At 42.4% G+C, this 116,218-nt stretch overlaps 4 protein-coding genes and 1 non-coding gene across 7 annotated transcripts; 4 read left to right on the top strand and 1 right to left on the bottom strand.

Annotated features, from left to right (window-relative positions):
* Positions 1 to 15,330: 15,330 nt before the first annotated feature.
* trnae-uuc (transfer RNA glutamic acid (anticodon UUC)) lies at positions 15,331 to 15,406 on the top strand. Its single transcript has one exon. It is a non-coding gene; the product is annotated as a tRNA-Glu (tRNA).
* A 13,284-nt stretch (positions 15,407 to 28,690) lies between these two features.
* On the top strand, positions 28,691 to 67,957 carry LOC106600831 (extracellular matrix organizing protein FRAS1). 2 transcript variants are annotated; one of them, XM_014192536.2, is made up of 8 exons: positions 28,691 to 31,547; positions 59,154 to 59,270; positions 60,060 to 60,293; positions 60,408 to 60,540; positions 61,776 to 61,902; positions 62,005 to 62,158; positions 63,022 to 63,233; positions 63,390 to 67,957. In XM_014192536.2, exon 1 carries the CDS (start codon positions 30,565 to 30,567, stop codon positions 31,540 to 31,542), a length of 978 nt encoding a protein of 325 aa, XP_014048011.2. In that variant the 5' UTR covers positions 28,691 to 30,564; the 3' UTR covers positions 31,543 to 31,547; positions 59,154 to 59,270; positions 60,060 to 60,293; positions 60,408 to 60,540; positions 61,776 to 61,902; positions 62,005 to 62,158; positions 63,022 to 63,233; positions 63,390 to 67,957. The 2 variants fall into 2 exon arrangements, with proteins under 2 accessions (XP_014048011.2, XP_045570953.1); XM_045714997.1 differs by having other exon boundaries at positions 60,056 to 60,293.
* A 232-nt stretch (positions 67,958 to 68,189) lies between these two features.
* Positions 68,190 to 88,934, bottom strand: LOC106600832 (homeobox protein XHOX-3). 2 transcript variants are annotated; one of them, XM_014192540.2, is made up of 3 exons: positions 88,684 to 88,934; positions 69,890 to 70,110; positions 68,190 to 69,514 (listed from the first exon to the last, which is right to left on the bottom strand). In XM_014192540.2, the coding sequence occupies exons 1-3, from the start codon at positions 88,874 to 88,876 to the stop codon at positions 69,044 to 69,046; spliced, it is 885 nt and encodes a 294-aa protein (XP_014048015.1). In that variant the 5' UTR covers positions 88,877 to 88,934; the 3' UTR covers positions 68,190 to 69,043. The 2 variants fall into 2 exon arrangements, with proteins under 2 accessions (XP_014048015.1, XP_014048016.1); XM_014192541.2 differs by lacking the exon at positions 88,684 to 88,934 and adding an exon at positions 70,470 to 71,899.
* A 2,780-nt stretch (positions 88,935 to 91,714) lies between these two features.
* hoxb13aa (homeobox protein HoxB13aa) lies at positions 91,715 to 93,584 on the top strand. Its single transcript, NM_001139573.1, has 2 exons — positions 91,715 to 92,499; positions 92,974 to 93,584. The coding sequence occupies exons 1-2, from the start codon at positions 91,833 to 91,835 to the stop codon at positions 93,219 to 93,221; spliced, it is 915 nt and encodes a 304-aa protein (NP_001133045.1). The 5' UTR covers positions 91,715 to 91,832; the 3' UTR covers positions 93,222 to 93,584.
* Positions 93,585 to 110,981: 17,397 nt separating this feature from the next.
* LOC106600834 (homeobox protein Hox-B10a) lies at positions 110,982 to 115,958 on the top strand. The gene is made up of 2 exons (XM_014192542.2): positions 110,982 to 111,778; positions 113,356 to 115,958. Exons 1-2 carry the CDS (start codon positions 110,983 to 110,985, stop codon positions 113,631 to 113,633), a joined length of 1,074 nt encoding a protein of 357 aa, XP_014048017.1. The 5' UTR covers position 110,982; the 3' UTR covers positions 113,634 to 115,958.
* Positions 115,959 to 116,218: the final 260 nt, after the last annotated feature.

The raw sequence follows: 116,218 nt of genomic DNA, 5'->3' as shown, positions 1-116,218 counted from the left end.
ATAAGCCTGGGATATCACATTTTATTGGTCACATACACATGGTTAGCAGATGTTAATGCGAGTGTAGCGAAATACTTGTGCTTCTAGTTCCAACTATGCAGTAAAATTTAACAAGTAATCTAACAAATTCACAACAACTACCTTATACACACAAATGTAAAGGGATGAATATGTACATATAAATATATGGATGAGCGATGGCGTGTAGCATAGACAAGATGCAGTAGATGGTGTAGAATACAGTATATACATATGAGATGAGTAATGTAGGATATGAAAATATTTTGGCATTATTTAAAGTGACTAGTGATACCTTTAAGTCTGTTTATTAAAGTCTATGTTGGCAGCAGCCTCTCTATGTTAGTGATGGCTGTTTAACAGTCTGATGGCCTTGAGATAGAAGCTGTTTTTCAGTCTCTCGGTCCCAGCTTTGATGCACCTGTACTGACCTCGCCTTCTGGATTATAGCGGGGTGAACAGGCAGTGGCTCGGATGGTTGTTGTCCTTGATGATCTTTTTGGCCTTCCTGTTACATCGGGTGCTGTAGGTGTCCTGGAGGGCAGGTAGTTTGCCCCCGGTGATGCGTTGTGCCGACCACACCACCCTCTGGAGAACCTTGCGGTTGAGGGAGGTGCAGTTGCCGTACCAGGCCGTGATACAGCCCGACAGGATGCTCTTAAGATGACAAGCCAAATTTCTCTAGCCTCCTGAGGTTGAAGAGGCTCTGTTGCGCCTCCTTCACCACGCTGTCTGTGTGGGTGGACCATTTCAGTTTGTCCGGGATGTGTACGCCGAGGGACTTAACTTTCCACCTTCTCCACTACTGTCCCATCGATGTGGGTGGGTACTCCCTCTGCTGTTTCCTGAAGTCCACGATCATCTCCTTTGCTTTGCTGACATTAAGTGAGAGGTTATTTTCCTTACACCACACCCCGAGGGCCCTCACCTGCTCCCTGTAGGCTGTCTTGCCATTGTTGTTAATTAGGCCTACCACTGTTGTGTCATCTGCAAACTTGATGTTTGAGTTGGAAGCGTGCATGGTCACGCAGTAATGGGTGAACAGGGAGTATAGGAGAGGGCTGAGAACGCACCCTTGTGGGGCCCCATGTTGCGGATCAGCGGGGTGGAGATGTTGTTTCCTACCTTCACCACCTGGGGGCGGCCCATCAGAAAGTCCAGGACCCAGTTGCACAGGGCGGGGTCGAGACACAGGGTCTCAAGCTTAATTACGAGTTTGGAGGGTACTATGGCATTAAATGCTGAGCTGTAGGTACAGCATTCCTACATAGGTATTCCTCTTGTTCAGATGGGATAGGTGTCACAGGATCCAACGAAAGTGGCGCCCCTCCTCGGTCGGGCGGCGCTCGGCGGTCGTCGTCGCCGGCCTATTAGCTGCCACCGATCGTTGTTTCTGTGTCGTTTAGTTTTGTCTGTCTGTTCCGCACCTGTTTTGTGTATGTCATTAGTGGGGACTTATTTAATGTGTGTTTTCAGTTGGGATTTTGTGCGGGATTGTTTATTGTCCACGTTGTGTTACCGACAATTATTATCGAAGGATTTACCGGGCTGCGCTCCTTGCCTTTTTGTGGCTTTGAATTATATTTTGTGTTTTATGGGAAAGTGTTTCTCCCAGGCGAACTTTGTATAGCGCCCTGTGCTTTTCGGCGTTTGTGTGTGTCCGTTTTAGTAAAAGACACTCACCTCCAGCACCTCTGTCTCCTGCATTTGATTCCGCCTATCTGCCAGTCCAAATCAGACGTGACAATAGGATCTGTGTGCAGTGTGATGGCGATTGCATCGTCATTAGACCTATTGGGGCGGTAAGCAAATTGGAGTGGGTTTAGGGTATCAGGTAGGGTGGAGGTGATATGATCCTTGACTAGTCTCTCAAAGCACTTCATGATGACAGAAGTGAGTGCAATGGGGCGATAGTCATTTAGTTCAGTTACCTTAGCTTTCTTGGGAACAGGAACAATGGTGGCCATCTTGAAGCATGAGGGGACAACAGACTGGGATAGGGATATGATCTGTAAACACACCAGCCAGCTGGTCTGCGCATGCTCTGAGGATGTGGCTAGGGATGCCGCCTGGGCCGGCAGCCTTGCGAGGGTTAACACGTTTAAATGTTTTACTCACGTTGGCCACGGAGAAGGAGAGCCCACAGGCTTTAGTAGCGGGCCGTGACAGTGGCACTGTATTGTCCTCAAAGCGAGCAAAGAAGTTGTTTAATTTGTCTGGGAGCAAGACGTTGGTGTCCGTGACGGCCTGGTATTCTTTCTGTAATCCGTGATTGACTGTAGACCCTGCCACATACGTCTCGTGTTTGAGCCATTGAATTGCGACTCTACTTTGTCTCTATACTGACGCTTTGCTTGTTTGATTGTCTTGCGGAGGGAATAGCTGCACTGGTTGTATTCAGTCATGTTTGCGGTCCCCTTGCCATGATTAACAGCGGTGGTTCGCGCTTTCAGTTTCACGCGAATGCTGCCATCAATCCACGGTTTCTGGTTAGGGAAGGTTTTAATGGTCACAGAGGGAACGACATCTCCGATGCACTTGCTAATAAACTCGCTCACCAAGTAAGCGTATACGTCAATGTTATTGTCTTAGGCTATCCGGAACATATCTCAGTCCACGTGATCGAAGCAATCTTGAAGCATGGAATCCGATTGGCCAGACCAGTGTTGTATTGACCTGAGCATGGGCATTTCCTGTTTTAGTTTCTGTCAATAGGCTGGGATCAACAAAATGGAGTTATGGTGAGATTTGCCGAAGGCAGGGCGGGGGAGGGCTTTGTATGCATCGCGGAAGATTGATTAGCAATGATCCAGAAAGCTACCAGCTCTTGTCGCGGATTCGGTATTGTCACGTCCTGGCCAGTATAAGGTTAATTGGTATTGTAGTTGGGTCAGGACGTGGCAGAGGGTATTCGTTTTATGTGGTTCGGGGTGGTGTGTTTGTTGAAGGGGCATTTGATTTAAGTATTCCGGGGTTTTTGGGCACTGTTTGGTTTTCATGTATTCTATGTTGAGTCTAGTGTGTCTGTTTCTATGTTTGGTTAATTGGGGTTGGGACTCTCAGTTGAAGGCAGGTGTTGTCTACTTGCCTTTGATTGAGAGTCCCATATATTAGGGTGTGTTTGTGATTTGTGGGAGATTGTTCTGTCTTAGCCTTGTGCCTTGCAGACTGTCAGTAGATCGTTCGTTCTCTTGTTTGTTGTTTTGTGTTCGTTTTGATTTAATTAAATGTTCAAAATGAACAACCGCAAGCCTGCTGCGTTTTGGTCCACCTTTTCAGACGACGATTTCGCATTATCGTCAGAAGACGAAGAAGAGCGTGACAGGTATGCTCATAGAATTTAAGAATTATGGTTCTTAGGTTTGCTTTGTTAAAATCCCCAGCTACAATAAATGCAGCCTCAGGATGTATGGTTTTGTCATGTCATAACCCTAACTAATGAAGGCCAAGTTTGATGCGTTGGTCCACCAGACCTTTTGCGCTTTTGGGTAGAAGTGTTTGGGAATGAGATCAAGTGTAATGTGACTAACATGACATCACTTATCAGCATATGCCATCCTTCAGTAGAATTTGACATAGTGGGTTATGTCACATTTGACATTGGTGATTATGTCACACAGTTATGTCACATTTATGAACCCTTCCTAAAACATGGCATACGGTTATAGATGCTTTGTAACCCATTTATGTAGTGCTTATGAAGGCTTTTTGAAGCCTTTATAAGCTGAACGCCATTTTAAAGCAGGACCTAAAATTCGACAGCAAATTCTGCTGCATACAAATACATAGGCCTTATGAAATATATCAAAGAATACATTATTATTTAGTTAATTTCAGCAGACTAAATATGGATGGTATATAGCCAACAGAATAGCCTACATCTTAGCAATATCAGGTATGCCTCACCTCATCATGGGATGATAAGGGATCTGGATCCCCTAGAAACTTTTGTCAAATAAACTGTGAATGTCATTGTTATTTCTCATTCTGTAAAATATGGGATGTGCTATTGTTATTTTTTTCTACGATTGTCACACTTACATAAATGACCAATTAAAGACTACTCAACTGAAATGCAAGTTTTGTTATTGAAGAAAAGTAGATTGAATGAAAAGCTAAATAGTTATACAAAGGCCAAATCAATATCTGTGGTGGGATACACTTGACATGAACAACCACAACTTAAAAAAGTTCCTATGTCGTGACATCTGGTGTGTGTAGCCTGAAACCTGCGGTTAGCCTCCAGACTTCCTTGCAGCACCTTACACAAAGCAGTGAGCTCCTCGCTGCGGAACCTAGGAGGTCTCACCACCCAATGCAGCTTCCGCTCAACGATCTCGTCCTCCTCGTTCAACATGAGGTCAACCGTCTCCGACCCGCCCATAGCTCCTTCTCCTCCTCTGCCACCATTGTCGAACACGTATCAAGCTGCTGAAATGCAGATATTAAAAATCTACTTATAAAAGTACAACCTGCAATATTAATTCAATGTAATTATAATTTCAATGAATGATACCCATATTATTGAATAATATCACCATTATTAATCATTCATTTTATAAAGCACTTTTTATTTCAGCAGTTGTCACATAGTACTTTTTCAGTAACCCGGCCTAGACCCTAAGAGCAAGCAAAATCAGAAATACAGTGGCCAGGAAAAACTCCCTGGAAGAAGAAAGTAAGAAACCTAGAGGAGCCCGGCTCAGGAGGGGAGGCTCATCCATTTTTGGCAGTAGAGGATGGACATTAAATCCCAATAAACGTGAGGTTTGATGAAAGTTTGATTATATTATACTGAGCAAAAATATGAATGCAACATGGAAAGTGTTGGTCCCATGTTTCATGAGCTGAAATAAAATATATTTTATTTTTCTCCATATGAACGAAATGCTTATTTCTCCCATATTTTGTGCACAAATGTTGTTTACATCCCTGTAAGTGAGCATTTCTCCTTTGCCAAGATAATCCATCCACCTGACAGGTGTGGCATACCAAGAAGCTGATTAAACAGCATGATCATTACACAGGTGCACCTTGTGCTGGGGACAATAAAAGGCCACTCTAAAATGTGCAGTTTTGTCACACAACACAATGCCACATATGTCTCAAGTATTGAGGGAGCGTGCAATTGGCATGCTGACTGCAGGATTGTCCACCAGAGCTGTTGCCAGATAATTTAATGTACATTTTTCTACCATAGGCCACCTCCAATGTCGTTTTATAGAATCTGGCAGTATGTCCAACAGGCCTCACAACCGCAGACCACGTGTAACCACGCCAGCCCAGGACCTCCACATCCGGCTTATTCACCTGTGGGATCGTCTGAGACCAGCCAGCCGGACAGCTGATGAAACTGAGGAGTATTTCTGTCTGTAATAAAGGCCTTTTTGTGGGTGAAAACGTATTCTGATTGGCTGGACCTGGTTACCAAGTGGGTGGGCCTGGCTACCAAGTGGGTGAGCCTAGGCCCTTCCAGACCCACCAATGGCTGTACACCTGCTCAGTCATGTGAAATCCATAGATTAGGGCCTAATTTATTTATTTAAATTGACTGATTTCCTTATATGAGCTATAACTCAGTAAAATCGTTGCATGTTGCATGTTGCGTTTACATTTTCGTTCAGTATATATCCATATTTTACACAATGTGACTTGCATCTCTTCCCTTTAGATCAACAAATGACAACTTACCTCGTAGCACGTGTTGACACATTCGTCCTCTGTGATTGGTGATCATTTTATAGTTTGCAGGAGAGTTCAGCCTTTGAAAACATAAATTAAGTAGCCCGAATGTTAGCTAGCAACTCCAATTTGACCAGAATCAGGCGGGTTTGTGACTTTGTGGCTTTGGTAAATAGTAACGACCCTCTACATTTTTATAGCTAGCCTAATAGACAGGTTGGCTGAAAACGTCCCGAAAATTATTGGTGCCCACCGATGGGGGCTGAAGGAAGCTTTGTTATGATTCTGAATGGTCAGAAAGCTAGCAGCAATGGGTGAGTACGTTTTGAATGGCCCAGTGCCCCGGGTGGGTGGAGATTTCAATTAAGTATCAATGGAAGGTTCTAAAATTTGCAAAAACCACTCAACCGGGATGCCGGGCCATGCAAAACAAACTTTCCCAATGATAAGAAGCAGCCATGTGGGGAATCGTAGGTGGCTCATTTCAGCAAGTTTTATCTTGTTCTTGATATCATGTCTTGTTAGGGATTCAGCAGCTAAGCTGGTCAAACCCTAATGTATTTGTTGGTGTTCCTTACTAGTGGTTCAAGTAGCGAACCCCTAATTATTATTATTACTATTCTTCTTCCATAAGGCAAAATTAAAATGCAAATTCCCGTGAGATGGGAAAGCCTAGGAGGGTGCAAAACCTTGCATGCTGGTAAAGGGCCAAGGGCCACACCCTCTCATGCAATGCCCAGCCAATTGGCCACATGCTGGCAATATATCAAGTGACTGAAAATGTAAAGTTTGAATGGTTACGTCCCTCACCCAGTGTGATCTAGAGTCATGAAATTCGGTACATGGGTCCCTCTCCTCCCAACAAACAAATTTGCCTTAAGGACTAATAAGTCCCGCCATGGTGGATTTTCCACCATTTTGAATTTTGTGAAAAACACTTAAAATGCTACTCCTCTGGCACAGAATGACCGATCTGTACAAAACTTGATGTCTATGGACAAAGTTCTCCCAACATAACATTTTCTACACTAGTGCCTAAAACAATGTGGCCTGTATTGACCAATTATAATTTACCTGGGCGTGCTCCGGCACATAAATGCATATAAATCAGTCAAGAAAATTCATATTGTAACAACACTTGGTACACGTTACAAACACTGTGAATACTTTTGCCATGCGTGGTATACAGTATAGAAGTAGCTCATGCTAAGGCAATATGTCCAATTTGTCCTGATGGTGGCACAGTGAGCACACAGCTGAACCCTGGCAACAGTTGAACTTTAATTTTGTCTTGCTCTTGTTAATTCTAATATGGCTTAAATTCGCTAGCTAGCTAACCAACAACTGTAACAATGTATTTGATAGTGCTCATTGTGCAAATGTATTTGTTTTCAATATCAATATCAAAATCAAATCAAATGTATTTATATAGCCCTTCTTACATCAGCTGATATATCAAAGTGCTGTACAGAAACCCAGCCTAAAACCCCAAACAGCAAGCAATGCAGGTGTAGAAGCACGGTGGCTAGGAAAAACTCCCTAGAAAGGTCAAAACCTAGTAAGAAACCTAGAGAGGAACCAGGCTATGAGGGGTGGCCAGTCCTCTTCTGGCTGTGCCGGGTGGAGATTATAACAGAACATGGCCAAGATGTTCAGATGTTCATAAATGACCAGCATGGTCAAATAATAGTAATCACAGTGAACAGGTCAGGGTTCCATAGCCGCAGGCAGATCAGTTGAAACTGGAGCAGCAGCACGGCCAGGTGGACTGGGGACAACAAGGAGTCATCATGCCAGGTAGTCCTGAGGCATGGTCCTAGGGCTCAGGTCCTCCGAGAGAGAGAAAGAAAGACTGAGAGAATTAGAGAGAGCATACTTAAATTCACACAGGACACCAGATAAGACAGGAGAAATACTCCAGATTTAACAGACTGACCCTAGCCCCCTGACACATAAACTACTGCAGCATAAATAATGGAGGCTGAGACAGGAGGGGTCAGGAGACACTGTGGCCCCATCCGATGATACCCCCGGACAGGGCCAAACAGGCAGGATATAACCCCACCCACTTTGCCAAAGCACAGCCCCCACACCACTAGAGGGATATCTAGAGGGATATCAATAAACGTTTGGAGATGAAATACTGTATATATTGAACAAGGTATCTATAGGGCTCATGAGTAATGCAGTGGTCTAAGGAACTGCATCTCAGTGCTAGAGGCGTCACTACAGACCCTGGATCGATCCTGGGCTGTATCACAACAGGGCGTGATTGGGAGTCCCATATGGCAGCGCAAAATTGTCCCAGCGTCGTCCAGGTTAGGGTTTGGCCGGAGTAGACCATCATCGTAAAGAAGAATTTGTTCTTAACTGCCTTGCCTAGTTCAATAAAGGTCAAATAAAAAATAAATACAAATATAAATGCAACATGTAAAAATTTCAAAGGTTTTACTGAGTAAAAAAGGAAATCAGTCAATTGAAATAAATTCATTAGGCCCTGATCTATGTATTTCACATGACTGGGAATACAGATATGCATCTGTTGGTGACAGATACCTTTAAAAAAAGTAGGGCCATGGATTAGAATACCAGTGAGTATCTGATGTGACCATTTGCCTCATGCAGTGCGAGACATCTCCTTCGCATAGAGTTGATCTGGCTGTTGATTGTGGCCTGTGGAATGTTGTCCCACTCCTCTTCAATGGCTGTGCGAAGTTGCTGGATATCATTGGTGGTGTGCCACCTTACTCTAGGAGGCCTACTTCTTTGAGCAGCCTCTTCTGCAAGAGAAAGAGAGAACATTCATTTGCAGCGCACACCAAGAGAGACAATATCAAAGCAACTTTTGACCAGAGCCTATAGGTGCACTCTTGGAAACTAAAGTGCCATCTAAAACCTAAAAAATGTTCTTCGGCTGTCCCCATAGGAGAACCCTTTGAACAACCCTTGTTGGTTCCAGGTAGCAGAACCCCTTTGGTTCTAAGTAGAACCGTTTGGGTTCCATGCAGAACCGTTTCCACAGGGGGTTCTACATGAAACCCAATAGGTTCTACCTGGAACCAAAAAGGATTTTAACTGAAACCAAAAAGAGTTCTCCTATGGGGACAGCCAAAGAGCCCTTTTAGAACCCTTTTTTCTACGTGTGTAGGAAATAGGGTGCCATTTGAGACGCAGTAAAGTTGTGTCTAAAGTGTTCTTTATTTTCGGTGTCAACTGTAAACTCAAACCTGCTGTGGGCCATTCTCCTTTTCCCAGAGTAGCTGGACTGATTTATATGTGGCCACTGTATTGACCGTACTGCTGTCGTATGGACCTCTTAGGAACAGGCATTATGCTTATGGCCTGTGCCTGATCATGTGGCCAGTGTTTGGGAGTAGTGAACTAGACCTGCATGTAGAATAGAATCATGTAGTAACCAAAAAGTGTTAAATAAATCTAAATATATTTTATATTTGAGATTCTTCAAATAGCCACCCTTTGCCTTGGTGACAGCTTTGTACACACTTGGCATTCTCTCAACCAGCTTCACCTGGAATGCTTTTCCAACAATCTTGAAGGAGATCCCACATATGCTGAGCACTTGTTGCCTGCTTTTCCTTCACTCTGCAATCCGACTCATCCCAAACCATCTAAATTTTACTGACGTTATTGTCCCCATGGGGAAATTTTGTTGCAGTGTCATGTCCACGTTTAAAGTGGCGTTTAAATAACAAAACAAATTGACAATACAACTTTCATAACAGTTCCATACCATTAAAAAGAGACTAGCCTGCTGGCCTTACTGGGTCGATAGGAACATTAACCCGAGCTATTTAGGAGGGATATCACACCTGGCACAAATTATTGTCTTGTTCTGTTTTTCCTGCTGAGGGGTGCCCTATACCTGCGCCCAGAGGGGAGTAGTTCAAAGTCCGGATACAGAGGGGGGCTTGGGTCTAAAATGACTTTGTGAGCCTTATGGAGGGCCCTGACCTTAAAGATCTCATCCAAGCCTGTCTGTTTGACTCCAAGTACCTTGCTTGCTGTGGTGATAATCCTTCTCAGCATATTTCTCTGTCTGACAGTGGAATTGCCAAACCAACAAACAATACAAAAAGTGAAAATACTCTCAGTGAAAGGTTTGTAAAACAGAGTCAGTATAGTACAATTAACATTAAAAGATCCCAGCTTTTTGAGAAAGTACAGTCTCTGTTGACTCTTTTTGTAGATCAGGTCTGTACATTTACTCCAGTGAAGCTTATTGTCCAAGGGGACACCCAGATATTTGTATCCCTCTACAATCTCTATGTTCTGACCTCTGATAGATGTTGCAGAGGTAGGTGTTGTATGCTTCCTGAAGTCTATGCACATCTCTTTGGTCTTACTGGTATTGAGGACCAAGTGTGATTCGTCACACCACTCTACAAAGTCATTTAGGACCGGGCCATGGTGTTCCTCGTCATCATGCAACAGGCTGATCAAGGCATTGTCATCAGTGAACTTAACGAGGGGTCTGTCAGGATGGGAACTAGTACAACTATTAGTGTACAAAATGTACAGGAGTGGGGACAAAACACATCCCTGAGGAGAGCCTGTATTGGTGTTGCGCATGTCAACGACTCCTCTGCTGGGCTGATAGGCAAACTGAAATGGGTCGAGGAGCTTCTGGGTGATGCGGAGAATATGACTTTTCACAATTTTCTCAAGGCATTTCATTACTAAGGATGTCAAGGCAACAGGGCAGTAGTCATTCAGCACAGAGGGATTACATGCTTTAGGAATTGCTATAATTATTGAGTTTTTCCACAATACTGGTATGTGTTGCTGGTCAAGCGAGGATTGGAAAATGTCAGTAAAAACACCAGCCAATTGTTCAGCACAGTGCTTTAACACACGTCCACTTATTTTGTCTGGGCCTGGGCTTTTATGTGCGTTACATCCCTGAACAACTTCAAAACATCAGCCTGTTTAACGACAACCTTCTCAAACATTTGTAATGATGCTTCCATTTGTTTTACCTCTGACACAAGGTTGTCTGATTCAAATTTTGAGAAGAAAACATTCAGTTCATTAGCCATGTTCTGGCCCTCATGTCTCCCAAGGTCAGCATTGGTTTTTCCCCTGCCTATGTGGGGAGCACTAGCCATGGATTTAATCCCTTGCCAGGCCACCCTTGCGTTTCCTGAGGAGAGGGTCCTCTCCACCCTTTGCTTGTATGCCTCCTTGTCCACCAGTATGTCTTTTGATCTCACGTTGTACATCTCTCAAAGCCTGTCTATCACCCTCAGCATAAACTGCCTTCTTCCTATTAAGTAGTGATTTTTGATTTGTTTGATACCCTAGGGCCTAGGCTTATTGTTAGAGAAGATTTTACAGATTTTAGCAGGCACAACTGACTCAACACAGAAGTTTACATAGTCTGAAATAACATCTGTGAGTTCGTCAAGATCAGAGCTGCTGTCCTCAAATACCTCCCACATAGTTCAGTCAAAACACCCCTGGAGACAAGTGATACCGTTGTCGTTCCAGATCTGGACAGTTTTAACTGTGGGTTTCTCCCTCTCCAGGAGGCGACAGTAGGTTGGCCTGAGGTAGACAACATTGTGGTCTGACGTCCCCAGGGGAGGTCTGGTGGTGGCAGAGAAAGCATTTTGGTATTGTCCCATAGAACAAATCAAGAGTCTTATTTTTCCTAGTGTGACATTTCACATACTGGTGGTATGTGCGCAGGACTTTGTGCAAAGTACAGTTGTTAAAATCCCCTAAAATAAATGTGGGTGCGCCGTGGGAGATGGATTCCAGTTTCTGTGACAGATTAGAAGTAATCTCTGATGCCTTTGTTATATTAGCTTTCGGTTGAATGTACACAACGGTAACAAACAACTGTGGGAACTTACAGGGCAGATAGTAGGGTCGCAGTGACACAGAAAGCAGTTCAGTGTCGGGTGTACAGTCACTTTCTTACCAGGATCCATTTACACCACTGGTCCCTGACAAGCAGGCAGATGCCCCTGCCGTGATGTTTCCCTGTGACTGTCAGATCACGGTCCGCTCTGACCAGAGTGAAGCCAGCCGGCTCCATTTCCCTGTCCTGGACTCTGTCATCCAGCCAAGCCTCAGTAAACGCCAGCAAACAGGCCTCCCGGTATTCGTGTAGGAAGCACAGATTCGCTTACAGCTCAATGCCCTCTGTGACTGGGCATTGATCAGCAAGGTGGTGGGTAAGGGAAGTTTGTTCTTTCATTTTTTAAGTCTTTGTCTGATTCCCCTGCGTTTTCCACGTTTTCATTTAGGTTTGTAATCCACTCGCAGACAATCGGGGATTAGATGGGCCATTGGGATATCCAGCGCGTTCGTGTTTGAGTTGCATTGTAGTAGGAACTCTCTGCTGTATTGGATTCCGCTGCCAGCAGCGTTTTCATAATTTAGTCCGTTGGTAGCGGGTATGTACACGATCAACAAGATCAGTCCAACACCCCACCACTGTAAATCCATCGTTGACAGATTGTTTGTAAACTAAGTGCAAAAATTCTAAACATAAAATAATGCCACACCAAACGTCACACACACTGCGGGATGCAACAGAGTTGAGGTCGGGGGATTGTGGAGGCCAGGTCATCTTATGCAGCACTCTATCACTTTCCTTCTTGGTAAAATAGCCTTTACACAGCTTAGAGGTGTGTTAGGTCATTGTCCTGTCAAAAAACAAATGACAGTCCCACTAAGCCCAAACCAGATGGGATGGCATATTGCTGCAGAATGCTGTGGTAGCCATGCTGGTGAAGTGTGCCTTGAATTCTAAATAAATCACAGACAGTGTCACCCCCACACCATAACACCTCCTCCTCCATGCTTTACGGTGGGAAATACTCATGCGGAGATCATCCGTTCACCCACAGCGCGTCTCACAAAGACACGGCAGTTGGAACCAAAAATTGAAACAATTTGGACTCCAGACCTATTGTCCATTGCTCGTGTTTCTTGGCCAAGCAAGTATTTTCTTCTTATTGGTGTCCTTTAGTAGTGGTTTCTTTGCAGCAATTCGACTATGAAAGTCTGATTCACACAGTCTCCTCTGAACAGTTGATGTTGAGATGTGTCTGTTACTTGAACTCTGTGAAGCATTTATTTGGGCTGCAATTTATGAAGCTAGTAACTCTAATGAACTTATCCTCTACAGCAGATGTAACTCTGGGTCTTCCATTCCTGTGGCGATCCTCATGAGAGCTAGTTTCATCATAGTGCTTGATGGTTTTTGAGACTGCAAAAATGTCTTGATATTTTCTGTATTGACTGACCTTCATATCTTAAAGTAATGATGGACTGTCATTTCTCTTTGCTTATTTGAGCTGTTCTTGCCATAATGCGGACTTGGTCTTTTACCAAATAGGGCTATCTTCTGTATACCCCCTACCTTGTCACAACACAACTGATTGGCTCAAACGCATTAAGAAGGAAAGAAATTCCACCAATTAACTTTCAAGAAGGAACACCTGTTAATTTAAATGCATTCCAGGTGACTACCTCATGAAGCTGGTTGAGAGAATGCCAAGAGTGTGCAAAGCTGTCATCAAGGCAAAGGGTGGCTATTTGAAGAATCTCAAAATATAACATATATTTTGATTTGTTTAACACTTTTTTGGTTACTACATAATCCCATATGTGTTATTTCATAGTTTTGATGTCTTCACTATTATTCTACAATAAAGAAAAACCCTTAAATAAGTAGGCGTTCTAAAACTTTTGACCGCTAGTGCAGTTAATTACATTTTACAGTAGCTTGGTGGTAGTTGAACTAAATTCAAGTCTCGGTAGTGTTTTCACAGTAGTTATTACTTTTTGCCATATAGCGGTGTAGCTAACTACTGGAACTACACACTACTTTTTTTGCAAAAACAAAAAAGAAAATATGAGTGAAGTAGGCAATACGCACTGAACAACACGTTTCCCCAAAACGTTTTTCAATGTTCTTACACAGACTTTGAGGTACGTTTGCTCCATTTGGTGGGTGTGGTGGGGTGTGGCTTGAAGCAATGAGTGACATATTTAAAGGACAGTGGTCATGCTGACAGCGTTCCACAACCCACCCCCAACCTGTTTTTCAACTGGTCGTTTAATTGAAAGTTGCATTACATTTTTTCGTACTAAAGGCAGCCCAGTGTGACACATAGTGTGGGGAGTCCATATTTGGTTAAGGCAACCCTCACTTGACCTAAAATAAGCCCATTGGTACGATGTGGGCCCAATGCAGGCTAAAATAATGCCCCATGTAGGCTGCCCCCATTGGGCCGATGAGCCTTTGCTATTTAATAGGAATTTATTTATTCATCACAATTTCATTCAATGCATAGATTGCATAATTTTCAAGCCTTAAAGGTATTTAAGAAACGTGATACACTTCATCAGAAAGACAACCAAGTTGTTACTTTCATACATATATTTTTTTACAAGAGAAACTGTTAAGTTTCTCATAAGTCACATGCATTTATTTAAGTATTTTTAAAGACTATCATTGGCAGTGTACAAAATCTAAAAAGATTGGGCATCACACAACAGAACACTTAAACTGGAACCCCACTCTCAGTAATGGTTGTACAAAAATAACTGTGTGCAAACCACAACCTCTCTAATGATACGCCGTCTCTAGCTGGGCGTTGTGGGGCTAGCCCGTGCTGGGCTTGATGCAGGCTAACCCCTGATGAGCTGGTATGGGCTAGCCTGTGTTGGGTCGGTGTGGGCTGGTGTGGGCTGGTCCATGTTGGGCTTGGTGTGGGTTGGCCCGTGTTGGGCTGGGGTAGGCTAGTCTGTGTTGGGCTGGTTAAAGCTAGTCCATGTTGAGCTGATGTGAGATTGGTGTGGGCTAGCCCGTGTCAGGCTGGTGTGGGCTAGCCCGTGTCAGGCTGGTGTGGGCTAGCCCGTGTCAGGCTGGTGTGGGCTTGCCCGTGTCAGGCTGGTGTGGGCTAGCCCGTGTCAGGCTGGTGTGGGCTAGCCCGTGTCAGGCTGGGGGCTTGCCCGTGTCAGGCTGGTGTGGGCTAGCCCGTGTCAGGCTGGTGTGGGCTAGCCCGTGTCAGGCTGGTGTGGGCTAGCCCGTGTCAGGCTGGTGTGGGCTAGCCCGTGTCAGGCTGGTGTGGGCTAACCCGTGTCAGGCTGGTGTGGGCTAGCCCGTGTCAGGCTGGTGTGGGCTAGCCCGTGCCAACCTTGCCCACCAAAATCCCACATGGGGCCAATGGGGTCAGGTTTGCTGGGTAACTACTGGAACTACCCACTAGGCCTACTCTTTTTGAAAAAAATAAAATATGGGTGAAGTAGGCGATCATTTCCTTTATTTTTTTGCATCAGACCTGCTTAATTCTCACTTGAAACATTGTTTATGTGTTTAATAGGCTTAATTACACAGTCTGTTAACATATGCAATGTTTAGTCTATGACATTTCAGATTGACTTCCAGTGTGATGTTTTCTTTTACTCCTAATGTAAGCCTGTATTCAGTAGTGAATAGTCATCAACATTGGTCCTGGTTGGGTATACAAACAATGTAATTACCAAGTCATGCTAGTCATCTTGTTACCTTTTCAAAGTAGCTTTAGTTGAGTGAACTATATTTTTCTTAAGGGTAGCTTTAGTGTAGCTTAACTTCTTCCAGTGTGAAGTGGTCCCGTGTAGCTCAGTTGGTAGAGCATGGTGTTTTCAACGCCAGGGTTGTGGGTTTGATTCCCACGGGGGACCAGTATGAGGAAGGAAAAAAAATGTATGAAATGTATGCATTCACTACTGTAAGTTCCTCTGGATAAGAGTGTCTGCTAAATGACTAAAATATAAGTAATTGGTGGCTTGGTAAACTAGATTTTCAGTGTAGCTCCCCCAACACTGTCAGTAAGCATTATGCAACCCTTAGATTTCATGGCTTTTGCCAATAAGTCACTTCACTCTTGTCATTCGTGTCCATATATTATTTCATCAACAACTAGTTCCAGGTAGAAACTAAATTATCCCAGAAACGTTAACTCCATCCACTCAATTGATAAGAGCTTTGTCTCCACCTGTTGGTGACAACCTGCCTGTACACTACTATGAATTTGAGCCACTGGTGGTGAGAGTCCATGTGTATGTGTCCTCATAATTCTTCCTTCCTATGCTGAACTGGAGCCTGTTCGAGTGAAAGGTTATTATGAGTGGGAATGCAATATACCTGCATACTTTCAGCCCTGATGGTGAACTCTGAGTCTCTTCTCCCCGGTGACTGGAGCTGTCAGACCTTTTCTTCTCTCCGTGTCAAGATGTCTATATCATTTTAACTGCCGCTCTGAACATGGGCCTCGCTGGATTATAGTGAGAGTATAAATCAGCCCTAAAATCTCTCTCCTTCTCCTTCCTACCCCACTTCACCACCACCACCCTTCTGCCCCCTCCACCTTCACTTTAACCCATATGCCTCCTCTTTCAACCGCTATATTGCTTTCATCTACAGTATCCTGGAGTTTCAGATCAGTGCAGATGAAGAAGAGGAGACGAAGGGAGAACACTTAAGTCTATTGAGATGCGTGTGTCCAATCATCTATCACTCATTGACGCCATGTTGATACACCACAAGTGAGGGTCTTGTAATCAATCGACCTCTCTGCTGCTCCTCTGTGGTTGGTCGTGCTCTAATAACCCTAACTGCCATTGGACAATAACCAAAGAATGTGTAACAACTGTAGCACTGCTGTAGCCAAAAGTGGCATTGACAGCCGTGAATATCAAATCTGAAGCTTCTAAGAGAAAGGATTTGGTCAAATGCCAACTTCATCTCTATAAAGTTACTCCATTACTATTTACAGATGTCAGGAATCTGGATGTATCTTGAAACTGTTAGATACAGTTCACCATGCAGCAAGATGTAGTGCAGCAAGATGTAGTGTAGCAAGATGTAGTGCAGCAAGATGTAGTGCAGCAAGATGTAGTGCAGCAAGATGTAGTGCAGCAAGATGTAGTGCAGCAAGATGTAATGCAGCAAGATGTAGTGCAGCAAGATGTAGTGCAGCAAGATGTAATGCAGCAAGATGTAGTGCAGCAAGATGTAGTGCAGCAAGATGTAGTGCAGCAAGATGTAGTGCAGCAAGATGTAGTGCAGCAAGATGTAGTGCAGCAAGATGTAGTGCAGCAAGATGTAGTGCAGCAAGATGTAGTGAAGCAAGATGTAGTGCAGCAAGATGTAGTGCAGCAAGGTGTAGAACTAATTAATGCAAACTCTCATTTGGTAGGAATACTTTCAACAAGCTCAAGCTGACACATAAAAAACAGATTCAGAGCCATCTAAATGTGATGATATTGAAATCTGATTTTCCCCCCCCCCTTTTTGTTAAAGGATTGGTATGAAATCATTCACTATTTGCAAGAGCGGTTGAGCTCCTGAGTGGAGCAGCGGTCTAAGCCACAGCATCTCAGTGCAAGATGCGTCACTACAGTCCCTGGTTCGAATCCAGGCTGAATCACATCCGGCCGTGATTAGGAGTACAAGAGGGCAGCGCACAATTGGCCCAAGGTAGGCCGTCATTGTAAATAATAATTTGTTCTTAACTGACTTGCCTAGTTAGATAAAGGTTGCAAATATGTGCTTCCGCTTGTATTTTCAAATGATTGAGGACTAATTGTTGAATTTTTGTGATTTATTATGCATTATTTCCTCTCATGCCAATTTTAGTGAGACAGGCAACATTTACGGCAGATAAGAACAAAGGAACGGACCTTTTCAACATTCACCATGAACTACGAACATTCAAAGCATCTAGATATGGACATGGCCAGCTTCTCATTCAATGCAGTCATAACTCTTGTAAGAGGATGCAAGAGTAGATCATCCATAATATATTCCTAATTATACAGAATATCATGAAAACGTAGGCATATATTGAGGCCGACACAATTTCTGTCTTCCCTTGTTTTTTGGGTTGTTTTCATCATTTGCGGGGTATGACGGGGGAGAGGGGGTGTGGGTTCGTCCTACCCTGATGCAGCGAGACAAATCCTATTCTTATGCGAAGCTGCTTCACTTCAGCAGGAGGTAGATTTGATATGTTTTACAGATGACAAGAGCAATAAATTATGGCGCCTTTACAAGCTGCAGGAGAGAGAAGCAGAGTCCGTCTGCATGCTGTTGGGGGGAAGAGGAGCAACATACAAAGGGCGGGGCATTGCATTTATATGATAGAGATGTGGAAATAATCCTTGAAAATCCCTAATAATTCACTAGAAGTCAGACTGCCGTAATATCCCATCTAATCCACATTTCATCTCACGTTTATACTATTCTGGTAGTTATTGAGATTGGCTCCATTGCATTTCAAGCGTTGTGATTCTGAAGGGGTTTATGTGCTAATTCAGACCATCAGGTGGCACCATCTTCTCAGTGGTCAGGTCTGGTCCTGAAAAATGAATTCTACACTGCTTTTTTTCACTTTCACTTTCATTCTACTTAGTTGTATGAAACCCCTCGCTTATAACTGAATGGGAATAAAAATGCTCAGCCTCAATCTATTTCTAAATACCAGCTATAAACTATGCGTTAAGGGGAAAAGCCAGGTGTCAGGACATCCGGTCATAGCTCATCATTTGGGTGTTTCATATTCATTGCTCATCAATAATTCAACATATTCATCCAGACATTCTCACACAGAGTGGGCTACCAGGTATTCTACAGCACTGACAATAGCTGTATATCCATGTGTAATGTATGATTCAATCATACAGATAATGTACTGGACGCATAGAATTGAGCAGTCAGGTCATGATCGTCCAGATTTTAGATCTTTAAAACAATTTCAGGTAGATTTATATGAATATTGCAAATTCTCCTGGTCACATGGGGTTGTGAGGGAAGTGGGTTTTAAATATACTTTCCTGTAGCTTGTGAATGACGGACCTGCTCACTAGAGTGGAAAATGATACTCTCTCAAGGTGCCAATGACAACTTCAACTTTTGAAAAACACACCTTGATTACTGAAGAATATGACTACGTGAAATACCTGAATTGTGGCTGACCGGACACACTGTATTCAAGCAACTTTACAGCTTCAAATTGCAATCCATTACCACTACAGATATATCATGGCCACTAAAGGCTACTTGCACGAGGAGATGTTTATGGAATCCGACTTCAACTATTTCTTGCCATCCAACTCCTCCAGAGCTGATCCTTTCCTTTTCTGATGGCTCAAGGTGGAGCTCTTAATTTAGTGGCTGCAGTCAGATCAGCATGGGGCTGAACCAGTGTCAAAACTTCAATCCAGCAGCTTTGGCTTCTGTAGGTATGTAGGCTATCTCACAGCTATCCACAGTGCCAGCTGACATCAAAGGGTGAGAACATCACACTAAAGTCAAAGTTAGCGCACCACACAACAATCACTGCACAGTGTCGCTGCTCACTACGCAGCTTCATGCGAGTCATTGTAAATTAGAGACATAATTCAATGAATGTATAAAAACCATAGAAAAGCCACACCAATCATGTTGTCACAACAGTGGGCACTATTGGTCGTTGGGCAGCCATTTTGGGGGTTGTGAGACTCCCCTCTTCCTCAAAACCACCGGCATAGACGTGATAAAAAGTCTAATAGGTCTCCATTGTGGGGCAGTTGGAGGCTCTGAGACGGTTTTACAGGCTGACGGCTGTTGTCCACACGGATGCCGATAAACCCACACTCAGACGTGTAGAGTTTCCTAACCAGCTTAGTGTGTGTGTTTGTGTGTTTTTGTGTTTGTGTGTGTCTGTGGACGTGCGTGCATGCGTGTGTGTGTGTGTGAAAGAGAGAGAGAGAGAGTTGGAGTGGTTGATGGTCCTTATTCTGTTCTTCGTGATGGCTGGGAAGTAGTAAAGAGGTGTTTTTGTTGTTTGAGTTTTGGTGTCTTTATATGGTCATGTGGTGAGGTGTAGTGTTGTGCTGTGGACTATGGGTGTGTGTGTGTGTGTGCATGTGTTGGAGGTGGGGGGCTGAGACAGCTGCAGCTAGGGGGACTTTTCCTATAATCGGAAAGGGGGAGATGAGTCTCACATGTGGCCAGGGTGTCAAGTTTCCATCAGGCCCACCCTGGTCACCACACACATGGGCAGGACGGACTGAGACCAGAGGCTGGGGGGCCTGGAAACATGGGCCAAAACCCCTGTGTTTCCTACTGGACCTATACACACACACAAAGGCTAAGCAAAGCTGCAACAGTGAAATACCAGACAGCTGACATCCGTGTGTGTGTGTGTGATTAAAAAAAGAGGAGAGAAAAATAGTGATTACCCGTCATAGCCAATATAGGCACAACCTTAAATTATGAGACGGCACGCGACAGAACCATAAATATTTTAATTATTAGCCTATTGGGTTGGAATGGAAGCCTTCATTGGTTCTGGTTGAAACTGAAGCCTCCATTGGTTAAAATGGAAGCCTTCACTGGTCCTTCCATGATGCCCACTATGGCTGTTTTAATTACCAATACATTACAGCCCATCCCCCATGAGCCCACATGACGGCTGTACATTAAGCAGAAATCATACGGCAATACGGTTGTGAGCAGGGTCCAATTTTGGCCAGACAATTTAAGGCTTGTTCACTGTGATCACACTGCTGCTGCGACCATGTAGACATGATTTCCATGACAATGCAGTGAACGGAGGATGAAAAACGACATAACACTGACCCTCCTAAGCAAAACAGTTGGGTAGTGAGGTAATCCGTCGATGAGGTCAAAGGGCAGCTGTGTTTGAAGCCTGGCACCTGAGCCCACAGCGCAGATGGAGACAACAGAGGATGTTGATAGGCGGAGCATAGGGTATTGGTTGCGATTATGTTGTAACCAATGGCAGTGGGCATCAACTTATGAAGCCATCTAGTTTTTTTTTATCCTCTGAAGTAAAAATATAAAACAGTTTTCATATATCACAGAAAATAATGATTACACTTATCCATATCACAATTTATAGAAGTAGTGCCAGGCAATTTGATCATATGTACATTAATCCTTTTTATTCCCTCACAACAGAATAACCATCTCAACATTTCATAAGCAATGTAAAACTACGGTTGGGATTTTGTCGGTGATGGAACTATACTGAGCAAAAATATAAATGCAACATGAAAAGTGTTGGTCCCATGTTTCATGAGCTGAAATAAAAGATCCCAGAAATGTTCGATACGCACAAAATGCTTATTTCTCTAACATGTCGTGCACAAATTTGTTTACATCCCTGTTAGTGAGCATTTATCCTTTGCCAAGATTATCCATCCACCTGACAGTTATGGAATATCAAGAAGCTGATTAAACAGCATGATCATTACACATTTGCACCTTGTGCAGGGGATAATAAAAGACCACTCTAAAATGTGCAGTTTTGTCACACAACACAATGCCACAGATGTCTCAAGATTTGAGGGAGCGTGCAATTGTCATGATGACTGCAGGAATGTCCACCAGAGCTGTTGCCAGAGAATGTAATGTTCATTTCTCTACCATAAGCCGCCTCCAATGTCGTTTTAGAGAATTTGGCTGTACGTCCAACCAGCCTCACAACCGTAGACCATGTGTAACCACGCCAGGCCAGGACCTCCACATCTGGCTTCTTCACCTACGGGATCGTGTGAGACCAGCCACCTGGACAGCTGATGAAACTGAGGAGTATTTCTGTCTTTAATAAATCCCTTTTGTGGGGAAAAAATTATTCTGATTGGCTGGGCCTGGCTAACCAGGCCCACCCATGGCTGCCCAGTCATGTGAAATCCATAGATTAGGACCTAATGAATTTATTTCAATTGACTGATTTCCTTATATGAACTGTAACTCAGTAAAATAGTTGAAATTGTCGCACGTTGCGTCTATATTTTTGTTCAGCATAACTTCCCCAAAATGGATTGGTTTCTCATAATTATATTGAAGGGAAGCCAATTCAACTGCCACTGTATGTTGTTTCCTCCCATACCCCTACTACTCCAATTGAACCCCTTAACCATCCAGGAACTGACAGAGAATCTGCTAAGAGCCTCAGTAAACACTACAGGTTCTCGGAGGCCTATAACCACAGCCGTAGCAGCACAACGTGACCTGAGGTATTGGAAAAAGTGGGCCTGGCTGTGAAAATTGTTTTCACTTGCTAGTGTCAAAGGGCCTTCTGGTTTAGGGCTGAAGTCGCTAATAAATTGCAAGACGGGAGGGAGTAGGGGAGTGGGCAGTGTACTGAATCACATGCAAGCTCTTTAAAGACCACAACAAGCTCCCTCCCTCCCTACCCCGAACACCTCCCCTCACCACCCCTACGACACGCACCATCAACAATATGCCTTGACTGTGGCAAGTGTAAAATCAATATACTCTTAACAGGCGACTGAAGCTTATTTCTCTGGGCACGGGCTGTGACAAACGAGAGCATGCTAATTGATTAGCGCTCTGAAACAGGGCAATCTCTCAGCAGGCTAATATTAAAACGCAATGTGTCCGACTGGCCCGCTGACCATTGGATTTGTGTTTGTAGAACCACACAAACACAGAACAGGGACCCTGATCCCAACAGTGGACCATTCATCCACTGGGTGAATGAATGGATGCTTATTGTGCTCATTCACTGTGAATGAAAAACCCTGTAGACTACTCTGCCGACACTACAGAAGGGTTATGATTGTCATTATGACTAAGTGCTAACTGCTGATGCGCTGCTGGTTTAATTAGCTGGCTGAGTGAGGAAATGATATTAGAACCAACTCTCTAGGCTATGTTCTACACCATACCAAAGAGCACGAATCTGCTTCATCGGGCCTTTATAGGGAAGGTTGTAGATCTAGAGATTTTAGATCAAGTTTCTAAACACTGTCACAAAGTGTCACACATTCAAAATATAGACTTTCAGATATATCCATGATTGCTAGTGTTTTCATGCAATGGCTTTAGTGTGAGTGGGGCTTGTCCAGACCTTGATGGATGATGGGGTGGACACTGACCAGCTTTGTGAGGTGGGATACGTGGAGGTTGGTGTGTGGATGAGGGGGAGGGTAGGGGTCCAGGGTTCTCTCTTCCCCACTGACCATCTGCTGGAGACGTGGCTTTAGACATGTAAAATGGAAGAAAGGGGGTGCCACAGCTGTCTCTGACAAAGACAGTCATTAAGTTATAATATTCACCAAATACACAATACATAACTGTCCAAAGACAAGCACTGAACTACCACAAAACAACTGGAGCAGTTTGTTACTCCATTTTTCAGCAGAGGGAAGGAGGGAAGCTTCTAGCAGACAATGGCAGGCACACGGGTTACAGTGAGGCATGGGGGGGTGGTGGTAGGTTACCGTAGCTACAACCAAAGGCACCCCCCCCCACCACACACACACAAACTCACACAAACACATCCTCAGCATTCCTTCCAACAACAACACGGAAACAATGACCACCATCAGAGCGGTCGATAGGTGCAGAGTCTAAAGGCCGATGAGTCTTTTGAGATTCCCCCACCTCCTGACCACACCATTGTCTCCCAGTGTCAGTAGCATCACACTGGGCCCTGCATGGCGACAGAGAGGAGAGGAGCGGCCCTATAGCTGCTAGCTGTTTTAATAGGATTAAAGGGACGTAGTAGTAGGCGCGGCCTGTCGCCAGAGCACATTATTACACATTCAGCTTTTTCTGTGCTGCCTGCCGGGCCCGTGTCGGGCGGACGGACGGAGAAAGATGGATGGCCCAGCTCGCGTAGCAATTAATAATGTTTTTACAAGAGCGATGGAGCCGTGCAGTTACAGCCACAGAGGCACTCGATGGATCTGCAGGGGTATTGAAATGTGCAGGTGAATTGATTGGTCCATCAGATTTCCTGTAGAAATCATTTGGATTAATTGAATGCGTGAAAGGGTGGGGTGGGGGGGGGGGCACCTGATTTATAGGCCCTGTTCAGGGCGAGGAATGAAAATGGCCGCCCAACAGCTAGATATCTGACAGGATCAGTCAGAGGAGAGTACTGATGGGGGGAGGAAGTAGACTGTAGTGGCTATGTCATGTAGGCTGATATAGAAGCCATCCCCATAGTTCAGACAATGGGTGTGCTGTAAACCCAACCAAGCAGTCAGTCACTCAAATAGCATATGTGTGGCTGAAACAGCACTGACGCAAAGCAGTCCATCCATAGCAGGCCCACCTACTGAGCAGCCACCACCCACCATCCAATGATTCCAACTGGGGCCATGGCCAACTCACAGAAGAAACAGCTGGTGTAGGCTATACTCACACCACCTGCCCCCTTGGGGTGTTAATGTGTTACTATGATACTGAACATTTATTGCATTTATTTTATTTAACTAGGCAAGTCAGTTAAAAACAAATTCTCATTCACAATGACGGCCTACCATGAAAAAGTCTCTCACTCTCTGCTAGCTGTTGTGTCCAAACGTATCTCTCCAAACATTCTGGGTGAAAGCAAGATTATGTCTAAACTACCATTAGTGCTCTATGGGGATATAGCAGGACAGCGCCCATCCGCCCCTATTCTGAGATCAAATGTCACAACACACATCCACATTGAGTAAATAGGCTTACTAGGTTTTAGGGAGGAAAAGGTGAGACTGATCCAGGGAGCATAATGTGCACGGTGAACTGAATGATAGTGTTTATCTTGATTTTTGGGTTAATCATGGTCTTCAGTCTGGTCAACCAGGGCGGCCTACCAATTCAAATTGAAGGCAGTCAATTCAGGAAGTGAACTTGAATAACAATTCAAAATAAAAATAAAAAGGCATCTATTTTCCATGACTTCTCAATAACCTGAGAAGTAGAAGTGATTTATTTCAAATGAAAAAAACATTTGAAATAAATCACCTCTACTTCTCAGGTTATTGAGAAGTCATGGAAAATAGATGCCTTTTTATTTAAAAAAAATAGAATTTTATATTAAAATGGCTTCCTGAATTGACTGCATTCAATTCAAATTGACCCCAGCCCTCTGGTCAACAGTAAGATGATGAATCAGGTCTGGAACAAAAGCTTGCCCACCCAGTAGGCCTATAGCTTTCCGTGACCAGTTGAATAGATAGACTCATAGAGAATATAGAAATTGATCTAATGCGTTAGGCTACAGCTTACCTACAGATTCTTACACCGGATAATGTAATTTAACCAAAGATGTTTGGTATCTATCTATCTATTACTGGGAGTTATAGGTTAGGTACTGGTTGCACAGAGAATCTTAGACCAACCTTAACTTGCTGATATTATCTTTGTTCTCGATTCAGTCAAACATGTATCCTTTAAAATATCTGTGTCCAGTTACATGTGGTGTGTTTGAATTTAGAAAATGCTCCATGAAGTAATCCAACAATGTGTACACCTCCATCTTGTCTGTTTCAAATCATCTCTCATTGATTAAGATAGGTGGGTGTCCACCCCAAAGTGCCGCAGATCGAGACACTCACCTGTCTCGATCAACGAAAGAAGATTTGAAAGATGGCGTGTACACATTGTTGGATTACTTCATTACTTCAAATTCAAAAGCACCACTTGTAACTGGACACATACATTTTAGAAGATACATGTTTGGAAGAAATTGTTAAGGTTGGTTGAAAATTCTCTGTGCTAGACCAAACAGTATCTAACCTGTAACTCCCAGTAATAGACACCAACAATCTTAAATCACATTATCTGTTGTAACAATCTGTAGCTAGCTACAGCTATAAATCCGGCCAATTGTGATGGCGACAGCCTGATTGGCACACGTGCATATTACACAAGCCCTGCGCCTCCTTCTGTGCTGGCACTAAATTATGCCATTTTTTAACTTTGCTATGATTTTAAACATGTGTATGACTATAACATACTCCCCATATGGCTAGCAAGTTATGTGTCACTAATTAAGTTATTTCCCATAGTTTGTGCATTTATTCAGAGTTCTGACTTTGGGTTTGTTCTTTAATCTGTCCAATAGAAACGCTAGTTGTCGTTGCAAAACGTTCAGTTTTGGAGTAATGATTCCTACACCCCATGGGTATAATCATTAGCCTACGTTATGCAACTAAAGTGAGTTTTATTGGACAAATTCAGGTATGTCCCACCCCGTTTCGTTTAAGAATTTTTTTGCAAAAGAATGGGCCTAATAAATACACTAGGAAGTAAAGAGAAACAAACGGAAGCAAACTTGTTTAGGTGGCAAAACGTCTTTTCACCAATCACATAAGATCTTTTCACATTAGATCAATTTTGTGAAAAAATATCTGAATTGGGCTTCCTGTCTAAACACATCCTAAGTGGGTTTTTTTTTGCCGACATTGTTATTTACTTCTACCACTATTTTAATAAAACCAATGTTTGCAACTTATCCTTTACCTCCCGCCCTTAACACCGTAAGACACGTCTACCTTTTCGCACCTATAGGCCTACCTTATTGCAGTTTTGCACAGTCGACTGGCTTCTGCTGCCTACCTGCCAATAAGAAAATTTCTCTACCCTCCTTTACCACATTGAAATGTCATGTCACAGAGCCTGTAGGCCTAAATTCAAGTCCGCAACATCCAATCAGACTGTAGGAACATTGCCTACCTTGGTAAATTAGAGTAATGCTACTTTTAGAACGCATTATGAACTGGTATGCTAAGTGAAATAATCCTAACCAGAAGGAGTTTGTAACAACCAGAAGTGAGCTGGCATTACATTTTAGTCATTCAGCAGAGCGACTAACAGTAGTGAATGCATACATTTCATTTTATTGGCTCCCCGTGGGAATCGAACCCACAACCCTGGCGTTGCACACACCATGCTGGCGTTGCACACACCATGCTGGCGTTGCAGACACCGTGCTCTACCAACTGAGCCATAGGGAAGACTAGGCCCCCAGACAGTGTCGCCAACCACGGATACAGTTGCACCTGCTGAGTTATTAGCTGATGTGTAACCGACTATTTTCTTCTGTAAAGTCTCCAGGGTCATTTGTCCCCAGGATTCTAGAATGTCCATAGTAACCAATACTACGAGGTTCGTAGTTGATTGACAGCGCGAGTAAAAAAAAAAAAAGGTATTTGGCGCTTCGATCAAAAGCCCATCGGGTCATAAGAACAGTAAAGCTTAGCGCCTATTAAAAGACGACGTGTCTTCGGTCTGGAGCATCATGCCTACCGACCTGTGGTGAAGAATCATTCGGGCCTGACATGATACAGGTAAGAAAATATTTCATATTAAACGCTAACGACAGACAGTCAATAATGGCTAGCTAAAATGGGTTTAAGTTGAAGTTGGTCCACAGTGGCACAGTTCGAGGTGCATGTTGACATGATAAACGTTTTATGTATGCTAGCTAACGTTACTGTCTACTGTAGGGTAACGTTAGCTACGGAGTTGTGCCCTCACGTTTCCCTCCATTTCCCACCATGCCAGTTTGTCTGTAAATTAGACAGAATATCAAAGATGAGCTAGCTATGTCATGCATTTTATGGTTGTAGAGTAGCTTACAGATATGTGTAGGCTATGGTTCTGACAGAATCGTTCTGTCTTTTTTTGGGACAGAGTAGGCATACACTTGACACATGTAGGGTACAGCTGCATGATAATTCTGTTTTGCCCCATAGCTGTTCCACCGTATGAGGGGAAGTGTGGCCATATTTGAGTAGTGCTGTAAGGAATGCCAGGTAGGCTATCAGTTACACACACCCTTTTCCACACCTCAGCTTCTGCTTTTAGTTTCACGGTTGTTGTCACCTTACCTGGGTTCAAACAGACCATCCATGGAACCAGATGAATAAGGACCAGACAACTCAGGTGGTTATGTTGCTATGGTATCCAGCCAGGTTGGGTGTCCCAGTCTACCCAAAGTGTCTCAGCTCCCATCCACCTGCATGGTGGCTAGTTACCTATCTGGGACTTTTATAGTAACCCTCTTGGTTAACCTCAGTGCTTTGATGAGCCCACGCTCAGTAATCTGAGCTATTTACTGTCTGCCCTACTTAGCTCAGGTGTCCCTGTGGTTAGCCATGTGGGTACTCCTCACTGTTTACATTCACAGGGGTGTTGGTTAGTAGAATACATCTCTACCATTCTCCTGGAGGTGAATGTGTTTACTACTGCTATGCTGACATGTTGACCAGAAGCGGACTCTGTGTCTGGAGCCAGTTGATACTGACACAGCAGTTAACACTGGTAGCAGAGATGTGCTTGTTCAGTGTTTATTTTGGTAGTTTGTGTTAATGATTAATTCCCAGAACACCCGCAATGCTTTTATTTTAAAGCACATACAATTTCCTACTTTCTCAAATGGGGGCCAACTAAGATTTTATATTGGTCTTGAATGTAAATATTTTTGAACAAATGCCGAATATATATATATATATATATATACAGTACCAGTCAAAGGTTTGGACACACCTACTTATTCGAGGGTTTTTCTTTATTTTTAATATGTTCTACATTGTAGAATAATAGTAAAGACATCATTTTAGATTCTTCAAAGTATTGCCTTGATGACAGGTTTGCACACTCTTGGTATTCTCTCAACCAGCTTCGTGAGTTAGTCACCTGGAATGCATTTCAATTAACAGGTGTGCCTTGTTAAAAGTTCATTTGTGGAATTTCTTTCCTTCTTAATGAATTTAGGCCAATCAGTTGTGTTGTGACAAGGTATAGGTGGGATACAGAAGATAGCCCTATTTGGTAAAATACCAATTTGTTTAACACTTTTTTGGTTACCTCATGATTCCATATGTGTTATTTAATAGTTGTGATGTCTTCACTGTTATTCTACAATGTAAAAAATAGTAAAAAATAAAGAAAAACCCTGGAATGAGTAGGTGTGTCCAAACTTTTGACTGGTACTGTATATATCCCTATAGATTGATAATTAAATAATGTTTTGCTTCCTTTTGCATTCAATAGGATGAGGCCTCCTGAGGATGTCCTAGACGAGGAGACATCTCCATCATCATCGTGTGACTCCCCAGGGACCAACAAGGCACAGGGTGGCCAGCAGGGACAAGAGCCCAACACTCCAAATGTCCCTCCAGGAGTGGCACTCATCAGGAAGAAGAGGTACCTCAAGGCTCCATTTTCTTCCTAATCCTTTTGTGATTGGACGCACGTGGTCACACACGCATGCACGACACACACACACACACACACACACACACACACACACACACACACACACACACATTACCTATGTCATAAATGTGGCAGTGCTGGCAGCCCATTTGGATCCCAAGAGGCAGCCTGAGCCTTGTCTGAGGGGGATGCTGGGAGGAATGTATTAGGGGGTTGGAAGGGAGGGAGGTGGCACAGGGGGGTGGGGCCTGGAGGCAGCGTCGGGCGGGTTATGAGCAGCTGCCTGTCTGTAAAGACAGTGGGCGACGCTGCAGCAGCCAGGAGCACAGCTCTCCGGTTACAGTACCTGTCCATTAAACCAGGCCCCTCGTCCCACTCTTTCCCCTCCACATGCCTCCCAAGGTCCCTCGGCACGCCCACAAACCGCACAGGCAACGAAAGCTGCGGCTATGGGGCCACAACCCCACAAACAAGGGGTAAACAAGGGGATCTTTTTGATGTCTGCTGCCCGACATTGAGGGTCAGAGATCCAAATAGGATTGGGTGCTGCTGGGTGGTACGGGTCGGTGTGTAGGGTTGTCAGGTGGTGGTGGTGGTGGTGGTGGTGGTGGCAAATAGAGAGACCCCAGAGTGAGCTGGGCTCCTAAAAGCAACGGCCAGGATGCAATGACCATCCCATTTATTGGTTTATGTTATTACTGCATACCAAATACTGTTATAAACGATTAGTATTTCTATATACATTGATGATAATAATAACAGTATTGGTAGTTAAAATTATATCATGTATAAGCAGGCAGTGTGTTGTTTTTTACCCAGACCCTTGTTGTCAACCTTGTACCCACCACGGCACACCACCCAGTTGATCTCCTCGTTAAAATATCTTGCATACCGTATGACATTCAGGAGCCGATGAAGGACTCTGAGAGAGCAGAGCGAAGGACAGTTTATGGCGGATTTCTTTACTGCACAGTTTGGCACACCCCTTTTTTTCATTTTTTTTACTGGGAGAGGAGAAGGCTTAACAGTTCAGAAACTAGTAATAAGCGCCATGTGAACTATACAGGTCCTTAAAATGAGCTCTCAGATTCTGTTTACAAGACCAGTGCCTTTTAAGAGTCTGTCTTTTCCAACGGCGGAAAGTCAAATTGCCCTGCTCTTAATTATTGTCAGGGTGCATGATTTTTTATGAGGACCAGTCACAATGCGATACACCCGACCATTTTATTTTGACTCTTATTAAAAGAGAGCGGTTGGTTCAGTTCATTTATTTATTTATTTATTTACGTTGTCGTGTATTTGTTTGTTTATTTATGTTTTTGTTTATGTATATGCATACGAGGTTGACTTTTGGGCACGTTGAAAACATGAATGCGGCTTTGCGGTTTAGCAGCCAGCTTTTCTTGCTATGAGGTGTAAGCTTTGGCAGTGTGGGTGAGCATGGTGCTCCGTAGACCTGTAGCCAGTAGGTGGTGGTAGTAACACTAGTATGAATCAGACTCCTGTACTGGCCAATGATGTGTTTGTCTAGGATCTTGGCTCAGTAACCAGGGGAAGGGAGAGGGGGAGAAATGGAAGGAGGGGCCTTTGGTGCACTGTGCTTCCTGTTAGTAGGCACTGGGGAACTCGGGCCTTTACAGAAATGACATGCTGCTGACACTGAGCAGCTCAGTATAGCTGGATCTTATTGTAAAAGCTTGGCTAGCAATGTGTTTGACTTGAAGCACAATTTACAATCAATGTAGAAAGCCGTCCCAATGAAACCATATGTTTGATGGAACCATACTTTGTTATTACAAGGATTTATAGTCCGTGCAGTACATCCCACTCAAATCTGGATGATTGGAGAAAACATTTCAATATTGTGAATGGAAATTCAGTTAAACTTGGCGTTAGCAGGGCACTGTTTAGTCAGGGATGGTCAGTGTTTAGTCAGGGATGGTCAGTGTTTAGTCAGTGATTGTCAGTGTTTCGTCAGGGATGGTCAGTGTTTAGTCATAGATGGTCAGTGTTTAGTCAGAGATGGTCAGTGTTTAGTCAGAGATGGTCAGTGTTTAGTCAGAGATGGTCAGTGTTTAGTCAGGGATGGTCAGTGTTTAGTCAGAGATGGTCAGTGTTTAGTCAAAGACGGTGAGTGTTTAGTCAGGGATGGTCAGTGTTTAGTCAGGGATGGTCAGGGTTTCGTCAGGGATGGTCAGTGTTTAGTCAGCGATGGTCAGTGTTTCGTCAGGGATGGTCAGTGTTTAGTCAGGGATGGTCAGTGTTTAGTCAGGGATGGTCAGTGTTTCGTCAGGGATGGTCAGTGTTTAGTCAGGGATGGTCAGTGTTTAGTCAGAGATGGTCAGTGTTTAGTCAGAGATGGTCAGTGTTTAGTCAGGGATGGTCAGTGTTTAGTCAGGGATGGTCAGTGTTTAGTCAAAGACGGTGAGTGTTTAGTCAGGGATGGTCAGGGTTTCGTCAGGGATGGTCAGGGTTTCGTCAGGGATGGTCAGGGTTTAGTCAGGGATGGTCAGTGTTTCGTCAGGGATGGTCAGTGTTTAGTCAGGGATGGTCAGTGTTTAGTCAGGGATGGTCAGTGTTTCGTCAGGGATGGTCAGTGTTTCGTCAGGGATGGTCAGTGTTTAGTCAGGGATGGTCAGTGTTTCGTCAGCGATGGTCAGTGTTTTGTCAGGGATGGTCAGTGTTTCGTCAGGGATGGTCAGTGTTTAGTCAGGGATGGTCAGTGTTTCGTCAGGGATGGTCAGTGTTTCGTCAGGGATGGTCAGAATGCACCTATCTGCCCCTCGGTCTGCCTGTTTCTTCTCTTTCAGATGACTGTGGATCAACCTGACCAACTGCAAGTTTGAGAGCGGTGAGTACCTCTATACCCGTCCTCCTAACGATCAAACCCGATGATTAGCATAGAGATGTTCACACTGAATGACTGAATACAGTAATTACTAATGATAATGGATCGTGCTTAATCCCTATAGAGCTGATCAATCAACGCCATTGTCTCCATGATCTATTGCCATTGATCGAGCGTCATTAAAATATCATCAATTGAGCTCATTAACCTAGACCTATTTGGCTCTCAACACTCGTGGCCTTGAGCATCAGGTTTTTAGTAAGAAGCAAAAGTGATTGACAAGCAATTTTCTTTCTCATATTCTGTATCGCAATATTTATCAAATGCTGATCTAGTGTAATATTAACCCGGATCGGCAGTAGAATTAAGTGTCAAATTTGTTTAGTACTTTCACAGTCAAATGTTGGTACACCAGTGTAATGACAGATATATCCCTCTGACTATTTGACCCATCGTACAGTTTCAATAATACACACCGTTAGAATTTGAAAGACCCAATGGCTCTGTCTTGTCAGTTTGAAAGTAAAGGAATTATCCTGACAAACCAAGTATGTACAGACTCTTCCAAAACGGTCTCGGCCTAGCCAACTATTCATGTTGGCCTAACTTAAATGTCAAAAGCAGAAGAGAAGCTCAGCCTCCAAGATTACGACATGGTGTGTTTAGGAAGCGCTGTAGGACTTTCTGTGGGAGAGAGAGAGAGACAGACAGACAGACAGACAGACAGACAGAGAGAAAAGGGAAAGGACTGTCTGGGCTGTGGAAGAGATGTTAAGAGACCGGCTTTAGGATCATGGGTGAACCGCACGTATATACAAGCCCATAAAATTGTGGCATGCTTTGTTGGCAGAGCCAGACGGCATTCAGACTGCTCTACATTCAGGGCATGTGATGAGAGGGCAGCTGTGCTCTGCCTCCTTTCCCTTCGCATAGGGATTTCCCACACTGTGTCTCTGGGTTCAAACAACATACTATATGTGTGTAAAATGCACAACATGCACGCACATGCAAACACAGCCACACACACGCACAAAGAGTGGGAGAACATGAGCAACCATGTACACAACCACAGAACTAAGCAGTAAGCATTGCGACCATCCGCAACCACAGAACTAAATACAATCATGTAGTCAAGTACACAGATCTACATAATCATAAAACCCACACAACTACACAAGTCCTATCCATTACCGCAGCCTTTGATTATGTTATCCACAAACCCAGAACTACACAACGGCACACAATTCAACACAACACCAAAGTAACACTTGCGATACGCAACCAAGAACAAACACAGTGTCCATTCATACACATCATGAACCAAACCACACATTTCCTTCACTTCCTGCCAATGGCAAATACAGATCCTTAGATCCGTTCTCTAGTTGAGTGTCAGATTTAGATGATTATTTCCAGAAATGATGAAATGTTCAGTATCTTCATGCTAAAATATTCTGAACGCCAAGAAAATATGATGTTTCTAATTTAGCTGGAGCTGAGGGTAATCTGTGTTGTTTGAAATCTGTTCGTTTCTGAAATCGTTATGGACAGCATATGGACAGTTTGTCATGGTAACAGATCAAATCAAATTTTATTGGTCATATACACGTGTCTAGCAGGCGCTGTTGCGCCTTCTTCACCACACTGTCTGTGTGGGTGGACCATTTCAGTTTGTCAGTGATATGTACGCCGAGGAACTTAAAACTTTCCACCTTCTCCACTGCTGTCCCGTCGATGTGGATGGGGGGGGGGGGTGCTCCCTCTGCTGTTTCATGAAGTCCACGATCATCTCCTTTGTTTTCTTGATGTTGAGTGAGAGTTTCTTTTCCTGACACCACACAGCCAGAACCCTCACCTCCTCCCTGTAGGCTGTCTCGTCGTTGTTGGTAATCAAGCCTACTACTGTTGTGTCGTCCGCAGATTTGATGATTGAGTTGGAGGCGTGCATGGCCATGCAGTCATGGGTGAACAGGGAGTACAGGAGGGGGCTGAGCACACACCCTTGTGGAGCACCAGTGTTGAGTATCAGCGACGTGGCGGTGTTGTTTCCTACCTTCACCACCTGGGGGCGGCCTGTCAGGACGTCCAGGACCCAATTGCACAGGGCGGGGTTCAGACCCAGGTCCTGAAGCTTAATGATGAGCTTGGAGGGTACTATGGTGTTGAATGCTGAACTATAGTCAATGAACAGCATTCCTACATAGGTATTCCTTTTGTCCAGATGGGATAGGGCAGTATGCAGTGTGATGGCGATTGCGTCGTCTGTGGACCTATGGGAGCGGTAAGCTAATTGAAGTGGGTCTAGGGTGACAGGTGGAGGTGATATGATCCTTGACTAGTCTCTCAAAGCACTTCATGATGACAGAAGTGAGTGCTACGGTGCGATTGTAATTTAGTTCAGTTACCTTTGCATTCTTGGGTACAGGAACAATGGTGGCCATCTTGAAGCATGTGGGGACAGCTGACTGGGATAGGGAGAGATTGAATATGTCCGTAAACACACCAGCAAGCTGGTCTGCGCTTGCTCTGAGGACGCGGCTAGGGATGCCGTCTGGGCTGGCAGCCTAGCGAGGGTTAACATGTTGAAATGTCTTACTCACGTTGGCCACGGAGGAGGAGAGCCCACAGTCCTTGGTATCTGGCAGCGTCGGTGGCGCTGTGTTATCTTCAAAGTGGGCAAAGAATGTGTTTAGCTTGTCCGGAAGCAAGACGTCAATGTCCGCGACGTGGCGTGGTTTCCTTATGTAGTCTGTGATTGTCTGTAGACCCTGCCACATACGTCTTGTGTCTGAGCCATTGAATTGCGCCTCCACTTTGTCTCTATACTGACGTTTTTCCTGTTTGATTGCCTTCACTACTCTGTTTGTATTCTGCCATATTCCCAGTCACCTTGCCATGGTTAAATGCGGTGGTTCACACTTTCAGTTTTGTGCGAATGCTGCCATCTATCCACGGTTTCTGGTTAGGGTAGGTTTTAATAGTCACAATGTGTACAACATCTCCTATACACTTCTTGATAAACTCAGTAACCGTCTCGGTATATACATCGATATTATTCTCTGAAGCTACCTGGAACATATCCCAGTCCGCATGATCAAAACAATCTTGAAGCGTGGATTCCGATTGGTCAGACCAGTGTTGAATAGTCCTTAGCACGGGTACTTCCTGTTTGAGTTTCTGCCTATAGGAAGGGAGGAGCAAAATGGAGTCGTGGTCAGATTTGCCAAAAGGAGGGTGGGCCTTGTATGCATCCCGGAAGTTGGAATAACTATGGTTGAGTGTTTTTCCAGCGAGTGTACTACAGTCTATATGCTGATAAAATGTAGGTAGCCTTTTCCTCAGATTTGCTTTGTTAATGTCCACAGCTACAATAAATGCAGCCTCAGGATATATAGTTTCCAGTTTGCGTAAAGTCCAGTGAAGTTCCTTGAGGGCAGTTGTGGTATTGTCTTCAGGGGGGATAGACACGGCTGTGACAATAACCGAAGAGAATTCTCTTGGAAGATAATACGGTCGGCATTTGATTGTGAGGTATTCTAGGTCGGGTGAGCAAAAGGACTTGAGTTCCTGTATGTTATTACAATTACACCATGAGTCATTAATCATGAAACATACACCCCCGCCTTTCTTCCCGGAGAGATGTTTATTCCTGTCGGCGCGATGAACTGAGAATCAAGATGGCTGGACCGACTCCGACAGCATATCCCGAGTGAGCCATGTTTCCGTGAAACAGAGTATGTTACAATCCCTGATGTCTCTCTGGAAAGAAACCATTGCCCTGATCATGTGAACTTCGTTATCCAGGGACTCAACATTAGCGAGTAATATACTCGGAAGCGGTGGATGGTGTGCGCGCCTCCTAAGTCTGACCAGAAGACCGCTCCAAATCCCTCTTCTCCTCCGGCCGTTGTTTTGGGTCGGCCTCTGGAATCAGTTCAATTGCCCTGGTTGGTGTGAACAAAGGATCCGCTTCGGGAAAGTCGTATTTACTGGTCGTAAGGCTGGTAGTGCTGGTGAGTTATCACCGCTCTGAAATCCAATAGTTCTTCCCGTCTGTATGTAATAACACATAACATTTTATGGGCTAACAATGTAAGCTCTGTCAGGTTGGATGGGGAGCGTCGCTGCACAGCTATTTTCAGGTTTCTCCAGAGATGTTCGATCGGTTCAAGTCCGAGCTCTGTGTGGGTCACTCAAGAACATTCAGAGACTTGTCCCGAAGCCACTACTGCGTTGTCTTGGCTGTGTGCTTAGGGTTGTTGTCCTGTTGGAAGGTGAACCTACACCCCAGTCTGAGGTCCTGAGTGCTCTGGAGCAGGTTTTCATCAAGGATCTCTCTGTACTTTGCTCCGTTCATCTTTCCCTCGATCCTGTCTAGTCTCTCAGTCCCTGCCGCTGAAAAATATCCCCACAACATGATGCTGCCACCACCATGCTCCACCATAGGGATGGTGCCAGGTTTCCTCCAGATGTGACGCTTGGCATTCAGGCCAAAGAGTTCAATCTTAGTTTTATCAGACAAGATAATCTTTTCTCATGGTCTGAGAGTCCTTTGGGTGGTTTTAGGCAAACTCCAAGTGGGCTGTCGTGTGCCTTTTACTGAGGAGTGGCTTCCGTCTGGCTACTCTACCATAAAGGCCTGATTGGTGGAGTGCTGCAGAAATGGTTGTCCTTCTGGAAGGTTCTCCCATCTCCACAGAGGAACTCTGGAGTTCTGTCAGAGTGACCATTGGGTTCTTGGTCACCTCCCTGACCAAGACCCTTCTCCCCCGATTGCTGTTTGTCCCAACGGTGGTCTTGGTGGTTCCAAATGTCTTTATTCTTGGGGACCTTCAATGCCGTAGACATTTTTTGGTACCCTTCCCCAGATCTGTGCCTCGACACAATCCTGTCTTGGAGCTCTAAAGACAATTCCTTTTACCTCATGACTTGATTTTTGCTCTGACATGCGCGGTTAACTGTGGGACCTTTATATAGACAGGTTTGTGCCTTTCCAAATCATGTCCAATCAATTGAATTTACCACAACTTGACTCCAATCAAGTTGTAGAAACATCTCAAGGATGATCCATGGAAACAGGATGCACCTGAGATCAATTTAGAGTCTCATATAGTTATGTAAATATTTCTATTTGTGTTTTTTTTAAATAAATGTGCTAAAATTTCTACCTATCTGTTTTCACTTTGTCATTATGGGGTATTGTGATTAATGAGTGGAAAAAATGTTTTAATCAATTTTAGAATAAGGCTTTAACATAACAACGTGTGGAAAAAGTGAAGAGGTCTGAATACTTTCCGAATCCACTGGATAGTGTATCTTGTTTAGATAAGTATTGAACCAACTGAGTCAATACATGTTAGAATCACCTTTAGCAGTGATTACAGCTGTGAGTCTTTCTGAGTAATTCTCTAAAAGCTTTGCAAACCTGGATTGTACAATATTTGTCCATTATTCTTTTTTAAATTCTTCAAGCTCTGTCAAGTTGGTTGTTGATCATTGCTAGACAGCCATTTTAAAGTCTGGCCATAGATCTTCAAGCCGATTTAAGTCAAAACTGTAACTAGACCACTTAGGAACATTCAATGTTGTCTTGGTAGTGCTTTAGGTAATTGTCCTGCTGAAAGGGGAATTTGTCTCCCAGTGTTTGTTGGAAAGCAGACTGAACCAAGTTTTCCTCTCAGATTTTGCTTGTGCTTAGCTCTATTCCATTTATTTTTATCCTAAAAAACTCCCCTAGTCCAGCGTTTCCCAAACTCGATCCTGGGACCGCAAGTGGTGGACGTTTATTTTTTTGCCCTAGCACTACACAGCTGATTCAAATAATAAAAGCTTGATGATTAGTTGATTATTTGAATCAGCTGTGTAGTACTAGGGCAAAAATATAACATAATGTAGCCACCACCGTGCTTGAATTTATGAAGAGTGGTAGTCAGTGATGTGTTGTGTAGGATTTTCCCCAAACATAATGCTTTGTATTCAGGACAAAAAGTTCCTTTCTTTGCCACATTTTTAGCAGTATTACTTTTGTGCCTTATTGCAAACAGGATGCATGTTTTGAATATGTTTTATTCTGTAAAGGCTTCCTTCTTTTCACACTCATTTATGATAGTATTGTGGAGTATCTACAATGTTGTTGATCCATTTTCAATCATCTCCTATCACAGCCATTAAACTCTGTAACTGTTTTAAAATCACCATTGGCCTCATGATGAAATCCCTGAGCAGTTTCCTTCCTCTCCGGCAACTGAGTTAGGAAGGGCACCTGTATCTTTGAAGTGACTGAGTGTATTTATACACCATCCAAAGTGTAATTCATAACTACACCATGCTCAAAGGGATATTCAATGGTTGCTTTTGTTTTTACCTGTTTACCAATAGGAGCCCTTCTTTGTGAGGCATTGGAAAACCTCCCTGCTTTTTGTGCTTGAATCTGTTTGAAATTCACTGCTTGACTGAGGGACCTTACAGATAATTGTATGTTTGAGGTACAGAGATGGGTTAGTCATTTAAAAATCATGATAAACACTATTATTGCACACAGTCAGTCCATGCAACTTATGTAATTTGTTAAGCACATTTTTACTACTAAACTTATTTAGGCATGCCTTAACAAAAGGGTTATGGACTCAAGAAATGTCTGCTTTTAATTTTTTATTAATTTGTAAACATTTCTAAAAACATCATTCCTCTTTGACATCATGGGATGATTTTGTATGTACATCAGTGACACAAAATCTAAATCTTATAAATTTAAAATTCATGTCGTAATACAACAAAATGTGGAAAAAGTCAAGGGGTGTAAATACTTTCTGAAGGCACTCTGTTTCTCTTTTGTGGTCCCAGTGCAGCACGCAGGTTTGGCCTGAAGGAGGCACTAGAGGGGGAGGACTGGTCAGTCTTCTGGACTGACATCACAGTCTCTCTGGACCTCGGCATGGCATTGAAATGCTACCAGGTATCACCATAATCAATTTCTAAAGACTTACGCTTCATAGCCTACCATGTTTGAAGATGACCCCTAAAACCCCTGTTCATAGGTTTTGGGTCCGAAGTTTTTCCTAACATCCGGACCTGACCAGGAAAAACCTTTGGGCTCTACCCATTACGACTAGCTCACAATGACATTCTTCAAGTTTCATTTTAAACGCATACGTTTTCCTTGCATATGACTTTATAGGATTTACCCTCTCCCCTCCACATAAAAAAATGCTACAGTTTATAATAGAATAGTACAGTACTTACTATAGAATTATGTAGTAAACTGTAGAATACTATACTACACACTGTAGTATCTCTCGATCATGTCTAGTACTTACTATAGCATTTTGCAGTGTACTGTACAACACTATACTAAGTACTACAGTATTATGTACTACCGTACGCAAAAACTAGTCCACAACAACACTACAGTTTAACTATAGTAATATTACAGTATTTAATGTGCGTATACCCTGCCCATTTCCCTTCCCCATATCCCAATTTGTGCCACCCGTAAGTGAGAAATATACATGTAGAGACCATTTATTGTGGTCCTTACAGGTTATAGAAAAGAGCAGAAGGTCTGAACTATCCATTCAGACCTTAGTCCTACCTACAGGTTATAGAAAAGCCAGCACTTCTATCAAATATAAAACAAAAACAATATAGTAAATGCTACAGTAATGTCCGGAAAAACACTAAAGTAATTACTATAGTGTATATATTCAAATCAAATGTTATTTTATTTGTCACATGCGCTGAACACAAGTGTAGACCTTACAGTGTAATGCTTACAACCCTTAACCAACAATGCAGTTAAGAAAACATTTATTAAAATAACCTGAAGTAAAAAATAAATAAAATTTTAAAAATAAATAAAGAACAAAAATAGAAAAACAACAAATAATTAAGGAGCAACAATAAAATAACAGTAGCAAGGCTATATACAGGGGGTTCCGGTACAGAGTCAATGTGCAGGGGCACAGGTTTGTCAAGGTAATATGTACATGTACTGTAGGTAGAGGTAAAGTGACTATGCATGGATAATAAACAGAGTAGCAGCAGTGTAAAAATGGCTGGTGAGGGGAGGGGCCATTTGATTAGCTGTTCAGGAGTCTTATAGGGGTTGAAGCTGTTAAGAAGCATCTTGGACCTAGACTTGGCGCTCCGCTATCGCTTGCCGTGTGGTAGCAGAGAGAACAGTCTATGACGAGGGCGGCTGGAGTCTTTGACCATTTTTAGGGCCTTCCTCTGACACAGCCTGGTATAGGTCCTGGATGGCAGGAAGCTTGGCCCCAGTGATGTACTGGGCCGTTCGCACTACCCTCTGTAGTGCCTTGCGGTCGGAGGCCAAGCAGTTGCCATACCAGGCAGTTATGCAACCAGTCAGGATGCTCTCGATGGTGCAGCTATAGAACTTTTTGAGGATCTGAGGACCCATGCCAAATCTTTTCAGTCTTCTGAGGGGGAATAGGTTTTGTTGTGACCTCTTCACGACTGTCTTGGTGTGTTTGGACCATGACAGTTTGTTGGTGATTTGGACACCAAGGAGCTTGAGCTCTCAACCTACTCCACTACAGCCCCGTCGATTTGAATGGGGGCGTACTCGGTACTCCTTTTCCCGTTGTCCACAATCATCTCCTTTGTCTTGATCACGTTGAGGGAGAGGGTGTTATCCTGGCACCACACTGACCCCCCTCCCTATAGGCTGTCTCATCGTTGTCGGTGATCAGGCCTAACAATGTTGTGTTGTCGGCAAACTTAATGATGGTGTTGGAGTCGTGCTTGGCCATGCAGTCATGTGTGAACAGGGAGTACATGAGGGGACTGAGCATGCACCCGAGAGCCCCCGTGTTGAGGATCAGCGTGGCAGATGTGTTGTTACCTACCTTTACCACCTGGGGGGGCCCGTCAGGAAGTCCAGGATCCAATTTCAGAGGGCGGGGTTCAGACCGTCCTGAAGCTTTGAATTGATGAGCTTGGAGGGTACTAGTGGTGTTAAATGCTGAACTATAGTCAATGAACAGCATTCCTACATAGGTATTCCTTTTGTCCAGATGGGATAGGGCAGTATGCCGGTGTGATGGCGATAGGGTCGTCTGTGGACCTATGGGGAGCGGTAAGCTAATTGAAGTGGGTCTAGGGTGACAGGTGGAGGTGATATGATCCTTGACTAGTCTCTCAAAGCACTTCATGATGACAGAACGTGAGTGCTACGGTGCGATTGTAATTTAGTTCAGTTACCTTTGCATTCTTGGGTACAGGAACAATGGTGGCCATCTTGAAGCATGTGGGGACAGCTGACTGGGATAGGGAGAGATTGAATATGTCCGTAAACACACCAGCAAGCTGGTCTGCGCTTGCTCTGAGGACGCGGCTAGGGATGCCGTCTGGGCTGGCAGCCTAGCGAGGGTTAACATGTTGAAATGTCTTACTCACGTTGGCCACGGAGGAGGAGAGCCCACAGTCCTTGGTATCTGGCAGCGTCGGTGGCGCTGTGTTATCTTCAAAGTGGGCAAAGAATGTGTTTAGCTTGTCCGGAAGCAAGACGTCAATGTCCGCGACGTGGCGTGGTTTCCTTATGTAGTCTGTGATTGTCTGTAGACCCTGCCACATCCGTCTTGTGTCTGAGCCATTGAATTGCGCCTCCACTTTGTCTCTATACTGACGTTTTTCCTGTTTGATTGCCTTCACTACTCTGTTTGTATTCTGCCATATTCCCAGTCACCTTGCCATGGTTAAACGCGGTGGTTCACACTTTCAGTTTTGTGCGAATGCTGCCATCTATCCACGGTTTCTGGTTAGGGTAGGTTTTAATAGTCACAATGTGTACAACATCTCCTATACACTTCTTGATAAACTCAGTAACCGTCTCCGGTATATACATCGATATTATTCTCTGAAGCTACCTGGAACATATCCCAGTCCGCATGATCAAAACAATCTTGAAGCGTGGATTCCGATTGGTCAGACCAGTGTTGAATAGTCCTTAGCACGGGTACTTCCTGTTTGAGTTTCTGCCTATAGGAAGGGAGGAGCAAAATGGAGTCGTGGTCAGATTTGCCAAAAGGAGGGTGGGCCTTGTATGCATCCCGGAAGTTGGAATAACTATGGTTGAGTGTTTTTCCAGCGAGTGTACTACAGTCTATATGCTGATAAAATGTAGGTAGCCTTTTCCTCAGATTTGCTTTGTTAATGTCCACAGCTACAATAAATGCAGCCTCAGGATATATAGTTTCCAGTTTGCGTAAAGTCCAGTGAAGTTCCTTGAGGGCAGTCGTGGTATTGTCTTCAGGGGGGATAGACACGGCTGTGACAATAACCGAAGAGAATTCTCTTGGAAGATAATACGGTCGGCATTTGATTGTGAGGTATTCTAGGTCGGGTGAGCAAAAGGACTTGAGTTCCTGTATGTTATTACAATTACACCATGAGTCATTAATCATGAAACATACACCCCCGCCTTTCTTCCCGGAGAGATGTTTATTCCTGCTCGGCGCGATGAACTGAGAATCAAGATGGCTGGACCGACTCCGACAGCATATCCCGAGTGAGCCATGTTTCCGTGAAACAGAGTATGTTACAATCCCTGATGTCTCTCTGGAAAGAAACCATTGCCCTGATCATGTGAACTTCGTTATCCAGGGACTCAACATTAGCGAGTAATATACTCGGAAGCGGTGGATGGTGTGCGCGCCTCCTAAGTCTGACCAGAAGACCGCTCCAAATCCCTCTTCTCCTCCGGCCGTTGTTTTGGGTCGGCCTCTGGAATCAGTTCAATTGCCCTGGTTGGTGTGAACAAAGGATCCGCTTCGGGAAAGTCGTATTTACTGGTCGTAAGGCTGGTAGTGCTGGTGAGTTATCACCGCTCTGAAATCCAATAGTTCTTCCCGTCTGTATGTAATAACACATAACATTTTATGGGCTAACAATGTAAGCTCTGTCAGGTTGGATGGGGAGCGTCGCTGCACAGCTATTTTCAGGTTTCTCCAGAGATGTTCGATCGGTTCAAGTCCGAGCTCTGTGTGGGTCACTCAAGAACATTCAGAGACTTGTCCCGAAGCCACTACTGCGTTGTCTTGGCTGTGTGCTTAGGGTTGTTGTCCTGTTGGAAGGTGAACCTACACCCCAGTCTGAGGTCCTGAGTGCTCTGGAGCAGGTTTTCATCAAGGATCTCTCTGTACTTTGCTCCGTTCATCTTTCCCTCGATCCTGTCTAGTCTCTCAGTCCCTGCCGCTGAAAAATATCCCCACAACATGATGCTGCCACCACCATGCTCCACCATAGGGATGGTGCCAGGTTTCCTCCAGATGTGACGCTTGGCATTCAGGCCAAAGAGTTCAATCTTAGTTTTATCAGACAAGATAATCTTTTCTCATGGTCTGAGAGTCCTTTGGGTGGTTTTAGGCAAACTCCAAGTGGGCTGTTGTGTGCCTTTTACTGAGGAGTGGCTTCCGTCTGGCTACTCTACCATAAAGGCCTGATTGGTGGAGTGCTGCAGAAATGGTTGTCCTTCTGGAAGGTTCTCCCATCTCCACAGAGGAACTCTGGAGTTCTGTCAGAGTGACCATTGGGTTCTTGGTCACCTCCCTGACCAAGACCCTTCTCCCCGATTGCTGTTTGTCCCAACGGTGGTCTTGGTGGTTCCAAATGTCTTTATTCTTGGGGACCTTCAATGCCGTAGACATTTTTTGGTACCCTTCCCCAGATCTGTGCCTCGACACAATCCTGTCTTGGAGCTCTAAAGACAATTCCTTTTACCTCATGACTTGATTTTTGCTCTGACATGCGCGGTTAACTGTGGGACCTTTATATAGACAGGTTTGTGCCTTTCCAAATCATGTCCAATCAATTGAATTTACCACAACTTGACTCCAATCAAGTTGTAGAAACATCTCAAGGATGATCCATGGAAACAGGATGCACCTGAGATCAATTTAGAGTCTCATATAGTTATGTAAATATTTCTATTTGTGTTTTTTTTTAAATAAATGTGCTAAAATTTCTACCTATCTGTTTTCACTTTGTCATTATGGGGTATTGTGATTAATGAGTGGAAAAAATGTTTTAATCAATTTTAGAATAAGGCTTTAACATAACAACGTGTGGAAAAAGTGAAGAGGTCTGAATACTTTCCGAATCCACTGGATAGTGTATCTTGTTTAGATAAGTATTGAACCAACTGAGTCAATACATGTTAGAATCACCTTTAGCAGTGATTACAGCTGTGAGTCTTTCTGAGTAATTCTCTAAAAGCTTTGCAAACCTGGATTGTACAATATTTGTCCATTATTCTTTTTTAAATTCTTCAAGCTCTGTCAAGTTGGTTGTTGATCATTGCTAGACAGCCATTTTAAAGTCTGGCCATAGATCTTCAAGCCGATTTAAGTCAAAACTGTAACTAGACCACTTAGGAACATTCAATGTTGTCTTGGTAGTGCTTTAGGTAATTGTCCTGCTGAAAGGGGAATTTGTCTCCCAGTGTTTGTTGGAAAGCAGACTGAACCAAGTTTTCCTCTCAGATTTTGCTTGTGCTTAGCTCTATTCCATTTATTTTTATCCTAAAAAACTCCCCTAGTCCAGCGTTTCCCAAACTCGATCCTGGGACCGCAAGTGGTGGACGTTTATTTTTGCCCTAGCACTACACAGCTGATTCAAATAATAAAAGCTTGATGATTAGTTGATTATTTGAATCAGCTGTGTAGTACTAGGGCAAAAATATAACATAATGTAGCCACCACCGTGCTTGAATTTATGAAGAGTGGTAGTCAGTGATGTGTTGTGTAGGATTTTCCCCAAACATAATGCTTTGTATTCAGGACAAAAAAGTTCCTTTCTTTGCCACATTTTTAGCAGTATTACTTTTGTGCCTTATTGCAAACAGGATGCATGTTTTGAATATGTTTTATTCTGTAAAGGCTTCCTTCTTTTCACACTCATTTATGATAGTATTGTGGAGTATCTACAATGTTGTTGATCCATTTTCAATCATCTCCTATCACAGCCATTAAACTCTGTAACTGTTTTAAAATCACCATTGGCCTCATGATGAAATCCCTGAGCAGTTTCCTTCCCTCTCCGGCAACTGAGTTAGGAAGGGCACCTGTATCTTTGAAGTGACTGGAGTGTATTTATACACCATCCAAAGTGTAATTCATAACTACACCATGCTCAAAGGGATATTCAATGGTTGCTTTTGTTTTTACCTGTTTACCAATAGGAGCCCTTCTTTGTGAGGCATTGGAAAACCTCCCTGCTTTTTGTGCTTGAATCTGTTTGAAATTCACTGCTTGACTGAGGGACCTTACAGATAATTGTATGTTTGAGGTACAGAGATGGGTTAGTCATTTAAAAATCATGATAAACACTATTATTGCACACAGTCAGTCCATGCAACTTATGTAATTTGTTAAGCACATTTTTACTACTAAACTTATTTAGGCATGCCTTAACAAAAGGGTTATGGACTCAAGAAATGTCTGCTTTTAATTTTTTATTAATTTGTAAACATTTCTAAAAACATCATTCCTCTTTGACATCATGGGATGATTTTGTATGTACATCAGTGACACAAAATCTAAATCTTATAAATTTAAAATTCATGTCGTAATACAACAAAATGTGGAAAAAGTCAAGGGGTGTAAATACTTTCTGAAGGCACTCTGTTTCTCTTTTGTGGTCCCAGTGCAGCGCGCAGGTTTGGCCTGAAGGAGGCACTAGAGGGGGGAGGACTGGTCAGTCTTCTGGACTGACATCACAGTCTCTCTGGACCTCGGCATGGCATTGAAATGCTACCAGGTATCACCATAATCAATTTCTAAAGACTTACGCTTCATAGCCTACCATGTTTGAAGATGACCCCTAAAACCCCTGTTCATAGGTTTTGGGTCCGAAGTTTTTCCTAACATCCGGACCTGACCAGGAAAAACCTTTGGGCTCTACCCATTACGACTAGCTCACAATGACATTCTTCAAGTTTCATTTTAAACGCATACGTTTTCCTTGCATATGACTTTATAGGATTTACCCTCTCCCCTCCACATAAAAAAATGCTACAGTTTATAATAGAATAGTACAGTACTTACTATAGAATTATGTAGTAAACTGTAGAATACTATACTACACACTGTAGTATCTCTCGATCATGTCTAGTACTTACTATAGCATTTTGCAGTGTACTGTACAACACTATACTAAGTACTACAGTATTATGTACTACCGTACGCAAAAAACTAGTCCACAACAACACTACAGTTTAACTATAGTAATATTACAGTATTTAATGTGCGTATACCCTGCCCATTTCCCTTCCCCATATCCCAATTTGTGCCACCCGTAAGTGAGAAATATACATGTAGAGACCATTTATTGTGGTCCTTACAGGTTATAGAAAGAGCAGAAGGTCTGAACTATCCATTCAGACCTTAGTCCTACCTACAGGTTATAGAAAAGCCAGCACTTCTATCAAATATAAAACAAAAACAATATAGTAAATGCTACAGTAATGTCCGGAAAAACACTAAAGTAATTACTATAGTGTATATATTCAAATCAAATGTTATTTTATTTGTCACATGCGCTGAACACAAGTGTAGACCTTACAGTGTAATGCTTACAACCCTTAACCAACAATGCAGTTAAGAAAACATTTATTAAAATAACCTGAAGTAAAAAATAAATAAAATTTTAAAAATAAATAAAGAACAAAAATAGAAAAACAACAAATAATTAAGGAGCAACAATAAAATAACAGTAGCAAGGCTATATACAGGGGGTTCCGGTACAGAGTCAATGTGCAGGGGCACAGGTTTGTCAAGGTAATATGTACATGTACTGTAGGTAGAGGTAAAGTGACTATGCATGGATAATAAACAGAGTAGCAGCAGTGTAAAAATGGCTGGTGAGGGGAGGGGCCATTTGATTAGCTGTTCAGGAGTCTTATAGGGGTTGAAGCTGTTAAGAAGCATCTTGGACCTAGACTTGGCGCTCCGCTATCGCTTGCCGTGTGGTAGCAGAGAGAACAGTCTATGACGAGGGCGGCTGGAGTCTTTGACCATTTTTAGGGCCTTCCTCTGACACAGCCTGGTATAGGTCCTGGATGGCAGGAAGCTTGGCCCCAGTGATGTACTGGGCCGTTCGCACTACCCTCTGTAGTGCCTTGCGGTCGGAGGCCAAGCAGTTGCCATACCAGGCAGTTATGCAACCAGTCAGGATGCTCTCGATGGTGCAGCTATAGAACTTTTTGAGGATCTGAGGACCCATGCCAAATCTTTTCAGTCTTCTGAGGGGGAATAGGTTTTGTTGTGACCTCTTCACGACTGTCTTGGTGTGTTTGGACCATGACAGTTTGTTGGTGATTTGGACACCAAGGAGCTTGAGCTCTCAACCTACTCCACTACAGCCCCGTCGATTTGAATGGGGGCGTACTCGGTACTCCTTTTCCCGTTGTCCACAATCATCTCCTTTGTCTTGATCACGTTGAGGGAGAGGTTGTTATCCTGGCACCACACTGACCCCCCTCCCTATAGGCTGTCTCATCGTTGTCGGTGATCAGGCCTAACAATGTTGTGTTGTCGGCAAACTTAATGATGGTGTTGGAGTCGTGCTTGGCCATGCAGTCATGTGTGAACAGGGAGTACATGAGGGGACTGAGCATGCACCCCTGAGAGCCCCCCGTGTTGAGGATCAGCGTGGCAGATGTGTTGTTACCTACCCTTACCACCTGGGGGCGGCCCGTCAGGAAGTCCAGGATCCAATTTCAGAGGGAGGTGTAGCTAATACACCCTTATCATTTGATTGCATGATGTCTGTGAATGGAAATCCCAAACTCTTTCTTAGAGGACAGAGGAGAGACAGACACTATTGGCCCTGTACCCTGCAGTGGACTTTGGAATTTGATAAGGCTGTCTATTTGTTATCGAAGTCAAGGGTTCCCAACCTAGGGGGCTCGCCCCACATATGGGACGCTACCGTTTCGTGGGGGGATTCGGGACCTTCTTTGATAAAAAATTATAAAACAATTTACAATTCTCTATTGTTTATACCGATCTAAAGTAACTAAAACATCTGCAATGCTTTAGGCTAGAAACAAGCTGTAAAATGGCTTTGTAACTTATTTTGTACATAATGTTGCTGCTACCGTCTCTTATGACCGAAAGAGCTTCTGGACATCAGAACAGAGATTACACACCTTGAACTAGACGAAGAATGTTTCTTTAATGAGTCGGACGAGAGGGATTTACTCCAGACACCCGACAAGGCCCTCATCCCCGTCATTCGCAGGAGAAAGTGATCGGGTGCCTTGTAAGGATTCAGCGACAAATCGCTAATCTACCTTTGCCATCGGTACTATTGGCCAACATACAATCGCTGGAAAATAAAGTGGACAAACTACAAGCACGTATATCCTACCAACAGGACATTAAAAACGGTCATATCTTATGTTTCACCGAGTCGTGGCTGAATGACGACATTCTCTGTTTCACGGAAACATGGCTCACTCGGGATACGTTATCAGAGTCGGTACAGCCACCCTGTTTCTTCACGCATCGTGCCGACAGAAACAAACATCTCTCTGGTAAGAAGAAGGGCGGGGGTGTATGTGTTATAATTAACGACTCATGGTGTAATCACAACAACATACAGGAACTCAAGTCATTTTGTTCACCTGACCTAGAATACCTTACAATCAAATGCCGACCGCATTATCTTGCAAGGGAATTATTTTCGATGAAAGTCACAGCCGTGTATATCCCCCCCCCAAGCAGATACCTTGTCGGCCCTGAAAGAACTTTACTGGACTCTATGTAAACTGGAAACCATACATCCTGAGGCTGCAGTTATTGTAGCTGGGGATTTTAACAAAGCTAATCTAATATCAATTCTCCCTAAATTCTATCAGCATATCGAATGCGCGACACGAGCTGCCAGAATTCTGGATCATTGCTACTTGAATTTCCGCGATGCATACAAAGCCGTCCCCCGCCCTGCCTTCGGCAAATCTCACCCTGACTCAATTTTGTTGCTCCCATCCTATAGACAGAAACTATAACAGGAAACGCCCGTGCTCAGGTCAATACAATGCTGGTCTGACCAATCTGACCCCACGCTTCAAGATTGCTTCGATCACGTGGACTGGGATATGTTCCGGATAGCCTCAGACAACAACATTGATGTATACGCTGACTCGGTGAGCTAGTTTATTAGCAAGTGCATCAGAGATGTCGTACCTGTTGTGACTTTTAAAACCTTCCCTAACCAGAAACCGTGGATTAATGGCAGCATTCGCGCAAAACTGAAAGCGCGAACCACCGCTTTTAATCATGGCAAGGCGACCGGAAACATGACCGAATACAAACAGTGCAGCTATTCCCTCCGCAAGCCAATCAAACAAGCAAAGCGTCAGTATAGAGACAAAGTAGAGTTGCAATTCAACGGCTCAAACACAAGACGTATGTGGCAGGTCCTACAGTCAATCATGGATTACAAAAAGAAAACCAGCCCCGTCGTGGACATCGACGTCTTGCTCCCAGACAAATTAAACAACTTCTTTGCTCGCATTGAGGACAATACAGTGCCACTGACACGGCCTGCTACCAAAGCCTGTGGGCTCTCCTTCTCCGTGGCCAACATGAGTAAAACATTTAAACGTGTTAACCCTCGCAAGGCTGGCGGCCCAGACTGCATCCCTAGCCACATCCTCAGAGCATGCGCAGACCAGCTGGCTGGCGTGTTTACGGATCATATCCCTATCCCAGTCTGTTGTTCCCACATGCTTCAAGATGGCCACCATTGTTCCTGTTCCCAAGAAATCTAAGGTAACTGATCTAAATGACTATCGCCCCATTGTGCTTACTTCTGTCATCATGAAGTGCTTTGAGAGACTAGTCAAGGATCATATCACCTCCACCCTACCTGATACCCTAGACCCACTCCAATTTGCTTACCGCCCCAATAGGTCCACTGACGATGCAATCGCCATCACACTGCACACTGCCCTATCCCATCTGGACAAGAGGAATACCTATGTAAGAATGCTGTTCATTGACTACAGCTCAGCATTTAACGCCATAGTACCCTCCAAACTCATCAACTGGGTCCTGTGCAACTGGGTCCTGGTCTTTCTGACGGCCTGCCCTCAGGTGGTGAAAGTAGGAAACAACATTTCCACCCCGCTGATCCTCAACACTGGGGCCCCACAAGGGTGCGTTCTCAGCTCTCTCGGTAGTCACTTTAGATAACGCCACTTTAATAATGTTTACATGTCCTACATTACTCATCTCATATGTATATTCTGTATTCTACTGCATCTTGCCTATGCCGCACACCATCGCTCATCCATATATTTGTATGTACATATTCTATTCATCCCTTTACATTTGTGTGTATAAGGTAGTTGTGAATTTGTTAGATTACTTGTTAGATATTACTGCATAGTCGGAACTAGAAGCACAAGCATTTCGCTACGCTCACATTAACATCTGCTAACCATGTGTATGTGACCAATAAAATTGGATTTGATTTGAATAACATACAGCTGGCGGGTTATACACTGTATCAGCAGGATAGAACAGCAGCCTCTGGTAAGACAAGGGGTGGCGGTCTATGTATATTTGTAAACAACAGCTGGTGCACGATATCTAAGGAAGTCTCAAAGCTTTGCTCGCCTGAGGTAGAGTATATCATGATAAGCTGTAGACCGTACTATCTACCAAGAGAGTTTTCATCTGTATTCTTCGTAGCTGTCTATTTACCACCACAAACCGATGCTGGCACTAAGACCGCACTCAATGAGCTGAATACGGCCATAAGCAAACAGGAAAACGTTCATCCAGAGGCGGCGCTCCTAGTGGCCGGGGACTTTAATGCAGGGAAACTTCTATCCGTTTTACCTCATTTCTACCAGCATGTTAAACGTGCAACAAGAGGGAAAAAAAACTTTAAACCACCTTTACTCCACACACAGAGACGCGTACAAAGCTCTCCCTCGCTCCCGCATTTGGCAAATCTGACCATAATTCTATCCTCCTGATTCCTGCTGACAAGCAGAAACTAAAGCAGGGAGCACCAGTGACACGGTCAATAAAAAAAGTGGTCAGATGAAGCAGATGCTAAGCTACAGGGCAGTTTTGCTAGGACATACTGGAATATGTTCTGGGATTCTTCCGATGGCATTGTGGAGTACACCACATCAGTTACTGGCTTCATCAATAAGTGCATCGATGACGTCGTCCCCACAGGGACTGTACGTACATACCCCAACCAGAAGTCATGGATTACAGGAAACATCCGCACTGCCGCTTTCAAGGAGCGGACTCTAACGCTTATAAGAAATCCCGCTATGCCCTCCGACGAACCATCAAACAGGCAAAGCATCAATACAGGACTAAGATCAAATCGTACTACACCGGATCCGAAGCTCGTTGGATGTGGCAGGGCTTGCAAACTATTACTGACTACAAAGGGAAGCACAGCCGCGTGCTGCCCAGTGACACGAGCCTACCAGACGAGCTAAATAACTTTTATGCTCGTTTCGAGGCAAGTAACACTGAAACATGCATGAGAGCATCAGCTGTTCCGGATGACTGTTTGATCACGCTCTCCGTAGCCGATGTGAGTAAGACCTTTAAACAGGTCAACATTCACAAAGGCCGCAGGGCCAGACAGATTACCAGGATGTGTACTCCGAGCATGCGCAGGTTTCAAGAAGACCACCACAGTCCCTGTGCCCAAGAATACTAAGGTAACCTGCCTAAATGACTACCGACCCGTAGCACTCACGTCTCTCGCCATGAAGTGCTTTGAAAGGCTGGTCATGGCTCACTTTAACACCATTATCCCAGAAACCCTAGACCCACTCCAATTTGCGTATCTCCCAACAGATCCACAGATGATGCAATCTCTATTGCACTCCACACTGCCATTTCACACCTGGACAAAAGGAACACCTATGTGAGAATGCTATTAATTGACTTCAGCTCAGAGTTCAACACCATAGTGCCCTCAAAGCTCATCACTAAGCTAAGGACCCTGGGACTAAACACCTCCCTCTGCAACTGGATCATGGACTTCCTGACGGGCCGCCCCCAGGTGGTAAGGGGTAGGTAACAACACATCTGCCACGCTGATCCTCAACACAGGGGCCCCTCAGGGGTGTGTGCTCAGTCCCCTCCTGTACTCTCTGTTCACTCATGACTGCATGGCCAGAAACGACTCCAACACCATCATTAAGTTTGCCGACGACACAACAGTGGTAGGCCTGATCACCGACAACGCACGTGACAGCCTATAGGGAGGGGGGTCAGAGACCTGGCCTTGTGGTGCCAGGACAAGTAACGTGATCAACATAAAGGAGATGATTGTGGACTACAAGAAAGGAGGACCGAGCACACCCCCATTCTCATCGACGGGCCTGTAGTGGAGGCAGGCTCAGGCCTCAGATTACATTCTCTGTTTCACGGAAACATGGCTCACTCGGGATACGTTATCAGAGTCGGTACAGCCACCCTGTTTCTCACCATCGTGCCGACAGAAACAAACATCTCTCTGGTAAGAAGAAGGGCGGGGGTGTATGTGTTATAATTAACGACTCATGGTGTAATCACAACAACATACAGGAACTCAAGTCATTTTGTTCACCTGACCTAGAATACCTTACAATCAAATGCCGACCGCATTATCTTGCAAGGGAATTATTTTCGGTGAAAGTCACAGCCGTGTATATCCCCCCCAAGCAGATACCTTGTCGGCCCTGAAAGAACTTTACTGGACTCTATGTAAACTGGAAACCATACATCCTGAGGCTGCAGTTATTGTAGCTGGGGATTTTAACAAAGCTAATCTAATATCAATTCTCCCTAAATTCTATCAGCATATCGAATGCGCGACACGAGCTGCCAGAATTCTGGATCATTGCTACTTGAATTTCCGCGATGCATACAAAGCCGTCCCGCCCTGCCTTCGGCAAATCTCACCCTGACTCAATTTTGTTGCTCCCATCCTATAGACAGAAACTATAACAGGAAACGCCCGTGCTCAGGTCAATACAATGCTGGTCTGACCAATCTGACCCCACGCTTCAAGATTGCTTCGATCACGTGGACTGGGATATGTTCCGGATAGCCTCAGACAACAACATTGATGTATACGCTGACTCGGTGAGCTAGTTTATTAGCAAGTGCATCAGAGATGTCGTACCTGTTGTGACTTTTAAAACCTTCCCTAACCAGAAACCGTGGATTAATGGCAGCATTCGCGCAAAACTGAAAGCGCGAACCACCGCTTTTAATCATGGCAAGGCGACCGGAAACATGACCGAATACAAACAGTGCAGCTATTCCCTCCGCAAGCCAATCAAACAAGCAAAGCGTCAGTATAGAGACAAAGTAGAGTTGCAATTCAACGGCTCAAACACAAGACGTATGTGGCAGGTCCTACAGTCAATCATGGATTACAAAAAGAAAACCAGCCCCGTCGTGGACATCGACGTCTTGCTCCCAGACAAATTAAACAACTTCTTTGCTCGCATTGAGGACAATACAGTGCCACTGACACGGCCTGCTACCAAAGCCTGTGGGCTCTCCTTCTCCGTGGCCAACATGAGTAAAACATTTAAACGTGTTAACCCTCGCAAGGCTGGCGGCCCAGACTGCATCCCTAGCCACATCCTCAGAGCATGCGCAGACCAGCTGGCTGGCGTGTTTACGGATCATATCCCTATCCCAGTCTGTTGTTCCCACATGCTTCAAGATGGCCACCATTGTTCCTGTTCCCAAGAAATCTAAGGTAACTGATCTAAATGACTATCGCCCCATTGTGCTTACTTCTGTCATCATGAAGTGCTTTGAGAGACTAGTCAAGGATCATATCACCTCCACCCTACCTGATACCCTAGACCCACTCCAATTTGCTTACCGCCCCAATAGGTCCACTGACGATGCAATCGCCATCACACTGCACACTGCCCTATCCCATCTGGACAAGAGGAATACCTATGTAAGAATGCTGTTCATTGACTACAGCTCAGCATTTAACGCCATAGTACCCTCCAAACTCATCAACTGGGTCCTGTGCAACTGGGTCCTGGTCTTTCTGACGGCCTGCCCTCAGGTGGTGAAGGTAGGAAACAACATTTCCACCCCGCTGATCCTCAACACTGGGGCCCCACAAGGGTGCGTTCTCAGCTCTCTCGGTAGTCACTTTAGATAACGCCACTTTAATAATGTTTACATGTCCTACATTACTCATCTCATATGTATATTCTGTATTCTACTGCATCTTGCCTATGCCGCACACCATCGCTCATCCATATATTTGTATGTACATATTCTATTCATCCCTTTACATTTGTGTGTATAAGGTAGTTGTGAATTTGTTAGATTACTTGTTAGATATTACTGCATAGTCGGAACTAGAAGCACAAGCATTTCGCTACGCTCACATTAACATCTGCTAACCATGTGTATGTGACCAATAAAATTGGATTTGATTTGAATAACATACAGCTGGCGGGTTATACACTGTATCAGCAGGATAGAACAGCAGCCTCTGGTAAGACAAGGGGTGGCGGTCTATGTATATTTGTAAACAACAGCTGGTGCACGATATCTAAGGAAGTCTCAAAGCTTTGCTCGCCTGAGGTAGAGTATATCATGATAAGCTGTAGACCGTACTATCTACCAAGAGAGTTTTCATCTGTATTCTTCGTAGCTGTCTATTTACCACCACAAACCGATGCTGGCACTAAGACCGCACTCAATGAGCTGAATACGGCCATAAGCAAACAGGAAAACGTTCATCCAGAGGCGGCGCTCCTAGTGGCCGGGGACTTTAATGCAGGGAAACTTCTATCCGTTTTACCTCATTTCTACCAGCATGTTAAACGTGCAACAAGAGGGAAAAAAACTTTAAACCACCTTTACTCCACACACAGAGACGCGTACAAAGCTCTCCCTCGCCCCGCATTTGGCAAATCTGACCATAATTCTATCCTCCTGATTCCTGCTGACAAGCAGAAACTAAAGCAGGGAGCACCAGTGACACGGTCAATAAAAAAGTGGTCAGATGAAGCAGATGCTAAGCTACAGGGCAGTTTTGCTAGGACATACTGGAATATGTTCTGGGATTCTTCCGATGGCATTGTGGAGTACACCACATCAGTTACTGGCTTCATCAATAAGTGCATCGATGACGTCGTCCCCACAGGGACTGTACGTACATACCCCAACCAGAAGTCATGGATTACAGGAAACATCCGCACTGCCGCTTTCAAGGAGCGGACTCTAACGCTTATAAGAAATCCCGCTATGCCCTCCGACGAACCATCAAACAGGCAAAGCATCAATACAGGACTAAGATCAAATCGTACTACACCGGATCCGAAGCTCGTTGGATGTGGCAGGGCTTGCAAACTATTACTGACTACAAAGGGAAGCACAGCCGCGTGCTGCCCAGTGACACGAGCCTACCAGACGAGCTAAATAACTTTTATGCTCGTTTCGAGGCAAGTAACACTGAAACATGCATGAGAGCATCAGCTGTTCCGGATGACTGTTTGATCACGCTCTCCGTAGCCGATGTGAGTAAGACCTTTAAACAGGTCAACATTCACAAGGCCGCAGGGCCAGACAGATTACCAGGATGTGTACTCCGAGCATGCGCAGGTTTCAAGAAGACCACCACAGTCCCTGTGCCCAAGAATACTAAGGTAACCTGCCTAAATGACTACCGGCCCGTAGCACTCACGTCTCTCGCCATGAAGTGCTTTGAAAGGCTGGTCATGGCTCACTTTAACACCATTATCCCAGAAACCCTAGACCCACTCCAATTTGCGTATCTCCCCAACAGATCCACAGATGATGCAATCTCTATTGCACTCCACACTGCCATTTCACACCTGGACAAAAGGAACACCTATGTGAGAATGCTATTAATTGACTTCAGCTCAGAGTTCAACACCATAGTGCCCTCAAAGCTCATCACTAAGCTAAGGACCCTGGGACTAAACACCTCCCTCTGCAACTGGATCATGGACTTCCTGACGGGCCGCCCCCAGGTGGTAAGGGTAGGTAACAACACATCTGCCACGCTGATCCTCAACACAGGGGCCCCTCAGGGGTGTGTGCTCAGTCCCCTCCTGTACTCTCTGTTCACTCATGACTGCATGGCCAGAAACGACTCCAACACCATCATTAAGTTTGCCGACGACACAACAGTGGTAGGCCTGATCACCGACAACGACGTGACAGCCTATAGGGAGGGGGTCAGAGACCTGGCCTTGTGGTGCCAGGACAAGTACGTGATCAACATAAAGGAGATGATTGTGGACTACAAGAAAAGGAGGACCGAGCACACCCCCATTCTCATCGACGGGCCTGTAGTGGAGGCAGGCTCCCACCCCACGTAATGCCTCAGCCGGCTCGTCTGGCTCCCACACCTCAGCCGGCTCGTTGGGCTTCCACGCCTCAGCCGGCTCGTCGGGCTCCCACTCCTCAGCCGGCTCGTCCGACCCATCAGGTTCGCTCAGGTGAGACGCTGTCATGCCTGCTGTCACACCTGCTCCTGCTCCCCCTCCGCCAGGCTGCCCGTCATTACGCACACCTGTCACCATTATTGCGCGCATCAGCACTTCATTGGACTCACCTGGACTCCTTCACTTTGTGGATTGCCCCCTCTATATCTGTCTGTTCCTCAGTTTGTTCTTCGTGTCAGCATTAATGTAGTTTTGTTTCCCCTATCCAGACGCTGGCTTTGTTTTGTTTCTTGTCCGTTATTTATTAAATGTTCACTCCCTGTACTTGCTTCTCGTCTCCCAGTGTCGCTATCAGTTGATCAAATCACTTTCTGTAAAAGATAATCAGTATAATTATATTGAGGGTTCATATAAATTATCCTATTAAAACATATTTGGTAGCAGAATAACATTTGGGGAAATCGGGTCTTGACTTTATATTCCTTATTATTATTTTTTAATGATGATGATGATTATCATTATTACCATTATTATTATTATTATTATTATTATCATTAAATAGCCTACCAAAAGATGTAATGAGTCTTGTTAACCTCTCTGGGCACAGCCAGTGTAATCCCGTGGCGCGATATTCAAATATCTTAGAAATGCTATTACTTCAATTTCTCAAACATATGACTATTTTACACCATTTTAAAGACAAGACTCTCGTTAATCTAACCACACTGTCCGATTTCAAAAAGGCTTTACAACGAAAGCAAAACATTAGATTATGTCAGCAGAGTACCCAGCCAGAAATAATCAGACACCCATTTTTCAAGCTAGCATATAATGTCACATAAACCCAAACCACAGCTAAATGCAGCACTAACCTTTGATGATCTTCATCAGATGACAATCCTAGGACATTATGTTATACAATACATGCATGTTTTGTTCAATCAAGTTCATATTTATATCAAAAACCAGCTTTTTACATTAGCATGTGACTAGCATGTGACTAGCATTCCCACCGAACACTTCCGGTGAATTTACTAAATTACTCATGATAAACGTTCACAAAAAACATAACAATTATTTTAAGAATTATAGATACAGAACTCCTTTATGCACTCGCTATGTCCGATTTTAAAATAGCTTTTCGGTGAAAGCACATTTTGCAATATTCTGAGTAGATAGCCCGGCCATCACAGGCTAGCTATTTTGACACCCACCAAGTGTGGTACTCACCAAACTCCGATTTACTATTAGAAAAGTTTGATTACCTTTGCTGTTCTTCGTCAGAATGCACTCCCAGGACTTCTACTTCAATAACAAATGTTGGTTTGGTTCCAAATAATCCATAGTTATATCCAAATAGCGGCGTTTTGTTCGTGCGTTCAAGACACTATCCGAAGGGTAAAGAAGGGTGACGCGCCCGACGCGTTTCGTGACAAAAAAAATTCAAAATATTCCATTACCGTACTTCGAAGCATGTCAAACGCTGTTTAAAATCAATTTTTATGCTATTTTTCTCGTAAAAAAACGATAATATTCCGACCGGGAGTCGTTGTTTTCGTTCAAAGAGAGAGAAAGTAAACATAGTGTCGGCTTGTGCACGCGCCTCCAGTCTCATTGTCCTCAGATCGACCACTATCCAAATGCGCTAATGTTTTTCAGCCATGGCCTGCAATGCCACCATTCATCGTTGGGAGCGTTAGAAAATGTCACGTTATGCCAGAGATCCCCTGTTTTGGTTAGAGATGATCAAGAAGGCCAAGATATAGTCAGAGAGAGCGCTTCCTGTTTGGAATCTTCTCAGGTTTTGGCCTGCCAAATGAGTTCTGTTATACTCACAGACACCATTCAAACAGTTTTAGAAACTTTAGGGGGTTTTCTATCCAAATCAAACAATTATATGCATATTCTAGTTACTGGGCAGGAGTAGTAACCAGATTAAATCGGGTACGTTTTTTATCCGGCCGTGCAAATACTGCCCCCTATCCCCAACAGGTTAAACTACGTAGAATTTCAGGAAATGAGCTTCAAAACAAACATTTTCCTAGGTCCTTCAAATTAAACAAATTCAAGCTGGTGTTTTATTTAATATACTATATCTAAATAAACAACATTTTTAAATGACATTTTTTACATGTGAAAAAAGGGGCCCTGGGGGAATATGGTTGAGAACCCCTGATCTAAATCATCTATGAAAGTAGAATAGGAGCAGGATGAACTTTGGCTGTGTTGACCTTCTTTTTATTTTTTTTTATTGTATTGCATTTACAAGAAGATGTGAAGAAGAAGATGCAGCTGGGAATATTAATGGTATAATAAGCAATTTTACATAACGTTTCACAATGCAGATTGTTTATCATTATTATAATAATAATATAATAATAGGCCTTTAAACTGTTACATTCACTGACTCTAAATTGACTCTAAATTGTATTTATTTTCAATTCTGCATCTCCGCGAATGGTGGTCCATTAACTGAGTTGTCAGCGTAAGGCGGAACAGCCATTTTCTCAACCTGTCTTGTCATAATTTCCAGATATTCTACTTTGTCTTAGCCATTCTTATTTGTTGTTCTTGTCCCTCTCTGCCACCACAAACAGCCATTGCATGACGGGTTTAGTTTGACCCCCACTTTCGGGTCGCGTTTTCCCTTCCTTTCTTTCGGCCCGCACCAGCCACTACAACTCCACCCGCGACAACGTGGTGTGGCACGGCACAATGGGCATAACCACAGAAGTGGGAATGAGAGGGCGACATGTTTTACATTGTGTGCATCTCATGTTTATTTCAACGTGATTGGTCTTTCGTGTTCATACTGTGTAGTTTTGTTAGGGACCATAGAAATGGTAACATTTGTTTTCTGTCGGTATTGATATGTTGTATATTGTCCGTCTGTTGTAAGCGTGTTCAAGGGGACAGAGACAGACAGGAACACAACCAAACACAGACACGCAGGCAGACGGACTTAGATAAGATAGACATCTGTCCTTGAACTCAGACCTACAATGGGTGTGTTCAGTCTTGCTCCTCTCAAACCGTATTTTTTTTAAACCAGTGATATGGCCCCATTGATGACTCAAGCTAACGTTAAACTAGCTCTGTCATAAAAGACTTATCAACAATGCTAAACATGCAAGCACTGTGAAAGTACTCCTGTTTTCTAGGTCCTCTTCGACGCAGTCCCTATCTCGCACACTGGCCTCTTTCATGCACCAGACCAACTACACCATTAACAAACAAAGTGAGAACTTTGTCTGGGACGAGAACGCTGGCAGTGAAAGGTGATCTATTGACACGGGTCTTCCTGGGCTTTCTCTCTGATGCTGTATTTGACACCAATGTGTTTCTCTAGTGTAGATATGTACTAGTGCTTGGTTCCAGCAGGGGAAAGGCAAGCACAACTTCTATTATTTTAGGTATAAATTATATATGTTTCCCTCTCATTAGGATAACAGCTCAATCCACTTGAGAAAACCCTGTCTGTCACAAAACCGAGACCATGCTTACGCGACCTGTGTCGGAATGAAGCAGCTATAACAAATTTATGTCAGTCTAAAAGCAACGACTCAGAGCTGTCAGTCATGTCTCACTCTGAGACTTATGGCCATCTCCTGCCCAGGTCCCCCCGTACCATACTTGTATCAGTATGCAAGAGCCACAGCCAGGCTTGTCAGCAGGCCAAGCAACCAATCTTATTTGCAGCATGTGTCACAACTCAGGAGGCTGATATACTGCCACTCATATTTCATCACTGCCTTGGTATGTCGAGCTTATTATAGCCCCCCCCCCCCCCAAACAAAACTAACTTCTAGAACCTTAACAGTGGGGATAAAGTGAAGATGAACGTGTGTCTACAGTGTACACACAGACAACATTGTGACGGTTAAAAGTGTTCGCGAGAAGAGGCAGGGGCATCGGAACAGGTCTATGACACGATGCACAACCAATACTGTATGTGGCGACATTCCTGTCTGACTGTTTGAATGGTTTTTCTCTCGCTGTCTCGCTCGCTGTCTGTCTTTCTCTGTCTCTTCCCCTCTGTCTGTCTCTCTCCCCTTCCCCACAGGAAGTTGTCCACGCTGACCCGTCTCCTGGAGATGATGCGTTGTGACACGGGGAAGCTGTGGGCCGACATCGAGGATGTGGCGATCGAGGCTCTGGTCTCAGCCCACTCGGTGCTCCGCCACAGCTACCACATCTGCTTCCCGCACCAGGCCACCTCCTACAATGCCACCGGGGCCTACTTCCAGATCCTGGGCTTCCACGTGCTCATCAACCACCGCCTCAAGCCCTGGCTGATCGAGGTGAGACAACACACACTCACTTGCTCATGTATTTGTACAGTGTGATGTACTTGTGTATTTGTGTGTGGAGATCAACCACTCCACTAGCTTCACCACAGGCTCTTTCCTGGACAGAGAGGTGAAGGACAGGCTGCTGTATGACACAATGGTGCTGATTAATCTGGGGACCTGTGACCGACGCAAAGCCACCGAGGAAGAGGCGCAGGATCAGAGACTGGCTGCAGCACGTCCGCTCCAAGGAGACAAGGTGTGCTGACGACCCCGCAAAACTTCAGTCACAATAGAGTCATAGCACAGTCTTTGTAGTCACTTCACTGAGTCATGATAGAGTCACAGCACATAGATGTTATGGAGTCATAGCACTGAGTCATAATAGGGTGATTCCACGCCAGGAAGGCCCGGAAATATCTCCGATTGTTCTGGCAATTCTCACATAGAAACTTAATTGGGAGGAAGGATGTTTGATATGCATTTTACATTTGTATCACAAACAATTTTTTGAAAATCATGATGAATGTGGCCATTGTAGGCCCGTTTTAGCCGTTTTTGAGTCATAATAGTCTGTTGCTGTTGAGTCATAGTCTGCTGCTCTTGAGTCATAATAGTCTACTGCTCTTGAGTCATAATAGTCTGCTGCTCTTGAGTCATAAAAGTCTGCTGCTCTGAGTCATTAGTCTGCTGCTCTTGAGTCAGCTGCTCTTGAGTCATAAGTCTGTTGCTCTGAGTCATAATAGTCTGCTGCTCTTGAATCAGCTGCTCTTGAGTCATAATTGTCTGCAGCTCTTGAGTCAAAAAAGTCTGCTGCTCTGAGTCATAATAGTCTGCTGCTCTGAGTCATAATAGTATGCTGCTATTGAGTCAGCTGCTCTTGAGTCATAATTGTCTGCAGCTCTTGAGTCAAAAAAGTCTGCTGCTCTGAGTCATAATAGTCTGCTGCTCTGAGTCATAATAGTCTGCTGCTATTGAGTCTGCTGCTCTTGAGTCATAATAGTCTGCTGCTCGAGTCATAAAAGTCTGCTGCTCTTGAGTCATAATAGTCTGCTGCTCTGAGTCATAATAGTCTGCTGTTCTGAGTCATAATAGTCTGCCGCTATGAGTTTTATGGTCCAGTCTGCACTGACTCATAATAGCGTCTGCGCTGAGTCAAACGTAATTATCCAAACATAAAATGAGAAAGTAGCACAAAGAAAATGTAATTTTACCAAGCCCATTCCAATGTCCTCTGTGCTCCAGGAGCAAGGAGCAGAGCCAGTAGCACCTGGGTGGCGTAGACACAAACACATCACCCACACATTAACAAGTGCCCATCCACACCTGCATACAACATCAGTTCCAACCTCAGTGCCATATATAATGTGTGCATGCAGGTTTACTGGATAGACTAAACACATAGCAGGGATGTTTGTGTCCATGTATGGCGCACACAGCAGTGCTTGTATACAGGTTTACACAAAGTATACTCAGGAACATTTCTCTGTGCAGAGAGCAGTTGCAGGAGTCGCATGAGAAACAGAGCCAGAGGAGGTGTCAGAGACTGGGCCTGCTGGGGGAGTCTGCGGGAGAGAAGGGTAAAATCCACCAAGTTCCCTTCTGCCCCGTCCATCCCGATGTGAGTACTATCTTCTGCCTGCTGCTGTGTCCTATGGTCACCTCAACCCCCCCCAAAAACAAACAATGTTTCTGTTACCTGATCATTGTCTCCTTGTCTCAGGGGGCTGCAGCTGAGAGCCAGCCTGCTCAGAGACCTGGGCATCGTAGACCAGGTGTACCAGCTCCTCAAGGGAACGCCCTCCTATAAAGACGTCACAGTGCCACCTGTTGTCAAGACTGACTCACAGCAATACATAAGCAACATGGCTGCCAAGGTGAGCACTTTTCCAAATGTACACTTATCCGAAGTGCACTTATCAGGAGTCAACTGTGTACGGTACTATGCATATATGCAGTACACAGACAGACACATATAAATACCCGAGCAGCTATTTGAAAGATGTCAGATTATACAGGTTCAAAGGTTAGTACTTATTATTCTTTAGACTGCAATTTAACAACAGTAAAACAACATGTTTCTTTAATAAAAGGCCCAACAACATTTCCTTCAAACATCCCATTACTGTAAACGTGCAAGTACCATGTTTTCTATTAAGGTTGACCCACGCCTTTATATAGGTTTATCCATAAATCCAAACACACATGCTATTTTAATAGCCCATAAATGCTAACACATACGTTTGGCCACTTAAAAGTAATTAAACGCACATTAATATTCCCAGAGGTGCATATTTACAATCTCAGAAATCATAACTTTCACAGTGCCCCCAGAAATGCTCAATCATTAGTCCAGATATACTAATCTAGAAGTGTAGAGAGGAACATAGACAGCAACACACATGGGCAACACATAGGGCCAGACATGTCTAGACACTAGACAAACAATGCCGTCACTTGTTAGCCACACAACCCCCGTTGGAGAAGTGAACGAATGCTTGAGAGCTGTACCACAGGGGGGTCGAACTCAATTCATACAGGGCCGAGTGTCTGCAGGTTTTCGCTACCTTGTACTTGATTAATCAGTTAAGGTCATTGACTAGTTAGGAACTCCCCTCGTGTCCTCAGTGGACACATTGAAAGGACACAACCAAAACCTGCAAACACATGGCCCTCCAGGAATTGAGTTTGACCCCCCTGCTCTACCACATGCTGATGTTAAACTATGATGTCTGTGTAGCTGGAGTCGTAGGGTGACCGCTGCAGTGCGACCAAAGGAGCCCTCTGTACTGTCTGAGTGTCATCCTCCCGGGACTGTTCTCTCTTAGCCCTATTGGCCCTGGCGGGACCAAGACTGGCACCCCCAGGGGCTGGGCCACAGTGTCTCCACCATGCCTCTCCAGGGCATGTGCCCAAATTGGGAGTGAAGTGCACCGATTCGGAGTGAACCCAGTAAGTGAACTACTACCTATTTCACTTCTTCCTTTTTCTGTGATGCCTGCTTGCCCCACGTTGATAGAGATCCCTATCGTTTGTCATACATACTCTTCACCTAACCTTTCTCCTCCCTCCTTCCCCCACCTCTCATCCTCTCTTCCTCATCTCCAGTCAGTGCCTCTCTGGGTAGGCTGGGTAACAACAACAGCAGCTTTGCTGAAATGCACATGCAGGGCTCTCCCCCTATCACCCTGAGGCTGCCCCACACCAGGCTGCCCCTCTCTCAGGTATGTCAAGGACCCAGCGCTCCCCAGGCCTCTACACCATCTCTAAGCTAGCCCCTATGACCAAGCGGCCAATACACATCATGGCCCTGTCACAGAACAGCAGGTAGAAAATCAGCTAATGACATATAAGATTGTTTGTGGTAACAAATGTCACCTCTCATGAGGTTTTGGGCAAATGGGTAATACAAGGTGGGTGAAATAAGATTTTCTCACACCTGTTGGGGAAAGCACAGCAGCTGTCTTTGTCTTTCGGCCCGTGACCTAATGTGGATGCAGCACAGGGATCTCACTCCAGCAGCCCACTTCCGGCTGCCGCAGCTCTCCGGCGAACACTTTGTGGCGTCGTACGGAGTGATGGAGATATACCAGGCTACAGACGAGACCGTGGTCAACCGCTGTGATTAGGCCATCGACCACCATCACTCCAGGGACCTGGTGAAAGAAGAAGCTATGGACGTAAGACTGCTGACTCTTCCGTGAACAAGCCAAACCAGCCGATCTGAGACTCGTTGAGACTGTGTGTTGTACAGGTCAACATAACTACAGGCATGCTGACAGTTATTTTTACTCTGCCAAGATGATGTTGTCCAGAAGAGAATGTGGTTGGATCATTGGTTCATCTATCAAGCATCATCAAGAGACGTTACTCCTCAGTCTGACCAATTCCACCAGAGACACAGCAATTTACTCTCTGTGACGTTTTCAATCAAATAAACAAAAATGTCGAAACATCTAAATCAATATCTGTTACTACTCGTTCATGTTTTACAGAGCGCTGTTTTGAAATGTTCAGGTGGGTACGTAATTTCAACTCGGAAGTAGCAGGTGCTTACGCTCAGGTTGTAACTTGTCCTGCTGTCTGAAGCGCTGATGGTTATCCACCGCAGTATTTATATCCCATTTGTGGAGCTGGCTGGCTGGCTGGCTGGCTGGCTGGCTGGCTGGCTGGCTGTGAGGGTTAGTGGGAAACACAAGGGGAAGCATTTTAAAAATAAGATGTCTGGTAGCTGAAGGCTAAAAAGGTAGGCCTCCATTTGGAAACATTACATTGAGCGTAGTTATGGTTAGTTGTTAAACACAATCCAGCAGCTTTTTGTGAATAAATCTCTGTCAAGTCACATAGTTGTCATTAACAATATCAAGTCTATTTCAAAGTACTTATAAATGCATCATTTGGGGGGGGGGGGGTTACAAAGTATACCTTATTAACTTGATGCCATTTCAAGAACTTGTTTAAGGTCTGTGAACCGATCTCTTACTATAAGCTGCATGTGGAAATAAAGGTATTGAAGTCTAGTTGCAGAGCATTGGGGCTGTTGATGCCATTAAGACAAGAGAAAGAGATAGAGGCTACGTTAGCATGTCGTTAGCATGTCGTTAGCATGTCCAGCAGGAGGATGTTGTAAATATCACACAGTGGCGTTCCCCAGACACAGGCAGAAACGCCGGGCGGGAAGCAGAGATTTTACTGTCTGCTCTGCTTTCGCTGCTTGGCTTGCCCATAGTTCTCTAGTTAGAGAGTCTTCCTTTCCAGTGTCTGTCTGATCTTATTACCCATGCAGACTTCCAGAGGGAAAGAGATTCCCCTCTGTCTGTTCCCATCTAGTGTTTCCATGGCATTTACAGAGGCCGTTCCCTATCGCTTCATTCCTTCATTCGTCAGTCACTGTTCATATGAAAGACAAAAGCTCTTTGAGCTCAGAACTCTGAGATTGTTCTTTTGAATTGGAGATTGTGCTTTGAATCCTGAGGGATTGTGCTGGTCTGGAGTAGCATTGGTCAAGGCGGTGGTAGGGGATTGTGATTCAGACAACAGGTTTTTACTTGTATCTTACGCCAGCTACGCTGCAGAGGACAGACTGGCCATAATGCGTAAGGGTGGTGATTGAGAGACCTTGTACATCATTGCTACTGTGACCGACATGGATACGACCGCAATTCTCCATCCCCTTTGGTCCCTATAAAAGCTTACACCATTCCAGCTGGTTGCGCCTCTCACAAGCGATTTTAATGACGCTAAATTGCTAACTAATTTATGCAACAATAAACCGCATACAAATGTATTCAGTCATTTCATCCGAGGGCACGATGACCACTCATGACGACACACGATTTACCATTTGTAATACAATGTTGTCATTGCAACAACTTTTTATTTGAGTTCCTTTCCCAATGCTGATACTATTGTGTTATATCATCTGTCCTCGACAGTCTCGGCAGCCAGTCATATTTAGTCAGGCAAACGCGTGATCACAACGGAGCTGTAGAGATGAACCCTAGACAGAAGAGCCTTCACAAATGGCTGCTCTTCCCCTTGGTGTCCCGCCAACATAAGCTGTATTCAGACAGACTAATCTCTCCCTATACTTTGTTAAGCACCTGTGCAGGTGTGGAGACCACAGGGTAATCTAAGCCACTGCAGGCACTTAGAAATCATCTGCCCAGTCATTATGAGCGCTTAGATAAAAGCAATCAATCTAGACTGATTTCATTTGAGACGAACGTAGGGTTAAAAAAAATGTCCATTGAACTTCATTCGGTTACCTTAATACACCCCAAAATGTACCCTACAGTAGCAAGCACTTATAGTGCTGCAGTTATTGGTTTGTTTTTGTTCTTTAAGTGCCATATTGATTTTTCAGTGACCTGTCTCCATATCACTGTAAAAGTTCTTGCTTCCAAAAAGACGTGCCGTAAAACATTGTTACACATACTGTAATATATTCTAGACCGCTCCTGTAGGTAAATCATTAAAGTCGTGTTTGATCTACATTTGAGAAGGGTGACCTCGCCAAGTTTTAAGACTTGCGAAGTAGGATTATCCTCTGTTTTCCAGTAGCCCGGTTTATCACCTTTTCAAGAGATGACAGACTTGCAAAGAAAGGGTTGTATGGACACTCAGTGTTTGGGACTACAGTATAGAAAGAAAGGTAGTATGATGTTCTGTTCTTCTTCTTGATAACAGCACAGGTTAGAGTTGGAGCAGAGTGTGTTGTCCTGATGGTCAACTTGGTAAACCAGACTTCCAGTCTGATTATCAGAGCTGTTCTTAATTGGTTGGTTTTGTGTCTGTCTCAGAGGAGGGCGAACTCTTCCATCCATTTTTTCTGTTTTACAACGTTAACAGAGCTTCATTACAAACATTGTTTTGCGGATTTCTGTCCAGAACATTTTATGACCACTCCACTAACAATTTACAAGATGTGGAGGGTTGTTGTGCTTTGCTGTTTCACATAATGGCACACAGCTGCGACCATGTCCAGCAGAAGGCTATTCATTTGTTTTCAGCTTCAATGAGAGGTGGATATTTTGATATTGTTTTATTCCCGGACCTACAGTATAATATTACTTTGATTATGGCATACATCAGTGAGGGCTTCTATTCGTCATTTTAACCATTATGTACATTGCTTTGCCCTTTTTTTTTAAATCTGTCCATCGTTGACCTGCCATCTCTTATCTGTTGATGTTTTGGCCTGTACTATAATTTCTCTATTTTTAGCCTGGTAAAAACATGCAGTCTCTGTATGTGTAATACAATCTATAATAACAGGGCACCTGAACGTCAATAAATAGCAATAATGTAATTGATAGCCTCTGTGTCTACAGTCTGTCTGGGATTACTGCTGAATCAGACAAAGAACTACTTACAGTAATCTAAACAAGTCTAACTGTCACGCTTGCACCCGCTCCCCCTCTCTGGCGCTCGAGGGCGCCAGGCTGCCCATCAATACGCACACCTGTCACCATCGTTACGTGCATCAACGCTTCATAGGACTCACCCGTACTCCTTCAATTTGTTGATTGCCCCCCCCCAGTCTGTTCCTCAGTTTGATCCCCGTGTCAGCATTAATGTCGTTTTGTTTCCCCTGTCCAGATGCTGTCCGTGTTCTGTTTCACGTCCCCTGTTTATTAAATGTTCACTCCCTGTACTTGCTTCTCGTCTCCCAGCGTCTGTCTTTACAGAATGCTGACACCCATATTGGAAGCATCAGGAAGTTTTGTTTTTTGTTTTGGTTGGTGACGTCGGGTCCGGGTGCTGCTGCCGAAGGAACCGGGGGTGCCTCAGCTGGCTCGTCAGGCTTCCACGCCTTAGCTGGCTCGAGAGGTTTCCTTGCCTCGGTTGGCTCTGCAGGCTCCCACCCCACGTCATGCCTCAGCTGGCTCGTTGGGCTCCCACGCCTTAGCCAGCTTGTCGGGCTCCCACGCCTCAGCCGGCTCCCATGCCTCGGCCAGCCCGTCAGGCTCATCCTGGGGGGGGGGGGGGGGGGTACTGTCACGCCTGCTCCCCCTCTCTGGCGCTCAAGGGCGCCAGGCTGCCCATCAATACGCACACCTGTCACCATCATTACGGGCATCAGCGCTTCAGTGGACTCACCTCGACTCCTTCACTTTGTTGATTGCCCCCTCTATATCTGTCTTTTACTCAGTTTGATCCCTGTGTCAGCATTAATGTCATTTTGTTTCCCCTGTCCAGATGCTGCCCGTGTTCTGTTTCATGTCCGTTGTTTATTAAATGTTCACTCCCTGTACTTGCTTCTCGTCTCCCAGCTTCTGTCCTTACACTAAAGGGTATTGCTGCCCTAGACCAAGGAACTGTTATCAGATAAGACACAGTTAAATGATTATAATGTAGGTTCTATGTGTGCAATCGAACCATTCAAAAGTACATTGGAAATGTAGATTGATTTGAGAAGTGTTGAGTTTATTTATTTAATTGACTTTGTAAAAGTATGCTTAACAGAGTAATATATGTCATTGTTGATGCAAACGAGTGTACTCAATCACAATTTGTTCTTTAAAATATTGATCCAGAGATTTCTCATAAATATGTATTAACTAAAATATATCATCACATATTCCGAAAGATGGAAAAGAAAATCTTCTGTACACTTTGCGCCTTCACATATTCTGGCACTGTATGCATTCTGTTCCAATTCTAGACAAGATAATAGAATAGTCCAAACATCAGACAAACACATGAGCAGCAGTGGTTTCTGCAAAGCCATTTCTCATGTGTTGAGATTCATACTTGATTATCAGAGCAAACAGTGAATTATGTGAATTTCTATGACTGGAAAATGTCTGTACTTTTAAAAAAATGTTTTACCTTCGATGTCTAATTGGACATTCTACTAATGGAACTCCTCTGCCTTTTAGTGAATCAGCAGTTAGAACAAAACGTCTCGTTCTTGCGCATAAGAAAACGCAGTTACAACAAAAGGAACGTTTCTTATTGCCTCAAGGTCATCCCCAGTATTAGCTACCGTATGTGTGAAGGCCGGAATGTTTCAAGATCATCGATCTGGAAAGAACGTTGCATTTCACATGTATAAATAAAACAGTATTCATATCCCCTGCTGTGTTGTTACAGACAGACACATGTAAATCTAGAGCTCCAACAACATGGAAAGCTGGATCAAATTGCACTCCTCCAGGGAGGGCAGTTTATCTGATCATGAGGTGTGATTGTGCTCAATGTACCGTCACCACCATTGACTTCATATCGTCATTTCCTTGTAGCTAGTGCAGCAAACTTCATCTGGGCAAAGGCACCTCTTCCCTCCTGTCCAGACTGGCAGCCATAGTTTTGGGACTGCGTGGTCGATTCAGGCCAATAGCGGTCAGCCCTCTGGCTTTGAACAGTTGGTCTGATCCCCAGTGGAGGCAGAGGGGGCAGGGGCAAGTGGCGGGATGGTGCATCACATTGGAATGGGGGTAGAGGGCCGCTGGGGGTAGACCACCCGGCCTGGGGTAGGGGGAGTGAGAGAGGCGCAGGGGATCCAGTGGCCTGAGGGGAGCAGCGAAGGGGCTGGGAACAGAGGGGGAACCTGCCCCCACTCCGTGGTGAGAGTAGAGGTGCAGGGGGAGGGGAGGGAGAAAGGGGTAAGGTAGGCCTGCTGCAGCCTGGCTCACCATCAGGGCACACAGGTTGGGGTCCAGGGGGTGTGGCCAGCTGAGAGAGTGACGCTGCCTCTTGTCCTTCATTCGCCTGTTTTGGAACCATACCTGGAGTTGGGGAGGAGAGAAAGGAGGATGAGAGAGGAAGGAAGGAGTGACCAACCGAGATGCCATTAAACCTGGGCTGCTTCACATTTCTCAATGATAAATTACACTAGACCCACACTATAATACATCACAAATGTGCTTTGTTTAGGTTACATTCAGGTAAGGTTGGACCATCACTGTTAAACTGGTAGTTCTGGAACCTGAACTGACACTCCCTACCTATAAAAAAGTAAATGCCAGAAGCTGTTGCTAAACTCCCTCATTTCTGAAGTCAGGGCCAAGTGTAGGCTTAACTCTCAAAATGATCAAAAATGAGAGGTAAAAACTAATTTGACATTTAAATAGAATGTCCATGTGTGCAGTAGGGTAAGCTACCTTGATTGTGGTCTCGGGAAGGTTCAGTGCTGTCGCCAGTTCGCATCTCCTCGGTCGAGAAACGTAGCTCTCCTTGAGGTACTCTTGCTCCAGGCGGGACAGTTGTTCCCGGGTAAAGGCAGTTCGGTGTCGCCGACTGTGATCAATAAAATTGACTGAGCTGCGCGGGCATGGCTCATCTCCATGTCCACTGTTTGTATCAACCACTCTGCCCTCTGCAACTGAAAATACAAACATTGAAAGTAAAGTTAAATGAAAAAGAACCGTTTTTATTTCCTTTTAGAAATGAAAGTGGATGTCTGTTTCAAACTGGTTGGATCCAAACTTCTCAATAGAATAGGATAGGCCTACTATTCGAAAGGAATACCAAACACGTTTGTCACGGTCGTTGTAGTCTAGTCGAGATATAACACCCTTAGCATACTATTTGGCAATGTATTGTCCATGCGTAATTACGCGTACATTACTAAAGTAGCACGGGCCTAAAAATGAATAGCCTTAGAGCACTTTATCGATGCTGTGGAAGCCAAGGCAGCATACAGACTACTAAAATATTTGAGAATACTTTAGGGCTACTTACGCATAATGTCGTTTATTTGTGTCCAGACTTCAAGTTTAATAAACCAAGTTTACTCCTTTGAAAATGTTCGCCTACAATTCTAATTATTCCCAATGCGTGCGCCACTGTATCATCCAAAATTGGTGTCTCTCTCCATGCCTTGTTGACGCTCTGTCTGCAGACTCGAGCCAAGTTCGTTTACATAGATGGGATTAGTTGTTTTTGTCGCCCCGTTTGAATCCCCCTCCTTCTCTCCTTCTTTCTGGCTTTTATATCTCCCTGGTCGAGACATCTTTTGCTAATGAGAGACACGGTCTATCCGCCAAGGCGCCGCCTGGGCGCAAGGAGGGAAGGAGGTGTTCAATTGTCTTTGGTCTCCGACCAGTCTTTGTACTCTTGTTATGGAGAATTAAGATCGACCTCCCTTTCCTTACTGTCACAGAAGCTTCCCTGTCGAAATAGACCAACCCTCATTGTTCTGTGGCGTTTGATGTTTGTATTTTTGGAAGTCAATCATTAGAACCCTAATGTTCGTAAATGTGTGCAGGTACAACCAGCACAAAGGCAGAAAACTGGGCATTTAACATTTTCTCAGATATTGTAGACCGATTTAATACAGTTTAGACGTATAGTTTGGCATAAATAGTATTTAAAACACCAACTCATACACTGATATAATTAGGCCTATGTAAACACATTTGGCGATGATGATGTTCATGATTATTGAAACAGAGACATGCTTTATTAAAACGTTGTAAAACATATTATTGATAGGCTACAGAGTCAAACATAAATATGGTGCCAAAATGTATCAGAGTCCCCCGTTGAAATACGAGTTGGTACCTTTAAAATCAGAGGAAATATTCTACCTTATGTGCTTACTAATGTGTCAATACAGTTGCGCCTAGTGCTAGTTGACTGATCAATGGGATCATTGGATTATGTTCCACCAGAACACTGTTACAATGCTTAATCCAGTCCTGATCCCATCGATGATTAAAGAGTGTTAACTTCACTGAGGGGATCGATTATACATTCTATTGAGTAGATTTGTTCATCATAGACCTAAACAAAATCTGATGCATAGCCGCCTAATTCTCATCGATTTGTCACTGTGAAAGTGAATTGCAGAGATGGCTGAATCGATGCGTTGCCCTCATTCTAGATAGGCTATCTAAAATGGAAACGCATGGAAACGTAATTTTTGTCTAATTCGGGGATAGGAAGTGTTAGTTGTCACAGGTTCGCTCGGCAAATTGGGTAGGCTTATTTAAAATAAAATGAGACTGGTGGAAGAGCCTCTGCATCTCTTTGTCCCGCTCCCCAACGTATAAACCTTTCCTTGCCCGGATAAACGTTGCATAGCCCCAGCAGAGTGGTCATGGAAATGGGAACAGAGGGGAGAGGGTGGCAACCTGGGTGCGCAGTGGTCCACCTGTCTATCCTCTTATTCCAGACGTAGAGACAGAGCATTCACGTGGTTTAATCGGCGGACATTGCGCTGAAGGATGGCTTAGGCTACTGATATCACCCAAGTTGATGTTTGTATTGTTATACATAGACTCTTTGATCACAAATGGCCGAGTGGCTCCACGTTGACTGACTGCTTGTATTCTGTCTGTGGGAAAACCGGGTCAAACCTGGTCAAATGGCGCTTGGAATACAGGGTTAGCATGTTGGTACGCCTATATATTGCTATATAGGCCTGTCTGTTACTTGACCTATTATTAGAAATTATTGATATCAGCCATTAAACATCTGTGAAGTGTGAAGTTTGCACATTCTCTCTTTACTTAAAAAAATATACAGTACCAGTCAAAAGTTTGGACACACCTACTCATTCAAGGGTTTTTCTTTATTTGTACTATTTTCTACATTGTAGAATAATAGTGAAGACAACAAAAATCTGAAACAACATATATGGAATCATGTAGTAACCAAAAAAGTGTTAAACACATTTCTTAAAAGTAGCCACCCTGTGCCTTGATGACAGCTTTGCACACTCTTGGCATTCTCTCAACCAGCTTCATGAGGTAGTCACCTGGAATGAATTTCAATTTCAATTCAAAAGCACCAAATTCAAAACAACAAAAATCTCATAATTCAAATTTCTCAAACATACAACTATTATACACCATTTTAAAGATAAACTTCTCATTAATCTAACCACAGTGTCCGATTTCAAAAAGGCTTTACGGCGAAAGCATAGCATTAGATTATGTTAGGACAGCACCTAGACAAGAAAAACCACAGCCATTTTCCAAGCAAGGAGAGGCGTCACAAAAAACAGAAATACCGCTAAAAGTAAGCACTAACCTTTGATGATCTTCATTAGATGGCACTCATAGGACTTCATGTTACACAATACATGTATGCTTTGCTCGATAAAGTTCATATTTATATCCAAAAACCACATTTTACATTGGCGTGTAATGTTCAGAAATGTTTTGCCTCCAAAAACTTCCAGTGAATGAGCAAATCAATTTACAGAAATACTCATCATAAACGTTGATAAAATAAACAACTGTTATTCAAAGAATTAAAGATAAACTTCTCCTTAATGCAACCGCTGTGTCAGATTTCAAAAAGTTTTACGGCGAAAGCACACTTTGCAATAATCTGAGTACAGCGCTCAGACAACAACAACAAGCAATACAGATACCCGCCATTTTGGAGTCAACTAAAATCAGAAATAGCATTATAAATATTCACTTACCTTTGATGATCTTCATCAGAATGCACTCCCAGGAATCCCAGTTCCACAATAAATGTTTGTTTTGTTTGATAAACTCCATCATTTATGTCCAAATACCTCCTTTTTGTTCGTGCGTTTAGTCCACTACTCCAAATGCAGGAAGCGCGCGCAAAATGTCATGACAAAAAGTCAAAAAAAGTTATATTTACGTTCGTAGAAACATGTCAAACGATGTATAGCATCAATCTTTAGGATGTTTTTATCATAAATCTTCAGTAATATTTCAAACGGACAATTCCAATGTTTTCAAAAAAGAAAAGGAACACAGCTAACTCTCACGTGAGTGCGCGCCACTGAGCTCATGTGATTTTCTCAGTCATCTACTTCCAGGAGCTCTTATTCTCTCCCCATTCACAGTAGAAGCATGAAACAACGTTCTAAAGACTGTTGACATCTTGTGGAAGCCTTAGGAAGTGCAAAATGACCCCTAAGACACTGTATACTGTATAGGCAATCGCTTGAAAAACTACAAACCTCAGATTTCCACACTTCCTGGTTGGATTTCTCTCAGGTTTTTGCCTGCCATATGAGTTCTGTTATACTCACAGACATCATTCAAACAGTTTTAGAAATGTCAGAGTGTTTTCTATCCAAATCTACTAATAATATGCATATCCTACCTTCTGGGCCTGAATAGCAGGCAGTTTACTACGGGCACGCTTTTCATCCGGACGTCAAAATACTGCCCCCTACCCAAGAGAGGTTAAGACATGAAGGCCAGTCAAAATGGAAAATGTCAATAACTTTTCAAGTTTCTTCAAGTGCAGTCACAAAATCCATCATGCACTATGATGAAACTGGCTCTCATGAGGACCGTCACAGGAAAGGAAGACCCAGAGTTACCTCTGCTGCAGAGGATAAGATGGCGCCAGAGAGGATGGCAGACGTTTTACATTATGTTGCCGCTACCATCTCTTATGACCAAAAATAACTTTTAGACATCAGGACTGCGATTACTCACGATGGACTAGCAGAATCCTCTTTTTCCTTTCATGACTCTGAAAAACCCAACGCGAAGGATGCACTATTTCCTCGGGAACAGGCCCAATCCCCGTGATCTGCGTGAAGAGGAGGCGGAGAAAGAGGGGGTGAAGGTCGGACTGCCTTCTGAGAATTCGTAGGCAATCGAATAAACCCCCACTTCCCTCCATTCTGCTAGCAAACGTGCAGTCTTTGGACAATAAAATTGACGAGGTACGCGGAAGATTAAACTACTAACGGGACAATTAAAACGGTAACATCTTATGCTTCACGGAGTCGTGGCTGAACGATGACAACATCAACATACAGCTGGCTGGTTATACGATGTACCGGCAGGATGGAACAGCGGCGTCTGGTAAGACAAGGGGCGGAAGTCTATGTATTTTTGTAAACAGCAGCTGGTGCACGATATCTAAGGAAGTCTCAAGCTATTGCTCACCTGAGGTAGAGTATCTCATGATAAGCTGTAGACCACACTACCTATCGAGAGAGTTTTCATCTGTATTCTTTGAAGGGGTTTACATACCACCACAGTCAGAAGTTGGCACTAAGACAGAATTGAATGAGCTGTAATCCGCCATAAGCAAACAAAAAACGCTCACCCAGAGGCGGCACTCCTAGTAGCCGGGGACTTTAATGCAGGGAAACTTAAATCCGTTTTACCAAATTTCTATCAGCATGTTAAATGTGCAAGCAGAGGAAAAAGAACTCTGGACCACCTACATTTGAAGTCGGAAGTTTACATACACCTTAGCCAAATACATTTAAACTCAGTTTTTCACAATTCCTGACATTTAATCCTCGTAAAAATAATCTGTTTTAGGTCAGTTAGGATCACCACTTTATTTTCTGAATGTGAAATGTCAGAATAATAGTAGAGAGAATTATTTATTTCAGCTTTTATTTCTTTCATCACATTCCCAGTGGGTTTGAAGTTTACATACACTCAATTAGTATTTGGTAGCATTGCCTTTAAATTGTTTAACTGGGGTCAAGCGCTTTGGGTAGCCTTCCACAAGCTTCCCACAATAAATTGGGTGAATTTTGGCCCATTCCTCCTGACAGAGCAGGTGTAACTGAGTCAAGTTTGTAGGCCTCCTTGCTCGCACACACTTTTTCAGTTCTGCCCACAAATTTTCTATGGGATTGAGGTCAGAGTTTACTATTATTCTGACATTTCACATTCTTAAAATAAAGTGGTGATCCTAACTGACCTAAGACAGGGAATGTTTACTAGGATTAAATGTCAGGAATTGTGAAAAACCGAGTTTAAATGTATTTGGCTTAAATGTATTTGGCTTCCGACTTCAACTGTGCGTACTACTTCAAATAACCGGTGCCCCCGCAAATTGACTCTGTATCGGTACCCCCCTGTATATTGTCTCGCTATTGTTATTTCACTGCTGCTCTTTAATTAATTGTTACTTTTATTTTTATCTTCTTTTTTTTTAAACTGCATTGTTGGTTAGGGGCTCGTAAGTAAGCAATTCACTGTAAGGTCTACACCTGTTGTATTCAGTAAATGTGACTAATAAAATTTGATTTGATTTTGATTTGATAAGTTGATTAGAGTTACCAGCCTCAGAAATTGCAGCCCAAATAAATGCTTCACAGAGTTCAAGGAGCAGACCCTTCTCAACAACAACTGTTCAGAGGAGACAGCGTGAATCAGGCCTTCATGGTCGAATTGCTGCAAAGAAACCACTACTAAAGGACACCAATAAGAAAAAGAGACTTGCTTGGGCCAAGAAACACCGGTGAAAATGTGTCCTTTGGTCTGATGAGTTCAAATTGGAGATTTTTGGTTCCAACCACCGTGTCTTTGTGAGACGCAGATTAGGTGAACAGATGATCTCCGCATGTGTGGTTTCCACCGTGAAGCATGGAGGAGGTGTGATGGTGTGGGGGTGCTTTGCTTGTGACACTGTCTGTGATTTATTTAGAATTCAAGGAAGACTTAACCAGCATGGCTACCACAGCATTCTGCAGCGATACGCCATCCCATCTGGTTTGCGCTTAGTGGGATTATAATTTTATTTTTCAACAGGACAATGACACAGCACACCTCCAGGCTTAGTAAGGGCTATTTGACCAAGAAGTCGAGTGATGGAGTGCTGCATCAGATGACCTGGCCTCCACAATCACCTGACCTCAACCCAATTGAGATGGTTTGAGATGAGTTGGACCACAGAGTGAAGGAAAAGCAGCCAACCAGTGCTCAGCATATGTGGGAACTCCTTCAAGACTGTTGGAAAAGCATTTTAGGAGAAGCTGGTTGAGCGAATGCCAAGAGTGTGCAAAGCTGTCATCAAGGCAAAGGTTGGCTACTTTGAATAATCTCAAATATAAAATATATTTTGATTTGATAATCAGTTTTTTGGTTACTACATGATTCCATATGTTTTTTCATAGTTTTGATGTCTTCACTATTATTCGACAATGTAGAAAATTGTAAAAAAAAATAAAGAAAACCCCTTTAATGAGTAGGTGTATCCAAACTTTTGATTGGTACTTATATAATTAACTAACAATCATCCTGGACATTCCGACTGATCGAATAACCAGAGTCATATTTGGCCGCTATTCAATCAAAATTGGTCTACAGAATACTTACCAAATGCATGTAGAACATGGATGTGATTCGATGTTCGATGAGCTTACAATTAGCTCATTCATCCCCCTCCTCTCCCTGTAACTATTCCCCAGGTCATTGCTGTAAATGAGAATGTGTTCTCAGTCAACTTACCTGGTAAAATAACGGTTAAATAAAATAAAAAATGTGTGAAACATCGATGTTCTGGACATCTGGATCCTTTTCTCTACCCCAATATAGACGTTAACCACACACGTCTATCGAGTATTATACAGAGAGACTAATAAATAAAAAACAAAACAGTTTACGCTTAAATTACCTATCTCCTTTTCCAATGACCTATCTCTAATTCCTATTCAATAGGTCACACGAATGCATTCTGCTATTAGGCTATATTGACTAAATATAGGCCTACCCTCTGAGCTTCCCATAGTGTATACCCGCCCATGTTTTGGGGGAAGAAAAGGGTTTGTGGGTTTAGGCACTGAGCGCCCCCTTATGATCAGACCACTAACTGCCCACTTTCGGAAGGCTGTCATTGAACGAGGGTGCGGAGTACCACTTGTGGACGCGTCACCGTGATGAAGATAAACATTTAGATGGATAGAAGTCTATAGAGGATGGAGCAATACGCTAATTAATAGGGAGGAGTGATAAGCTCGCTTGAAACATTCATTTTCCGTTCCCAGTTAAAACAATGATAGCTGACCCTCGTTTCCCAGTCTTCGTAGCGTTCCGATCATCGTTGGAACCTTATATCTTTAGTAGCCGATGTGTTTCTCAGAGCCTTCGTTAGTAACGTGGCTCTTAAAAATATTCTCACGTCTACGAGTGATCCAGACCACTGGTATCAGCCAAAGTGCACACAAAGTGCTCTTCGGCGCCATAAAAAAAAAAAATATGTGACTGCAGATAATTTCAGAACGAAGTTGACTACAAATACAAAGTTGCCATAGTATTTGGAATTGTTACAAACAAGTGAAGGATAAAATGGTTCTTCAAATGAAAAACCACAGGTGACTGCATTAAGATACCAGGGGCTTATAGCCTATTTCAATCATATTGAAATCAAGTTAATGTTCAATCAATTAAGTTCTATTTTGTGACTAGGCTACTGTCTGTAATTTTTGTCTAGTGTTTCATGGTGTGTGACAACGTGTGGGCAATGGTGTGCCCAATCTGTGATTTAGTGCATTATTATTCGGTAAGCTTCAATAGCCTAATGCAGCAATAGGTTGTAATATCTCTCTGGGATCTGATCCGTCGTCAGTATTGTGGAATAATTTGAATGGAGAAAGCTGATCCGAGAGCAGTGGTGCTTTTCTTTCCATTTTACATATACATGGTCTATCGACGCACGTATCGAACATTCTCTCGACGTGCTTGTTTGGGAAACTTAAAAAGTTCACCTATAAATAAAGATGCACCTGGTACGAGCATCGTAATGCTTAAGGTACAAACCAACTGGGAAATGAGGTCCTGGCCGATATTCGTTGAAGGAATTATCATTCAGTTAATAAAACGCAGACCTTTATTGTCAATTTTAGTTTCAGGTCAGAGGATCAAAAACACAAATGAATTGCTGCCAATGAAGGATAAGTCTATATTAAATATCTAGTTTTCATTTGCACAGTTTTCGTTCGTTTTAACAATCAAAACATATCCTAAATTTGGAAATAATCGGCATTTGTTGCAGAAATGAATATTAGCCTATATATCAGTGACAAATATGCATAACTGTCTGTCAAATTGTATGGAATTCGTCATATGGCATAGGTAACCTATAGCTGATTTGTTTTTGCACCATTTAATGGAAGATTTAGATGATAGATTTCCCCTAACAAACGTATTCCAATAGCATTAATTTCATAATTAGGCTAATTTACAAAATTATTTGATTGAATTATTTGTAGCCGCATCCCTTGCTGTCCTCAAAGTGGGCCTGAATATCGTATGTAGTCCCATTTCACGAAATGTCGTGATATTATTGAACAACTGATTATGATTCAACGTATATTCTTTCAGTTCACTAATCAATTGAGTTATGCTAGAATTATGAATTTGCTATTTTTCTGTCTTGGGAAAAAAATGGCTATTAGCACAAGTGCATCGGCCTGTTGTGTTCATTTAACGTTTTAGAACATTTAAGGCAGCCTGTTTTTCAAGTCTAATTTATTAAAGTGGTGATGGATCAACCAGCCATGTCACCACCCAAGAATAACAAAATCAAATAAACGTTCGTGCATGTTGAGCAACCCCCATGATGGTATGTATTGATGATGTCATGTTTCTTACATATTGCGGTGTCGTTTAACATTCGGTTTGCCATATTGGACCAGAGAACGAACCGCTATGCCATTTGAAGCTGTTCTGTGCGTTTCATTATGACTTAACGCGACGCTTATTCATTGTTGAGACCTAAATAAACCAACCACCCCTGTAGAGATCGGTGAGAGTCGATGCCAATCCTTCTCCCTTGACTGAAACTGGAGTTTGTTAATTTAACGACGTTTGGCAAAGGCCCGTGCCCTCTTTGTCAGTCCGAAGCAGATGCTGTCTGTGTACAGTACAAGAGGGACCTACACTTTTCTCTACCTTCTTGCCCTTTGTGCTGTTGTCTGTGCCCAATAATGTTTGCACCATGTTTTGCGCTGCTACCATGTTGTGATGCTACCATGTTGTTGTCATGTTGAGTGTTTACCATGCTGTGTTGTCATGTGTTGCTGCCTTGCTATGTTGTCTTAGGTCTGTCTTTATGTAGTGTTGTGTTGTCTCTCTTGTCGTGATGTGTGTTTTGTCCTATATTTATATATATTTTTCATTCTAATCCCAGCCGCCGTCCCCGCAGGAGGCCTTTTGCCTTTTGGTAGACCGTCATTGTAAATAAGAATTTGTTCTTAGCTGACTTGCCTAGTTAAATAAAGGTCAAATAAGAAATACATGTAAAAAACACGGTCACTGTTTATGTCGGGGAAACAAATATAAGCTTGACACGCACACAATAGAGGTTATAGGGTTCCCTCGTGCCGCAGTGGTCTAAGACACTGCATCTCAGTGCAAGAGTTGTCACTGCAGTACCTGGTTCACATCCAGGTTGCATCACATCCGGCTGTGATTGGGAGTCCCATAGGGTGGCGCACAATTGGCCCAGCGTCGTCCTAGTTTGGCCGGGGTAGGCCGTCATTGGAAATAAGAATTTGTTCTTAACTGACTTGCCTAGTTAAAAAAATATATAGGCTTCGGTGGTTCCGTTTGTCTGCCACTGTGTTATTTGTATTTATTTTTGCTTCATCTCTGACAGGTCGTTTTAGCGTAGAGTCGATATGTCAACCCAATTTCACTGTTACTAATGAAGGTGCTGCTCATAGGGACAAACATTTAATCATTGCCATTTTTAGGCCTGAAGTTAGATGCACTATAATGACCTGCTTACATTACTCTGTTTGTACTACTTTCCAGTTCCAGTCCTTATTGTCTTGAATGTCACACTGTATTCCTCCTGCAAGGGTAGTGCGTATTTATTCAGTTATGAAAAACAATTGAAACATATAGATAAGGTAGCCTATACTGCAACTCTCAATTTGTACTTTTTTCAGTCAATGACAGACAGTGCGCTTTGCTTCCAAGTGGAAGTAAATCTTTTATCGACGTTAATGCATTTGCGCAAAGGTTTGTTTCCCTCTGCCTTATGTAATATTGTGAACTTGAAATGAATGTGGGTAAATCAAATAATGATTGTGTACTTGTCAAAATATTCAATAACAGGTGTGCCCCCCCCCCAAATGATTTGACGCTTACCGACAGTGCAGATGAGGTGCGGATAGGCTAATCGTGGTGAAAACATGCGTGATGCACACACATCACAAGGAGTGCACACTGCCTCTATTAACACAATCATGTGTGCAGGTTATTACAATACATGCCTAATAATAGTCATTTCAATATTTATTAGTACGCTTAGGCCTATAATTTGACCCAAACATTTGTTTCTTGTGAGGGGACAAAATATCCGTGCGTAGTGCCTATGAGGTTCCTTATGGATAGTGTACTTGTCATCTTAAACGTTCACCCCGTTTTTAATTTATCGAATACATTGTTCTCGAAATGTTTCCTGTTATATATACAGTGTACATTAGCCTACATTGTGACAACCGCTTCGGATTTGAAGGTTTGGTTATTTTTGTTATTGCCTACCACCATATCAATGTCAAACCAACCCAGCGCAATCAAAGAAATACAGCCCCACTGATGTTAGACAAAGCAGAAGCATAATATTGTATTATTAAAAGTAGAGTATACATCATTATTATTAAAACATGACGATCGGAGCATGTATATGCCGTATTCGTTTTCATTGATGGACATTGTTGGAGTTCACAAAACTATTAAAAGTAGGCCTACTTGGAAATGCATTCTCTTCATTAATAGGAAAACAATTGCTTTTCCCTCTCCAAGATGTTGCGTCCAGAACACCATTATTATTCTGCCAACCCCAAAACGTATTTTCTGTGTCATGACCATAGATATTTGGTTGTAGTAAAGTTTTGTTTTAGGCACTTTTCGTAACACATTGTCAAGATGTTCTAGCGATTGAATTTGAGTCGTACAACTGATAACGAGAACATGTAGGCTACGTCTACGATAAATGTATTTTAGCTCAGAGTTGACAGAATGGCTGGTGCATAAACTGTGCGTAATGGCTCTCATGTAGGCCTATCCCGTTTTCAGGTAAGGCTCTTGTTACTTGCCTTGGCTCTGGTTTCCGCATCCATTAACTCAGGTTGGTTGAACGACTGCACAGACTGCCATTATAAAACGAAGATGAAAGTGTGTAATGATTCGAGCCTGGGTATTTACTGTGCTCAAGCTGAAACAGAACGCAAGGCACTGCCTGGAACTGCGTGGGAATTCTCCGCCATAAACACTTTTATTCCTCTAAGTTTATTATCCGCACTGAAATCTAAACGCCAGTCATAATTATCCGACATGGCCGCCAGTGTCTCTTGCAGTTCGGTCGTAATGGTAGTGGTTATTATACACATCTATTTCTGTCCGTTACTCAAAACAAAATTGAGTTGATTATTCTGTACTTTTACAGTTCGAGCTTAACCTTGGTGAATCTGTTAGACATGGGAAACTGAACCATTGAAACGTGCATCTCAATCATTATTGATTTCCTAAATAACATCTTATCCAGCCTATCCTAATTTAATACCGCCAGCCAAGTTTTTAGTTCATGTTAAGAGAAATGAGCTCTGTAGAGTCCTTAGAGTCCTGGAATATAACGGCACAGGGATAAGTATTAATTGTTTTAATTTATTTGGCCGTTATGTTATAGATGACAAGTAATAACATTCCATGGGCCGCTATTCATATTTGTGTCCGTTTCCGTCATCGTCCTTGAACATGTACATGCGCAGGCCTATATGTAGGTCTACAAAAGGCAGGTCAGGTGCATGCAGGTCTATATGTAGGTCTACAAAAGGCAGGTCAGGTGCATGCAGGTCTATATGTAGGTCTACAAAAGGCAGGTCAGGTGCATGCAGGCCTATTATATATAACTTCGATAGATTGCAGAATACTAGTAGGTCTATTGTTGAGGATGTGTCCTGTCGACTTTCAGTTCAGATGGTTTCTTTTGACATTTTCCTCTTCTCAAAATATTAAAAAAAATACATGATCTAAATAGGCTAAAGTGATAGTCTACATGCGATTGTGTCTTAGCACATTTTTTTTGTCAGGGGATTTATTCTCTAATACTCTAGATCGGCTCAACTCTACTTTTCTGTATGCAATATCGATTTATTTTTTTATGATTTACTCGATGAAGTAATATTTTCAGTCTCACTTAATCTGGTTTATGCTATTCACCGTCTAATTATGTAGGTTTCTATCTGTAATGGTCCATATTTGGCAAACATTTTAGATAAAGATCTTTCAAATGAGGGATATTCATGATACAGAATTGTTTTTATTGCTTTTTGTATTTTTCTGAGGAGGTAGCCTAAGTTGCCTTCTGTCTTAAACTATGTAGTTAAATATGTTTTATTTCAGTCATGGCTCAACTTGCCTGCCTAGTTGCTAGTTGCCATGATGGTGTCTCATAATTTGGGATTGTATTATGTTAGATCAATAGTTGACAGTATATGTGGGCTAACAGTAATTCCATCAACTTTGTCAATAACTACAGAAGCAGATGGTAATTTTGACCACATACATATCCTGTTGACAAGTTTTCATCCAACCTATATGTCCAATTTGATGAGACATCATCACAATAGGTACATTTTTGCCACTTAAAAGGATCAAACAGCTTTTTCACTGTGGTAGTACCCTAAAAAGGCAAATGTGTACCTTTTGGCTCTTTTAAAGTACAAACTGCAAGGGTACAATTATGTACCTATAACTAATGATACAAAGGACGTACCTTACAGGGTACCACATTTGTACCGCTTTAAGTACAATTCGGTACTTTTTTTTATGACAGTGTAGGGTTGTAATAAATCTGACCCAAATCAGTGAACCCCACTGCCAGCCTCTGATGGAGTACCTATTGTATTTGCCTATAGAGGTACAGCAACTGTCCCTATAAGTACCCTAACCAGTCTGGTGCTATGCCCTTCGCTTAGGTGCTAAATCCTTTGCAGAATCTGCATGTTGGTGACAAGACCACTAAGGGGCTAATGGACGGATCACTCACTATGCTTGTGAACCATGTCTTATATCCTCAACATAGTTTATTAGGTGCACCGCCCCATTCAAAAACATTGTTCACTCCTACAGACAGTGAGTCACGTGGCTGTGGCTTACTATATAAAGCAGGCAGACAGTCATCGAGGCATTCAGTTACTGTTCGATTGAACGTTAGAATGGGCAACATGAGTGACCTAAGTGACTTTGAGCGTTGTATGATTGGCAGTGCCAGGCGCGCCAGCGTCAGTATCTCAGAAACAGCCGGTCTCCTGGGCTTTTCACGCACAGCGGTGTCTAAGGATTACCGAGAATGGTGCGACAAGCAAAAAACATCCAGTCAGTGGCAATCTTGTGGGCGAAAACAGCTCGTTGATGAGAGAGGTTGAAGGAGAATGGCAAGAATCGTGCACGCTAACAGGTGGACCACAAACCGACAAATCCCGGTTGCTGTTGCGTCATGCTGATGGCAGAGTCAGGATTTGGCGTAAGCAGTATGAGTCCATGGTCCCATCCTGCCTGGTATCAATGGTACAGGCTGGTGTCGGTGGTGTAAGGGTGTGGGCAATCTTTTCCCGGCACAACGTTAGGTCCCTTGATACCAACTGAGAAATGTTTGAACGCCACATCTTGGAGAATCCATTCCCCAAAGAATTCAGGCTGTTCTGGATCCAAAGGGGGGGGGCGACCTGGTACTAGATGTGTGTACCTAATAACCTGGCCACTGAGTGTATATATGTCATTAAGGCCCTAAACCCCTCCAACTCGACTCTGGACCTCGAAGCCAGTTCCACTGCATTTTTTCCATTGTTCCCCTCTAATCAGGGATTGATTTAGACCTGGGACACCACGTGTGTGCAATTACTTTTCAGGTATAACAGAAAACCTGCAGGCTCCGGACCTCGTAGGGTCAGAGTTGAGCACCCCTGCCCTAAACCATGGCAAGGAAGGTGCCCAACAAGGCCAATATGCAGGCATCCCAGTAAAAACAGTGAATGGTGTACAGTAGAGTAATGTAGGCTATATTCAGAGACTGCTACTAAAGATCACGTGAGAAGGCAACAAACCTTGTCAACATTATGGCGCGTCTCCATAACAATCATGGGGACCCAAGTTATGAATCAAATGGCAGCCTGGTTTTGTGGTGAAGAGAATTGACTTTTGTAATTATTCAACTATTATGCTGAGAACTAAAGCCTTTGGTGTAACTTACCCAGATAATACTGTACAGTACATTGTTGAAATGGACCCCAGCCTCCTGAAAGTCGCCAGATTTCCAGGTCTGTTTTTTTGTGGGTTGTGCTTCATGGGCCCACATGGTTTTAGATAATGCCTTGCATGGACACACACACGTATACACACACGTATAAACACACACACACAATCTAAGGTCTGAGTCCTAACTTTCGATGTGGAACTAAAATGTCCTCCCAACTCCCCCGCAGACATCACTGCTAGTTACACATGCATGTTTGTTAGGTTAGGATTCCCTGACAGACTAACGGACAACCACTCATAATGAGGGGTCTATGCCTTATCTTAATTCTAAACATGTGCTTTTAGTGTAGTGTCCTGTTCTACGTAGTTATGCTCCTTCCTGTACGAACAAAGCTTTTCTGAAAGAAGTCATAGTGCGTATTGTCTCGTAGGAACCATTTCCTGTTCGAATGAGTCAAGTCTTCTTTAGTGGACAGTTTGTCATCTGCTAGTTTGTTCTTACAGAATGCCTTTCAAATTACACACTTACATCTTATGTTACCAGTCATATGTCAACTATATCCACTTGTTATAACAGTTCCATTCTAAATAGCAAAGAAGGACTTCAATTGGTATTCAACAATACCCATGTTGATGTGAACTGGTTGAAACGGGTTGAAATGAAATGATCTGACACCACACTGGAATAACACGCCACAGAACAGTGACAACTGGACACTGTAATGATCTCTATCGTGGCTTTATGGTAGTCAGAGTTGTAAGGTTGGTGCTAAGGATCAGCTACGATTCCCTTCGAAGGAGCATGGTCATTTTCATAATGACATCTTGATGTGAATACAATGACAGGCTGCCTGTGTGTGATGCGTCACACTACCCTTGGTTGTTTTCATGTATCTGAGACAGGGAACATCATTTCCAATATATTTGAAAGTTCTTCATATAGTTCCAAATGGTAAATCAATTTGTTAAGGAATCTGAAGATTCTTCCAACTTTGTGTCTAGGCTAAAGCTCAAGAAAGCATGCACTCGTTTACCATTATTCCAACCATTTAATGGCGGTGCATTTGGAAGCAGTTAAGAGGCATTTATGTAACCACATAATAGCCACTCTATCTTACTAAAGTGTTGTAACACTCCACACTCTTTTCTTTGGTGCTGGCGGACATGAAGGACATTTGGAATAAATAACCATCGGGCTACTTCAATTTCGTATATTTCACAACTTGATTTCATGTTAAATACTGCTACTGTTTACTCACTCAGTTTAACAAGCTCAATAACAGTAATTAAGTCGTTTAGATTTTGTATTTTGTGTTACCACTGTGGCTATGATAATTCGGATGATGATGATTTGTTGTTGTTGATGATGATTGTGTAGGGGTACTAGTTATAAAGGCCATTAGTAAGCAGCACCAATAACCTTTTTACTTCAGTGCTGAAACATGGTTTTGTTTCCTCAAACTTGTCACACAATTTATTCTAGCTACACTTTGACTATAGGGGTGATGCTGGGGCTGCTGCTGATGATGCTTGGTTGATACCTTCAGTGTTCTAATAAACGACCTCATCTAGCTACATGAATTACCACACTGCAGTTATAATATTGCATTATTCTGAGCCTGAAAAATAGCCTGACTTCATGTTCATTGAAATGACCTTGATCTGGTCTGTCAATTTGACCTTTTGACAACTGTTGTGTATTAGTAACCACGTGCTGCTTAACATTCTGTCAGATATTAGAGCAAAATGGTTGAATGGTGTTGATGCCCATTAATAGCAAGCGTCAAATGTGATAATGGTTTCGATAGCCGCAGTGAAGTTAATTATGCTGCAGATCAAATAAGATTAAACATGCTTTTTTTCCCCCCTTGCGTAAAACTCAAGATTAGAATTTAAGCCTTAAGTATTGATGTTAATGGCTGTGAAGCGTGAAAATGGAAGTTACACGGCTGTAGCTCACGTTTTTTAGTACATACAAATAAAAACATAAATTTTTTTCACGCATGTCAGGCTGTCAAACCAGCTCTTTGAAAATGTAATTTAAAAACTCAACCAAAATCTGCTTTCAAAAATATAGATTTTTGACTAATTTACTATACAGGAAAATGTATTTTTGACTCCCTATTATACTCACTCCTCTATAATGGCGACTCAGCATGCAAGGTCCATATATGGACAATGTTTCATGGGCAGAACAATTATCAAAATAATTCAACTATAGGCTAGTCTATACAGCTATGTCTATGTTTTCTCAGTCGTCAATATCTTTTCATTTTGGGTTTCAACTGAATAGACAGGCTCTACCATACTTTAAAATGGTGCATAATATTATATGACGTTCAATTTAGGCAAACATGTAATCATCCGTGCGCGGTAGATCAGTATGGTGAAGATATATTCACACGGAAAATAGAAAATAACGTGAAAATGCCTAGTGTCCAAGAACTGTAGGCTATTACAATACTGCAACCATGTCTGCTGTAAAATAAAGCATGTTGCTCGCATTTGCATTTTTGCAAATATTCAGTTGACAAAATGTAGGCCTAAGAACAACTTTACAACAATGGAATAGGTTACTTTGATTAGTATGTATTGTGCTCCACGAATCCACTTTAGAAAACATCAATAGCCTACTATTAGGTAATTGAATGTATCCGAAAGTCTCATTGAGGACTTAGACCTCATGGCGAAAGAGTGGCCCCTCTAATAAAACTGTTCGGCCTCAGTCCTGCGGTAGTGACTTGAGGTGAAACGCCCAACCTTGTCCTCTGCACCAAATGGTGGTTCTTTAGAGATTGAAAATACTGTACAAGGCTGCTTTGACATCTGGTTCATATTTAAAGAAACTGTTACTATATGGAAAGTATTCGTCGATAATTCACCCAATGGTTCGTTGTTAGGGTCTTGTTTTCAGAATGTTGATGCCATATTTATGTCCATTGTTCACATAAATTAAATCTAAATGTCGGGATCCAGCATTTTCATCGGGAAGAAAAGTTATAGGCTACCTATCTTCTCAATACAGAGGGTTGGACATGTTTTAGAATCAAGCCAAATGGGTCAGTCGCAGAAACACACAAGGGGCTAAATGGGAGGCCATGGCAACACGCCATCTCTGCCAAGTGCCCAGGGATGCAATGGGAAATTACATGACATTTGCAAAGGGTTAGTATGCTGAATAATTGGCATTTATTTGTGTATTAGGAATTATTTGTTGTTTTTTAAACATTTGTAGCATATCTGATCAGACAGTTCTTGGATGTAAATAATGAATTGCCATAACAAATAAATAGCGGCATATTGTGTTGGGCTGTTGGCTACTAGTTTCATCACACTTTTAAGACCTTATCATTCTCAAATATTGAATACAGAACTCTTAAATTCCAGAGAGCACTTCAATTCCAAGATATGGTTTTGGTAAAAAAAAAAAAAAATATTACACATTTCAAAACGCCCAGGGTTTTTACCCTAATAGTCATTGGCATGTTTAGTATCTACATTTCGAATCCACACACACAAGTCCGATTTTTTTTGCCTGGCTACATGCACCTATTTTTGTGCAAAAAATGTTGGTGAGGCCTATTCATGTTTGGTGATGCATTATAATTACGCACGACACGTTCTCCTCAATAACTTTAGTAACAGCATGATATCATACTTATTCCACAATGTAGCCTAATAGTCTAATTTATTATTTCCAAACTGTATAGCCTGCTGTATTCGCAAGTAACTCATACCAAATAACGCTAGTTATTGTATAGATTTTCGGTTTGAATATGTTTTATGGACAAGTCGTTTGAAATTGAATATATTACCGTTTTCAAAGCATTGGTAATACATTTTATTCCCCCCCCCCCAGGAAATATTTAACCGGAGTTTATTTGCACGTGTGCACCACTCTTTGTATTGTTGTCTTCCCTCCGAGTCACTCCCCTTGTTAGTTGCACAATTACGCACAGTTAATATTACTTAGGTTACAAATCAGTTTTGAAACTTACCATTCCTTATTCCTGGATTTGGGTATAGGAAAATGCCTTTTATTTTCGTGGAGAGCGAGATAACCGTGAAATGCACCGACCCCTTTCTGAAGTCGTTATGAGCCTCGACAACTGGGCAGGAAGTTTGACAATAAGGGTTATTAAGGCATTTCCTGCGTACAGTAGCTCTGTGCGCAAGTACAACATGTGCCATTAGGCGGATGCTTTGCACCTCCAGGAGCCAAGGCGCGTGGCATCGACGCGGTACGCATGAGACGTGACATAGCAGACAAACGCGCCAAATACAGCATAACATACGACATGCAATCTCATCCTGCACTATTGCACAATTATTCAAGAGTAATCTCAATGTACGTTTGGAAACCGTAGATTGAATTCTTAATAAATGATTCTATAAATCATGTATTAATTGAGCGTATATAGGCTAGCCTAGTCACTTGCCCTGTGGTCTGTAGGTCTATCTTTGATTGAAATGACAGAAAGGTGCTGGTTACAAACGTTATATGGTATTTGTGTGCCTTGTGTGTTTGTGATGATGACACACAGAAAGAGGTAGCCTTGAACTTGAGCATTTACTCAGGCAGGGGCGGGTCTGGTCTGGTCGGTGGCGGCGGAAACAGAGCCTTCAGGGAGGGCCAGACTCACTTTAAACTTGGCCTTGACCTTGAGGGCCTATTCTGATCCCTATGTAAAGACTACTGTCTGGGGGTTGTGTGCGCGGGCGCGTGTGTGTGTGTGTGCGCGCGCGTGTGTGTGGTGAGGGTTGGAATGAGTGAGGGGATGGGGCTGTTGTTGGAGAGAGTCTTTCTGCCTATCCCATTTAAACACAATGTACAAATCCTGACTAATGAGAAGAATCAGACACTAGTTTAACCTATATTTATTGCTTGAAACGTTTTCATTATAGTTATGTTGTTTGAAACATTGTCCTTATCGCTGGACCTTTATGCGTCTCTCGCTGACGCAAAAATCAACCATAAGATGCATAACTGCGCCTTTGAGCTAAAATGTACATTTCGTTACCTGATAGCAATTCCAGAAGCAGATTGACACATGTTTTCATAATGCTAGATAACATCAGGCCCACCTTCAAAATAGCAGAGTCGGAGAGGTAAAGGGTTTTTTAATTGCAGCATTATAGGCTACTTTTCAGATGAAACACCGCTTTTACGCACATGAGTATTTGCCCACTCATTTAATTTTTTATTTAACTAGGCAAGTCAGTTAAGAACAAATTCTCATTTACAATGACGGCCTACCAGTGAACATTATAGGGGCAGAACGATCGATTTTTACCCTGTCAGCTCGGGGATTCGATCCAGCAACCACTAGGCTACCTGCCGCCCCAAATCCTATCTCGCTCAACACATTTGTGAACATGAGATAGATTTGAAAAAGCTATAGAGCAACCTGTAACAATGTATTTATTAATTGTGTTTTTCATGTCGTCCTCTACAACTGTGTGTACTATGTGTATCATTTTACGACGGGCATAGCCTACACAGATTTTCCAAACCAAGACCCACTTCATGGCAGAATGAAAGCGTACTTTGCTTTTGTGAATCACTTCATGTCAGGTTTGAGATATAACATTTATTTATTTATTTATATTGTACCTTTATTTATCTAGGCAAGTCAGTTAAGAACACATTCTTATTTATAATGAAGGCCTACCCCGGAAAAAACCAAACCCAAACCCCGGACAACGCTGGGCCAATTGTGCTCCGCCCTATTGGACTCCCAATCACGCCAGTTGTGATACATTCTGGAATCGAACCAGGGTCTGTAGTGACGTCTCTAGCACTGAGATGCAGAGCCTTAGACCGCATACTTTAGACACGTTTAGCTATATCTGGAATAATGGCAATAGGCCTATGCATTTCAGCATAAAACACTCAAATTCACAACTACAGTCATAACCACAGAAATAATGATTACACAAAGAATATTACTCTGAAGTGCCTCAAAACCCCGCTAAATCTATTTGAACTTCACCCGTATTTTAGAACTCCTAAGACCTCCAATCCCGTTAATAAATTATATTTACGATTCATTCAGTAATATATTTTTAGCCATGAACATTGAGCATTATATTCTAAAAGCTCACATAAATTAACTGCTTTGGACGTTTAATAGTAAATTATAAAATCCCCCCAAAAATGTGCCAGGTATGCAATCTCATGTTATGCTTAAAGAATACTTTTATTACAACGGTAAACTTTCTTCATGCATTTGGCAAGGACGATTATACGTCTTTAAATATGTCCACAACCATTGGGAAATGTTCTGCATTTTACATTATCTAATTAAAGCCGAACCAAAAAGGCAAACAGTGTAACATAATCTGTTGGGTTTTGTGGTAAAATCTACATTAATAGTCATTTTGTGTGAAAGTTTTAAAAAAGTATCTCTTAACAGTGTTCATTTTGAATGGTCATTTCCCTATGTGAAAGCCAATATGATTTTTATGCAATCATTTAACAAAACAAGGAAACAGCATTTTTCAAAGTAGGTTACATTATCACTAGATTGTTGTTTTAGTGATTGCCAAAGTGATTCATTCCCAGATGTTCTGCGCATTCAATAGATGTCACAGGTAAAATCGTCCTCATGCCATCGTTGTTTGACGTGCCTTAACATAGGTAGTCCTTTGCAAGGTTATCTTAGGCGCTACATGCTAGTTGGTCTGCTTCCATTGGCCTTTGGAGAGCTAGGCGCATTGAGCTTTGGGATGCTTTTTTCACCCTATAAATCCAGTACGAAACGCATGTAGAAAGGCTTTTGTACACCGTTTTTATTGAAATGCTGTGCTTCAGAATTGTAGTCAGAGGTTGAATTCTATTATTTATTCCAGACAGTGTGTTTATGGAAACCGCAGAAAACACAACAATTGGGGAATAGAAAATGACAAAAAAATACGCTGAAGAGTATCTCGTGCCATTTCTCCAAAGCAATATAAATAATGTATTTGACTGACATCCCCAACAAGGGTTTGTTGTACTTATCACGTGGTAAGCTTTTCATCCAATGGAGACGTGCCATTCCATGTCTTGGTCCGTTGCGTCAATCCAGCTGTGGATGTAACCTGGTGTCCTACTCTGGACGTGGGTCTTTGAAACAGAATTCTCCGTCCGAATGGTGAGCGTGATATGACCACCTCCTTGGTCCTGAATCCTCGCTGGGCGGACACGGTTATGTTTGTGTATGAAAACAACTTGGATGAGCTGAACAAGAACATGGAGGGTCTGGTTGGTAGCGGCAATTTCGCGGCCAACCAGTGCAGGAATCTGATGGCCCACTCCGCTCTGGGGGGTCACCCCTCTAGCCTGGTGCACAGCTCCGGCTACTCCGCGGTGGATGTATCGGGCTCAAGCTCCGGGGAACCAGGCAAACAGTGCACACCGTGCCCCGCGGTCCCTCAAGGCTCCTCCACAGGTCCCTTACCCTATGGGTACTTTGGCAACGGCTATTATCCCTGCAGAATGGGGCGGGGTTCGCTCAAGTCCTGCACACAGCCCAGCGCGCTCAGCTACTCTGCGGAAAAATACATGGACACCCCGGTCACGTCTGAAGAATACCCGAGCCGAGCTAAAGAATTCGCGTTCTACCACGGGTACCCAAGCCCCTACCAGTCCATGGCGAGCTACCTGGACGTGTCGGTGGTGCAGACTCTCGGGGCAGGAGAGCCCCGCCACGACACGCTGCTTCCAATGGACAGCTATCAGCCGTGGGCACTGACGAATGGCTGGGGCGGCCAGATGTACTGCTCAAAGGACCAGAGTCAAGCCGGACACCTTTGGAAATCTGCGTTGGCAGGTAAAAACATGTGCTCTGCACACTGTCTTATTACATTATTAGATTACTGTAATGGGACACATTGTGTCATGGGTTGGATAGCCTATATGAGGCAAATGATTGCAAGCTTTTTCTAATGCATGATTACGCAATATAGTTACCTTTCATTCTGTGCATTAATCGCAAGCCATCGAATGCATTATGATTTTCAATCCCTTATTCTATCGCATGTTTGGGCTGAATATTGAATTTCAATATGTGTCTCGGTATAGGCACGCACGTTCATATGAGCGACCATTTTGGTCGTTGTTGTCTTCCTGGTTTTCTGAGTTTCTGAATACCTCATTGTAGTGTTAATTCATCAATATGTAGGCAGTTATACACTGCCGTTTTTCAAAAACGCAGCATGGGTTATCCCTTACAATGAGAAAGACTGAATTATAGAATTAAATGCACATTTTCCAGACTCCAGTTTCTCTTTGTTGTCCATTGCAGATGTAGTGGCCCACCAACACGATGGCAACTCCTTTCGTCGCGGTAGAAAGAAAAGGATTCCGTACACCAAGGTGCAGCTAAAGGAACTGGAGAAAGAGTATGCCGCCAACAAATTCATCACGAAAGATAAGAGGAGAAAGATTTCAGCAGGAACCAACTTGTCGGAAAGGCAGATTACGATCTGGTTTCAAAACAGGAGAGTTAAAGAGAAGAAGTTCGTGGCCAAAGTCAAGACCAGTGCGCCGTAGCCAGTCAGGCTTGACCTAGACGATTTGGACGAGGGACATTGTTTTTGCTGTATGAACAAAAAATGAAGGAAAGAAAACGTCGACGTGGTACCTTTTTTGGATTGGGATTTGGTGTGCTATTTTGCTTGCGCAATTGCATCGCCAATTCGTCTTTTGAAAAGAAGAAATAAAACAAGAACCAAGCCCTCTAAAGACAATGTTTTAGAGGCCTGTAAATACAGCACTTGCCTGCTTTAATGTAACACTTAAGTCTGCTTAACGGTTTAACTCGTGCTATACATGGAGGTATATATAGGCTATATGTTATGTATGTCAATGTTGTTACTGCAGTAGAATAGGAAACGTATTATGCAATCATATTCCCAATCTATACTGTTTATAACGCTTGTAAAACAGTACTTTTAAAAATATAGCGTAATGCTTAATAAATTGTTTTAATCCCAGTATGTTGTATACATTAAATGTTACTCCGTGGAATATATGTGTTATACATGTGATTATGTTTGCAAACCCTGATTATATAGGGCTAGTTAAAGATAAAATAGAATAATGATTGGTAAATGTACACATTGAAATAGGGATGGTCTAAGACCAAGAAATGTAGTTCAGAAATTCCAGTGCAATGTAAAGTTACATTCAAACCGTTTATAATATATTTGAAATATGAGTTTTACGCATTAAGTTGGTGATTCATTTTACATATTATGCTCCATCATGAAAGCTGCATCAAAACTTGAAAAAATATTACTTTTAAAGTATCCATACCCTTTACAAATAATATCATGCTTTTCGTGCCAAATAACAGTCTTTCTGGGGCTAATGATTTTGGTGATGGGTAAAAGCTAATGTGCCAAATATATAATTTATTATAAACTGGGTGGTTCGAGCCCTGAATGCTGATTGGCTGACAGCCGTGGTGTATCAGACCGTATACCACGGGTATGACAAAACATGTATTTTTACTGTTCTAATTACTTTGGTAACCAGTTTATAATAGCAATAAGGCACCTCTGGGGTTTAAAGTATATGGTCAATATACCACGTATAAGGGCTGTGTCCAGACACTCCGCATTACGTTGTTGTGTAAGAACAGCCCTTAGCCGTGGTATATTGGCCATATACCACACCCCCTCTGGCCTTATTGCTTAAATATACCTTGAAAGTTGAAGGCCTGCAAACACAGCCATATTTGAAATGGCTAGCTATACAACGTGCTGTATGTTATTACTTAGCCTTACTTGTATCACCTACTGATGCTCGTGTTACTGCTTCATTAACACTCTTGGAACCCTTGGACGTTTACGCAGGCCTAGGCCAATTGGCTACTTCAAAACATATATGAATGGTTTAGACAGGATTTTGTTCATCTGTAGGCCTATTTTATTTTACAATTAACATAATTACTAGCCTATTCAATACGTAATCAGACAAATGCGGCTACAAAGATTAAACTGACTTCAGATATAGGCTTTTAATGCAAACTAAAACAAATGAAATTCACTTCAAGCGTCAAGAAATGAGTTGCATTTCAATATTGGTTGTTAGTCTATATATCCTGTTCTAGGTGGATACGAGGAATGTTTATGTTCAAGAAGAAAAAAGAGCATGAGGCAACTGCAGAAATCCTTAATCCGTCCTTGACCTTGACCTTGAGTGTCACGTGCTCACCCGATCAGCAATAACGCTAATCATGAATATTTACACGGGGAACAGGGTGTTTCTATATCCCTATGAATAGCCTATAGCCACCGTTATGCTAGGTCTGATTATCTTCACTTGTCCATATCTCGGATATACAGTAAATCTCACAACATAAACAATATTTTGTGTCACTTTTGTTATGGAAAAAGCCCTCAAAGTAGCTTCTAGCCTTTGGAGCCCCACACATGGTTCCCTTCGTGTTGAGAGGATCTCATAGTGGCTATACTCACGCGTAACTGTATGAAATATCATTATTTCGAATGTTCGCTCGTTTGGATAAGCAGATTTACGCACTATAATCTGTTTAACAGTCTTTCAAGACGTGATTTACGCATCTGTCCGGTTCCGAACAGTTTCATTGTTGGATAGTGAGCAGAGCTAAGGCGCGCTCCGGCTGCATACTGCACTTAACGCCGGTCTAGATTAGTCAGGGTGTAAAAGGTGCGTCGTTATTCAAAGGCTTTACATCGTCACCTTTGCATCGTCCTTTTGCTTTCTTCTTGCTGTGCTCTGTTGTGAAGGCAGTCGACACACCACATAGGCATGTATTTCGCTCGTTGGTGAAATATAGACACTTTTGAGGAATGTTGCCAATGGAAAAGTTTTGCGGAGCGACATTTCAGATTGAAACACACTACGGACGCATTGATTAAGACGTAGGAGTACCATAATATGTGCCATATGTAGCCTAGGCAACGCTCAGACAGCCAGCATAGGCATGTAATAACAATACAGGTTATTTCACTTTACCATTGATAAATGCACCAACTACAAAGACGAGCTGAAGCACTAGTCTAATGCTCCAACCTTGATTGGGGAAGTTTGTGCTTGGTATGGATTCTGACAGAATTTGAGACGAACGATATCAAAGCCCGTTCAACACTGTACACTTTTCCTGCAGCTTTACGCATTGCAAGAGACTTTTGGAAACCCGTCGCAGTTTTTTTAGTATTCCAACCCAAACCCATATATTTAATGATATTATCCTGGTGCTACTCTCAGACCAGACATAATTTGACATACGATACCAAAATAAGACGATAAAAACAGCTATTAGACCTCATAGGCCTATTTCAACACAGCCTACGGCGCTTGTATCACGTGCAGCTTTTTGTGCCCCGTAGCATTTCTATTCAGGTAAGCCTCAGTAAATAGCAATGCCTGCCATTTGAAACCTAATTCGTAATGTTGTTATTTCAGTTTTATTGTTTTAAATACAACTGAATGATGTATTTCCCCCCTAGTATATCTTATTGATTACGTTTGTGCATAAGACTAAATGATTATAAACATGGCAGTCCAGATTTCACGGCATGTGCAGTGCTGCTTTTCAGACCATCACAGCGTAGGCTAGACGTGCTAGGCAATAAATTCAGAATACCCTTCCTTCCACCGCTGGTTAACATTGAACTTGACAAAAGCATTCTAACAAACGGCGCGTCTGCTTTGTGTTTACGTTGTGGTTTAATGGTAGTTCCTTCTCCTCCTTTAGAAAACGCACAATATGGGCATCAAGCACGGAAGTAGCTTTCCACCAGCAATACAATAAAGATGCAATTTTCCCTTAGTTGAAATACCAGGCCCTATAATTAATTGTTTTACTCTTGAACAGTAAATTGTAATTGTTCGATATTTTATCAGTGTATAGGAAATATAGCCATTTCCCATTTCGTATGGCCTATAGCCACTTCAAGGCCTTTTACGTGCATCTGGACCTATCCCACTCTGGAGTGACGGAAGTTGACGCTGTAGCCTATAGTGCCGCAGTACTGAAGCAATATTTTGGCTTTTGTTGAACGTTGTCTTCACTGTGATCGACATTTTGCTTTCGTCAATATAAGATATTCCAATAACTCAAACGCTCAGGGACTTGAGTGTGCTTGATACCCAACTACCAATACAATATCAGGGTTAGCCTATAGCTTTGCTCAAGATTCACGGAGGTGTAACTTGTAACATAACCACAAATGTTAGCATGTCGTGGCTTTTTGAAGTAGGCAACAGATCTTATCATCATCACACAGCATTCCAACTCTGAAGAAATAAAGTTCCATTTTAAAGTGTGACGCTCAAAACTCATTTATTGATAGGACAGGCTATGTCACATATTGGCTATACATTTGTGCTTTAATATCATAGTTTGGCCTACTTTACTTTATTCGATGTATTTGACAGTGACAATGTTTATGTCTGTGAAACTTGACGGGTATATGGAAGCAAATTTAACATATATATTTTAGTAGGCCTATTTTCCATTTGAGTATTTTCTCAGAAAATGACAATATGAACTACTGTCATAGGAAAGTTACACAAAGTTAAATGGGGTAAAGCCGTTTAATAATTGTTAACCTATTCAATAGGTCTAATTCTATTAAACGTTTTTGGACATGGTAACGTTAGGCATATTCTAGATTTGAGACATTCGGCCACTCAGGCTCATTTTTGAAACTCCTGAGTGTGCTTTAAAATATGTCTTTTTTTCTTTAAACAACGCAGATTGCTAATTAATATGTCAATCTGTTAAAATAGGAATATTTTGACAGTGCTTTTGGTGGCTTGCTTGGAGACAAGCAGGAGAGTCCAAGCTCTATCCCGCGATGTCTTCCATGTCAATATCCCTCCAACTGGCCGTCCCAAGAGCATGCTTCATTTCAAGAATGCCAGACTCTTCTCTCTCAAGTTCACGTCCAGTCCCCCGTCCCCCTTCCCCCGTTTATTACACTCTTTCCCTTTGCAGACTCCCCCTCCCCCAGTCTGCATTGCGGACAGTCTTTTGTTACACGGCGGACTTTGCAGTTGAACTTGAGACATCTTGTAAACAATAAGTAGTCTGGCCCTTGTCTGGACAGAGGTGGTCAATAGACCTGAGGCTCAAAACGTATTCGCTGCATGCAGGAGGAAGAGGAAATGACTCTACACACCAGGCCTCCAACGATGCACCTAGAAATAGTGGTCAGCTCAGTCTGAGCTCCCTGAGCTGCAAGGTGACACATAGGTCCTACATGGATTAATGAATAAGACCTGCATTCCCATATAGGTATATATGGGGACAAGGTCAAAATCACATGAAAACATAGACGATATCTATATACAATATTTACAAAGAAGAACAATAGACACATGTAAGAAGATATTGTGGGAAAAGATCATGGATGAAAATCCCCACCTAAAGACACATTTAAAAAGGCACAACACTAATAGCCTAGCTAAACTGTAGCTGGGCTAGAATTTCCCCAAAGGTGTGCTTTTATAAAGAGCATATAGATTGTGGAAACAAATGATGTTTCTGACAACCACATCAGCTGGTGCCAACACTATTCCAATAGGTCATGAACTCAACTGTAAATATTTTCTGGCGGTGCACGTGCTAAAGCTTACTGCCCATACAAGTGGTCAAATGTGTTATTTTGAACGGCTCGCTATAATATGGCTACGCCACATTTCAGGATTGAAAACTCGGAGGAAATAACTGAAATGTATTTTTGTTGTTGTTGAGCAAAACAAATTGTTGGCCTTCAACTGTGTAGATTCTCAAAAGTCACATAGGCCTGTCGTTTTCAACAACTTTTAATCTGTTTACCCTATATGTATCCAACATACTATTATTATTATTATTAGGCATGTTAGCTCTGTAATAACTATTTAAAAATAAAAACCTAAAAACTGTAGGCTATTCTAATGTGTATTGTATGTCTGAATCTTGAATATTTATTTACATTTTTATATATTATTATTTTTTGTCACATATGCCCTCCACAACACTGCACAGTTAGGTGTCCAATATTTATGTCTACAATATTTTCGAATGTACATATTGCCATTAAGCTACCAAACGTATAGCCAATAGCTGGATACTTACTGACATTACATTGAGAAAGGAGAGTCATTAAGATTAATTGATAAGGCGCTCATCGTGTTAGGTATGTATTCGTATGCCGTTATTTACCTTCCTTGTATATCGTCATGCCAAAAGTTATTGATAGGCCCATACGCCAGCAAAGGGACTTTTGGATAGACGCATTCAACCAGGCCTAGACTATTATATTTCCAGCTACCGGATATGGCTGAATAAATGGGGCTCTGGAAGACAAGGCTAGGCTACTTACAGGGCTAGAAATGAACAATATTTAAGATGAATAAAGACTATACTGAAAATAATATGAGAGGAAATTATACTAAAGGGTGACAGCATGGGCTTGGCCTGCCTTTTGCCCATGCGCTAGGCTACTCACTGTATATCTTGAATCCGGTTAGGTTTATGCTTTCTTTTCTTATGTCGCCAGGGGAACTGGGAGAAGCGGGAGAGGTGTTGGTATTGACAAACAGGAGCACGAGTTGGAACTCTTGAGCGCGCTAATGATCACTAGCCCACCCGCGCACAATGAAACCACATCATAGCATCGTTCTGATTGAGAGGAAAAGCCCGCCTACTTAAACCGAGATCAACATAACTTTAAGACTACGCAGTAAAATAACCAAATGTATTGGCATGCAACACACAAGTCATCTGTGAAATTTTACGGGGCACTACAATTATGTTGACCTTATAAATCGGAGTTGGGTTTTGGAAAAAAGTGAGGCAACGTTCTTCATTGTGCTGGGCTAACTATTGGTTCCATTATTTTCCCTGTCATTGAAATCATTTACGCACTGACCTCCAATTGTAGAGTCTAGTTATGTTATAACTGTTAGCTACATTTGGATTTATTTAGCCCGCCAATAATTCATTTCAATAACATTATGCTGAATATATTGTCAATAATCATATATGGCTTTACAGGTTAACTCATGGCCTACAATTACAAAAATAATTAAAAAAAATGTCCCAAGTCCTCAGTATCGGACCGAATAACACAAACATTGCTATATCTACCATGTTTAATTAGGTAATTGTAAGCAACAACCTTCATCGTTCACCTGTTGTGTGGGGATCTCCTTAAAGGAATAGTTCAGCCAAATTACAAAATTACATATTGGTTTCCTTACATATGACAGCAAGCCATGCTTTGGTTTAGTTTCTCTTTCTACATGCGAAGGATTTAGCATTTGTGGCACAAATCCCATTCAATTCATGGGACGAATTTTGTTCAAAACATCTAAAAGTGACTTTGTTGAGCTTCACAAATAATTTGAGATACTATGGATGATTTGGACATGATGCGCGAGATATACTAATATCGGTCCCATGACACAAATTAAAAAACATTAGCATGTGGAAACTACACCGAAGCATGGATTGTTGTCATACCTTGTCCATTGACTGCTTACAGGGTAAGGAAACAAATGTGTAATTTTGTAATTTGAGTAAACTATCGCTTTAACCTTGCTCCATGCCTTGCACAAGCATTAAAATGGGACTCAGTACATCTGGATGAGTTGTGTAGCTAGAATCGTAATGAAAGGCGTGGATGTTTTTAGCAGCCCAGTGCACTAGCCCGCTGGCATCGCGTGGATGTGGTCCAGATGTGGTGGGCCGCGCCAGAGTGCAGAGGTGCCCTACACGAATCAGCAGCGTGTTAGAAGCCGAGGCCCAATTGACCTCACTCGCATTTTCTGGTCGCCGATTCCATATTTTGAGGGCCAGTAAAAAGGGCATTTTGTATCATGACGTGGGTGGTTTGTCAACACCTCACGCCAGACATTGCTCTCCGGGGTAGTGGTGACGGCATAGCCTGTAATGGACAAGTGTTGATGCCGGGTGTCGCAGTGTATCAGCGAAACCGCACTTCACAAAATAGCCTGATATATTTATCGTGTTTTTTTGCAGGCCGTTGTGTATTTTAACGTTTTCCCAAAACAATAACACACAAAATCGTCAATAACCTGTAATTCGGTTAATTAATTCTCTACAGCCGTAATTGATCACGTTTTTTTCCGGTAGGGAATAGCTTCCCGGGTTAAATGTCCTTAAATTAGCCTAAATTGGGATACAAATTGTTGTGGGACTTCAGAATTGTGCCGGTTTAAGATATATAGACAACGTTATATATAATGTTGTAACCTGTATTGGTACATATAGCTAATATATATTATATATATATATATATATATATATATATATATATATATATTATATATCTGCTAAATGACTTAAATGTAAATGTAAATGTAAATACATATAGCCTAAGTAACATCTGGTGAACAAAGTAAACGGACATGGATAAACGAATGCAATCCTTGTAATCCGAATTGTGTTACATGTTTGATACAAGTCTATTGCGTTCCCATTTGGATATATGAATCAGACCTGCTGTGTTTTACCTCTGACACTATTCAAAACGTTTAGTGGTTCTGTGATATAAATTCGAAACGTAATATGCTACCAATTTATTTATTTCGATAAGTGCGTAAAGAACAAGTGCGTAATTTCACCCTATTAGTTATAGAGAGAGAGTCTCGCAAATGCATGCTTCAATATGACCAATCAAATACAATTGAAAGTTGTTGAATTGTTTATACATTTAGCCTGAATGTAGAAAACGATAGGATACAGTGAGAAATAAAACGATGAATTATCAATAACTACTGCACACACACTTCTTATAATGAAAAATCTAGGCTACTGAGAGAGCTACTGCCTAAATACTGCATTGCGGGTTCCTGTGTATCCGTCGAAATTAGCAATTTCTTCTTATGCTGTGCCATGTCAATACCTTAGATTTCGTTAGAAAACATGTCAATACTGAGTTGTAATTTTGCGTAATAAAAAATATTTGCTGTTATTGTCGCTTGAAGTATCTCTAGAGGCTTTGATAGCCGTTCAAAGACAATGGCTGTTTGTTTATCCTATGACTTTTTAACCAAGACAATAATATGCATTGTATACAATTCCGATTTAGATTTTTGCTATTCGTCTATGCCTTATCTTTTCAAATCTTGATTAAAATGTTGGATTTGATCTGGTCCTACGTAAACAATACAAGAGGATCAGATGAGAATGGTAAAAACGTATTTATGTGTGGTCTAAGATGTTCTGTGGACCTACCTCGAGTTGAATTTCTCTCTACCGTGTTCATCTTGTAAAAAGTACTTTCCAGCAATAATACTATCGAAAAAGTATACAACAGAATTGTCCTTTTTTGAAATAGGATTTTGCAATTGAGTACTCAAATCACATGGGTATATTTCGTGCTCCCAGACACAGAGTTTAGGCCTATATTTTCGGACATTCAACAAGTTATCATTAGCGCACGTACCGATTAATCTTCATGAATCATGAATACTTCTTTTGGACATCAGCGGTTTCTCTTTTTTTTTCTGTATGTAAATTACAATTTTTACTAGCCTTGTTATGAGTTAGCCTACTCATGATTTTGTACAATGTGATGCTTGATGATTGACATGAAAAATTAAATAATGTCTTCAAATTGTATTCATATTTGGTTAATAGCCTATTTCCCAATGGCTTAGTAAAGTAGGAAGGCATAATTTGGACTTCTTCTTGGGGTAGCCTAAGTATTTAAAATTGTTTATTCACTTCTAGGCTGCACTATAAACTTGTAGAATATAGTTGTGTTAAAATATGATTGGTACATTTGATATGAATTCGTATGCATAGTCAAAGAGACAGGCACGTTTGTGCAACGTCCTTCTCTTCAGTAGGTCGGCTCTCTTCTGCCATCTTGCGTCGTTTTGAGTGACATGCAACCAGATAGTTGCATTAAACGTCCACTAGTAGGCAACCCATGAGGTCGGTGGAAGAATTCTCCTTCAAGGGGGATTGTGCAGAGACCGCACTCACAAACCAAATATACGAATCTTTAGATCGGGATTTGACATCAGATAGAATAAAGAGAGTTAGAGAAACGATACTTTACACAGACAGAAGCGAATTTCTTGGTTTTGTCCTCTTTCACGGTCACTTAAGGTCAAACGCGATCTTGAAGCGAGAGCTTCTGATTAGAGAACGGCCTAGTGTTTTACGATTCCGAAAAACCCGGCGGTCCTTCCCAGTGACGACATCGGCTGCTCGTTTTACAGGAAGCCTCTTTATTGAATTGTTCTCGGCCCGATAGGCACCCGGGACATTGAGCGTGTGTTCCCAATCTTAATTGTCTGTCGGAGGCAATACAGTCACTGAAATACATATCTATAAAATACTTCACCCTTGTCCAATGATCTAGATTGGCTGTCACCTAATATATATGAATAAAAAATAAAACTCAGGAGGTATTGGAAAATACTTCTTCGCATTGTGCAGTTTTGGTTCCATTTTGAGAAGTAGGCCTATATGCCTACATGCGTTTTGCATGATTTTGAATGAATCAACTGGCTTAGTGGCTTCGTTATAAATATCCTAGTAGTTTTTAATTCATCCATCATGAGATCACGGGTTGCCTATCGATCATCTTTACATATCGATGTTTGATTGCTAACACAGGTGCTGGTAGGGCCTACTGCCATGTACAGTAGACTATACAGTGTCTAGTTCTTCATACTTCTTCATTGATGTTTAAGTGTGAGACAACACTTCCCAACAGGTTAAACATGACTAAAACACAGTTTCCATTCAGAATGCAGGTTATTAGATATTGGGCCTTTGTTAAAATAAATAGCATGTACATGTAATATACTGCATGCATGACAAGTAGGCAGAGTGGAAACCAAGGAAAATACTTTATGAATATGCTCTTAACAGCGTGTTTATTTCATCACAGGCCTTTTCAGGCTGAAGTAATAACCAATCAACGTCTCCGTCTCCCGGATTCCAGAGGGATCGTGAATAAAGGTTCATAGTGGACCCATCATTGCATCTTTCTCTCCCACTGCAGAGGGGCACAGCAGAACAATACATCTAACGGCTGTGGACTGATAGAGAGAATGGAACAATGATGGAAAGAGGAAGATTTTTGGATGACAACAAAAGTGCCCTTGATAAAATTGTGGGTTGAATTGAAAACCATGTCTATTGTGGTCGGATGTATCAACATGCTGAAAGAGAGACTCTGTACAGGGTGTCATTGTTAAACCAGATTTTGACCATATTAATTGGATTAATATGCTAATTGCAAGCAGACCATCCAAATCATCAGTGTTTGGGCCAGAAGTGTGTAAGCTAGTTAATTTGGTTGTGCATCAGCAGTTTTTCTCTTGTTTTGTCAGTCACTGACAGTCACTCAATTAGCCATGTCAGCTTCTACATTTTAGATTGATAAGTTAGTCTAGCCAAGTTATCTAAACTCGTAGTAATCATAGCTGAGTATCAACCGGACATGCAGGGCACGTGCCCAAGGGCCCTGACCTCCAGGGGGCCCCATTGATTTTGTTAGTCACGCTCACTCATGGCATAAGTCATGGCAAAATGTGTAGAATTGCAGGAAATTAACTTTAAACGTACATTGTTTTCTCTGCTGTCACAAAAAATGACCCCCCCCCCAAAACCAAATATCGTTTAGGGCCCCCAAAAGGCTAGAACCGGCCCTGGATGGAGTAGACAAACACATTCTGTGATGAGTCTGCTTTTCACATTTGTTCTTGTGTAAAACAATGTTTGTTTGTTAATCTCCATGGACAGTCTGTATACTGTGTCCATCATAGGCCCCATTATAGACAGATGCTGCAGTGAAACTATGTCTGTATCTGGGTATTTGTGATTAAAGCTAGCATCCTTAGTTGCTACATCCATTTTTGGACTTATAAATTGAGGATATATACCCATTGATTCTTGAAGAATACAACTTAAATGAGCTTTGTTCAACGGTTGTATCCCACCAGAACCCAAAATATAAGCTTGTTTTACTCCAATGTTTGTAAACAATGTAAATGTAAATAAACACTGTATAGCTTTAAACATGGTTACAACAGTCATTTTTGATATTATGGATGGTCAGTCCTTGCAATCCATAGCTCTGTCTATGAATTTGGTAGTGGTTACATTTCTCCAGGCACATCCCTGAGTTTTTTTTTTTTTACTAAAACAGAGGCGGGGTAACAGCTTTTTTATTGTTTCAATTAAGGATTCTAGCTTTAAATGGTGACAACTGTATCAGTAATGTCGCAATGAAAAGACAAGACTAGATTCTCACTGCCTTGTTGTTTTGGGGCAGACACCAGTACTCACCACTGCAGACCTTTGCATACATAAATCAGCGTTTAGTTTTCTTGCGCCTTATTTGAGGAACAGTCTTCAAAATGTTCTTACAGGTGATGTTCTGGTGCCTCTATGGCAATTCAGAACGCTGATTGAGGACCGTATTACTGATGAATGTGTTTGTTTTTTATGACCGTGTTTTTCTGCTTGCATTTTTGTATTTATATTGATTTGTGTATTTTCTGTAATTTATGTCATTCAGGGCTCATCTGTAAAAGAGACCTTTGTCTCAGTTTGACTCACTGATAAGATTAAAATTAAATACAAATAAATACAGGAGTCAAAGTTAGGCAACACTGTCACCTTCTGGTCATTGGATAGTATTGCACACCGAAGGCAGACGTTTTCTCTAACTGTCAAGTCTCATTCAGTTTGCTTGGTTAACAGCATTTCAACTCAAAGTATTAATGCAAAAGCATAGCTCTTTGCTCTATGTCCATATATTCGTGGGATAAATAAGATGGTTTCAACAAAATCTAAAATACGGAGCAATTTTGAAATACACAGCGTATTAATAGAAAAGACTTAGATTGAAAGCATCTCATTTTGATTGCGCTAATAGTGTCTGCAATGCAAATGTTATAGAATGAATCCATTGACTTTTGAAAGGATAACTCATCATGCAATACAAATGATTTAAAGCTGTTCTGAAATCTACTTATAAACATGCAATTAAAATAAACAAAAGCAGTCTTATAACACCCCATTACCAAGAAGCAAGCAACTTAATAATAAATAAATAACAAATAACAATCAATATACACGTCTTCTTCTCTCGCCTCTCGTCGTTTTCGAGTTATGACAGTAGTCATTATGAAAGTAATAGAAAAGAATAACGATGATAACAACAATAAAGATGATCCTTAAAAAAAACAGTCAACAATACTGCTAACAACAACAACAATGCTATTATTGTTGTTTTTAAATTGTAATATTTATCACAACAATACAAGTGTTAACAATACCAATGGGTATCTGGTAGTAGAGATAGGTGAAACGTAAAAGTAGGCTACACGCCTGCGTCATGCTCTAAAACCTATTGGTGACTAGATGCAGGGTATTGAAGTATCTCGGTCCTTGCAGAATGTTGTTACTTTGTTTAAGTTCTGTTTGAAAATGATGAACTACATAGCACTATAGTATATAATATAATGTTCTTAATGTGTGAAACACCCTGCATTACGCACAAGGCAATCTATTCCGTGTTGTTTAGTTTCCCCCTTCTTGTTCAGCTTTTTAAATATAAAATTAGGATTTCGTATTGAACGACTACTCTGCACTTCCATTCATGCGTAAGATGCCAACATGGTCATCTGCCAGATAAGACTTGTTAAAGTTCAAATGTGCCATTCCATTTCTGGTTTACGGCACAGGAAACGTATAATTGTTAGCAGAACTTGCATGTGGGTTTGTCCATGTCCGTATGTCCCAAAGTTAACCACTTACTGTCGTTCCCACTGGGCACAGACGTCAGTTTAACGTTTAATTTTCATTTACATTTGGTTTAGTTGTCAACTAACTTGAATTTAACGTGAAATCAACAAAACATGTCACCATGTAATTCAATTTAGGTTAAAAGTTGGGTGAAAAAAATATGACATTTCCTTACATTGATGATTTTTTGCAAATCCAATCAGTTTTCCACGTTGATTCAACGTCATCACATTTAATTTGTTTTTAATGACCAGTTTTTGCCTAGTGGGTTATTTCTCTTGTCTTTTGCACGGAGGATGCTAGATCTATTTCTAGATAGTCTTTCACAAAGTCTGCACCGCTGAAGATTTTTACAGTATTGAAGGTAAAGTTTCAGTTCTAATAGCCATTGTTTTGTATCTATTGCGTGAGTAGTCGAAACGAAGATTAACAGAGGAGATTCCGAATTCGCAAAAACAAATGTGAGGTAGGTAAGCATACCGGAATTTTTTTTAAACTCCAATTGACATTATTTGCCATAGTCTGGCCATGGGTTTAGCTATGCTATATGAATTGTTTCAATCCTTGACCTACGAATAGGCTACTGATTTCGTCTATACCAGACAAACAGGTATACCAATACCTGTGTTGGTAATTTGGCAAAGGCCCCATGCTGTAAAATATTGACTCGTTTTCTGTTGAGGAAGCAGTGAGTAGCACATAGCCTATGAATAGCGATTTCCAGTAATGTAGCCCATGCACTCAACTCTTTAGTGCACGTGCTCGACCTTCCAACCTCAAGGTTAGACTTTTGCATTGTGCTGATTATAAGATATGCAAATCAGCTCGTTATAATATGGTTTAATTCTACTAATGCACTATTTTACTATCCTCAGCAAGCAATGCACTCACAATTCTATTTTCATAAAAACCAGTCGTTTTTTTTTATATATAGATAACGACTCATGCATGCATGGACAGCCCCGTGGGTTTGTCTTTAAAAAAAGCCCAGCATTCCAGCTTTGAGAGGAAATATCTGCATACGATCGATCCCATTACCTTCCAGAGCAGCTGCATAGTATTTAGAGCCTTTATCAGTTGTAAAACTTTATAGCAATCTGGGGGCTCCGTAGTCATGGATACAGTTATACGAGTTTGGCGGTCGTTAGTCTCACCATTTGGAGAGCAATTCTTTGTGATTATGAAAAAGGAATGTTCGGAATATGTAAATTGTCGTTCCTTCGTTGCACGAAAAAAAAGACGGGTCTAAAATTGTACTTTGCATATAAGATAGTCTTCTATCTGGGCTCCTAGGACATGGCCATCATTCCAAGTCCCCCACAAATGTTTAATTGCTTTAGTGCAGCCCGCCAGACAAAAAGTAAACAGCCGCATGAGACGGGTTGTCAACGTCAAAACTGCAGTGTCTGGAATACAAACGAGGCCAAAGGCCCCGCCGGAAACGATTGGATTAGTTTTTGCAAAGGAAGATACAAATTCGTTTGGTTTTGGATCAAGAGGCCTATAGTTTTAATCCAAGGATGTTTGTCATACGTCAATATCCTCGAAGTCTGGTAAGCTTTGGTTACTTTTTTGAGTGTAGTTTTACTGTAGGCTAATACGTCTTCCCATAGCGTATTGTTGTTATTATTTACCATCCGATGGGGCAGGCTTTACAGAAAAAATGGGAGCAGTTCATCCCACGAGGCAACGTGTGCAGTCCAAGTTAAAGCTACATTGAATGATGTAGCGTAGGCCTATATAGAATATAAACAATTTAAATATATGTGACGCTTTTAAAGTTGTATAGACAGACCTATGTTAATGACAAATGTGCAGGCCTATGCAATACTAACGCCGTAGCCGTAGCAATGGTCGTTCTGCGCCCATGCAAACGTTTTATACAACCTTCTACATCTTTCTCCGTTTTAACGTTGTTTTTCTTGTAATATAGGCTATATTTTCCTCAGACACGGTGCTTATGTATTCTTCTGTCGAAGTCTGACCTTAACATGTGTAGGCTAATAGACTTTATCATGAAATATTAGGCTATCAGTTTGCAATAGTGCTTTTGTTGACCAATGTGCTTTTTAGCAAAACGATTACCTGCAACGAATCTGTCATTTCTATCGGATGGATATTATTATTTGTTACTCGATTGGAATGTAGGCTAGTTATGTTTCTTAGCAATGTGTTTCATCTGTATGAAATATGGTTATAGCATACGGGCATTTTAGTTTTGATCAGTTGGCTAGTCTATAATTTAGTGAACTGTAAGAATTAGGCTACATATTTATGTATTAGTTGCACGCAGTCTTTGTTGTCTGTCCAAAGCCAACATATGGTATTAGTTAGCCTGTAAATGCAGTGCACCAAGAAAGGTGTATAAACCTCTAGGCCCTACAAATTCACAATAATATATCTGTACCCACTATTCAACGTGTCATGAGCCCTTCGATAGATTCAACTGTACAGTGACATCTGGAGGCCACAAAGGATGTTGACTCGGGGACATTTCCAAAACTTTCTAATTTCCATTTGTTTTAGTAAACCTCGTTTTTAACTATAACATTTACTTGCATTCAGCAGTATCTGTATTCCCTGAAAATTTTCAACATGCATATTGTCCCTTAATTCGTCAAACCTTTCACATCAATGCTGTAGACTACTCCATTGATTGGGCCTTGTTGAATGAACACTAGGCCTGCCTATTTAGGATACATATTTTGCGCATACCTGGCACCAAAGAGCACGTATAATTCTATCGTTGAGACATACAGGTGTTTTCATTTGTTTCTTAATTCAGAATTTGTTTTGTACACTGCTGCTACTCGCTGTTTATTATCTATGCATGGTCACTTCACCCCTACCTACATTACAAATTACCTCGACTAACCTGTACCCCTGCACACTGACTCGGTACCGGAACCCTCTGTATATAGCCTCGTTATTGTTATGTTATTGTGATACTTTTTGTTATTATTTTTATTTTATGTTTTACTTTAGTTTATTTGGTAAATATTTTCTTCAACTCTTCTTGAACTGCACTGTTGGTTAAGGGCTTGTAAGTATGCATTAAACAACACGGCGCATGTGACAAATAATGTTTGGTTTGATTTAGATTTTTTTAAACATACCTGCTCTGCCAGCTGTTTTCATTGGCCATATTGCCTAATGCAGTAAAATGTTGCTGCTTAAAAAAATACAAGACTATTACAACTTGAGGCTTAGTTGTAACCCTGATTATGGGCCATGACATGTCATTTCTTGTCATTTCAAACATGTAATACTAGATAGCCTATATCGAAAATTCTACAGTTCGTTTTTTACTTCAGCTCGTTTGTGTGCCCAGAATAGGCCTATCCTCTAACCAAATATGAAAGACAGTCCTGCATTAAATTGTTGTTTTTATGCCATATTGAAGTGTCTGTAGGTGTGACTGAAATAGTACTTTACATAAATGAATAAAGCAATTTCACCACTTTTTAGGAATGTGTGTTATTTAAAAATGAAAACAATTGTAGATTTTCAATGTGTTGCTAAGAAGGTAAGAACATTATAACTACTGCTGTTATAGCTATAGGCTTTAGTTGTTACTATTGTTATCATTGTTGTATTATTACTAATCAATACAGCGTTAAAATACATTTACAAGATTAATACTTATATATTTTATCCGTTGTTGGAAACATTCAAGATTGTCTGTAAAGCTGGGGGGGTTTATGTACAAACAATAAACAAAGTTTACAGAATATAAATAATCAACAGCAATGACTCATTAGGTTATAAGGAGCCATGGCTAAGGTACTGTATATAACCTGTACTAAAACAGAAATAAGTGTGTGATTGTACAAAGTATGAAGTAATAATCCATTTAAAATAAGATATGAGGTCATAATTTCTGTGCATAATGATGTAAGTGATAGGCTATTGCTAGGCGTGCATTTGAGCTAATAACTTGTGCGATGTATATGACATTGCTACACATTTCGTCGAATTTATAGGCATAAATCTGACTGATAAACTTGTCATTTTAACAAAGGATTGTAGCCGAATCGAAACGCTGCTTAATTTTGACAACAGGTTTGAAAGCTTTAATCCTATAAAATCATACACGTTAGGAACGGATATGAATATGCTCATACAGCTTGGAATAGAGACAAGCCAGGCGTAAATATATTATTAAACCGAGTGAGTGAATTACACACTGTGTCCAAAATATAATTTAATGCAGATATCCCATCTAGCAGTGAACAACATGTCAAAATCTCTGCCATTTTGAAAGCCATTTTGAAAACAACTCTGCTACTTCCATTGACACATTGGCGATATACATTTAACTTATTTAAAGATAAGCTATGGCTATATGAGAATGGATAAGAAATCTGCAACCTATTACAGAAATCAATTAAACAGGAAGTTCTGGCAATAGCAGATTTAGGCGCTTGAATTAACCAGCACCGCAAGGGGAGGAGCCTGCACGTGAACCCCAGACGTTATTGGGTCCCTTGCAGGAAGCTGCTCGCCAGACTCTTTTCGCGAAAATATGTCCTAGCAATGTCATGCTCTGAGAGATTCGTTTTCACGGCGTCCTTGGTTAACTCTTTCGTGGACTGCCGTCCAAAGGAGCCCCCCTCATTCGCCCACCCTCACCAGCACGCTGCCCGCTCTGACCCGGACTGCAGAGTCCAACATATTTGGGGTTCCGTTCCAAACACGGCCATACCCGGGACAATGAACCAGCACCAGCCGTTGCAGCCGCAAGAAGCTATGGCTCAGCCTCGATACCAATACCACCAGGGAATACTGAACTGGGACGAGCCACACTTGAGTCCGGTCCGGGTGCCGCAGGTCAGTGCGTGCCCTTACAGCGCGTCAAACAGAAAAGACGACTCCTCCTATTTGCTCCTGGAACCTGACAACCACTCAAAACCGTCACCGGACGTGTCTGCCTTCACCAGACTAATGTCAGAGATGGGCTCCATGACGGGCGGTTCTGGTCCAATTCAGGGCTACTTCCGCCCGGAGCAGTCATACTCCGGGTTCAAAGTCCAGGAGTACAACAACAGCGTGCACGGCTTGCCCACGACCAATCCACCGCGCGCTCCCCACTCTGTCTCGAGCCATTTGTACCACTTGAGCTTCCCGGTGCTGCCATATCCAGACACTGACATCAAGCGCGTTATTGATGACTTAGCGCTGGGCAGCAGTGAGTGTCCAGCCCAGAGAAGCGACAGCAGCAGCACCCTGGCCAGTCAGACCAACACGGAAGACTTAGTCATAGGTTTACGGCGAGACAAGCCCCCATCAGACTTACCCAAGGGCGATAAAGGTCCCAGACAGGAGTCGCAAGGTGGGTAAATGGAATGAAAAGTTAAAAAAAAGCTCTGAAAAGATAGAACGCGACCATGGCAATAGCCACAGGAAAACGTGATTCGGTCAATCGAGACAAGGTGATTTTTTTTACTAAGGCTGTTAAAGGGAAGAGAGAGGAGAGGACAAAGGGAGCCATTGCTCAAAATTAATTTATTGCACGGAACTACCCTGCCAGGCTAAATTGCACTCAATTTTACTGTGCGCTCCTTTGAACATCAAAACAGCGGAAGTCTCCTTTGTGTTTAGGGACAGTTAGCTAGGTGTAGCCTACAATTGACTGTGGGCCCAGGTTTATGTGAGGGTAGGCTATAACCGTCTCACAATAAAATGTAGGCTAAAGCTAATGCTAGCTTCAATTTGCCTGTTGCAATGCTAGATGCTATAGCTAACATGTATATAGTTTCGTAAAATGAGCACAGAGATGCCATAAAATATCCAATTTAAAAAAGGGGTCATGTAACACGGACGTTAACCAATGAACCAAATATTCACATATTTCAACTCGGGTTGTAAAGTCATCACGGATGACAATATTTGCCATTGAGTGTTCAAAATGACGTAATTTTGTTCAAAATAATACTTTTCTTTACAACTATAGCATGTTTGTCAATAGTACATGTCGAAATAAGTTGTCCAACGGCATTTGGCATATTAAAAATACATTGTCATTATAGGCCTAGTGAAACCGATTAATGGGTCAACAACAACCCATTTCTACTTAAGATTTTCAATGAATTTGTTCAGTTTTGTGTGAAATCTTCTGATTTCTATATCCTACTCAGAATAGAGCTTTGTCATATAATGATTTATGGAGTAGGCTAGCATCATTTAGCCTAACAATAGCCTATGCCTCGCTGTAAGCCTACACACCATTCACATCATCTGCTACATTCAGATAGACTACTACTTAGCTTGTTGTCCATTTACAAATGAAACATAGGAAAATATTGAGGTGTGTCATAGATTTGATGGAAACTTGGGTCTGGCATCGTTTTTTGTTTGACGTATGCGTTGCTAGGCTAATTGAATTTACTCCAGTAGGCGCAACAGTCGTTAAATTCAGTACCATACTTGTAAGACCTATTCCTATGCCTCTCCTATGCATGTGTAGACCTACAAAATGTCCATTTGTCCTTTTGATAATAGTTTGTTCATTTGATAATACCTTATTCATGCCCAAGTAGAATGTAAGTCGTTTTAGCTAAGGCCTACGTGATAACAAACCCTGCATTTCAGAGAACTACCAGAGAACTAGCAATCAGTGAATTGGAGGAGAAAATAGAACACAAAACAATTGTACTACATCTATCTCTCTCTCTCTCACCACACACACACACACACACACACACACACACACACACACACACACACACACACACACACACACACACATGGGGAGAGAGGCATGCCATGTGCCATTATGTTCCGTCATAAACTGAAATTCTCAGCCAGGTAATGCCCGCGGAAGCATTTTAGAAATGTGCATATCCTGGAACAGAGAATTTGCGTTCTGCCAGTCTACCACTAAAAACATGTTTTGTCTTGTTTTGACAGAGGATGCAACATTCAAAAATGATGCAACCTGTGGATGGCTGTGGGCGAAGGCGGGGAGGAAGAAGCGCTGTCCTTACACCAAATACCAAACACTGGAGCTGGAAAAGGAGTACCTCTTCAACATGTATCTGACTCGCGATCGCCGCCTGGAGATCGCTCGCAGTGTCAACCTCACTGACCGTCAAGTCAAAATCTGGTTCCAGAACCGCCGCATGAAGATGAAGAAGATGACACGGGAACACAGAACCAGGGACTCGGTCACACATTTCCCCATCTGATTCCTCACAAACATGGTGCGCAGAGAGAGGCCTACATGGACGTGACTGTGTGCAGGAGCACGGGATGACGCAACGTCAATAATAGGATGGACCATATACTGAAGGATGTAGTAGAGGCCCTGATCTGAAGGACGGCCTGGATGAAAGTACTATCTATGTCCTATACACTTTGCATGAGGATATGGTGGCTGTTACCGGTTACGCTTGAGTTTTTCCATGAAGGAGACATATCGGGAAGCTTTTTCTTTCTCCATACCCCTGTCCCGCAACACGCTTCATAAAAGCACTTTATTTGATTATTGTCTTGTAGTTGTTTCTTGATAGCTCAATAGAATGATTGCAACGTTGCTTAATTTGTATTTTTGCCAGACACAGGCTACTGTCTTGAATCGAAGACCATTGTTTACTGTTCATGCTAGGCTATGGGAAGCCAATTTGAAAGGATCACTTTATTTATAACGTAAGCACTATTTTATTTATTTGCGGACGCAATTGTATTTGTAAGCTCTGAAAAATGTGCACCAGTAAGCACAATATTTTGAACTTCAATTTTGTAAAATAGGAAGGATTTAAAACATTATTTCTTGTTTATACGGAGTCCTTTTTCAGATAGCTTGACTTGAAACAAAGAATGTGTTGATTACAATAATGCATGATTGGATGTATAAAAAAACAAAAATAGTTTTCTAAATGAGAGCATTTGAATTAAAGTTTACTCTTTCCGGGAAATAGGGAAACGTTTCCTTACGCACATGAGCCCTTGACGTTCCAAAAGGCAAGCCTGGGATAGAATATATATTTTTGTCTTGTATTATCAATGTTTGTTTTGGTATAGTTTCGCCTATCACTTCTGCTTGAATAAATATTCCCCAGTTCCCATATTTCTTAGTTTGCAACTTCGATATGTGTAGATAGATGGAGAAAAACATACAGCTGCTGAAATAAATATTTTTCCCCCCTATTACATTTAGTGTAATTGTTGGGTACACCCCATTGCAACAATTACTAGTTCTAGACACCTATTACCACCCTTAGCACATCCCTCTTCCTAGTAGCCTTCTCCTACCAGGTCATATGAGCTCCAGTATTGTGATTATTCTTCCTGTAATGATGATTGTAATTGCTGTAACTATTATTATTACGCTAGTATTTGTGGTTTGCAGTAGCCTAGTTGCATGGTGTAATTTCCTTATCCTAACAAGCAATGTCAATGCATATATTTGGTTTATGCAAGGTCTAATTGAAAACAATTTAATCTGATTTAGGAGTGATTAATTGTAAAAAGGAATAATGTATATAATATACTTTTTTTGAGTTTAGCCTACATTTGTCTTGTGCCTTTAACTTTATTTCCCCTTTTTTCACTAGCTGGGTTCAGTGGCCACCATTTACTGTAGCCATCCTTCTGAATTCAAAAGACATTCTTTTTTCCCCCTTTTAAGAAAAACAGAAGCCAAGTTGCAGATGCCAGAGTTTCCGCTGCTGATGTGTGGGTTGTCAGCCAACACACAGGCCAGTCGTTCACGTCCTCTGGGAACAGCGTACATGCATTCCACATTGAATTTCCTCTTATTTTTGTCTTCCAGATTATTAGAGATTGGTCGAGCTGGAATTACGACCTGGTCTGTGGCATTTATAGGCTAAAAATAAGAAGCAATGTATAGCCTTATGCCAGATCATCATGACAACCATTGCACGTAGGAAAAAACTAATAACGTGCGTGTATTTAGTGTGTACATAAGATTATTTAATCCCTATTGATTCAATTGTTATCTAGATTTATGTATTCATTCGACGTGATTGACGTGATCTATGGTTTCATTCTGCATGTACTTTCTCTGATATTGTTTGAATATGAATATTTGATGGGAAACACATGCCGCAACTTCCCCACACTGGACACCGGATATACAGCTATTGGCCTTTTATCTCGAAAGGAGACTGTGTAGCGTCTCCTGCTAGCATCGCCATGTTGAAGAGCGCACGATTATAGTGACTCTGTCTGCCGCCTCCAGATTTTATCAGGGGCAATTGACAGGGCATTTATTGTAGACTCAGGAAGTCAGGGTAGCAGATGTGTCCCAAGGATTATAGTACTGTACTTTTCACTACAATATTATTGCCTGGTATTGTGGCTAACAAAGACGTCCTAACGTGCGTTATAGGCCTGTCTGTGCATGATTGAAATAGCATGGGCATGCTACTTCCTCTCCTATTCTTTATTCCTACTGTATTGCAGTTTGTATCTTGTCTCGTTTTCTAACTGCTGATCACTTCAGTAGGCTAGTGTATTATGGAATAAAGGCTACAGTTTTGTTTATGTTATTCATATTGCGGAACGAAGAATAACGTTTATGGATGGTCATCCACGTTTATAAGGTATGGGAACTTGTCCAGTGGCTCAGCCAGGTTCTCTGAAGGTCTTTGAAGAGAATATGTGAGACGAGCTGTTGTGTGATTTAGGTAGTTTCAAGTTGTTGGGCTGGACGTGTATCACAGGAACCTGAAACTACCTGAATTACTCCAGTACTGCACATCAACGCTCGTGCGTAATGGACGAATGCAACAACAGCGAGAATACGCCG

The sequence above is a fragment of the Salmo salar genome, chromosome ssa03 (assembly GCF_905237065.1).
Source record: "Salmo salar chromosome ssa03, Ssal_v3.1, whole genome shotgun sequence".
NCBI lineage: Eukaryota > Metazoa > Chordata > Actinopteri > Salmoniformes > Salmonidae > Salmo > Salmo salar.
The sequence above is the reverse complement of the archived record's forward strand: the minus strand, read 5'-3'. Positions and strand labels throughout refer to the sequence as shown.

Excerpts from the sequence above, each read along its gene's own strand:
- LOC106600831 (XM_014192536.2), top strand. The coding sequence starts at position 30,565 with ATGGAAATTCAGTTAAACTTGGCGTTAGCAGGGCACTGTTTAGTCAGG.
- LOC106600832 (XM_014192540.2), bottom strand. The coding sequence starts at position 88,876 with ATGGCACATGTTGTACTTGCGCACAGAGCTACTGTACGCAGGAAATGC. Across the intron at positions 70,111-88,683 it reads AAATCCAGGAATAAGGAATG|TTGCAGAGGGCAGAGTGGTT; the intron begins GTAAGTTTCAAA and ends TTGTATTTTCAG. Across the intron at positions 69,515-69,889 it reads TTCCCGAGACCACAATCAAG|GTATGGTTCCAAAACAGGCG; the intron begins GTAGCTTACCCT and ends CCCCAACTCCAG.
- hoxb13aa (NM_001139573.1), top strand. The coding sequence starts at position 91,833 with ATGACCACCTCCTTGGTCCTGAATCCTCGCTGGGCGGACACGGTTATG. Across the intron at positions 92,500-92,973 it reads TTGGAAATCTGCGTTGGCAG|ATGTAGTGGCCCACCAACAC; the intron begins GTAAAAACATGT and ends TGTCCATTGCAG.
- LOC106600834 (XM_014192542.2), top strand. The coding sequence starts at position 110,983 with ATGTCATGCTCTGAGAGATTCGTTTTCACGGCGTCCTTGGTTAACTCT. Across the intron at positions 111,779-113,355 it reads TCCCAGACAGGAGTCGCAAG|AGGATGCAACATTCAAAAAT; the intron begins GTGGGTAAATGG and ends TTGTTTTGACAG.